This window comes from Amphibalanus amphitrite, unplaced genomic scaffold, assembly GCF_019059575.1.
Source record: "Amphibalanus amphitrite isolate SeventyFive unplaced genomic scaffold, NRLGWU_Aamphi_draft 000876F_arrow, whole genome shotgun sequence".
NCBI classification, from domain to species: Eukaryota; Metazoa; Arthropoda; class Thecostraca; order Balanomorpha; family Balanidae; genus Amphibalanus; species Amphibalanus amphitrite.
The window spans coordinates 4,181-144,562 of NW_024882370.1; the positions used below are offsets into that span (position 1 = coordinate 4,181).

General features: G+C 49.5%; 11 protein-coding genes across 29 annotated transcripts in view; 4 read left to right on the plus strand and 7 right to left on the minus strand.

The window, feature by feature from the left end:
- Positions 1-3,941: 3,941 nt before the first annotated feature.
- LOC122367536 lies at positions 3,942-8,737 on the plus strand. The gene is made up of 5 exons (XM_043340732.1): positions 3,942-4,098; positions 5,682-5,802; positions 7,306-7,454; positions 7,684-7,804; positions 8,043-8,737. Exons 1-5 carry the CDS (start codon positions 3,981-3,983, stop codon positions 8,323-8,325), a joined length of 792 nt encoding a protein of 263 aa, XP_043196667.1. The 5' UTR covers positions 3,942-3,980; the 3' UTR covers positions 8,326-8,737.
- LOC122367534 (39S ribosomal protein L2, mitochondrial-like) lies at positions 8,729-33,085 on the minus strand. Of its 5 annotated transcripts, XM_043340730.1 has the most exons (7): positions 31,418-31,435; positions 25,807-25,900; positions 11,198-11,424; positions 10,368-10,561; positions 9,930-10,078; positions 9,541-9,659; positions 8,729-9,276 (listed from the first exon to the last, which is right to left on the minus strand). In XM_043340730.1, exons 3-7 carry the CDS (start codon positions 11,409-11,411, stop codon positions 9,008-9,010), a joined length of 945 nt encoding a protein of 314 aa, XP_043196665.1. In that variant the 5' UTR covers positions 11,412-11,424; positions 25,807-25,900; positions 31,418-31,435; the 3' UTR covers positions 8,729-9,007. The 5 variants fall into 5 exon arrangements, with proteins under 5 accessions (XP_043196665.1, XP_043196662.1, XP_043196663.1 ...); XM_043340727.1 differs by lacking the exons at positions 25,807-25,900; positions 31,418-31,435 and adding an exon at positions 32,969-33,085; XM_043340728.1 differs by lacking the exon at positions 25,807-25,900 and having other exon boundaries at positions 31,418-31,504.
- Positions 12,530-13,725, minus strand: LOC122367540 (S-formylglutathione hydrolase-like). Its single transcript, XM_043340750.1, has one exon. The coding sequence runs from the start codon at positions 13,612-13,614 to the stop codon at positions 12,760-12,762; it is 855 nt and encodes a 284-aa protein (XP_043196685.1). The 5' UTR covers positions 13,615-13,725; the 3' UTR covers positions 12,530-12,759.
- Positions 32,576-44,849, plus strand: LOC122367538 (frataxin, mitochondrial-like). 11 transcript variants are annotated; one of them, XM_043340749.1, is made up of 5 exons: positions 32,576-32,662; positions 42,814-42,956; positions 43,316-43,475; positions 43,835-43,941; positions 44,230-44,849. In XM_043340749.1, the coding sequence occupies exons 2-5, from the start codon at positions 42,817-42,819 to the stop codon at positions 44,360-44,362; spliced, it is 540 nt and encodes a 179-aa protein (XP_043196684.1). In that variant the 5' UTR covers positions 32,576-32,662; positions 42,814-42,816; the 3' UTR covers positions 44,363-44,849. The 11 variants fall into 11 exon arrangements, with proteins under 11 accessions (XP_043196684.1, XP_043196677.1, XP_043196678.1 ...); XM_043340742.1 differs by lacking the exon at positions 32,576-32,662 and adding an exon at positions 40,032-40,054; XM_043340743.1 differs by lacking the exon at positions 32,576-32,662 and adding an exon at positions 41,072-41,183.
- On the minus strand, positions 37,457-41,979 carry LOC122367537 (methyl-accepting chemotaxis protein CtpL-like). Of its 5 annotated transcripts, none has more exons than XM_043340735.1 (4): positions 41,947-41,979; positions 41,233-41,415; positions 40,456-40,589; positions 37,457-39,965 (listed from the first exon to the last, which is right to left on the minus strand). In XM_043340735.1, exon 4 carries the CDS (start codon positions 38,504-38,506, stop codon positions 37,724-37,726), a length of 783 nt encoding a protein of 260 aa, XP_043196670.1. In that variant the 5' UTR covers positions 38,507-39,965; positions 40,456-40,589; positions 41,233-41,415; positions 41,947-41,979; the 3' UTR covers positions 37,457-37,723. The 5 variants fall into 5 exon arrangements, with proteins under 5 accessions (XP_043196670.1, XP_043196673.1, XP_043196669.1 ...); XM_043340738.1 differs by having other exon boundaries at positions 41,220-41,415; positions 41,931-41,963; XM_043340734.1 differs by having other exon boundaries at positions 41,931-41,958.
- Positions 44,850-50,285: 5,436 nt separating the features above from the next.
- LOC122367529 lies at positions 50,286-74,443 on the plus strand. The gene is made up of 5 exons (XM_043340713.1): positions 50,286-50,358; positions 68,802-68,988; positions 70,154-70,721; positions 72,548-72,672; positions 73,555-74,443. Exons 2-5 carry the CDS (start codon positions 68,855-68,857, stop codon positions 73,730-73,732), a joined length of 1,005 nt encoding a protein of 334 aa, XP_043196648.1. The 5' UTR covers positions 50,286-50,358; positions 68,802-68,854; the 3' UTR covers positions 73,733-74,443.
- Positions 74,444-78,868: 4,425 nt separating this feature from the next.
- Positions 78,869-85,071, minus strand: LOC122367545 (polycystin-2-like). The gene is made up of 9 exons (XM_043340756.1): positions 84,893-85,071; positions 83,779-84,043; positions 83,506-83,605; positions 83,193-83,331; positions 82,576-82,800; positions 81,159-81,230; positions 80,634-80,836; positions 80,061-80,395; positions 78,869-79,817 (listed from the first exon to the last, which is right to left on the minus strand). The coding sequence occupies exons 1-9, from the start codon at positions 85,050-85,052 to the stop codon at positions 79,397-79,399; spliced, it is 1,920 nt and encodes a 639-aa protein (XP_043196691.1). The 5' UTR covers positions 85,053-85,071; the 3' UTR covers positions 78,869-79,396.
- Positions 85,072-86,043: 972 nt separating this feature from the next.
- Positions 86,044-110,260, minus strand: LOC122367546 (mucin-17-like; the record flags this gene model as incomplete). The annotated part of the gene is made up of 25 exons (XM_043340757.1): positions 86,044-86,054; positions 86,177-86,400; positions 86,669-86,919; positions 87,100-87,277; positions 87,752-87,904; positions 89,201-89,361; positions 89,640-89,810; positions 91,659-91,892; positions 93,272-93,450; positions 93,698-93,830; positions 94,125-94,263; positions 94,438-94,601; positions 95,382-95,489; positions 95,774-96,001; positions 96,194-96,333; positions 96,607-96,758; positions 97,116-97,276; positions 97,614-97,787; positions 97,951-98,216; positions 98,503-98,673; positions 99,307-99,476; positions 101,426-101,567; positions 103,735-106,077; positions 106,523-106,688; positions 107,255-110,260. Coding segments are annotated over 25 exons (9,225 nt in total), but the record flags the coding sequence as incomplete, so codon positions are not given.
- A 40-nt stretch (positions 110,261-110,300) lies between these two features.
- Positions 110,301-111,511, plus strand: LOC122367530. Its single transcript, XM_043340714.1, has one exon. The coding sequence runs from the start codon at positions 110,364-110,366 to the stop codon at positions 111,399-111,401; it is 1,038 nt and encodes a 345-aa protein (XP_043196649.1). The 5' UTR covers positions 110,301-110,363; the 3' UTR covers positions 111,402-111,511.
- Positions 111,462-113,187, minus strand: LOC122367541 (mucin-22-like). The gene is made up of 2 exons (XM_043340751.1): positions 111,608-113,187; positions 111,462-111,476 (listed from the first exon to the last, which is right to left on the minus strand). The coding sequence occupies exons 1-2, from the start codon at positions 113,135-113,137 to the stop codon at positions 111,462-111,464; spliced, it is 1,545 nt and encodes a 514-aa protein (XP_043196686.1). The 5' UTR covers positions 113,138-113,187.
- A 2,051-nt stretch (positions 113,188-115,238) lies between these two features.
- Positions 115,239-140,382, minus strand: part of LOC122367542 (mucin-22-like) — a 27,458-nt gene continuing 2,314 nt past the window's right edge. Inside the window, exons 1-5 of the mRNA XM_043340752.1 lie at positions 136,642-140,382; positions 118,212-118,367; positions 117,429-117,671; positions 115,411-115,472; positions 115,239-115,271 (exon numbers count right to left, since the gene is read on the minus strand). The exon at positions 136,642-140,382 is cut by the window's right edge and continues 2,314 nt beyond it. Coding sequence (XP_043196687.1) covers positions 115,239-115,271; positions 115,411-115,472; positions 117,429-117,671; positions 118,212-118,367; positions 136,642-140,382 — 4,235 coding nt within the window. The remainder of the gene's footprint in view (positions 115,272-115,410; positions 115,473-117,428; positions 117,672-118,211; positions 118,368-136,641) is intronic.

The following is a 140,382-nucleotide window of genomic DNA, read 5'->3' on the forward strand; positions in this document are numbered from 1 at the left end:
TATTTTGGCGATCAGACGAAGCCTTGGGGCACTTTTGACGCGCCCCGTCCTTTAAGGGACGATTAAGGGATGAGGGATAGGAGCCACAGGTCTGGAACCTTCGACTGAGGTTAGATATTGACCCGAGGAATCGATTGCGACCATTATTTTGGCGATCAGACGAAGCCTTGGGGCACTTTTGACGCGCCCCGTCCTTTAAGGGACGATTAAGGGATGAGGGATAGGAGCCACAGGTCTGGAACCTTCGACTGAGGTTAGATATTGACCCGAGGAATCGATTGCGACCATTATTTTGGCGATCAGACGAAGCCTTGGGGCACTTTTGACGCGCCCCGTCCTTTAAGGGACGATTAAGGGATGAGGGATAGGAGCCACAGGTCTGGAACCTTCGACTGAGGTTAGATATTGACCCGAGGAATCGATTGCGACCATTATTTTGGCGATCAGACGAAGCCTTGGGGCACTTTTGACGCGCCCCGTCCTTTAAGGGACGATTAAGGGATGAGGGATAGGAGCCACAGGTCTGGAACCTTCGACTGAGGTTAGATATTGACCCGAGGAATCGATTGCGACCATTATTTTGGCGATCAGACGAAGCCTTGGGGCACTTTTGACGCGCCCCGTCCTTTAAGGGACGATTAAGGGATGAGGGATAGGAGCCACAGGTCTGGAACCTTCGACTGAGGTTAGATATTGACCCGAGGAATCGATTGCGACCATTATTTTGGCGATCAGACGAAGCCTTGGGGCACTTTTGACGCGCCCCGTCCTTTAAGGGACGATTAAGGGATGAGGGATAGGAGCCACAGGTCTGGAACCTTCGACTGAGGTTAGATATTGACCCGAGGAATCGATTGCGACCATTATTTTGGCGATCAGACGAAGCCTTGGGGCACTTTTGACGCGCCCCGTCCTTTAAGGGACGATTAAGGGATGAGGGATAGGAGCCACAGGTCTGGAACCTTCGACTGAGGTTAGATATTGACCCGAGGAATCGATTGCGACCATTATTTTGGCGATCAGACGAAGCCTTGGGGCACTTTTGACGCGCCCCGTCCTTTAAGGGACGATTAAGGGATGAGGGATAGGAGCCACAGGTCTGGAACCTTCGACTGAGGTTAGATATTGACCCGAGGAATCGATTGCGACCATTATTTTGGCGATCAGACGAAGCCTTGGGGCACTTTTGACGCGCCCCGTCCTTTAAGGGACGATTAAGGGATGAGGGATAGGAGCCACAGGTCTGGAACCTTCGACTGAGGTTAGATATTGACCCGAGGAATCGATTGCGACCATTATTTTGGCGATCAGACGAAGCCTTGGGGCACTTTTGACGCGCCCCGTCCTTTAAGGGACGATTAAGGGATGAGGGATAGGAGCCACAGGTCTGGAACCTTCGACTGAGGTTAGATATTGACCCGAGGAATCGATTGCGACCATTATTTTGGCGATCAGACGAAGCCTTGGGGCACTTTTGACGCGCCCCGTCCTTTAAGGGACGATTAAGGGATGAGGGATAGGAGCCACAGGTCTGGAACCTTCGACTGAGGTTAGATATTGACCCGAGGAATCGATTGCGACCATTATTTTGGCGATCAGACGAAGCCTTGGGGCACTTTTGACGCGCCCCGTCCTTTAAGGGACGATTAAGGGATGAGGGATAGGAGCCACAGGTCTGGAACCTTCGACTGAGGTTAGATATTGACCCGAGGAATCGATTGCGACCATTATTTTGGCGATCAGACGAAGCCTTGGGGCACTTTTGACGCGCCCCGTCCTTTAAGGGACGATTAAGGGATGAGGGATAGGAGCCACAGGTCTGGAACCTTCGACTGAGGTTAGATATTGACCCGAGGAATCGATTGCGACCATTATTTTGGCGATCAGACGAAGCCTTGGGGCACTTTTGACGCGCCCCGTCCTTTAAGGGACGATTAAGGGATGAGGGATAGGAGCCACAGGTCTGGAACCTTCGACTGAGGTTAGATATTGACCCGAGGAATCGATTGCGACCCTTATTTTGGCGATCAGACGAAGCCTTGGGGCACTTTTGACGCGCCCCGTCCTTTAAGGGACGATTAAGGGATGAGGAATAGGAGCCACAGGTCTGGAACCTTCGACTTCGAGGTTAGATATTGACCCGAGGAATCGATTGCGACCATTATTTTGGCGATCAGACGAAGCCTTGGGGCACTTTTGACGCGCCCCGTCCTTTAAGGGACGATTAAGGGATGAGGGATAGGAGCCACAGGTCTGGAACCTTCGACTGAGGTTAGATATTGACCCGAGGAATCGATTGCGACCATTATTTTGGCGATCAGACGAAGCCTTGGGGCACTTTTGACGCGCCCCGTCCTTTAAGGGACGATTAAGGGATGAGGGATAGGAGCCACAGGTCTGGAACCTTCGACTGAGGTTAGATATTGACCCGAGGAATCGATTGCGACCCTTATTTTGGCGATCAGACGAAGCCTTGGGGCACTTTTGACGCGCCCCGTCCTTTAAGGGACGATTAAGGGATGAGGAATAGGAGCCACAGGTCTGGAACCTTCGACTTCGAGGTTAGATATTGACCCGAGGAATCGATTGCGACCATTATTTTGGCGATCAGACGAAGCCTTGGGGCACTTTTGACGCGCCCCGTCCTTTAAGGGACGATTAAGGGATGAGGGATAGGAGCCACAGGTCTGGAACCTTCGACTGAGGTTAGATATTGACCCGAGGAATCGATTGCGACCATTATTTTGGCGATCAGACGAAGCCTTGGGGCAGTTTTGACGCGCCCCGTCCTTTAAGGGACGATTAAGGGATGAGGGATAGGAGCCACAGGTCTGGAACCTTCGACTGAGGTTAGATATTGACCCGAGGAATCGATTGCGACCATTATTTTGGCGATCAGACGAAGCCTTGGGGCACTTTTGACGCGCCCCGTCCTTTAAGGGACGATTAAGGGATGAAGGAAGGGAGCTAGGGCAAAATAAATGTCATATTCGTGTTCCCCGTCCCCCAATTGACCTGCTGGCACTTTTTGAAGCGATTCTGAATCCGACGCTGTATTCGTTGCTGTTGCTGACGCTAACTTCACGGACATGCTCGTCACGGGGAGTCTAATGGTGATCTTTGTTTTGCGCTACGAGGTCTAGAATTGCTACAAATTGAGTTTGAAAATTTGACGTCATCAATTTTGAACAGTTTTTTCGCTATAACTTGGCCAAAAAAGAGGTATCGATCTCAAATTTGGTATGTAGATAGAAGGCGGTAGGGACTATCACATATATTCCGTTTTTTCGAAATTCCAAAAACTTTTTGGATTTTTCGGCTATTATATTTTTTAAAAAATCTATTTTTTGATTTTTAGGGGTCAAAATCCAAAAAATTCGAAAAACCGAAATCGCAGTTTTGTAGTCCTCTTGATTCCACACATTTTATGTCTGAAACATTTTTCTGTATTTCTCAAGCTGTAGGCCTGACAGCTCTTCCCACGAAACCTTTTTTTAGGTCAAAAATGGCAGAAATGACGTCACTCTGACGTCATTAGCGGCCAACCTATCATAGCTTTTGGAAAAAAAAATTGGTCACCATGTGCGCTAGCTACTCCCGGGAGGGTTCTGAATGTGTGGTGACGATCGGCGCAGCGGTTCTCGAAATATATCGAAAAAACTAAGGGGGGGGGGCAAAAAATGCCCCCCCCCCCACCGCCTGGAAGGTTTTAATGCCTCCGTTGGTCTGTATTCGATCGCAGTTTTCCCTTTTTACTTGAACCGTCTTATTCGCGATGTTTTGGACGAAGCATGACGAACCCTTATGTGGCGAGAGGATGCCAGGCCTAACCGTTAGGCATCAAGGGAGTTTTTCCGATTATTATGGGTCCGTATGGCAGACAGCAGTATGAATACGCCAAGATCAGTCCTGCTGCCGCTGCTCCGTCTAGCTGTTACGCTCAGTGCTGATCCGTTCCCCTCAGGCCCTCGCCCGGCACCATGTCGTCGTCTGAGGCACGGAGCGGACGACCGCTACTCCTGGCCGTCCTGGCCGTGACGCTGCTGCAGCCGAGCGCGACGGCGTCGGCTCTCACCACGCCCAGCTCACCGACTCCAGGTGAGAGAGAACAGACTCTCTGGCCCAACTGAGCTCACCGACTCTAGGTCAGACTCTCTCACCACGCCCAGCTCATCGACTCCAGGTGAAACAGCTGCTTGTCTCACCAGACACACGTCAGGATCAAAGGAAGACGGCAATTTGAAAATTGGGAAAAGACGGTTTGGGTTATGACTGGGAAGTGTCCGGGAGACCCAGCGCCTGTTCGGTCGGCAGCGTCCACTCTGTTAACCTTCGCCCCAGTGGGGGGGGGGGGCATATGTTACCACCCTGTCGCGTTTCTTGCGTGTAAATAAAAAAAAACCGCGGCGCGTAGCGCCGCGCCGCTTGGGGTAGCTTTTGGTACATCAATTTTGGACAATGTGTGAAATTTTTGACCCCAGATCATGTCAGGTCAGGTCACCAGGTCAAGTTAACTGACCAAGCCTAAAAAAAAGTTTGCAATCATGTCCAGCCTGCAGTTTGTCAGAAAGGTTTTAAACTTAGTGGATTGCATGATGTTATGGGCGCCTACAATTTGTATATCTCGGATTTTGTATATCCGTGACCTAAGGTCAGGTCAGTGACGTGACCTTTCCATTACAAGTCAATGGAGAAAAATGAAAATGCCTCTAGATCCGTGTGTACGCATAGAAACAGTCCAAATATTTCAGAATCACAATTATTTGGACCACCCGTGATGACCAGGGTGTCATTTTTGCTGATAGCCTCTAGAAAGGTCATCCGAGGTCATTTGAGGCTACAAACAGATTTTTGCCAATAACTCGCGATTGGAAAGAGATAGAACGCTGGGGATGGTCTCATTGTGTTTTTCTTGCCGAGACGCATCGTTTGATATGCAACATGACCTTTTCCGGTCAGGTCATGACCTTGACCTGAGGTCAAATTTTCAAGTTGACCTTTCAAGGTCAAATTATAGTTCATTCGACACGTCTCGGCGAGAGGAACACGATTCTGGCAATAGAAATGTCGTGGCTTTTTGTTGTCGAAAGTTATTGTCAAAAAACACTTTTCGTAAAAACTGCTATTTTTGGAGTTTTTGCCCTCTGGAGGCTAAGCCAATGACCTGAGGTCAATTTTGATTATGACCTTTTCAAAAGAAGAGTTCAAGAGCTATCGATTGCTTTTCCATGCGTTTTTCTAGCTACCATAGTTCCTGAGATAACAGCATGTTTTCTGAAAAATATAGTGACCATTGGCAAATTTTGACCTTTGATGACCTCTGGTGACCCCAATATTGCTCTAAGATGAAAAATGACTGAAATACTTTCAAACGTACGCTTGAGAGCTTACGACTGCTTTTTACCGTCTTTCTAGCCCTCTTAGTTTTTGAGTTAGAGGTGGGTGGTAACATATGCCCCCCCCCCCCCCCCCACTAGGGCGAGGTTGGCGGAGACCGCCACTGGGGCGCGGGTTAACCTAATAAAGAGCAGGTTGCCAATTACGCCCGGCTTTATTCGCCGCTAGCAACAGACGGAGAAGTCCGCATTCCGCGGGAGTAGAAACAACAGTGTGACCCTCACCAACCCCTCTGTCTCTCTCGTACCCCCTCAGTGACCTGGCCCGTCCTGCTCGCCCTGCAGACGGCGGCGGCGACTGTATGCCCGCGATCGCGGCCAAGTGTTTCGACGAGGTGGCCAGGGACCTGGCCTGCCAGCGGGGCGGCGTGAACTGCGCCGGCAGGGACGCCGTCGACATGTGCTAGTAAGAGGGCGGGACAGCAGTCGGGGGTCGTCTGTAATCGACCTGGAACCGGGCATGGGCCGTTTCTAAATGGACTACTTAGGCCATTTGCAATAGGACTAGGCCGCTTGAAAACGGGAATATCTTTGGATGTCTTTAGAGCTGAAATGCAGAGGGCTAAAAAAGGTGAGCGCAGCCTGGCTTAAAAATCAGAGGCCGACGGACTCACCTGACGGCGCGCCGGGGAGTCCCGATCGCAGTTGTGCTCAAGTTCGCCGTGTAGTTAGCAATGGTACCTATCCGCAGACTGACGGCCTGGTCAGCGCCGGCACACACTCCAAGTCCAGTGGTGTGTCACGGGCTAAAAACTCCTCACAAATCGTACGAAGCCACGATTCACGACAAGACGACTGAGCTCACAGCAAGCATCTCACAATCTCATCCAGAACGGAGCCTGCGGTGCGAGTCGCAGATCGATTCCTCCTGACTGTGCAGATCGTTGCTGGAGAACTCAGTCCCAATGCCCACCACTAATCAACACTTCCTGAGTCTCTCGCACGCAGCCGTCCTGTCGCCAGATCCCGTGGCCAGTGCTGTATGTAATGTTAGTGACCCGCGTCCCGACTTTCCTCGGCGTTTTCTCGGTCGGATCGACTGTCAGCCCAGCTGACACAGTGAGCGATCAGCAGACGCAAATTGAGCTGTTTGTTCTGCACACGACTGACATGTGACCGGCCACTCAGCCCTCCCCGTCAGCCGGTCGTCATGGCAACAGTGCCGTAAACCTGACAGGTGACTGGGATGATTGGCCGAAACCGGGCCGAAAGGTGACACGGGAGACGTGTAGACGCCCATAGTTACTCGTGGACTGCGCCGGGAAGTGGCAGTGTGAAAATCGTGAACGCAATTCGATAACTTGAAGTGGTAAACGCTCATCAATATGAACAACTGTTGTTGCCCCAGATTTTTTGTAACGATTTGATGGGGCAGATAAATAAATACAGCTAACTACGCACTAAAGCAAATAGTTTATCAGCTTGCACTCAAAAAAGGAACCTAACTAGGACAATTAGCCGGATCCGAAGAGGAAACATGTGCAGCATGGTCTTAATAGCTATGAAAATGTATCGGGCCCGGCTAACACTCCACATAAATGCTCTATCGTTAAAACTGTTTAGCTCGCAAGCTGTGCCACTAAATGCTACCTACGTCCTACGTGCAATTTGCTAATACGCATCGTTTTATACCGGTCTTCAAAAATTCGTTTACCTATCTGACTTACAAAACAGACACCTACGTTTGACCTTTTTTGTTACTTTGTATGTTGCATTTGGAGTTATAAATAAGAATCAAAATTAAACGAAATGAAAATAATTTAATTTGATGAACTGTCGGCATTGGAGTGTGCCGCTTCCCAGCAGCGTCCACGACCCCCGTCCTGCATTGCCCGGTAAACGGATGTGCACCTATCTGCGCCTATTGGCAGAGTGGCAGAGCTGATAACCCTGCTCTGGGCGCCCCCAGCACCCTGGACGATGCGCTCAACTGTACCTCAGACATCATAGACGGCGACTGCCGCGCCCCGGACGGCCGGCTCACGTACGACGCCTGGCTGCGTGGTCTGCGCAGCGTGCAGAGCCATCTGTGCGCCAACGACGCAACTAACATGCAAAGTAAGCGGCGCTGGTGGGCAGACTTACGACCGGATCGGGGGCGTGTTGGGCGTAGTCATGGGCACGTGAAATCTCTAGATTGTTTTGCTCGTGAGAGAAGCAGAGCAAACAGGGAGCAGGTACAAAGAAAACACATTAACGACAAGCGATTAATGAAAATATACCCTGGAAATTCCAGTCTACCGTTCTAGTCTATAGACTGATGAAACCTGTGCGCTGATCGTTTCAGCGCTGATCCGACCGACGCCGTGCTGGGAGCCGGCTCAGTTTCTGCGCTGCCTGGAGAGCTCGGCGACCGTCTACCAGCCGGCCGACCTGCTGCGAGTGCAGCTCGACGCCGACGAGTGCCGGTGAGCCGATACTCGGGACTTGAATGGCTCAGGGACAGTACAGGAAACGCTACCTTGTAGGAAAAGATAACAAGGAGGAGGCGTTAGCTTCCGTATGATGATTAAATGCTCAATTAATCGTGGATGCACCCTTCCCAATGCTGTTGACGTTTGATGATATTATGCTAATTCTCGATTCCCATACACTGCGTGCCGCTGTTTTCGCTTCAGCCGTTGCCCTGTGGCCCCGTTCCGACAGCGCGATCCGCGACTCGAGCTGGCAGTGTGTGTCGCGCGCGGCTACCGCCGGCTGCGGGCCCGACCCGGCGCCCTCTGCCGCCCTGCAGACGGCGCTCAGCGCCTTCCTGCTGGAGACGCCGTGCCGGGCCTCCTGCTGGCAGCAGCCGCGGCCGGCGGGCCTCAGCGGCGGCGGGGTGGCCGCCATAGCACTGCTGGCCGTCCTGGCAGCGGCGCTGGCGGCCGCGCTGGCAGTCGTCACCTACAGAACCTCCTGCTTCCGGATACCCATCGCCCGGGGGTAGTACCCGGTACCCATGGTCCGGGGGTAGTACCCGATACCCTGGGGCGGGGGTGGTTGATGGAATGGCGATGTCAGGGGATTTAGAGTTCTTGGCCAGTCAAAGAAAAGACAATCCCTTTCAGAAAACACTATAATGAAAGGGTTAGGGAAAGTAGAGGACGAACGACGCAGCGGAATGTGCCCGTGTACCGGCATATGCAATAGGTATGTTATTGTTCAATCCAGAGCAGCGACAGATGTCTGAGAAAACGTGCACTCTGAGCTGCCAGTGAGTATTTTCACCATACTGTACGGTATCCGTACGGTCAAGCAGGTGCCCGTTCGAGCGGGCTCCAAGTGAGGAACTGGGGGCACCTACCCTATACTGATAAAAATTCCATAAGCTGAAAAATAAACGAGGGTAGTAATTTCAAGCATGTTTTGTTTGTATTTCAATGTTGCAGCGAATACCATAGTTCATACAAGTTACAACTACTCGGTGCAGCCTCTACTGCATCGATCGGACTCGCAAAACACTTCTCTCATGCTTCGCTCCCCTCTCAAGCCCCAGTACACCCCGGTACCAGTTCACTGATCATTCACGCACTTTTTCACTTTCATTTACTCGTTTCCCCTCTCGGCACCAGCGTCCCTTCAAACCATCCCTGTCCGTACCTCCTGTCAGGCCGAGGTCCCCGACTGCGCTAGTTGCTCCTGCCGCGGAACGTTTTCACCAGCTGGCTCTGGCTGCTCGGGTCGTGCACGTGCACGTCGTGCAGGCTGAGTGTCAGCACCTCGGGCGGCGGCGCCGGCGGCACGCTAAACTCGCGCACCGGCGGCGGCCGGCGCAGCTTGCGGCCGAAGCGGCCCGTCTTGCGCTGCCAGAGTCCGGAGCGGGGCCGGTAGCCGAGCCAGCGGAGTCGCTGCGCCGAGCCGATCGGTCGGATGCTGGGGAAGCGCATGCTGACCCGGCCTGGGGGAGGGGGTCTGGGTCAACACAGTGACGGCAGTGGGTGGTGTTAAACAGAGCAGCGATTGTACGCGAGCGGGGAGCTCATGGCCAGAGCTCATGAGCATTGGCAAGTGAAGCTTTAGGCATTTTTACGCGAGAGGCCAAACAACAGATTCTCGTAATCCGCTCAAGTAACAGGGCATCTACTGTTTAAGAACACTCCTGGCGCGGCCCACCCCCAGTGCGGGCGCCGGCGGCGGATCAGGACCACGGCCATCCACTCACCTACGACACAGGTGCACTCCTGACGCAGCGAGAACTGCCGCTTGGAGGGTGAGATGACGATGACCCGGTCCCCGACCCTCCTCAGCACGGTGCAGTAGGTGCCGCCGTTTATACAGATCCTGGCCACACAGCGCGGCGCAGGTTAGGTACAGCAGAGACGGTTTGTAGCTCCAGTGAGAGAACAAAAAGACAGCTAGCATACCAGTGATTTTCATCACAAACATATTTTACCAAAAACTTTTGAGAGAACAGTCAGAATTAAGTTTTAAAAAGTCCACAGCAAAACAAACCGTTGTTCAAAATGATCACAACTAGTCCACTTGGCTAAACCTTCCCTAACGAGTGGGGAATCAGCCCGATATCCGATATTCCCGTGCGCTGCCACTGACCTGTCCTTTTCTCCGAGGTACTTTTGGATGTTGAAGACCTCTGTGCCGGCGGGCAGGGCGCCCAGCGGGTGGGCGTCGCCGACTGTCGGCCGCACGGGGATGCGCGGGATGTCGCCGTAGGTGGTGATGATGTCCCCTACCTTCATACCCTGTCGGGCGGGTGAGCCAGCACGGCGGTTAACGACGGACAGTGGCCGCTTGGGGGAATCCAGGGTGAGATAGCATAGAAGTCATTAAACCCTTACTACATATTGATATACAAATGAAGAAAGTAAGCAAGAGGATCACATTGACACCAATTATGAGCCAAACATCAAAGCACAACATGATTGGCAGACTACTAACCACCCGGTATTCTACAAACCATTCTGCAGGTCCGAGCCGCCTATTACTCCCGCCGAAAACCTGAGAATCGCGTCCTCCGACCTCCCGCCTCACCTCGTGGGCGATCACGTAGCGCACGTGCTCGCCGTGCGCCACGAGCGCCACGGTGCACGTGCGCAGCGCGTCGTACACCAGCTGGAGGACGCGCTCGCGGCGCGGCGAGCCGTCGCTGAGCGGCGGCCGCTCCGGGTCCACCCAGCGAAACTTCTGCTTGCTGCCGCCGCCCAGCGTGCCGACCACCACCCGGCCTGGCGGCGAGGGGGGCGGTCACGGGGAGCGGGGAGGACGACCACCACCCGGCCTGGCGGAGAGGAGAGCGGTCACGGGGGAGGCGGGGAGGACGATCCAGCAGCGGTGGCGGGGGTACACAGGCTCTGATAGGTGGCGCCACCGGTGGTCAGGAGTCGCCGAGAACGGGAGCCGACGCTGTGGAGCCTTCACTGAGAGACTGGGGGTGGGCAGACAACGACACAGACATCCGACGGTTGTTATATCGCAGGCGAGGGATGCTCATGCCTCATACATAAGGTGCACTCTAAATCGAAAGGTTAGTCAGGTGAGAGCAGCCGAGTATAGATATTATATCTTTTTGACTGGAATGACATGTGCCGATGCATCAGTATACATATTTAGCGTGAAGGAGGAACACTCAGCTCGTGACTACCGATATAGGACGTATTCCCCCCCCCCCCGTCCCGCACACCGTGCCGTCCGCTCCCGCCGCCCCGGGCCGGTACCTGTCTCGGGGTCCCGGCCGGCCCGCGGCCCGCACACCGTACCGTCCGCTCCCGCCGCCCCGGGCCGGTACCTGTCTCGGGGTATCCCCCTCCCCCCCCCGCGGCCCGCACACCGTGCCGTCCGCTCCCGCCGCCCCGGGCCGGTACCTGTCTCGGGGTCCCGGCCGGCCAGTTTCTGGATGGGCAGCCGTTTGATGGTGTATTTCTCCGGCAGCTGTACCCGGTACCGGTACTGTACACCCACGCCCGGATCCGGCACGCGGATGTCCTTGCTGATGTGTCGGAGGGGCTGCGCGGCGGCGGGCAGCGCCCTCTGGCCCAGCCTCACCAGCTGCAGAGAGCGGGTCACAGAGGCCAGCATGGCCGCCACTCGGCTGAAACCGGACGGCGTACGTGAGGAGGCGGGTACACTGGGCGAGGAGGCGGGTACACTGGGCGAGGAGGCGGGGACACTGGGCGGGGAGGCGGGGACACTGGGCGAGGAGACGGGAATACTGGGCGGGGAGACGAAAACACTGGACGATGTACGGTGAGAAGGGAGCACCGACTAACTAGTACGTTATACGTCCGTCCAGGGCTGTTGACACGACAAAAGTCTGAATTCGGACGAAAGACACTAAGCAAGTCCTCTCAAGCATTGTTATGTAGTTTTTCAATGGATACGAAATGTTAAATTTCTCTTAAGAAAAAAGTGAGGGCTTAGGCCTGGCTTTGTCATACACCTAATGCCAGTAGTTTTTCGACAATGGTTTCTTTTTCAGCAAAAAAAAAAATGCACGCAAGACCGATGGAAATGTTTTGATGCGTTCCGTTCGACAAAACGGATTGACCAATACACCATAAGATCTTTTCTGGTCAAGTCAATATTTTGAAGATCAGCCTCGCTCATTTAGCATACAACGAAGAAAAGGACCAAGGAGCTGATTAATTTGAGGAAGGTGGCACAAGCTTTGTCAGACGTCAATGTTGAAACCGTCCTTCACAGCACTATCGATTCAAACGGAAGATGTTTGTCCTATGGAAGCAGGCCACTGACCTCAGGTCAATTATGGGAAACATTACCGAAACGTTTCACATGAGCTACCGATTTCTGTCTAAGAACTTCTGAAACCTAAAAATTTGCCTCGTGTAATCTCGGGTGACATCTTCTTAGATGACCTGAGCCCAAGCCCAAAACACTTCTGCATGGTTATGAATTACTTTACGAATGCTGCTATCGCTCCATGGCCCAGGAGCCCGGTAGAGGGCGCTCCTCCACCCTACCCTTCGATGTGCCACGACGGAAGTGTGTACAGATGGGTTAATGTATATTTTTCAGTGATAAGCACATAAGGACAACAAACTATCCACCCATGTTGTGGATCATGAAAGAACTTACTTTGAAGTGAACACACTAGATGTATCATACAAATGATCCATATACCATTCCAATTTCCAACTACCACCAAAACCCAACTTCCATCCCATACAAAAACAGCAAACAATTGCTTTGATGTATTAGCCCACATGTTTAACATGTATATCAAGCACTAGCCCTTACTGTGCTTGTCCTTACTGTTAGTCCTACAGTTAGCCCTTAATGCAACTGCTGACAACCTTAGACAGCAATCCATCTGAATGAATACAGGTATCCCCAAATAAAGAAAATAGTAATGCAGTTGCTCATCACAGCAATCCTGGATTCATGTTGCAGCGCCAGTGAGCCATGTTCACTTCAGAGCCTCAGCATGTTTGGCAATGTGATCACCCACAAAGGTGGCAATGAAGTAGTAGCTGTGGTCATAGCCTGGCTGCAGCCGGTAGTCGACAGCCATGCTGGCCTTGGCACAGGCAGCCACCAGGTTGTCAGGAAGGAGCTGGCCATCCTTCAGGAATCCGTCCTCAGATCCCTGGTCAATCAGAATGTCCAGGGCAGGGCCGCTGTAGCTCTTCACCAGCTCAGTGGCATCATAGCCCTGCCACGTCGCTCTGTCGGAGCCCAGGTACCCAGTGAAGGCCTTCTGTCCCCACGGGCACTGGGTTGGGTTACATATCGGTGAGAAGGCAGACACAGATGTGTACATGCCTGGGTTCTTGAGGGCACAAATCAAAGCCCCATGGCCACCCATGCTATGTCCCATGATGCTCTGTTTTCCATTGGCAGGGAAATTCTCACTGATGAGCTGGGGTAGTTCCTTGGTCACATAGGAGTACATGCGGTAGTTCTCCTTCCACTTCTCCTCAGTGGCATCAACATAAAATCCAGCACCTGTTCCGAAGTCCCACGACTCATCTTCCCCTTCAATGTTGCATTCCCTTGGACTCGTATCAGGAGCAACAAGAATGACACCCTTTTCGGCAGCATATCTTTGAGCACCAGCCTTTGTCACAAAGTTTTGCTCAGTGCAGGTCAAGCCTGACAGCCAATAGATCACAGGACACTTTTCAGTCTCACTTTGAGCCGGCAAAAAGACTCCGAAGTTCATAGCGCATTTCAGTTCAGCGCTCTTGTGTGAAAACACCTTTTGCCATCCACCAAAGATCTTGTTGGCACTTTTTTGTGTGAGCGCCATCTTCTTAATCATCCAATGACCGAAAATTAAAAATTAAAATCAAACCAAGGAATCAAACAATGCAGCGACTCAGTGATCCGGATCCGCCCACCGACTCCTTTGTAAAGTTCGCAAAAGACGCCGAATACGCCGCAGCAATGACAAGCGACAAATAATCAAAAGCGCCTACACCGCCATACGAAACTTATTACGTCACGGGTACTGACCAATAAGCCGCAGAATCTATAAGTGGAAACTACGCAGCGAATCACTGGCGGTCCCAGGGGGGGGGGCCACGGGGGCCATGGCCCCCCCTTTGGTGCTGAAAGGTGGGGCCATACTATCTTTTGGCCCCACCTTTCAGATCGAACAAAAGTCCTAGAAAAGCTTTTCGTATGATTCATTTTCTTTCTCGCGCCATCAAAGGACGTAAATTTCACTCATGAGTGGGCTCAGTTTCGCATTCTGTCAATTTGGCGGTCAGCGTCGCTGGCACCGGTTCACGAGTATGGCCGGATCTTATATGGAATATCAGCGTGGGTTTACTTGAGGCTCTCGTAGACCCAGCAATGGCTGGCATGAGACCCCCTTCGGCAGTGGTGGGTGGGCCCTGCTAAAGGAGATTGGCTCTAAGACACTAAAGAAAGACCTCATGGGTTGGTGCTGTGCACATCAGAAGCCCGGTGGTGACGCCGTATGCCGGCTTGGTTTCTTAAGGATTAGCTTGGGAACTCCAGGGCCTGCATAGAGTTTGCATGAGCTAGTATGTAATCTCAGAGGCATGTCTGTAATGTGTACACAGTGGCGGTCGCGGGGGGGGGGGGGCATCAGGGCCATGCCCCCCCAAAGGTCAATAAAGGGGGCCATCATATCATTTGCCCCCCCCCACCTCAAACAACCAATGGGCCCCCATATAGGTGTATGGGGCCCTGGCAATTATTCGATCGTCACGAGGCTAAAAAAAACACGCCCAGCTATTAATATAGCTCCCACACCGGTCTTTGAGCGTCCTACACTGACCTCTGAGGGAACTTCAGTGGCGGTCAAGCGCCCACGTTGACCGCTAAGAGCCTACATCAACCTCTGAGACCCCACATCTGGCCTATGAGGGCCCCTAACCGGCCTCAGGGGTCCCAACCGGCGTCTGAGCGTCTCACACCGGTCTCTGGTGGCCTTATTTCTGTCTGTGGTGTCCCAAGACGAACCTTTAGGTGCCAATGAGGGCCCCGCACTGGCTGCTGAAGACCCGATGCCGGCCTCTTAAGGCCCTGCATTGGCCTCTGAGGAGGGCCCATCTTAGCCTTTGAGGGCCCTCTGCTGGCCTCTGGGGTCCAACGACGGCTCATGCCGGTCTTTTAGGGCCCCACGCTGACCTCTGAGGGCTCATGTTGGCCTGTAATGACCCACATTAGCCTCTGAGAGCCCAACTCGGTCACTGATTGTCTCAAACTACTGGCCTCTGTAGTTTGCAGGCCCTGTACTGGTCTCTGCGGGCCCTAAACTGGCCTCTACGTGAAAACATACATGGGTGGGTTTCTGAAGATCAGAGGGCTCACGCAGTCTCCGGCACAGCCTTGTGTTGGTCCTGATCGAGATTACTTTACGTCCTGATGGTCCCGCGCAGATTCCCTCATATTTCGACGTCGGGACCCCATGAGCCGGTGTGGGTCCTGGGGCTGGCAGAGACTGATGAAGTCCTTAGGGCTCAGGGCCAGTCTTTTAGTAAGACTAGGCAGGTTGAGTGAGCCCCAATAGAGCCGTTGCGAAGCCCGCAGGAGTCGCGCGCGGCCCTCAGATGCCAATTTTGAAAGCTCGGAACCTGTGGGGGGTCTCCAGAGGTCGGTGTACCTACTCTCTTCCGCCACCACACAACTAGGTATGTTACCTATATGGGTAAATGTCATAGTCTGAAAATGCTCTCTGGGTTTCACATGCTTGTTCTAAGCAAGAGGTATCTGTACTTTTCCGAATTGTTTTATAGTGGTAAGGTCATGAATCCCCGTGCCTGACCTTCCAGTATACCTATGCTACACCGATCCGTCGTCATGGTGCAGTGGGCCGACAGGTGGAAGCACCGTGGGACGGGGAATGGAACTGGTGATTTTGCCTTAAATTGAGCTTAAAGATTTCACGCAAGAATCAGATGGATGAAGCATAAGTAATGCCAACTGCGCGGCACCTCGTGGACGTAAAAAATTAGCCGATCACCCCCCCCCCCTCCCGGTGACGGATAAATGTTATGTCCCGCGAGTGTGACTTTGGCCCCCCCTTTTGCTAGCGGCTGCGACCGCCAGTGCAGCGAATCATAGGAGCGAATGCATTTACTCCGCCAGACTTTTCTCAGCATTTGCTATGTGCATCCCTGATGTGCATTGCACTTTGGCAAGGAACGCAAATCGGCAAGGAAGTGGACTTCCAATGCTACAGCTGGACATCACTTCGTTCATCGCATTTTAGCTCTACAAATTTTTTGCCGAAACGAATTAACAGAGCCACGGGCTCCGGTTCTGTTAATTCGTTTATTCAAACATTTTTTGACCTAAATTTATACAAAAACTTGGCACACAGCAAAGTACGGGGTTAAAAAAGTGTGTCCTTGTGTGTGTGTGTATGTTATTTTTTATTGTTCGATTCGACCAAGGCTATATAACCGATTCGACCGACGAGCGACAGAATCATTTAGGTGAGACTTCGAACTTAGGACCTCTAGTTTGCTGAACTTACAAAGAACTTTAAAGTTCACTTAAACCGGCTGGCCCTGGGGGTAACGCCAACCACCACAGCCCGAGGGACAATACCTACCCATCCCCACGTCTAGCTCCGGCTCCGAGCTACGGAAACAAAAACTAAACCAAACGAAAGGCCACTGCGAGACAATTCTAAGGAAATCTATACTTTTTGACCTCAGGTCAATTTTCAAGATCAGAGGTAAAGGCAGCGGCGTATTTAGAAAATCGCGAAGGGGGGGGCCAAGGGTTTGGAGGGCGCCACCTCACCCAAGGAGGGCGCCATACGGTCGCGAGATAAAAAATCGCTCAGTGGGGGTTGGGGGGTTGGGAGGCGTTTTTTACCATGCCACCAGTTTTTTTTTGCGTAACCTCGTATAGGTCGTGCTGCATTGATTTTGCATCGTGTGTATTCTTTATACTCCAGGTCACAAAAGGTCAAGTGTTCTTGAAATGCTGCGCCGAAGGCGCGCGAAATTTTTGAAAACAACCTTTTCCTCCGCTTTTTAGGCACGCCTTTTATACGATCACTGTTCAAAGCTCCTCTCGCTCTTTTACCAAATTTGAAGGTGTAAAAAATACCTAAGGTTTGGTCGGGCCGCTGCCACACAAACTGTACAGAAAGCTTGGCTCATGGGTGTCGATGTATAAAAGTTTATTGGCGGTGGCATATCTACGCACCAGATCACCGTATCGGATTGATACCGGAGCGCGAGATGCGTAAACATCATCCAAATTACCTCAGACCAGCCTTCATAGCCTTCTCACAGATGCATACAGTGTACCCACATAACCAGTTTCAATCACCGAAACTTCAGATGCCTGCTGTTGCGCCCGAACCTGTTGACAATACTTAATCGTAATCCATATAGATGCCATGATGCACGTAAAGTAGGATCAATCCGTTAAGACCAAAGACGTGTTTTATGCATCGTAGAGCGTAGATAGTTTTGGTAGGTATAGATACTTCATTCATTGTGCTGAATGCACGTTCATTTGTGGCAGTTTTCACAGGCAAGACATCAACTATGTGCAATAGAACGACTAAGTTGAAAAACATGCCAAAGGAGTAAATAAATGATAGGAGGGCAGCGATCAACGGATGTTGCCAATAGGTAGAAGGGCTGCGATCCACAGGAGGGCACTAATAGGTAGAAGAGCCCCGATCAACATCCCGAGTTTCGACAATAGGGCACCGATAGGTAGGAAGTTGGCGAGCAGCAGGAGGGCGCCAATGGATAGAAGGGCAGCGATCAACAGGAGGGCACCAATAGGTAGGAGGGCGCCGATCAACAATCAACAGGAGGGCGCCACCAGGTAAGAGGGTGGCGAGGAACAGGAGAGCACCAATAGGAGGGTGGCGATCAACAAGAGGTCGCCAATAGGTGGGAGGGCGGTCATCAACTGGAAGTCGCCAATGAGCGGAAGGGTGACGATTAAAATGGGGGTGGCAATGGTGAGGAGGGCGCCTTTGCTCAAGAGGATGACACGAACAGGAGGGCGTCTGTGCGGAGGGCGCTGGTCAACAGGAAGGTGCCAGTGGATAGGAGGGCGGTGATCAACAGGAGGGTGCCAGTGGTTAGGAGGGCGGCGATCTACACGAGGGCGCCAATAGGAGAAGGGCCCCGATTAACATTCAACAGGAAGGACTAGGGAACCAATAGGTAGGAGGGCGGCACTAAACAAGAGGGTGCCAAAAGGGAGAAAGGCGGACTTCAAAATTTCACATGAGGGCGCAATAGGTAGGAGAGCGCCAATAATTATGAGGACGCCGATCAGCAGAAGGGCGGCAATGTGTAGCAGGGTGGCGACCTACAGGAGGGCGCCTTCGGGTGAGAGGGCGCTTATTTACAGGACAGCGGCTTACATAGGCGACCACCGTTACGCTTAGAGAGCTACAGCCTACAAATGTGGTTGGAGGGCGCCCGAGGGAGCCCTCCAACCGTATTTGGAGGGCGTATTTGGAATGGGCGTCCTCCGAGGGCGCCCTCCATCCGTATTTTCCCTGTAAACACATTCGCGATTGGAGGGCGCCCTCCAGTCGCGATTGTTTTTCGATTCGATTATATCACAATTGCATTTGCGATTGGAGGGCGCCTTCGGCGCCCTCCAATCGCAAAGGGAGCCTTCGGCGCCCAAGGGGGGGGGGGCCATGGCCCAGTGGCCCCCCCCCCCCTGCCTACGCCCCTGGGTAAAGGTCAAAGGCAAAAAACAGCATATGTGTAGTCAGTGGCGGATCAAGGGGAGGACAAATAGGGCATTTGCCCCTCCCAAACGGCAAAATTTTAACATTACGCCAATAGACAGCGCGTGGAAAGAAACGCCTAATTGTTATGGTTTGCTCCTCCCAACACTCTGAGCTGGATCCGCAAGTGTGTGTAGTGATCTCAAACTAGACGTTCCAGAGAACGGCAGGATGCATGAAACGGGCTCCGCTAAAGCGGATGGGAAACGACAGAAGAGAATCTGACGAATCCGATGATGTGCTTAAACTTTGAATTTAAGGTCAAGGTCATGCTCAAAATTGACCTCAAGCTTTGCACTTTTTCGTATATCTTGTACACTTATTTTCAAAATGTTCTGAGATATTAACCCTCGCCCATGTAGGGGCAGTGGCAAATCAAAGGGGGGGTCATATGGGTCATGCCCCCCCTTGAGGCCCGGGGGCCCAAAGACCTGCCAGGGGCACCACCGGCCTATCAGGGGTATCACAGTCCTGACAGGGGCACCACAGGACCGCCAGGGGCACCACAGGCCTAGCAGGGACACCACGGGCCTGGTGCCCCTGGGCCCTGACAGGACTGTAACGCCCCTGACAAGCCTGAAGTGTCCCCGGCAGGCACGTGGTGCCCCTGACAGGCCTGAGGCGCCCCTGCAAGGCCGGTGGTGCCCCTGGCAGGCCTGTGGTGTCCATGGCAGGCCTGTGGTGCCCTTGCTAGGCCTCTGGTGCCCCTGACAGGCTTGTAATGCCCCTGGAAGGACTGTAGTGCCCCTGGGCCCTGACAAGCCTGAGGTGCCCCTGACAGGCCAGTGGTGCCCTTGCTAGGCCTGTGGTGCCCCTGGCAGGCCTCTGGTGCCCCTGACAGGGTTGCGGTGCCCTTGGAAGGACTGTGGTGTCCCTGGGCCCTGACAAGCCTGAGGTGTCCCTGACAGGCCCGTGGTGCCCTTGTTAGGCCTGTGGTGCCCCTGGCAGGCCTCTGGTGCCCTTGCTAGGTGTGGCTAAGAGTTAAGATACTGACTAAAAATAAAAAAGAAAAAGAAAAAAAAACTGAAAATGGGGGCACCACCAAAATGAAGTGGACGAAATCCGTTGAGTTTTTAATTTTGGGTATAGGTAGGGGCACCACTTCGATTCATGACCCTCCCCTTTGAGTTTTCCTGGATCCGCCCCTGTGTAGGGGGGGAATTGGTGCACCCCCCCCCCCCTGAGGTTTTTCTTAGCTACACGCCGAACCGTTTCAGATAGCCTGCTCAACTTTTCAGTGCCCTCTGGGGCATCCTTTGCGCAACTTTTGGTATTTTTTGTCAAGGTCATGTCAGGTCACGGAGTTATGACGTCATAAAGGGAACAACCTCCGGCCAGATTTACGCTAAATTGGAGATTGCTTCACATTGGTATAAATGCCGACTGACCTGACACACTGATGGATTGTTTTAGAATCACAACTGGCTGATTTGACATTGGCACAATGTCCGTTGACATTTTGAAGGTTACTAAAGGTCAAGGTAAGGTCAGGGACCTCGGTTGACCTGTAATGACTTCTTGCACTTGTATGCCTTTTCGGGGTATTTTGATGCCCTGAATTCGAATTTGCTATCCATTTCAGGCATCGTCGGTTGTTTCTTGTAGTTCATTTTGGGTCAGGGTCAGGTCAGTGACGTCACACGCCTGACGTGACCCAATGCACAAATGACCTTGCAGACTTCCGATGCTCCCAACGCATCATTTTTAGAGTTATGACATCGAAATACACACCAAACGATAGAGAATTGATCAAGGATCACGATAGTGATTAGTGAAGGTTTCAAGTCGATATCTCTTACCGTTTTGCCGCAATCGGCGCGGAAATCTGAAAAAAGTTAGATTTTTCGAAAATTTGACCTTTGACCGGTCATAAGTAGGTCAAATGTTGACCTAGGACCAAAAATATACCACCAATCGCGAGATCTCGTTGAGAGCAATCCGTTGGTCTTTTCCGCTAAGCTCTACGACGCTCCGTTTTCAAACGCCAGGGGGGTCGCACCCCCCCCCCTTGCCCTGCATGGGCGAAGGTGGCAAAACACCGTTTACGGGCGAGGGTTAAGGTCGTCAGGCACCTTTATGTGGTTCATGTTAAGAGGCAAGGCTACCCAAGGGTAGGTTCGGGCAAAAGAAGGTACCTATCCTTGCTAGAGGCTATTTCACTGAAGTCAGTCATAATAATTCTACATTATAATTCTACATTATTACATTATTTACATTATTATTACATTATTATTATTACATTATTCTATATTAATTCTACATTATAATTCTACATTATAATAATTCTACATTCTACATTATAATTCTAATTGTATTTATGCTATCCTGGCGCACTAAATGGATGCTTAGCGCAAAATGAATGCCAGATTCGTCATCAGCGGCTACGAATTCATCATAAAGCACCTTTAATGTGTCAAGATCAACCAAAGGGCATTCAAGGTCACAAGAGGTCAACAAAAAACTTGACCTTTTCTTAACAATATAGGTAGGGAAGAATGGGGTAAGATGCTGTGCCACTGTTGTGTGATGTGTGTGCGACTGCCCCGCGCAGGGGCGTTCACGGGTACCGCAAAGTGCAAACTGCTGAGTGCGGTGTGTGCAGCAGGCGTGGGGATAGGGGATGGGTAGGTGGTTCTGACGTCACGGCTGCGTGCCGTGGACGGTCCCCTGTGGCCGGTCCCGACCGACCACTAGCGGTCGCTGTGTGCGGTGACGGAAGGCTGACGTAGCGCTGTTTTGGCCCTAGGGCCATTTTTGCTGAAGTTATTTGGGAAACAAAAACAAAAACTGAATTTCCAGCTCAGAGTCGTTGACCGGAGGCCAGTTTTAACAACAGAAAAATAGCCATCTGGCGTCTGCCAGAATTTTTTGCCTAAAGACCGCTTCACACATGGAGGATAAATGGTGAAGCCTTATCCGCTTAAAGGGACACTCCCACCTTAACATTAGTTTTGAGTTGAGATAGCCAAATTGGTGGCCATGGCCTACAAATACCGGTTTGGGCACTCACAACATCGACAAATGCTTTAATTCGGAGATATGGAATTTCAAACTTGCAGTTTTCGGATTCTAAGGGGCTAGTGCATTGGTATGCCCCCTTAGAATTTGTGACGTCAGCGGAGATCTAACGATTTTTAAATCTTTTGCTAAAACGTTTGGTAGCACGCGGTGGTATATGCTGCTTTGCGCGCAACAAATGCCGCACTTTCAAATAAAGTCGCTAGGAACAGCGGAGATCCCAAAAAGTAAACAAAAGTAAAAGTCCAATATCTTGAAAACCGGTGAATATTTTTCGATGAAATTTGGTAGATATTCGTTTTCGCTCTTTCTGAACCGAGCGACATCACTTTCGTGCCAATTCATTAACTTTTTTGAAGGTGGGAGGGTCCCTTTAAAGGTAGTGTGCCAGCTTTCTTGGACCGTATGGAGTTAATGGCCCAGATAAGGAGAACCGGATTTTTAGAACTTATCCATACCTTCAAAACTCATGGAAACGTCTTAAATTCTTCAAATTTTGAGTACCCCAGTGCGAAATTCGCCCCGACGGGTTGTCGGTCGTACCCCAACCACATTTCACACCACTATGAACAATAAATGCACACACTGAAATCGCTATTACCGATATGCTCATCCAATCAAGTTTCGATAAACCCGTTCATCATCATCTCCTGCGGTTTCGAACACGCCTGTTAGGTGGCTTCTGATGCTCGTCGAGGTCGGAATTTCCAAATACGCGTGGTGCGTCGGGCCGCGCGCTCTGACTTCGGCCAAGAAAAATGCGTCAGCTGATCATTGTCATTTCTGCCACTTGCGTGTGGTGAAATGGGGTCATAACTTATAAGACGGCTTTTTCATATCAATTATTTTACATAAAATCATATTTCAAACCATAAATAATGTTCGACAGCCAAATAAAAGAATCAATACCAATACGGGCTTACAGTTTAAGGCTCGACATTGTGTTGTCTACGATTAGACAGCTGATAACTCATTCCCGTACGTCGTATGGTCGTAACACTATAATGACCTTTGCTTATTGTCACAAGTGCGCCGCATTCGCGATTGTTGCCCGAGGCCTGTTTGCAGGTGAGCCCACTACAGTTGTTATACATATCTAAAAACCGAAAAACTTTTAGGCGAAAAAGGCACTATTCCAGGCCCATTTTTGTTTTTTTTGCGATATTATGTAAAAACAGAAGCTTCTTATCCTAGGAAAAATAAAATGGGAAATCTTTCAAAGGTGGCACACTACCTTTAAATCAGTAGGCGGAACTATGGTCAAGCGTACCCATTTTCGGGAACGCATTTTCGTTCCCATGTTTGGGAACGATAAACCCAAATATGGGAACGCCATGTAGGCATTATTTAAAACAAGAAAAAGAACCGTTAAATGACGTCCAAAAAATATAAAACGACCGTGAACCGCCTGATATTTGTCTCAATATTGTTGGGAAAGAGTTTGATATTGTAAGGCCCATCGTTGTTTCAAATCGTTCCCCTATTTCTAAAGCAGTCCATCATCCGGGCCGCGAACCCAAATTTGGGAACGCTCTCGTACACTGGCGCTGCAAGCGTTCCTTATTATGGGAACGGCGTACCCAAAATTGGGAACGATTTCACCGACGCCTTTCAGGGGCTCTTTTCATTAACAAGCATCACGTCCAACGCCGCAAATTATTGTTAACGCAACAATCATCAGATGACCTTTCCGGCAAGACCGTCGCATATTTCGACCGGTCTTCTGCGCTTTTATTCCCGTCGATCTCGCAGCGGGCACGCCCCCCTCTGCAGGATTACGTAATTCACAACGCTCAGCGATGTTCAACAAGGTCTTCCATACCTATATCCACCGTCCGTGCCGAGGGTGGAGACATGTCAAGCACCTGTCTGTTTATCACCGATAGTTGACGGGTACAAGGAAGTATCCAAAAATGGGAACGCTGAATATGTTACACCCTCAAAACACCTAGTCCCAATGAAAATCTAGTTTTTTCCTTTCTTAATGAGTGTAAGTGGCAAAAGGCCTGGTAGGATGAGCACGAGGAATGATCGAAATCAGCATAGAAATTATAAATAAGCCACACAGAGCGACCTATATAAGAGAAATTCCCCCAAAACGATCATGCTTAGAAACACGGAAGACAAAACCACGCTCATGACGCTCCTTATAAAACAACGCTAAACAGCTAGCATCCAAATAAAATATGTCTTTCCGGGCTGATAAAATACAGCTGAATACTTTTCGACCACTTAAACTGAGTTTACAACAGTAGTTCGGTAAAATCACGCACGTTCTACGCGGTCGTCCGCCTCGACACCAAATGTCAACAATATTACCTCGGGACTGTCCGCGTGTTCGCTTGCATATGTCAGCATCGGGTGTCGCTAGTATGAAACTTCATAACCAGGCGAAAATTATTATACTTGACCTCAAAATGTAAAAAACGCTTCATTTTCCTTAACCCTCGCCCATGTAGGGGGGGGTTGGTGCAACCCCCCCCCCTGAGGTTTTTCGGAAATAGTGCAAAAACGGCGGCGCGCAGCCCCGCCAAATTTTGGGTACCTTATGGGGCAAGCCTTGCGCATCTTTTGATAAAAAAAATTGACCGGGTCATGTCAGGTCACGGAGTTATGACGTCACAAAGGGAACAGCCTCCGGCCGGATTTTCACAAACTGAGTGCCAACGCCCGAGGTTTCCTGCCGGTGGTACGGACATCGGTTGATGGATCGTGATGAAACTTCCCATGCATGTTGGGGCAAGTATTGGCTATCATATGGTATAAGAAACTTGACCGGGTCAGGTCAGGTCACGGAGCTATGACGTCACAAGAGGAACAGCGTCCGGTACTATTTCGGAAAAGCGCCCGAACCACTATTTTGCTAATTCTTGTCACCTCAATGGGAATATGCAGCAATATTAGCTTCTATAGGGAGCAAATGGACCTTCCAAATCCAAAAATACAATCAGATTTCAAAAATTTAAATTTTGATTTTTCGAATTTCTGCCGCCGACTGTGACCTTGCCGACTTCCGGCGCTCCCAACGCGCCATTTTTAGAGCTAGGGAAACGAAATACATATCAAACGATAGAGAATTGATCAAGGAACACGATAGTGAAGGTTTCAAGTCGATATCTCCCACCGTTTTGCCGCAATCGCCGCGGAAAGTTGAAAAAAGTCTATTTTTTCCGAAAATTTGACCTTTGACCGGTCAAAAGTAGGTCAAATGTTGACCTAGGACCAAAAAATATACCACCAATCGCGAGATCTCGGCGAGAGCAATCCGTTGGTCTTTTCCGCTAAGCTCTACGACGCTCCGTTTTCAAACGCCAAGGGGGGGGGGGGTCGCACCAACCCCCCCCCCCCTGCATGGGCGAAGGTGGCAGATCGCCGTTTACGGGCGAGGGTTAAAATTGCATGTTAAATATAGTGTAACCCATGTTTTCACCATTCCGTCATTTCAAAAAATCATTAAAAATATCATTCGACGGTCAATTTTCTTGTTCAACGGTCAGATTAAAGATAATTTTATAGAGACTTAGTAGATACTTAAATTAGCGTGCACTTTTTTGAGACGTGATGCACTAATGAGTTTTAGTGGGCGAACGGCCGAAAAATTACCTTCCGTTCTCATAAATGGGAACGCCCGTTCCCATATTTGGGAACTCCGTTCCCAAAAATGGGAACGTTCCTATATTTGGGTACTCATGACCATAGTTCCACCTACTGAAATGCTCATCACGTTTACGCTCCGTATGTGAAGCGGTCTTTAAGAAAAAATCCGGCTGGCGGCTATTTTAAGTAGGTGAAACTGGCCTCTGATGTCTGAACTCAAGTCACCAAACATTTTTTCACATTTTTACCTAAGTCATAGCTTCACAACTGTGATCAATAATTCGTTTTTGTCCCTAAAACTTTATTTTTGACAGATGTTTAAATATCACGTCTGTGACGTGGAAATTTACCATGCAAGTGTCTAGTATTATCGACCTTGTGACGTCATCGATGGGGCCGGGTTCATTTTTCTCCGGGAGATGTTATCTTTATGGGCCAGCCGGGGAAAAAGGCCCTTAAAGTTTAGCACTTCTATCCATAAGCGCTCAGATTGAGATTTTTTTACTGTCATATTATCAAGGATCAACAAATAACTAAATTGAAATGCACTTACTTGCACTTGCACTTATTTGTTGGATCCACCGATAACCTCATAACACAAATATGTCCCTAAATAATCAGCAGCATGCTAAGTCTCACCTTAATCTCCTTTAAGCTGGAAACCTAAAAATAAAAATAAAGATCTCAACATTCAGAGATTTTCAATCTTTGACTTGCTCCACTGTCACTCGAACTAAGCTGTAAGCTCGAATACAATTATCAAACAGCGGTTATCAGCGCTTTGAGTATTTGAAGGATCCAGCAGATGAAATGTCTCAATATTGCTTAAAGGGACCCTCCCACCTTCAAAAAAGTTAATGAATTGGCACGAAAGTGATGTCGCTCGGTTCAGAAAGAGCGAAAACGAATATCTACCAAATTTCATCGAAAAATATTCACCGGTTTTCAAGATTTGAGACTTTTACTTTTGTTTACTTTTTGGGATCTCCGCTGTTCCTAGCGACTTTATTTGAAAGTGCGGCATTTGTTGCGCGCAAAGCAGCATATACCACCGCGTGCTACCAAACGTTTTAGTAAAAGATTTAAAAATCGTTAGATCTCCGCTGACGTCACAAATTCTAAGGGGGCATACCAATGCACTAGCCCCTTAGAATCCGAAAACTGCAAGTTTGAAATTCCATATCTCCGAATTAAAGCATTTGTCGATGTTGTGAGTGCCCAAACCGGTATTTGCAGGCCATGGCCACCAATTTGGCTATCTCAACTCAAAACTAATGTTAAGGTGGGAGTGTCCCTTTAAAATTACATATCAGCATTCAGCAGGGCCTTGATCTGAGTAAATAGAAACACCAAAACACCCATCCAGCTACGTCTGGACAACGAGTTGTGTTGGAGAGGCCGGAAATAGTGGCGATTTCAGGACCGCAAGAATGGACCGTCATTGGAATGATTCTTTTTTAAACCGTGCACTGTTTTCGGCCGGAATTTAAACGTTACTACAAAATATTTTGTAATTACGTTTCCACCAAGAATGAATGCCATCAGGGCTAAATTTTTTATACTGTTGCATTTTGTCAAGAAGCATATAGTGCTGTTATATTGCAGTTTTAGCGCGTTTGTTACAAAATATGAAGCGAATAAGCGTCAGTGTAATTGCCAGGAAAGCTTGAGGGAAAGCTATGCTGCTAATTGCTCTTGTCCATCCACTAAAATTTATTAAATATTTTGCGTTGTGTATTCCAAAAGGAGAGGAAACTATTTCATTTGTGCCTTCATGTCAGAATTGAAGGTGGATCATTAAATTTTCAACGCAGTTTACAAACAAGCATTTGGTCTTTCTCGTTTATAAGCAGTGGCTAAGAAAAGGTTGATCAATCCTGAAGTTCAGTCATCGTACCTCAACTTGGCAGCAAGATCCCCCAAGGACAGAGGATATATTGTAAACCTGTCCTGTTAATCAAAACATTTTTGTGCCTTCAAAGGCTTAAGTTATCTCAATCTGTGGTGTGTTCGGAGTTAGGCTATATGGCCGTTTTTGTTGTATGTTTATGTGGAGATTGAATATAACTGTGACTCTGTGCTTGTTTGTATACCTACTTACAGTCAAACAGGGAACAGCACATTCACATAACATACTCACCTAGCACCTAACTCATAGCTGTACCCTGCAGGATCTGTACCTACTTGTTCATGTCTCGAGCATTAACAAAGCACTAAAGTAGCTTAGTAATCATTTTCCACATTTTCTGAGCATCTAACATGACATACAGCAGTGCAGAGCAGCTTCAGAGAAGAAACACTTAAAATGCACAGGCTCACACCAGCCATCCAATGAGCCAGTTCCTCAGTTGACTGTTTCCCTGGACACAGCTTGGCAATGTCATGTGAGCTAACTTTTGGCAAGTTGAAGGTTAGCAAGTAAGATTGAGTTAGGGTGAGTACCTACCTATAACTGGGTGCTACTGCCATGCAGGTCTTGGATAGGCTGCAAATATGTGTGATGATTGAGGTTAGGTCAGCTGTCAGGTTAGTCAGGTTCAGGTATGCTCATTGCTCAGATCACATTTTTATGGACATTTTGCAAATTAAAAAACTAACAATCTGATCTAAGCTGCTAACCCGACTAAACATACACAACTACTGACTATAGGAACTGAGCACCTACCTACTTGTGCCCACATCTCATACCATGTCAAAGTAGAGTTCCTTGGTGGAAGATTACCCTCAGTACTTTTTATCCCAGCCCTGTGAAGAAAACTAATACTTCTAAGCTCTGAGTCACTGCTGGCCATCCACAGGAAGAAACGCTGAGACTGAGAGCTTTGCCATTGTATATTGGATCAATAATGACTATCACGAATGACTATGAACACATAATATGATCACATCGTTGCATGGATTGTCACATTGACAATTTTACTACAATCCCTTTTTCAAGAAATACAGTGATGATGATTAACATCAAAATCAACATGAAGTGGATTTAGTGATCCAAGCTTTCTCCTCCAGTAGCAATGGAATGATCGCATGTTTCATTTGCCAGACACTGAGTGCCTGATGCACATTACAATCTGCATAGCATCTAAACATAGTAAAACTGCCCAAGTCCATTCATTCTAGATTTTAACTTGATAGTTAGCACTAATTTATCTTGCTGTTGTAACTTATCATTCAATATTCATACCAATACATCAATATGCGCTCATCAGTCAACATTTTCTGGCATGATCCTGCTCAGCGTGCTCTTCAGTATTGCTCTAAGGTATGCAATATTATAGCTTGTTTTTGGACAATAAGCTCTTTTAATTTTAGTTTTTCTTGCTGATATATGAGCCCGATCAACTTGCGTTTATCAACCAAGATTTCATAACTTGTTCAACTTGATATTGATATCAATATTGCTCAGTAAGTCAGGACCTCTGTCAGCCTCCTGGATACTTCAGATTGTTTTCAGTCAACATGCTTCTTAAATATGATATAAGTCAATCTTAAGGGATTCAAAACATCCAACAAAACGACGTACAAGAGCAAGAAAACCACCAGATAAACTAAAAAAAAAATGGCCTTGGAACAGAGCCAAGTGGTGCTCCATTTGTTTGTTTACAATGATTGTAGTGCTGATGTATTTTTAGGACTCTGAACGTCGGCTTATAAAAAAATGAAACGTTTTTACAAAAGTTGTAGGGCAAGTAATATTTATCTGAAAGAACTAAAATATTCAAAAGCCAAACACTATGAAATACATGAATCGGAACGAAAAAGTAACCCAAAAATCCAGCCTAATCACCGGCTCCTAAAACTGCAACACAATCAGCACTTTTCCCCGCAACTCGTTGTCCAGACGTAAATATGCAGCGCAATATGCTACAGCGCGCGTATTTACAAATTGCAACCGAGCTCCGCCGTAGGGTATTTTATTTCCGCCGTAGTGTATTTCACTTGGGGGATTTTCTACCATACATCTGCCAGAGCTTAGGGTAATTACAATTTGTCGGCTACGTTCAAAAATGATGCACCTTTTTTTCGCAGTATAGGATATCGCATGTGCATATTTCTGCCTTTTTGGGTGCGCTTTATCGGTTTTTCGTGAGTAACTCGCGTAAAAAGCGTCTGATCGCGACGAAACTTTCAATACCCCCGATTTTATCAATTTTACACCTAGTCCTGAAGACATTCCTCTTCAATGAAAGCACGGAAGAGATGGAGAAGAACAAGGAGGGACTCTACAAGCTCTGGAGACTGAGGAAGAGGAAACTGGTGACCGTGACGGATGGTGAGCAGAGGACTGGAGCGGACAGAAGCTGACTTGTCTAATTCTGTCCAGGTTACATCCTAACCATATCCCAGAAACCTCCCACCACCCGACGCGCGTTTATAGGGCTACCGATGCAACCGGTGACAGCCCGACCACATCATCAGCATCAGCATCAGCATCATCAGCACCTACCCTGAAAATTTCATGACTCTGACCCAAATGACCTTTGACCTGTGACCTATTTCTCGACACCATGTTTGGCCCGAATTGCGATTCGGCGTATGTCGGCTCGCATTAGCCGCGCGGTTGCAGTCTTCACGTGGTTTTAAGCGTTGAAACATGTGATATGATGCTGGTCCCATGCATTAAAGGGTGGGTGTCAAGGTCACCTGAAGGTCAGGTCAGCTCAATGACCTCTGATGACCTCGGTTCACTTTTTCGAGTTTTACATGTTTCTAGGCTAGTTTTTGGAGCTGATTTCGAATTTAGCAACCATTTGAACATTACAGGGGGTGTAACGAAATTATCCGGACACCTTTCTTCCCGCTGTAAAAGCAAAATAATCTGGTACTTTTTTAACTAAGCTTGTAGTCACCTTTCATAAAAACACAGTGGCGAATGTTCTGGAGCATTTCAGCCACTGGATTATCCAGCACACTGGCTTTGATGCGGACCAACGCCGTCTAAACCTGTGCCTGCGGTTGAGCAGTGCTTATGGCGGGTGGCTCTTCATAGTACACCTCCTGCTGAACAAGAGCCCACAGGTTTCCGATTTAATTGGGATCGCGACTTTTTCCAAGTCATAGGCGTTAGCCCAGAATGATTGAAGGTTCTATCGGCATCACTTCCCGTTCTTTTAGGGACTTTTAAGTAGCGCGCCGCTCCGCATGAAGACAGCGTGGCTTGAATCAGGCATCAGTGCGCGTTCAGAAACCGTGCCCTCCTATGCCATCTGGTTGAGCGCCTCCAATCATGCTCCACCGCACCTTCCCTGGAAAAGCTCCACCCTTGCCTATGGGGCAAAACATAAGGGACAAAAACATAAAACAAGACAGATAAAAACAAAGCAAAATTAACTCATTACCTAATGAAATTCAGGCTGGAGCAAAAACATACATAGGTAATAGGTATATATGTCAAATTAGAATGAAAGATTAAAATCAACCTGACCAGGTTCTACGGTCTGACCGGGTCCTAACCACCTTACTTCGCCTAACTTAACCTCATTCAACCTAGCCTACCACAACACCTGCATAGGTACCTTCCTGGAAAAATGACGCCCAGGGAGATGACTGTCCAACTTATTGGAATACTACCATGATTGCTTGTCAAAATGTGTGTCATCATGCTCTTGTTTGACAAGTGATGTATAATAAATGTGATATTCAATAATTATCTCCTGACTGTTGACTGTTGAGTGATCAAAATATTCAAATAATCAGGGTACAATGCTGTGCATAGTGCACACTAATCATGTTGTTTTTTGTGTAGGCCCTCTGCACATTGTTGTTTGCACTGCTATGTGCACCTTAAGTAAAAAAGTGACTGGTGGTACATGACAAAAGGAATTGAGCAACTGTGAAGTTCATGCCCTTGGTCTTGCTGGTGCCAAATGCCTATAGCTATAGCAGGATCAGTGAGGATTGTAGACATGCTACATACATTGTGCATTGAAGATATTGGCACAAAGTTCATCCGTAATTACTATGCTTAACACCTAATGTAAGAAGCGACATAAATGCCTAGATCATAAAGATCTCTGGTCAACATCACACAAATTTATTGACATACTTTGCAGGTACATATTTACATTCATGGCAAATACTTTCGATTTGATTCAGAAACTAGTTGCTAGTAAGCTTGCATTTTTGTAGGTACAACAACGACCATATATTAAATCGGTAAATGTCAAGTTTACGTCCTAAGCACATTTCAATGATATTTCTTTCATAATCTTACATATTTTGACATGCTGAATCCAAAAATCATACTTACATGTCTCGCAAGAACAAAATCATCACCAATACACTAAGCAATTACACCTTCGGACACCGCACGATCAAAACACGGCAAGAGGAAATCGAAAGTATGCAGCGTTGCCATTGATGAAAAATATTTCCTCTCGAGAAATAAAAACAATCAATATATGATAAAAATAAAAAAGAAATATGTAAAAAAATATTTATTTTAAAAAATATAAGAAATTAAATAGCAAAACAACAAAGGGGAAATGTTGGGAACCGGGGTTATTGGGTGGGGAGGGTTAGAAAAACCAAAGAAAAACAGGGAAATGTTGGGAATCGGGGTTCATGGGTGGGGGAGAGAAAAAATGAAAATGACGTCATAGGGAAATGTCGGGAACCGGGGTTTGTGGGGAGGGGGATGGAGAAAAATACGATAAGAATTGTTACAATATTTGGGAAATTTTAGGAATCGGGGTTCTTGCCTCAAATCTAGTTGTTACCTAACCTAACCTGACCTGACCTGACCTGACCTGACCTGACCTGACCTAACCTAACCTAACTTAACCTAACCTAACCTAACCTAACCTAACCTAACCTAACCTAACCTAACCTAACCTAACCTAACCTAACCTAACCTAACCTAACCTAACCTACTGATTTTTGCCTACCGGGGATAAGGAAAAAGTTGCTTGCAGGAATAGATTGCAGGCAAGAGTAAATCAAATATTTTTAGGTTAAGTGGTCATGCATCAGGCTTCAGGCCTTCGGCCTGAAGCCAGATACATAACCACTTAACCTAAAAATATTTGATTTACTCTTGCCTGTAATCTCTCCTAAGGCATTGCCTTCGGCACTGCGCTGCTTCGCCGCGAGAAATATTATGACGTCATTATTCACAGTTGAATAGCAACTGTTAGATATCATTCTTGATTTTGGCCAACTTTGCACAAATAATCGCCCCCCAGTTCTCAGGATTTTCCTTTCCTCCCCCCCCCCCCACCCAATAACCCCGGTTCCCAACATTTCCCCTTTGGTGTTTTGCTATTCTATTTCTAATAATAATATTTCTTTTTAAATAAATATTTTTTTACATATTTCCTATTTATTTTTATAATATATTGAATGTTTTATTTCTCGACATTAAAAAAAGACAAAATATTTTTCACAAATGGCAACGCGGGACACTTTCAATTTCCTCTCGATTTGTTTTGATCGTGTGTTGTCGGAAGGTGTAATTGCTTAGTGTATTGGTGATCATTTTGTTCTTGCGAGACATGTAAGTATGATTTTTGGATTCAGCACGTCAAAATACGTAGGAATGTGAAACAATTATCATTGATATGTGCTTAGGACGTAAACTTGACATATACCATTAAATCATAAAAAACCTTCTCATGGCATTCATCACATACCGTTTTACCAAGCAAGTACCTAGCTACCATGCAATGATTCTACAATTTGTCCGTAATCCATCTATATCTCAACTGACACAATTAATTTCAAATACCCTGACAAAACCTATAACTGTACATAAGAAGAATGCAATACTACAAGAACTATGAATTTCTTAAGTTATTCTCACATGCTGGAATGTTGAAACTCTACTTTTGTCATCCATTTCCATGTTTGATTGAGCCATCATATAGAACTGTTTTCGTTCTTCAGTCACAAGCTTTCGCACAAATCTTGAATTTTTACACATCATCTTAAACCATGCTCCAGTCTTTCCAACAAGGTACTATGTAACATCAAAGCATTTTGATTTGTTACAACAGCTTCAGATCATGATAGGCTTGAGGTTTGTTACACCATTTGCCAGACAAATCTCTACAAAATGTGTATCAATTCCCAAACTAAGTAATTGATCATATCAGTATTTGCAGTTTCCACACAATGTTTCATAATACTATTCTATGCTTGTATAAAGAAACTCAAATAATCCACAAATTGTTATTGAAACACTCCCACTTCAAGAATTCACAGCAATAACTGTACATTGTACAAGTTCAGAAGCAAACAAACATTGCGCCAGATTTCGTATCAAACGCGCCATTGTCCTGAAGTTTCTACCACAGACGGTAGTTCAACCGCAGCCGTAGTGCGAAAACCCCTGCCCGCCTTACCCCACGGCGGAGCTCGGTTGCAATTTGTAAATACGCCTACAGCGCACGAATTTTATATATGAATCATCTGCGCCAGTTACGCTAGTTATAATTGCTGCCATTTCTGCTTCCAAATATGATATTTTTTCCCCGCCCTTTATGACAAACACACGAACAGAATCCTTTTCAAGTGCAAGAATCAAGAATGGCTTATATGGCCTTGGAATGGCTTGATTCAAGTGAGTCTGCGGACGTTTGTAAGTTACGAATCCGCACGATACGAAACTAACCAGACGCTGGCAAATCCTAAGGGGCAGTTGAAACACTTTAGTGGTGAGGAAAGAATTTTAGAAAGAATCTTTGCCCGCCAGTGAAGCAGTGAAACCTCAAACCATCGCAAACCAAGACTACCTATTTTACTTTGACTTTAGTCTTTAGGGTGGTATAACCATACCATGGGTGAGGTGAAGTGTATAACTCCGTAAATATGGCAAAAAAGGATATAGCCTGCAAACTTAACGGCATTAAACACCAACCGCGAATGCGATTGATTAACCCTCGCCGGCCGAGGGGGGCGGGCGGGTGCTGCCCCCCCCCCCCCAAGGGTTTTTTTTCGCGATAGCTCCGGACACGCTGGCGATAGAGAGCTGAAACTTGGCATATCTGACCTTTGATTCAAGCCGGATCTTTTGACACCAACTGCATTTTCGGGTCAGGTCAGGTCACTGAACTATGACGTCATAGGTGAACCTCTGCACTGTCTTCAGATGTCGCAACTTCGCAACGCCCTCACCAGCGGCGTATCTAGAAAATCGCGAAGGGGGGGGGGCCAAGGGTTTGGAGGGCGCCACCTCACCCAAGGAGGGCGCCATACGGTCGCGAGATAAAAAATCACTCAACGGGGAGGGGGTTGGGAGGCGTTTTTTACCATGCCACCAGTTTTTTTTTTTGCGTAACCTCATATATGTCGTGCTGCATTGATTTTGCATCGTGTGTATTCTTTATACTCCAGGTCACAAAAGGTCAAGTGGTCTTGAAATGCTGCGCCGAAGGCGCGCGAAATTTTTGAAAACAACCTTTTCCTCCGCTTTTTAGGCACGCCTTTTATACGATCACTGTTCAAATCTCCTCTCGCTCTTTTACCAAATTTGAAGGTATAAAAAATACCTAAGGTTTGGTCGGGCCGCTGCCACACAAACTGTATAGAAAGCTTGGCTCATGGGTGTCGATGTATAAAAGTTTATTGGCGGTGGCATATCTACGCACCAGATCACCGTATCGGATTGATACCGGAGCGCGAGATGCGTAAACATCATCCAAATTACCTCAGACCAGCCTTCATAGCCTTCTCACAGGTGCATACAGTGTACCCACATAACCAGTTTCAATCACCGAAACTTCAGATGCCTGCTGTTGCGGCCGAACCTGTTGACAATACTTAATCGTAATACATATAGATGCCATGATGCACGTAAAGTAGGATCAATCCGTTAAGACCAAAGACGTGTTTTATGCATCGTAGAGCGTAGATAGTTTTGGTAGGTATATGTACTTCATTCATTGTGCTGAATGCACGTTCATTTGTGGCAGTTTTCACAGGCAAGACATCAACTATGTGCAATAGAACGACTAAGTTGAAGAACATGCCAAAGGAGTAAATAAATGATAGGAGGGCAGCGATCAACGGATGTTGCCAATAGGTAGAAGGGCTGCGATCCACAGGAGGGCGCTAATAGGTAGAAGAGCCCCGATCAACATCCCGAGTTTCGACAGTAGGGCACCGATAGGTAGGAAGTTGGCGAGCAGCAGGAGGGCGCCAATGGATAGAAGGGCAGCGATCAACAGGAGGGCACCAATAGGTAGGAGGGCCCCGATCAACAATCAACAGGAGGGCGCCACCAGGTAAGAGGGTGGCGAGGAACAGGAGAGCACCAATAGGAGGGTGGCGATCAACAAGAGGTCGCCAATAGGTGGGAGGGCGGTCATCAACTGCAAGTCGTCAATGAGCGGAAGGGTGACGATTAAAATGGGGTTGGCAAAGGTGAGGAGGGCGCCTTTGCTCAAGAGGATGACACGAACAGGACGGCGTCTGTGCGGAGGGCGCTGGTCAACAGGAAGGTGCCAGTAGATAGGAGGGCGGTGATCAACAGGAGGGTGCCAGTGGTTAGGAGGGCGGCGATCAACACGAGGGCGCCAATAGGAGAAGGGCCCCGATTAGCATTCAACAGGAAGGACTAGGGAACCAATAGGTAGGAGGGCGGCACTGAACAAGAGGGTGCCAAAAGGGAGAAAGGCGGCCTTCAAAATTTCACATGAGGGCGCAATAGGTAGAAGAGCGCCAATAATTATGAGGACGCCGATCAGCAGAAGGGCGGCAATGTGTAGCAGGGTGGCGACCTACAGGAGGGCGCCTTCGGGTGAGAGGGCGCTTATTTACAGGACAGCGGCTTACATAGGCGACCACCGTTACGCTTAGAGAGCTACAGCCTACAAATGTGGTTGGAGGGCGCCCGAGGGAGCCCTCCAACCGTATTTGGAGGGCGTATTTGGAATGGGCGTCCTCCGAGGGCGCCCTCCATCCGTATTTTCCCTGTAAACACATTCGCGATTGGAGGGCGCCCTCCAGTCGCGATTGTTTTTCGATTCGATTATATCACAATTGCATTTGCGATTGGAGGGCGCCGAAGGCGCCCTCCAATCGCAAAGGGCGCCTTCGGCGCCCAAGGGGGGGGGGCCATGGCCCAGTGGCCCCCCCCCTGCCTACGCCCCTGGCCCTCACTGCCAGAGTAGCTTTCACAGGGAAATGAAACTTGCAGAAGCTAATATCCATTACTAGTTTCACAATTTGTATATCACGGATTTTTCCTAAAGGTCATATGAGGTTAGGTCATTTTCGTGACCTCACCATTAGCGTATACCTAAGTCAATGGGCAAAAATGAAAACTGCTATTCTGGCGCCGGAAACGATCTCCAACTATCTCAAGCACACAGAATCGCGATTTGGTGCACTCCTTGCAAGGTAAGATGCGTCACTTTTGCAATGTTGACCTTGCGTTACGTCATTTATGACGTCATTAGGGTCATACCTATTAGTTTTTCGTCAATAACTCCCGATCAAATTGAGCTAGCGAGTCGGGAAGGCCACCACTAGACTCAGGAAAACCTGCCGAATCGAATGATATGCCACATGACCTACTTCGACCGATTTCGTGACCTGGGGGTGCTGACCAAGGATGCTGACTGCTGACCTGACCGTGACCTGAGGTCAACACCCAAAGTTGACCTCACCAAAACAAAAAGTATATCATTCGACGCGCCTGAGCGAGGCGAACACGATACTGCCAAAATCGCGGCTCTGCGACCGTTTTTTTTTTTTTGCGAAGTTATTCACCAAAAACCGAACCGTACCTTGGGGCACTTGACCTGACCTCAGAGGTCACCGGTTGACCTAGGAACTTAAAATCGGGTATCAATCTCTGCGTCTCGTAACGGCGCACACGCTCGTTTTTTCGACACGCGCTAGCTCCACCAGGGGCGAAACGGCGAGGGGGGTCGTACCCGTCCCCCCCCCCCCGCCGGAGCGTATGTCGAAAACCAATAGGGCCGGCGAGGGTTAACACACACGCCACGGGAACTCAATTCCGCCGGAGTCTGGCCGCAGGCAGTGTTTATGTCCTGCGAAGGGATGCTGTTTACGTTGGAGCCGGTGCCTGGAGCGGCAGACTCGCCGACCGCGGCTTCGACACACGGCAGGTCGCATCTCGCCTCAACCCGTGTCGCAGCTGCTTGTCTTGTGCCCGACGATTACCGACCACCCCTGGCGGTCGGTGGCCGTAATCGGTTCGACGGCCTAATGAAGCGAAACGAAATGAAATCGAGGTGTTCAACTATCCCTCTCAAGTCCTGTCGTTGATTGTTGAAGCTAGTTTTCGTCAACGTCTCAGGTAACTTTATTGTAACAAACGGTGTCGCAAAGACAAAGCGTTTATTGTCAAAGAAAATATAGGTGAGCCATTTCCACATGTCTCGTATGCATGGAGCACATTAAACGCCTTTAACGATAACGGCATTATTCTATCACCAGTAGCTATGATGACCCGCCAAAATAGCGCCTTTATATAAACTCAGGATCCAGCATCCGATGGCTTCTAGTGTCCATCACTGCGCGCGTTACTGTGACAGGTAATTGCGCAGTGCCGTACCGTCACCGGACCCTGCCGCCCGCGCCGACCCTCTCATGGGGACGGCGTCGGCGCAGGGTACCGGTCGGCTTTGGTCCGTTTGCTGAGACTGCGGTAGAGGCTATTGAGGAAGGCCTGGTGCGGGTCGACGGTGGGCGGCGGGGTGGTGGAGCTCAGCCGCGCCTGGCGCTCCTCGCGCAGCTCGCCGCCCAGCTGGGCCAGCTGCTCGCCGGTCTCCGCCAGCCGGCCGTCCACGCGCTGCAGGCCGTCGGCCAGCGCCGCCTCCGTGCGCTGCGCCAGCTCGGTGACCCGTCCGACGGCGGCGCGCAGCTCGGCCAGAGGCGCCGTCAGCGCCGCGCCGCCGGCCGCGCTGCAGGCGCCGCGCGTCTGGTTGTGCTCGACCGCCTGGGAGCCCGCCAGTCCGGACACGGACTCGGACACGGCGGCCACACTCTGCGTCAGGCCGTCTCGCAGCGCGGCCAGCGCGCCGGCCGTGCCCTCCTGGGCGGCCGCCAGGCCGGCCAGCTCGGAGCGCGCCGCGGCGGCGCTGTCCGAGAGAGTCTCTAGCCGCTGCAGGGCGTCTGCCAGCTGGCCGGCGGCGCGCTGCTGACCGGCCTCGAGCGCCGCCAGCCGCGACTGGACGCCGCCGACGGTGCCGTCCCACTCGTCCAGGCGGCTGACGTGGCTCTCGATGGAGGTCAGCAGCCGCGAGACGGCGAACAGCTTCTCGGTCAGCACGTCGTTCACCTGCTGGGACGTCTGGCGGCTGACGAAGGCGGCCGCCGGGCCGCACGCGGCGCCGACCGCCAGCAGCAGCAGCACGGGACCGGGAGACATTGCGACGGACGGCGGCGGCTGTCCTCTCTCGGCGGGCGCCCTCACTGCAATGCGCAGCGGCCGGCGCCGGCCCAGCCGCTCGGTTTGTTTATGACCGGACTGGGATCGCCGCCGCAGGAATGTCCCACCACTGGCCAGACGGCACTGGACGCTTATACAATGGGAATCCCCGCGTTTACATCTCCGTCGCTTCGTATCCGGAAATTTGGGCGCCGTACAGCACAGCCGTCAGTCCGGATGGGGGCCGGGCCGGGTACTTACAACGCGTCAATACACAATAGTCCGACCCGGGTTTTCCAGGTCAACGCAGTTGCGACCGGATACCCCGCCATCGTTGGACGAAGAATGCCAACCCTGCCTACCCACCGAGGCGAGCCAGTCGGCACGTAGCCAGGATTTTGCTCAGGGAGGGGCCACGGGTCGCGGCCTAATGTCGTACCCCCTCCAAAAATGGAAAACGCCTTGGATTTGGTTTGCCCACATTTTTTTGCTCTTCCCCCCCCCCCACCACCCTTAGCTACGTCCCTGGGGCCAGTCACGTAAACCAAGCATGTTGTTTGGATGATTGCCGGTGATATGACGGTTACGTCTTGGTCTTGTGGTTCCGAAGTCCAAACGACAGAGCTACGAGCCGTATGAAGAGCCGCCTTTATTTTGCTGGTAAAAAATTTCGTGTTGCCCGAAAAAAAGTCTGACTGGTTAACGGATCTACTTAATCAACTTAGAAGGGTCACTTTCGAAAGATTAGGCACTCTTGGGATGAACGCCTTTGGATTGGGGCCTCAGCTACCTTGTCTACACGGTATACTGTGTAACTCTATGCTCCGAAAGTTTCAAAACATAAGAATGAAAAATAAACGGTACCTGATGCGGACCCTGGATACAGCAATATCGATAGCAGCGCAGAGTATTATTTCATTTTGGGAAGACACCAAAAACGGTATATTCATTAGGTTCCTACTATTTTCAATGGCCAATCAATATCAATACAACCCCTCACCACCCACTCACACTTCACAGGCAGCCAAGATGGCATTGCACAAGTAAAATACAATATAAGTTAAAACACCCCATACGATATGATCTAATAATACCCCTGATGCGAGTTACCGTAATATTGTCGCCTATGTCGCGTATTCTCTGAGCGTGTCACCTGAACTTATAGCAGCACTCCCACCTGTCCGCCCCTGCCGATCACCGCTGGGCGAGGTCGAGCGCCACCTCGACCTGGCCGCGGTAGCCGTTGTCCTCGATGGCGGCCAGCCGGGCGCGGTACTCGGCCGGCAGCTGGTTCTCGGCGGCGCCCCGCTCGATGACGCCCTTGTAGACGGCCGAGGGGCGCCGGTCGCGCTCGGGCGGCGTCACCAGCTGGTAGCTGCGGCAGCGCAGCCGCTGGCCGGCCGGCGTCTCGGCCGTCACCGTCACCGGCCGGTAGATGCCCTGCTGGACGCCCTCCTGTCTGCGGCCCCCGGCGGTCACTCAGAGCGGAGCACCGCACAACATACCTACTGATAGTGAACGGGCCGGCCGTGGTATCAAACTAGTGAGGTATATGTGACATTTTCAGCATGATCGTATAGCTAGCATTAGATCGGAGCCTCATTCAACATTGTTATCTTAGACTCATTGTTAGGGTTTTCCTAAAGCAGTGAAGCATTTGTGGACACCAGCAAGAAGTAAAAGCAGGGATCATATATTGATCGGCTTGTAACAACTCATGCCACACAAAACACTACCATTGACAGTTGACACATATAAACAAATTCTTATGGAATAAATGACTTCATGCAAAGGTTCTACACATATTGATCCACATGACCCAGCTAAATATAGCATGTGTACTGTGTAGTGGGTACTCCATGCAATTGTCAGGATGTCATTGTGAAGGCCTCAACATATTGATGATCGGCTTTACCCTCCAGCCAAGAGTATCAATTGTTCTTACTTACTCATCAAGTGTCTTCAGGTGTTCTTCATCAAGTTCCCAAATGACTCCCCAAACATGCTTATCACAATCTTCTTCAATGGTGGCTGCTGCCCCTTTCCAGCGCTTGCTGTAATAGTTGAAGTCAAGACGATAGCCCTGAAAAATAAGTAAATGTTGAATTACAACACACATTCACCTAATTATATCACACTGCAAAGCCTAGTGGGAGAGACCCTGCACCCTGCATCCAAACTAAGCAGCAGTATCAAGACACACCAACACTGCAAAGTCAACCTGAACTTAAGTCATGAATATTTTGAAGCCTACTGCAAAGCAAACCATGTTTACCCACTTGCCAGTTGAAAACAGCACATGCAATGCCCCCAATTATCACCCAGTTACGTGGTGTGAAGGCCTGAAATCATAAGGCAGTGCAATGTGCCCAGCCAGTCAGAGCCAGAGGAAACTAATCAAAATTATCACTCAGGTAATTCAACTGACTGCACAAGTGTCTAATTGTCTATTCCAAATGTAAACCATCCTTTCAGGAACCTCCTTATCACACTAAGTGCTTTTTTCTTAATAATATGATGCATGCAATTTTTACATTATCTCACCAACATACACATACCAATGCACCCATACTACACACGGAGGCCACCGGGGGGGGGGGGAGGGGTGATTCTACCAACAGTGCCGCTAAGTGGCTTGGCTTCAAGGCAAATATTTATCACCAACAAACTACAAAGGGTAGGTAGGTAGTCTCCTGAAGCCTTCCGTACCTACCTAATGTACTTACATCCACCTTTCCAATGGCAACTTTCTTAGCTGATGGATTGTTTATGTGAATCCTCTCCTTCAGAAGATTACTTCCATAAGCAAAATACTTGAATGTGTTGTTTTTACTCATGATTTATTGAGATATTCTTCTTGTAATGACTGCAATACTCAGAGCCAAAGTTTCTTGGGCAAACAGATTTGGCTGCAGGCAAGGTGGGCGAGAAAATAAATGAGAATACAAATTACAAAGCCTGCATGGTATATACTGCCTAGGGATGTATATTAATTCGATTAAAGCTTAATAATATAAATGAAACGCAAGAATTCACGGCGCCAATCAATAGCAATCAATAGTCTCAAAAATAAAAACACAGCGGGCGCATCGGAAGACTTGTTCGATAGCATCACAAGCAAGAGCGGTTCGCTTTCAAATAGCGAATGACGCGAAAATGCTTCTTTGGATGACGTCAGATGAGACAACCTTAGGGTTTGATTGGACGTAAATCAGCCGTTTGGAGGTTGCTATGGAAACAAGAATGAGGCTTCTTTCACAACGGCCACGATCGAACAGGATGTTTGTCTGTTTTGTAACAATTCGTAAAAAAGTGGTTTCTGTACCAACTTAATTATTTTTAAAAGAAAATTGGCCTCAGTAATGAAAAGAAACATTTAAATGTAATGCTCAGGGCATGGCTGGCACTGGCACTTTTTACGGACTACCATGGTGCTGCACTTGTTAAGTTTTATGGGGATAACTGGGGTGTGTTTTGGGTTATGTGCTGACTTGTCGAGCTAGAAGAGGGCTGCAGTCATTAGTGACATTTTTCAGAGTCAAAACACTGACAAATCCAGCCCAAGGTATATAAAAACACTATCCAGCCGTTATCAAAGGGAGGGGTCAAAGCTGGCCAAAAGGTCAGGTCTCTGATGGTTTTCAATGACAAAATTTACAGCTTTTGATTTACTTGGACTAATTGGTATTGAAAATGAGGATTTATGGACTTATCTTGCATGCATGTCATCATTTTTGTGAATTGCATTCCAGAAGAGATTTTACAGGGGTGAATTTGGTTTGGAAAGGGGGGACAAATTATGTTTTGGCCGCCCCTAGCCCTCACCTTTGCCCAGTTCAAGTTGGCCCCTTTGCATCTGCCAGTGAGTCAAGAGGGGTTTTCATATTGATATCCCCTAAGGGGGAGTTAAGGGGGTATGAAAAGATGACTTCTGTAGTAGGTCAAGTATCCCTTTATGGCCAATTCCTGAAATATGGCAGGCTGATTGGCTGTATAGTCTTGCCTTGCTTTTTTTTCTCTTCCATGGATTTGAACCTTACCTTGAGCATTGCCTAGGCATTGCTTAAGGTACTTACAAGTTACAAAGCAATCCTGCTTGCGCACCAACATAAAAACTAAACATTCGTTTTTATGTTTATTATGCTGCAACTTGGTGATACCTGTTGTTCAGCATTTACCGATATTTCAGTGCTTCTAGCCTCATCAAAATGTGTTGAGCTGACTATTCACTAAAACAATATTCCTTAAATTGCCATAACTTTTCTAGTTATTTTTATCTGATCTCCAGAAATTTTCCTTTCATGCAGGTCATGCTAAGACGTGCCTTTCTTCAAGCATGGAGAATCAGAAGGCAAGGCCCAGGTGTAAATCTATTGAGGAAAAGTCAAGCTTCAGTTACGTCAATGAAAAATGTGAGAACTATGTCATCAAATTGGAACCATGAAAACAGGTAGGTGCCTACTTATCTTGATATGTCTTAATACGTTGGGTATTCAGAACCTGTTATATTACAGATATGGTGCTCTTTGTTGGTTTGTTACATGTATCCATATATGAAGACATTTGACAATATGAATGATCAACCTGTCCACAATATCGTATAGGTAGGTACCTACATCAGTATCATGGATAAGTTATGCATCTATACCTCTCTACAGATTGCTGTCCTTACTTTCTGATAATGCTTTCAGGATGCTCTGGTTTATTTGGGATCCTGCAGCCTGGGCTCCTCCCCATCTACTCAGTAGGTACCTCGGTGGTGCCTTGTCCCCCTCCGGCCGCTGTGTGACGGGGCGGCCGTGTCGGCAGGTACCACGACCCGGTGGTGGTGGACGTCACGCCACGCGAGCCGCTCTCGCCGGCCACCTACGAGGCCGTCTGCGAGGAGACCCTGGAGAGCCTCTGCTCGGCGCTCGAGGAGCTGCTCGAGACGGCCGCCAGCCAGCCCGGAGTCGACGTCGAACTCAGCGTAAGACCTCGCGCCGGCAGGCGGTCGGAATAGACTGGTCAGAGACCGTGTGAACGATGCTTGTTACGGAAGCCGTAACTTTCAGCCGTCCTATAGGAAAGTCCCGGGCTGTCAGAAGCCACCAGATAGTAACTGGAAGTCGAAGTTGCGAGTTCCCACGTGGGCATGGTCCGTCCTGCTCACGTCTTTCAAATGGCCGAGTCTGTCACCACTCACCACCAACCGCAGACCATCCGCATCAGTGTCTCACATGCCTATCGAGCGCCGGAACTTGTTCACCAACATACTGTGTCAGTTAGCACGTCCTAGTAGCGGGCTGATTCCGGGCTGACGTCTGCCTCCTGTTGGCCGTGCTCTAGAACGGCGTGCTGACGGTAAAACTGGGCGAGGCGGGCACCTACGTCATCAACAAGCAGTCGCCCAATCAGCAGATCTGGCTCTCGTCCCCCGTCAGCGGGCCCAAGAGGTAAACCACCCACTCCAAACGAATCGTCCACATGGGCCGTTTGCCTTTTTTAGCGAAACGGCACATGTACTTCGTGGATAGCCTTGAGGTGAATATTACGGAAAACGCATGAACACACATGCTAATTATGTGTCTACGTCTTATTCAATTTTCAAGCATTTCTTGAATAAGCCGATAAGATGCGGCCCAATATGCGTTAATTCTGGCTCACCCACCAGTGGCAGCCCCGCAGTCCGGTCGGCCCGCCCCGGCCGGTGTGTCCTGACGGCCGACCTGCCGCCCCGGCAGGTACGATTTCGTGGACGACGGCTGGGTGTACCGGCGCGACGGGCTGCAGCTGCACGAGCTGCTCTCCCGCGAGCTCAGCCAGCTGCTGGGCACCTCGGTCGACCTGAGCTCGTGCTCACACACCGGCAGCTAGCGCCATCTCTTGCGGAGGTTGGTAACTGCAGGCTGTTACTGCGGCCGTCAGGCGGCGGTAGCGGCAGCGGAGGATGCTAGGACGGACAAGGGAGGCTGTGGTAAACCCGTAACTGGACTCGGGAGAGGGGTGGCTGATGTGGTACGATTGCTGTTGGTTGTAAAACGAGGTTCGCTGGTGGTATTGTATGCCGTGTATGTCAGTCGCCGTTTGTCCCCAACTAATCGTCACAAAAGATCCAGTCCTGGGCGAATCTCTGATTACCGTTAAAGAAAAGACGGGCTCATGTTACACCTTACGGACAACTTAGACGATTATTTCGTTTTGTGTGCCATTTGATGGGTAAGTGTAAAGGGTGTGGATTATGGATGCTGTATGAGAAAGATGTTTTGATAGTTTTGTTGCTGACGGAAAGATATATAGGCGTATGTTGAATTATGCCTTCAAGTGGCCTGTGAGAAAATAAATAGCTAGCGAAGTAGTGCAACTTGTGTGTATGCGTTTTACCCTGCGCTCCCCACCAAATCCTCGAAAGGCGAATGTTAGGGGACAGTTGTAAACTTTTACGTCGCAAGGTTGCGTCGTAATTATATCACATCATTTTCTTCTATTCATTATCGAGGCTCTTACACTAAAAAGGTCCTGTTTATGTCATCAATGGGCATTTGGATGTCGATGCCAAAAATTACGGTGTGTAGTCAAAATATGTCATATCTTCCAGAGACATTCCGGGCTGCTGCTGGTTTACAACGTATTGAAATCGCCGGTGGATGGTGCGGAATTGGCTGTCCGAAATAGTACTTTTTGCTGGCCGTTCGGGGTCACCCTGAACTGCTCTGGGCTCGGTGCGCTGCTCTCTCACAAACATGTTACCGGGTACAGCTGACGGGAAGGGGTAGCGGCATGCCCCATTCGCCCATCCGTCTGCCGCCACTCGGATTAAGATCGATAGATTAGTTTGATGCAGAGAAGCATACGTCACCCGCCGGACGCCGACAAAGATTTCTGATAAGTCCTTGTTTGTGCCGAATGCACTTCTTGCGCAAGGTTTCCTAAAATACGCGTTGCGCATCCTTGCACATATCAGTGCCAACTCTAGAGTGCGTCTTACCCTTTGACGCTGCGGATTTTAGCAGTGTCGACTCTCGCGATCAACGGACTTTCTTCCACGGTAAAACCCCGTCTCCCTCTCCGGGCTCTTGCCGTTTGTCCAGGCTTAGGTTTGTTGTCGCAAGATTATTCACTCACAACCATTCTATACACTTCAAACATCGTATGCTATGATCTATTGGTGTGCGAAAGAAACATATTGTACTGAAAGGAGTACAAAGTGTTTTTAAAACATTCAGTTATGAAAGAAAATATCTAAAAGTGTTCGCCTGTTTTAACGGTGTGTGTCCTCTGGTAGCCAAACCATTGATGTACACTTACAGTCAGTCTTGAAAGGGCCGTGCATCGGTGCGGTGGATCCATGAAGCCCGGCCGAGGAAGAGTTGCTAAATTTGAGAGTCACCGAACCAATTGACCGGGGAGATGAATGAGGTCAGTTGGTTCGGTGACTCTCAAATTTAACTGCCCTTCCCCGGTCGGATTTGATGGATCCACCGCAGCGAACTCATAGGAAAAGACCTAGATCCACCTTGACCTATGATGTATTTTCTCGCTACGCTACGCTTTCGCTATTTCACAAGTTTTTTATTTGAAAATGCCATAGCGCAAACGATTCTATGTTCAATGCACTTCGGCGACCTGACAGTCAGTTGCAGTTCAGTCTTTTTCATATTAGCGGTCATTTTTTGCTTTGCGGGGGAAACTTATCATCACACTTTCACCTGAAAATAACAGCAGTTGGCGACTTTCTTGTAGCAAAACTGGGTCTGATCCAAAATGGCGCGATAAGTATTTACTCGGTAGTTTTTGACGAAGTTATGCACGACACCAGAGGTGGGCATCGCTACCGAAATTTGGAAACCGCTACCGCTACCTTCCGCAACCAGAGGTACCCAAAGCGCAATCGCAACTCCGAAACTATTTTTCAGATCTTGAAACCGCAACTCGCAACTCCGCTATTCCGCAACTCCGCTACCCATCTCTATTAGGTTTAGGTATTAGGCCTATGTTTTATCAGTTTTCGTCCTGAAGTGCAGTGCTATGTCTGATAGGACATAGCACTGCATCCTTTTGGAGGTCACCAGAGGTCATCAAAGTGAAAATGTTCCCAATTTTCCCGGATTTTGATGAATTTCAGCTTCAGACGCTCTAACTCGTGAAAACGGCTTTTATCGGGCATAACTTCTAACATAATTTAGCTAGGTCAATAATCTAATCGCCATAGCATTTCTCCACCAAGGCGCGTCGTTTCGAGGCCATCAATGATATATAAGATGACCTCGAAAGGTCAAATTTAAACTTTGACTTCAGTTCAAGGTCACGACCTGACCCAAATAGGTCATGTTGCATATCAATTGATTAGTCTTGACGAGATAAACACAATGAACTTGTCCTGGAACCTGTATCTCGCTTCAATCCCGTATCTCGGTAGCGGCCCCGGTAGCAGTTGCGCTTTAGAATTTTTCGCTTCCGCAACTCGCAACTCCGCAACTTTTTGGGGCTCGGTAGCCGATCCGTAACTCCGCTCTCATGAGGGTAGTCCGCTAGTTGCGGAGTTGCGGAGTTGCGGACCTAAGTTGCGCAATGCCCAGCTCTGCACGACACCAACCGCTGTAGCCAGGCGACCGAAATGCGTCCACGGTTGAAAGTGGCGTCCGGCTGCCTCACCCAGCGGGGGGGGGGGGGCGGGCGAAAATCCATGGAGCCTCTGCGGGGCGCTCCCCTCGGTAAACTCCGAGTGCTGTTTCCAGTCCGGGGACAGGTGGAAAACTCGTGTTGAGCTAAACTATTTACTTTATAAGCTCTTTATAGCTTGGGCGCAGTACGCATCAGGTAGCGATGTTGATGGTACTTTTTTAGCAGCTACAGTACTAAAATGTGTTGTGCGGTGCCCATTTATTGCGCAACATGTGATCCCCGCTTCATCGTCTTTATGCTCTTATGCAAATATTAATCCCATCTTTGCATAATGTGCGTTTTCTTATATGCCCATTCTTTGCATATAGCAAGTTTGTTTCGTCAATCCTACCTGCTTTTCACGTTTTTTTCTTGTTTGTATTGCAACATCTTACCTTGCATCCCAGGAGCTGGACATTTATAGCCCTGCGTATTATCATTTGACCTCGCCCACGTCGAAATCGCGGCGGCTGTCAGTTGTATGTCCTTGCATTGCTTCGTGTCCATTGAACTCAAAGCATCAGGGCCAGTAGCGATAGTCTCTTCCAGGGCTCAGGAAGGACATAGTCGGTTTCACACATACCTTTCCATGCTCTATCGTGTGTGGGGTCACGGATGAACGTTTCAGTTGAAAATTTAAATTGGTCACCTAATGCACGATATTGGAGTGACTAGTGAGTAAAGACTCTTTGGTCCGTAGGGGGCATCCTTTCATTTCCTCCCATTGACTCGTAATGTAAATTAGCGCTGTTGATTTCAGAGTTATTTTAGAAAACCCTTATGGGAATAGTTAGGACGCCTCCCCAGCAAAGTGCGGACGGACTTTGCAATCGAATTTGTGCACACAGCACTCGCACACGTGCTGAACAGCATCAGCATTCAAAATGAGATGGTTGCGTTGAAATGCGATTTGTCTGAAACTGAAAGTGGCTGGGCCTAGGCGGAGGTGGCCGCCGGGGCCGCGCCCCGGTCGGTAAAACTTGACCTGCCTGGTGTTGACGCGAGAACAAGACGGAATCGGGGCTGAGCCGCCGAGTCCGCCGTCCTAGGAAATAAGCCGCTCTGCCTCGGCCAGTGACTATGCACGGAGGTCTGGGCCGGACTGTCGAGCCGACGGAGAGGGAAATTTGATCCACCCCGCCGGACCGGCCAGCTCGAATTTCTCCAGTCAAACTTGGGCGAAAAGTCCGCCGTTGCCAAACATCATCCGTAATGTCTGGTTGTGAATAACTTGCACTTTCTGTTCTTGCCTCGATTTAATTTGTTCTTCATTCAAAGGACATTTTCAAGACACTCGCTCTGATAACTGTTCTCAGGACGAGGGGCTTGGTGCCACAGTCTTGCCTTTTTCGCCAAACTTTAGAATTTTAATAACTGCTGCGTTATAAAGTTTTCCAAATAGGATGCTGTCTGGTGCCTCTCCTTTTTTGCCATCTATGAATTTCTTATTCCTTTGCCTCTAAGTTGTTCCAATTTTACCCTATGTATCCGTTTTTGTGACGTGGTGAACTGACTTGAAATGGCCTGGACTTCGTTTTTTTTTTTTAGGAAATGTGCCTTTTTTAGGAAATGTGCCAAATGAAAACCGTATATTCCTAACTTGGCTGCGCCTCGCCGCCGTTTTTACGCTATTTCCAAGAAGTCTGGGTAGATGGGCGGGTAGCGCCATCCCCTTCCCCGGCCGGACGAGAGTTAAACTTCTGACATATTTGAGATAATCAGCTTTTTTCCCTTTAAAACACAGACAAATGCCTTTGATAACTTGGATCGTTAATCGAACTTGTGCTGCAAACGATAAGATCCCTGCTACGAGTGTGACGGAGACTTGTCACCGACGTAACGGGATTACCCTGGCTGGCTCGAGGCGCTGCTTAAACGGTGAAATCGTTGCATAATCTAACCTATATACCTATCTACAAACGCATCATTAACGTAAACATGACACATTAAGGGTTGCGAAACGCCAGCCGTGCTCTTCAAATTAACGCCAACTTAAACTGCACTCTTTGATACATGGAATGTCCGCATGGTACGGATGATTTCGAAAGAGGTCAATGCCAGCAAATGAGCCCTACACGAGAGTGATAACGAAATTTGCTCGAGTTTTCTGCATATGTGATGCATGTTCATCTCAGTTCGTCATCCAAGTTTTGCCATGGAATTTTAGGACAGTGTTAGTGATAAAATCTTGGGTATTCCACATCACGAAAACGCAAAAGCCTTTTTACCTACCATTTCGTTGTCAACTAAACCTATAAACATAATCATAATTCTTCCCTTGGGAGCGAACGAGTAGGTATACATTAAGCTACAGCGGGGAAGTGTACAGAGACTCGGCAATGATAGCATGTACCTACTCCGGGGGGGGGGGGAGAAAGGCTGTACTCGTATGTTTGGATGCAGGCTAAACTAAAGGCAGAACAACTCGAAACATGATTGAGCGTAATAAAGCGATGCTCTTTGACACATATGCAAGCTCTGCAATGCTCCCATGACGTCGACGGTTATGTGTGTATAGTTTTGAATCTCCCGTCTACGATCCCTTATGTCAACACGTCTGGCGGTAGTGCCGTTAAACCCTAATGTGGCCTGCTAGTGGAGAAGTTGCTTTACTTGGACACAGCGTTTCGAGTAACGCGAGCCCTGGTGCTACTGTTTCAACGCGTGTGTGGGCTGTGGCGTTATTCGCCATTTTGCCATTCCGTTATGCATGCAAATGCATTGAGGACGGAAGGACGCTTGGTGAATCTTAAAACACCCGTGATATGTGCTGACGGCATTGATATTGATAGATCAATGGAAAAGCTACTACCTCATTTTATAGAACAGTGAGGCACAACTTGTTATACATTTTTCATTGGACTAAAACGTTTTACACCGTCCCACTTGATCCCTATTCTGATACTTTGTAATCTCACTGTCGCTCGTTGCCCCCTAGGTCACCCCTTTGGTAATGCTGGGGAAGCGCATCAGTACGTGTTATCGTCAGTATCCCCCCCCCCCCGTCAGCCCCTGCCGGCGGCGCCGCCTCCGACGGCGTGTGTGCAGCCCCCCCCCCCCCCCCTCCCCCCCCGGTCGGGTCGGTCGGGTCCGACGAGCCGGCGCGGGCCACACTCGGTCGCCAGTATCACGCGGAACGTGCTACGAACCGGTGTGTCTGCCAGTCGTCCCAGAGAGAGAGCGGTCCTCCACGCCGACCCGCATATACGGTGAGCTGCCGCACAGAGGCGATACCCGGGAGCGGCCCCGGTTACTTAGTTTGTTGACGAACTGCTCGTTTGGGATGAACGAGTGTTCTGTATAAAATTGACATAGTACGGCCCTCCAGAAAAAGAGTGGTTGGTTAGCCTATGTGCTTTTGGTGTAATAATCACTTTAAATGACGGAGACTCCTGTAAAATGACTCAATACAAATAAGAAGAGGGCTCGTGCACACATTTCGGCAGTGGTTTTCAACAGCCATTAGACGTATTTATCAGTGTAGATCGATTATTGTGATGTTGGCAACCAACCATTTAATACCTGGAGGGCCGCACATCAAGCAAAGGAATACCAACAACTGGGAGACTGCAACGGAGAGCATTGTGGTAACACCAGGGACCGGAGACTGCAGTAGCAAACAGCACAGTAACACCAACAACTGGGAGACTGCAACGGAGAGCATTGTGGTAACACCAGGGACCGGAGACTGCATTAGCACACAGCACAGTAACACCAACAACTGGGAGACTGCAACGGAGAGCATTGTGGTAACACCAGGGACCGGAGACTGCATTAGCACACAGCACAATAACACCAGTAACGGGGAGACTGCAACGGAGAACATTGTGGTAACACCAGGGACCGGAGACTGCATTAGCACACAGCACAGTAACACCAACAACTGGGAGACTGCAACGGAGAGCATTGTGGTAACACCAGGGACCGGAGACTGCATTAGCACACAGCACAGTAACACCAACAACTGGGAGACTGCAACGGAGAGCATTGTGGTAGCACCAGGGACCGGAGACTGCATTAGCACACAGCACAGTAACACCAACAACTGGGAGACTGCAACGGAGAGCATTGTGGTAACACCAGGGACCGGAGACTGCATTAGCGCACAGCACAGTAACACCAACAACTGGGAGACTGCAACGGAGAGCATTGTGGTAACACCAGGGACCGGAGACTGCATTAGCACACAGCACAGTAACACCAACAACTGGGAGACTGCAACGGAGAGGATTGTGGTAACACCAGGGACCGGAGACTGCATTAGCACACAGCACAATAACACCAGTAATGGGGAGACTGCAACGGAGAGCATTGTGGTAACACCAGGGACCGGAGACTGCATTAGCACACAGCACAATAACACCAACAACTGGGAGACTGCAACGGAGAGCATTGTGGTAACACCAGGGACCGGAGACTGTATTAGCACACAGCACAATAACACCAGTAACGGGGAGACTGCAACGGAGAGCATTGTGGTAACACCAGGGACCGGAGACTGCATTAGCACACAGCACAATAACACCAACAACTGGGAGACTGCAACGGAGAGCACTGTGGTAACACCAGGGACCGGAGACTGCATTAGCACACAGCACAATAACACCAGTAACGGGGAGACTGCAACGGAGAACATTGTGGTAACACCAGGGACCGGAGACTGCATTAGCACACAGTACAATAACACCAGTAATGGGGAGATTGCAACGGAGAGCATTGTGGTAACACCAGGGACCGGAGACTGCATTAGCGCACAGCACAGTAACACCAACAACTGGGAGACTGCAACGGAGAGCATTGTGGTAACACCAGGGACCGGAGACTGCATTAGCGCACAGCACAATAACACCAGTAACGGGGAGACTGCAACGGAGAGCATTGTGGTAACACCAGGGACCGGAGACTGCATTAGCGCACAGCACAGTAACACCAACAACTGGGAGACTGCAACGGAGAGCATTGTGGTAACACCAGGGACCGGAGACTGCATTAGCACACAGCACAGTAACACCAACAACTGGGAGACTGCAACGGAGAGCATTGTGGTAACACCAGGGACCGGAGACTGTAGTAGCACACAGCACAGTAACACCAACAGCTGGGAGACTGCAACGGAGAGCACTGTGGTAACACCAGGGACAAGAGACTGTATTAGCACACAGCACAGTAACACCAACAACTGGGAAACTACAATGGCACACAGTGTAACAGCTCCAACAGGTCAAGTTTGATCTGAAAGTGTTACAGATTACAGTGTCAACGCCCGAGAGACTAAGTGAGGCATCAAACAATTAGTTAATTAAAAAAAGCTACGAGCGAGTGCTACCTGTATTGATACTAACGGTGAACGACACGACGAACGATACTGAGGCCGTCCTCTTCGCTGGTCCTCCCAGTTACGTCACTGGTAACCGAGCCGCTGATGGCAGGAAAGTGCAGCCGCTTTGCGCCCTATTAGCTGTAGTAAGCTTCTGTGGTAACCCAGTAAGCAGTTTATTACTTCACAGAGCTGTCTTCTTTTGTAGCGAGCAGAGGTCTCGAGAGCGCAAGAGGCATTAAAGCCGTGTCGTATAGAAAGTGGTCACGCATGTATTTCTTGCTAGTGTCTAAGTGTTGACCTGCTTCCTATTATCTAACTGCATTTGTAATGCCATTCCGATGACGCTTCCGGCTTGTGGTCCAGTTGCTCATTTAAGTAAAAATATTTGACATCAGATAGGTAATCATTCATGCTTCCTGACAGTACTGATTACATACCTAATGCAAGATTTAACCCTATTCCTGGCGGGGGGCCTTTAAGCCCCCCCCCCTTCAGGTTTTTCTTGTGCCATTGCCAAACGCCGCAAGACTGAAAGCTCATACTCGGTGACTTTTCTAAACATTCATTGCGCACATTTGGACAAAAAAAAGGTGCCGGGTCAGGTCAGGTCAGGTCAGGTCACCAGAGGCGGTTTGGTGACCCCACCTCAGAAAAGTTTGCAATCACGCCAGAGCTAGAGGTTTTGACCGATCAATTTCTTTTCTTCAGGTTTTAGTTCGGGTACCAGTATGTGCAATTTGTATATCTCAGAATTTTTATATCTGTGACCTGAGGTCAGGCCAGACTCGTAACCTTTACATTGCAAGCCTATGGGAAAATATTGAAACGCCTCCTGCTTCGTGTAAACGAGTCAAAACCACCCAATTCTTTCAGTATTATGGAAGATTATCTCATCGGTGATGATCCTGGTACCGCTAATTGACAGGGGCACCGGCAAAGGTCATCTGAGGTCATGTGACGTCATAAATCGTTTTTCTGTCAATAAATCACGACATGATGTTGCTAAAGACTTGTAAGTGGTACCAAACTGCTCGCCTGGTCAAGGCGCGTCGTTTGGTATGCAGCATGACCATACCCCACAACCTCATTGATGAATGACCTGACCTTGACCTCAGGTCAAATTTCAAATTGACCTGTGAAGGTCATCACATACTTATTTCGCATCGCCTCGGCAAGAGCAACAAAAAATGTATTGGTTTTATGTCTCTATGTTTCTTAGTTTAAAAGTTATATAGGTAACTAATTCCAAAACATTTTATCGTTGATGACCTCTGGTGACCTCAATATTGACCTGACCTGAAATGTTTTATGTTAAAGTTGTAGATCTTTAAACGACCTATCAAACGCCGTTTGCCGTTTGTCGCTGCGATGTGTAGTTTTTGAGATCTGAAGGGGGGCCGAATCGCCCCCCCCCCCCCCCCGCCAGTTTCTTATCCCGGCGGAGCCCGCCAGGAATAGGGTTAAGCGCGTAGGTACTAAAATCTAACCAATTACGCTTCATGAAGAAAAGTTACATTTTATCGAAGTATTTTCTTTAACCCTCGCCCGCACATGCCATTTTCCCATCCTAGAACGCCCTTGGGGGGTGCCACCCCCCCCCCCGCGCCATTTCGTTCCTGTTGGAGATAGAGCTTCGCGGTAAACACCAAAAAGATTTTTTGGGAAGAGACAAATCCAATGATACCCAGTTTTACCTTCTCAGGTCAGTCATTGACCTTCCAGGTCAGGTCAAAGTAAAAAATGTTGCTGTTTTGGGTCACCGTTGGATATCAAGTGCGCTGCTTATAATATACCGATGACAATGCCGTTTTCTGGTGCCAAGCCAGCTAGAAGCTCTCTGTCACACTACCCGACCAGGTTTTGGCTGCTGAGGTCATTTCAGGTCAAGTTAGGTCAAGGTCAATGATATGTGTTTGTATGTCTGTGTGTGTCTGTGTGTATACTGATGTGTGCACCGATTGTTTATGTGTCCATATTACATGAAATCATGATCTGAGAAGCTCTTACCAAAAATGCGGTCAAAAAACTTCACGAAAAGTGAATTTAGTTTGCCTAAAACACAATTACCTATTGTAGATGACCTAGGTTGAACTTGACCCTGACCTTGACATCTGTACATCGTCGAACAACATGTTCCATGATAGGTTGGAGGTAAGATTGGCAAAAAAGGCCGAAATCAAGGTGTCAAAAGCTCACAAGGCCCATAGCCAACGCAAGATGTTGAGCATTGGTCATTTGGGTCATGACATGACCTGAAAAAACAAGGTCATATCTCCGAAACCAAAAACCACAGAAACTTGAAATTTTCAGTGAACATCAAGAAAGGATAGAGGAGCAGCTATCGAAAAATAAGGCTTCTAGCTCTAAAAATGTTGAGTGCAGAGCAGAAAGACTGCTTGGGGGGGGGGGTGGCAACCAACCCCACCCCCCATGTGCGGGCGAGGGTTAACCCTATACCTGGCGGGGGGGCCTCAGGAGCCCCCCCCCCCCCTGAGGTTTTTTGGTTATTTCTCCCAAACGCGTTGAGCTAGGAAGCTCAAATTTTCTGACTTTTCCTAAAAGGCTTCTACGCAACATGTCTGAAAATTTTGAGTTGATCTGACCTCAGGTCAGGTCACCAGAGGCGGTTTGGTGACCCTACCTCAGAAAAGTTTGCAATCACGCCAGAGCTAGAGTTTTTGACCGATCAATTTCTTCTCTTCAGGCTTTAGTTAGGGTACCAGTATGTGCAATTTGTATATCTCGGAATTTTGATATCGGTGACCTAAGGTCAGGTCAGTTTCGCGACCTCCCCATTATAAGTCAATGGGGGAAAAATCAACTCCCTGTTTTTACCACTAAAACGGGTCGGAATGGCCCCATATACCATACATGACTTCATATACGATCAACCTTCACTACCTTGTGGTCTGTTTTGCTGTTGGGCAGCCAGGGGCGGATCCAGGAAAACTCGAAGGGGAGGGTCATGAATCGAAGTGGTGCCCCTACCTATACCCAAAATTAAAAACTCAACGGATTTCGTCCACTTCATTTTGGTGGTGCCCCCATTTTCAGTTTTTTTTTCTTTTTATTTTTTATTTTTAGTCAGTGTCTTAACTCTTAGCCACAGCCACATTTACCAATTGTAAGCAAGTATATATGAATGTGCTATGTGTATATAAGTTGTGGACGCTGAGTAGTGAGTACTTACCAGGAACGTTATCAGGTAAGCAAATCGTTGTCAGTCCGACGAACTTGACCCTGGCGTCTAAAGGGTCTGTCCTTGACAGTTCAGGCTTGTCAGGGGCACCAAAGTCCTTCCAGGGACACCACAAACCTGTCAGGGGCACCTACGGCCTTGTAGGGGTGCCACAGGCCCGCCAGGGGCACCACAGGCCTGCCAGGAAGCAAGGGCACCACAGGTCTAGCAAGTATACACGACAGGCCTGTCAGGGGCACAACGGGCCTGTTGGGCCCATGAGCACCCCTAGGAGCAGGGGCACCACAGTCCTTCCAGGGGCACCGCAGGTCTGTGAGGGTCACCAGCGGCCTAGCAGGGGCACCAGTCAACACAGGCCTGCCAGGGGCACCACAAACCTGCCAGGGGCACCAGAGGCCTGCCAGGAGCACCACCGACCTCGCAGGGGTAACTTGGGCCTGTCAGGGCCCAGGGGCACCACGGGCCTGTCGAGAGGCACTTCAGGCTTTTCAGGGGCACCATAGTCCTCTCCGGGCGCAGGGGTAGCAGGGGCACCAGAAGCCTGCCAGGGGCACTACAGGCCTAGCAAGGGCACCACTGGTCGATCAGGGGCACCACGAGCCTGTCATAGCCAGGCATCTCAGGCTTGTCAAGGCCCAGGGGCACCACAGGTCTGTGAGGGGCACCAGCGACCTAGCAGGGGCACCAGTCAACACAGGTCTGCCAGGGGCGCCACAGACCTGCCAGGGGCACCACAGACCTGCCAGGGGCACCAGAGGTCTGCCAGGGGCACCACCGGCCTCGCAGGGGCACCTTGGGCCTGTCAGGGGCACCACGGGCCTGCCGAGGGGCACTTCAGACTTTTCAGGGGAACCAGTCCTCTCCGGGCGCAGGGGTACCAGCGGCCTAGCAAGGGCACCAGAGGCCTGCCAGGGGCACCAGCGGCCTAGCAAGGGCACCAGAGGCCTGCCAGGGGCATCACAGGCCTAACAAGGGCACCACGGGCCTGTCAGGGGCACCTCAGGCTTGTCAGGGCCCAGGGACACCACAGTCCTTCCAAGGGCACCGCAAGCCTGTCAGGGGCACCAGAGGCCTGCCAGGGGCACCACAGGCCTAGCAAGGGCACCACTGGCCTGTCAGGGGCACCTCAGGCTTGTCAGGGCCCAGGGGCACCACAGTCCTTCCAGGGGCATTACAAGCCTGTCAGGGGCACCAGAGGCCTAGCAAGGGCACCACAGGCCTGCCATGGACACCACAGGCCTGCCAGGGGCACCACCGGCCTTGCAGGGGCGCCTCAGGCCTGTCAGGGGCACCACCCCAGTAAACATGACGACGTCGGCCCGACATCGGCTGGACGTCGGATATGCCCGCATGTTCCGACGTCCAGCCGAAGTCTAGCCGACGTCGAGCCGACGTCGGGCCGAGATCGTTTGCCGAGGTTGACGAGATCGTTAGTCGTTGGACCGACGGGGCCGACGTCGGCATGTTTATTGGGACAACGCGCCAAAAATATCAACCGGCGGCGGGATTCGAGCCCCCCAGTCGCCGACGTCGGCATGTTTACTGGGACAACACGCCAAAATCATCAGCCGGCCGAAGGGATTCGAACCCGGTGTCATTCGAACGCGAGGTTAGTGCGCTAACCACTACACCACGCAGTCAGATAACAAATTAGGTTTGTTTTGTTGAGTTATGCCCTTTCGGTCTGGCAAGACCATTTCAGAGCCGGAAAGATCATAGGATGGAGACATTGATCTTCTTGGCGAGCACCCTGGGTCCACTTCATATAGAGTCCCTGGTCCCATTGCTGTTACGTGACACTTATTGGAAAGGGCGACCCCACAATGGGTTCATATAGCCACTCTTACACACCTGCACCAACGTTTCCCAAAGTGTCCCTTTGATAAGTGGCACTTTGACAAAGTGACACTTGCCGACTGGCCTTTCTATATGAACTGGGCCCGGCCCTGGTGAGTTGCCGGGGCTGAGCCTGACCAAAGGATAGGCCGAACAGCCCCCAAGCACTCACCGCACCCGGTTACGGGCGAGCTCGGCTTACGGGCAATCCCAAATGGGATAAAGTTTCCCGTCCAGTCCGGATCAGGGGGTTGCGGCGTGGAGGAAGATTTGAGTTTCCTGAGGATATTTTGAATACAGAAGCTCTTTATGAAACATGAAACATATATTTTATATTATTTTAACGGTCAAAACAGCGGCCGATGTCGGTCCGATGTCGCCCCGACGTCGGCCCGACGTCGGCTGGACCTCAGTAATTGATCTCGGTCCGACGTCGGCCCGACGTCGGCTGGACCTCGGCTGGACGTCGGAACATGCGGGCATATACGACATCCAGCCGACGTCGTGCCGAGGTTGGACCGACGTCGGGCCGACGTCGGCATGCTGATGCCGAGTTGCCGACGTCACCCCGACGTCGGCCGACGTCGGGCCGACGTCGGCATGTTTACTGGGACGTGCCTGCCGGGGACACTTCAGGCTTGTCAGGGGCGTTACAGTCCTGTCAGGGCCCAGGGGCACCAGGCCCGTGGTGTCCCTGCTAGGCCTGTGGTGCCCCTGGCAGTCCTGTGGTGCCCCTGTCAGGACTGTGATACCCCTGATAGGCCGGTGGTGCCCCTGGCAGGTCTTTGGGCCCCCGGGCCTCAAGGGGGGCCATGACCCATGTGACCCCCCCCCCCTTGGATCCGCCACTGTGGGCAGCTGTGAGGTCATGTGACGTCATCAAAGGTCACCAAAGGGTTTTGGCCAATAACTCCGTACAGGAACAAGATACAGACGCGTGGATGGTCTCATTGTGTTCAGCTCGTCAAGACGCATCGATTGATATACATGATGACCTCGAGGTCACGTGACCTGAGGTCAACCTTTGACCTTGACCTTTCGAGGTCAACATATATATCATTCGATGCGGATTGACGAGAGAATCACGATGATGCCCTTAGTTTGTTCCTATCTTGACTAATTCGAAAGTTATTCGAGAAAAACTCTCCATATCTAGCGCCGCCATTTTGACTTTTTCGACCCCTGTGACGTCATCTTTGACCTGACCTGAAAATGACCTTTGTAAAAATTGTAGATCTTGACCGTGCGTATCCGATGCCGTTTACCGTTTGTCGCTGCGATGTGTAGTTTTTGAGATCTGAAGGGGGGGCCGAATCGGCCCCCCCCCGCCAGTTTCTTGTCCCGGCGGAGCCCGCCAGGAATAGGGTTAAAAAGAAGTTGTGCGATTTCGGAACCTATCGTCGCTGATCATTTTATATGCTCACTGTTGGCTCCAGGTGACTAATTAGGGGGACTGCCACCGAAAGGAGGTGACGGGAGGGAAAACATATTATCTAGAAATACGCGCAGAGCTTTGCGACTCTCATACCGAGTCATTTTATCTGATAGCAAGACGTAAAGGTATAGTGTTCAAGAGTACCTACTTTGCTTTGTTTTTAGCTTTGAATACTAGTTTTCCGGGATAGCACTGACTTTTCATCAGTCAATTCATTCTCATTTTCGCCAACACTTATTGAAATGAGCGAGAATATATAAAAACACGATTCTTGTGACCATGCCATTCGTTCTTTAGTAATTTAGACCATCGGCATAAAAAATCGCATAGGGGAAGCCGGGGGAAGCCCGGCATAGTAAGCTCTTTTTCATTTTTATTGCATACCATACGTGCTGTATAAAATGTTGATATCCTGCTAGCTAGCTAAGTTCATTGGCCGTGTTTTCCCAAAAATTCGGTTTCGTGGAATAAGTATAAGGTTGAGAAAATCGAGTTTTAAAAAAGTGTTGAATTTTCTGGGGTAAGCCCGGCATAGGGGTAACGCCGGCCACCTCCCCAGCGCTTTACAACGAGTTGATGAAACCATTATGTGTTTTCCAAATATTAACGGAAAGTGAAATATTAAGGTACTGATTAGCTCTGGACATCTTAGAGTTTATGTCACTACTGGTATTTTAGCTAGCGTCTACTACATATACAGTACAGGTCGATGAAAATCGTGATGCAAAATTGACAAAAAATGTGTATTTCAAAATTACTTAAAACTAGATGGCATGTTTTGCGCTATAACTGTGCGTTTTGATAGCCTGCATTTGATGGGGCATTAGTTTGGGTATGGGAACTTATGATTTTTATTTGTCTTCTTTTGTCGGAGTTGGATATTTGTTTGAACGGCATGGTATGCTGGTGCTGGTTGCGGGTTGTTTGAGCCTTTCTCATGGTTTGCCTTTATCGAACTCAAACCCACCCTACCCTTACCTACCCATACCCTACCTTACTAATAACTTACACATAGTTACCCTTCTCATACTCGATTAAAGTAACGTACCAAATTTGAGCGCGATCGGCCCAGCCGTTCTTGAGATATCAAACTGGCCCACTGCACGTGCGCACGCGCTGAGACTCTAGATGACTTGTGCCAGCCACCCTTCTAAATTGTTCCTAACGGTGTACAAAATTTGAGCGAAATCGGCCCAGCCGTTCTTGAGATGTGGAAGCGGACCCCTCACGTGCGCACGTGCAATCGATCCACCCTACCTGTCACAAACGACCATGCACCGCCAGATTAATGCCCCCTCCACCCACAGTCCAAGTTTCAGCGCAATCGGCCCAGTAGTAGCTGAGTTATTCCTAGTACAATAATGTGCTGTTTACTGGTAGGCGCTTATTTTCAGTGTGTGGAATTCCCCTTGGCCGGCGGTGCATTGCAGCCCATGCTTTGATAGCTGGGGCATTCCACGATAGATCGTACCAGGCCCGTCACCCTCATCTCTCAGATTTGAATGAAAATTGGTACAAGGGGTAATCATAGGCTCCAAAAACACCTGCCAAAATATCAGACTTCTCAGATTAAAACTTTTTGAGTTACATTGCATAATATTTTCTAAACTTCAGATTGTAAGGGTGAGTTTGATGAGCTATAACTCAAAAACGAGCTAAGCAAGCAACAAACGGTAAACAGCTTTGAACTAACGATGAATCAAAGATTAATACAGTATTTTTAAAATTGGAAAGAAAAGCTTTACATATTGAAAAAAGTCGTAGTATTTTTTTTTAATTGTCTATAATGGCCCTTGGGACAAAATTTTTGCCATTTTTATTTCTTCAAAATAAACCTCAGTTCCTTTAAAATCGACATGCAAAAAATTAGAAAGGTGTTCTTTCTATAAGTTCCTCATTTAAATGTATACAAAATGCGTTTCCGGGGGTTCGGTACGACCCCAGCTCGCCGTTTCGCCTCTAATGGAGCTAGAACCTTGCGGAAAAAACGAGCATGTGCGCCGTTACAAGATGCATCGAATGATACCCACATTTTAAGGTCTCGGGTTCATTGATGACCCCTGAGGTCATTTCAAGTGACCCAAATTACGGGTCCGGTTTTTGATAGATAACTTCGCAACAAATGGTCGCAGAGCCGCGATTTTAGCATCTTTGTGTTTGCCTAGCTCCGGCGCCTCGAATGGTATACTGTTTGTTCTGGTGAGGTCAGCTTAAGTCGCTGACATCGGGTCAGCACACTGCCGTGCATTTGGCTCCGCTCCCCGACCGGGCGGCCCAGCCGGCAGCCAGCCGCCGGGCATCACGTGACCGCCCCTAGTCCGCGGCAAAGCCAGCCAGCGCGGCGCTGGACAAACAGCGCCGCCACAGAGATGGTTAACAGTCCGGTCAGGCCACGAAGGTGGGTGAATGAGATCATATTGCACATCATTCGATTCACAACGTCTTCCCGAGTCCATTGGTAGCTTTCCCGTCTCTCTAGCTCAATTTGATCGAGAGTTATTGACGAAAAACTCTTATGACCCTAGTGACGTACGAATGACGTCACGCAAGGTCAACAATGCAAAAGTGAGGCAAAAATGACTTCAATTGAACTTTCAGTAACCAGTGATGTCACTAGGCAGCTTTACCACACCATTTGTAGGCTATCTTCCGAAATCACAATTCGAGACCATTACGGTGACGCAAAATAAGTACATTTATAGAAAGAACACCTTCCTAATTTTTTGCATACTACTTAAAAATGATCCAAAAATGTTTTTAAGTAAATAAAAATTCTAAAAAATTTGGTCCCAAAGGCATAAAAATGCAAATGAAAGGAAACTCGAGGTGTTATATATCAAAAATAATATAAATTTCAAAATTTTAAAAATGCATATTATTCTTTGTTTCAATGCAAGTTCAATGCCGTATAGCATTTGGCATTTGGATTATCCGTCTTAGAGTTACAGCCCGCCAAACTTGGGGCTGCAACGCAAGATCCAAAACATGTTATACACTATAACTCAAAAACCACTCATCTGATAAGCCTGAAATTGTTACAGGAGGATTCAGAGCCCCTGATTACCCCTTAGACCAATTATCGTTAAAATCCGAGAGATGAAGGTGTCAAATTGGAAAAAAGTGGTACGATCTATCGTGGAATGCCCCAGCTATGGTCAAAAGTTGAATGGCCTGCCTGCCGAAGCCATCGATCGGATTTTGTCGGAAAATACCCGTAACGTTAACAAAACACGGTCGTATGTTTGAGTCATTTTCACAAAAGTTTATTGACTTTTCGATAATATTTTGGTTGGATATTGGTCAAAAAAGAATGCTCTTTCCGAATATGTAGGTTTCGTAGCGATTGATCAACGTTTTCAATACGTTTTGATCTTGTAAAGGACGTCGCGCTCCGCGCGAATCAAATTTTCAAATTAATTTTTCATTATTAAGGAAATGGTACGGATCATCAGTTTTTGTTTGCTATTCTCTGATTACACATACATTTGTCTGCAAAGTGATACAACACCGATTTCATTCCATCAAGCCGTTTTCCAGCGGCATCGATTTTCCCGTCACAATGCACGAAATCGGTCATTTTTTCACAACCGTGGGTGCTGTCTTGCACGTGGCGCGTGCTATACTATGAAACCATGTCAATACGCTAGGCCCATCTCTCCTCTATCCAGTGGTGGCCACCTCATCTCGCTGCGGCCCCATGTTGCAGAGTTATTAGCGCGGGGAGCAAGCAGTGTCGGCCCGATTTCGTCCGATGTCGGTTTTGACCGTTTCCCGTGTTAACCCTATGGCGCACGCGAGCGCGTGCTGACGGCGCACCCCTGGCCCGATCACCCCCAAATTTAATACAGCGGTCACATCAACCCACAGATTGTGCCCACAAAATTTCACGTCGATACGCGGCGCCTTTCAGGCGCATTAAGACACATAAGGCATGACAGTCGCAGGCACGCACGGACAACTTATAAATCATAATATAGATTTATTTTTCTTTTTACCTTAATGCATCATATTGCATATCATTCGACTCGGCTGATGAAGATGAACACAACGACACCATTTTTGAAGCTCTAGCTTCATTGTCTGTCGCGTTATCTGCAAAAACGTAGTTTGACCCTAGTTGACCTTAAGTGACATGACTGGCTTTGTCTATGATAACATGTTTATTTTCGAAATTTATCTTTGATCTAGGTGTAAACCAAACCTGCTCAGTACCTATTATCTCATGGAAAACAGTGGTTTAGTGGCATTGCTCTCGGTTGGGGGTAAGCTTGGCCACTCGCCCGGGTTACCCCAATGTGCTAATTTTTATTTTAGAACAGCGATATTCGAAAAAGTGTCATACTTAACCCGGCAGTTGCTGGGGTATTTCGCCACCCACCGTTTGCTGGGGGGGGGCGTTAAACGCCCCCAGCCGATAACTCGAGAACCAATAGGCGCAGCGAAACGCACGAGGCGGCAAACGAAAGAGCGCGACGAGACGCTTCAGATGAGTAGTTTAAAGTTGAATTTTGAGGTCACAGGTCGGGTCAAGGTCAGGTCAAACACCTGAAATCGGGCTTTCAGTAGCATGGACTTCAGGACTTCGCAATGGGCGCCTCTCGCCATAAACTCTGTCAAAACGGTGCACAATCCATCTTATAAGGCCTACAAGAGTGTCAGCTCCATATAGGGGTCAGTCAAGCATAGGTCAGGGTCAAGGTCAGGTCAACCGGGTAGGCACATATCCCCGAAAATCAAAACTGATATTCGCAGCCTGTGACGCATGTTTTATAGGTAATTTGGGGCGTAGAACACGATGGTGACATTCATTTTATCATATGTGTACGTGTTTGACTCAAAAAGTTCAATTTAAGAAATTCATGTATCATGGTCGTGAAGTAGTCACGAAAAATTGCCAAGATTCAGTTCAAGATTTTGGAAAATGCGGAACGATAATCAAAAATCGAAGATAGCCATTTGATTGATCATGGTATTGGCAGTCTAATGGCGTTTACGGCATGTCTGTATGTCTATTCTGTGATTTTATATAATTTTTTGAACATATGCCGTTTTTGGTCGAAAACTCAGAAATCATGACGTCACTAAAACCTCGATATCTCAAAAATTTTCCGACCGATTTTTTTGAAACTTTGTCACAATAAACTTCAATCAATTCCCTACAGGTACCCAAAATTTGGCGCGCCTGCGGCGCGCCGTTTTTATGCTATGGCCCGGCGAAAAAAGTGGGGGCGTTTAACGCCCCCCCCCCCAGCAACTCGCGGGTTTTAAGCCAGCCTGCCTCGTCACCCCTCACTACAAACACTTAAACGGTCCTTACATAACATTCGTATAAATATTAGTACTGTATGGTATAACATTAACAGTGCAACATATCTCACTTTTTAGCTAAAAACCCTTAAAATATCATTTTTGCGCTATAACTTTAACAATATGCAATTTTTGTCAGCCTTAACTTCTTTGCTGGCGTTACCTTAGCTGCCACGCTGAAAGGACAAACAGTTGAGCATTTTATTGTGAATAATTTAGCCGGAAACGGGGTGGCCGGGCTTCCCCCGCGCCCGGGCTTCCCCCGGCTTCCCCTACTGTTCATGTCTTCCCATATTGTACATGTTTAGGCTCCTCGACCAAGGCTAGGTAAAATGAATAACAGACACGTGATATTGACGTAACCGTTCACTTATCTGACCTTCTTTTCACCTCTGTTTTCCGGAATTTCCTGTTCCTTGTGCGGCTCCTCACTGAGGTGCAGTGTGCGTGCAGGGCCAGCTGCAGCCTCCATCCGCCGCTGTTTGGGGCCATTGTCCCTTGCCTGCTGACATCACCGGTCGGCCTGACTGGGCCGCTCGCCGGTCCGGGTTGCAGCGGTCCCCGTAGACACGCGGGCCTCGCGCTCAGTCATGTCTCTCAGCCTTTATTTTCCTTCGTCAGCGTTCCCACATACTCTGTTCCCCATTTCCCTCTCTAGGTTTCCCGCTTTACATATGAGTCTCGAGATACTACATCCCGTATATGTATCTATTTTTACATTTTCGGTCCCCCACATTTCTTCTTCCACTCCGTATCTTGCTGTTCCGTCCCATCTATTATCTTTTGCCCTTTCTCTCCTATCCTACATCCTCATTCCCGCTGCTTCTGGAGCCGATCTTAATCCTCTTCCAGCCCTTTCACTCACACATACCACTGAGCGTGATCAGTCAACTCCGATACGGATAGCTCGACACGAATCGGAGCAGCGAGTGTTGTTACCGATAACACCGAGCCAAACGTACGGCGCCAGCGGAGAGCCGATAACAAACGGCATCTCAGTAAACCACCCGGACGTCCCGGCGGTGACACATGTGTCGCCCTCCCCCCCCCCTGCCGCTGGACTGGCCGCTGAGTGTGCCGCGGACCGGCCGGCCTCCGAAGTGGGTCGCCGGCGGCGGCGTCCCTGTCCCCGCACCTCCGCCGTCCGTCACTCGGTCAGCGGCGGTCAGCCAGTTTCACTCACGGTGGTAACCTGTTTTGCCGGCTCCTCGCTGATCCGCCGACCCGACCCGACCCGACCCGATCCACCGGTGGTGGCTCATCCGCGCCCGGCACTGGCGCCCCGGAAATGGACGGGTTTGCGGATTCCAGCTACCGAGTGCGTGGCCGGAGACCAGGAGCGGTACATTTCATCACATTCACAGTATAGCAGCGCTGGAGTTCCATGGTCCTCTAGAATGTCTGGAGTTCCGGAGCTGTGTCTTACCATTTGCGGACACTAATGCCTGGTTTGATACAGCGCTTATAGCTAAGACAGCATCGGCAACTGAATATTGCACTATCATCTCAGATAGTGCTTCATCACAAGGAAAATCACACGAGTGGTAATAATGCAAAACATTGTAGGTACATTCATTGCAACGTAAGAGCAGCTGGACTATAGTAGTTACTGCGGGATTCTGTGCGCGCCGCCGCGCTGGTGAGACAGTTCAGGTGTGTGGCGTCGTGCCGGCTGCTCCCGACTGACCCGGCGACGGGTCCCCGGCCGCGATCAGTATACGCTGCCGGACCGGTCGGCCGGCCCCCTCTGACCGGTGACCGCCGCGTTCCGGTGTCGCGGCTCAGAGAACTGCACGCTCCGCTGGTCGCGACGCGCCGGATTCAGCAAACCTGGACGACTTCATCTGACCCTCCGTGGCGTCGTAATTACGGCGGATTTTATCAATAACGCAGGATAATGAATATAGTAATGGGGTAGAATATGTCCTACACCCTTCTCGTTCGTTACCCTATAAGGTCCCATAACTGAGCAGTGTATTGTGACAGCAAATCTCACCGCTTATGTGTCATGGCGATTGTTAGCATAAGCCTCGGGGAAAGTCATGTCGAAGGAAACGGAATGACAATTATGTAGGCATGTTGCGTGATCTGCTAGTTGCTATAGGTCAAAACATAATGAACTGGAACTTGCAGCCGCTCTTTTGCTTTCACGGTGACATTGACATCACCTCTGCAGTGTGTTTAAGTGTGACACTGACGATTATGGAACAATGGATGGCCATGACTTTATCGAATAGGCTGGCATTTTCGTGAACACCTTGGCCATTTGGACATTGAAAGCTCTTTGGAAGCCAGATCAGTGATTTGAGATGCAATATGAAATCTTACTTCTGAACCATACATGAGCAATTGTTAAGCTCCATCAGTGTTTCTTGACCTAGGTATGTTAGTCTTAGCTGTCTTACCAAATCAAGAAAATGAAGATTCGGCAGTTGGAAGGGACAACGTTTTTGGTATTATATTTGAAATATGAATATTGTCTTGATCATTGAAGAATGGTGCTCGGAAGGAAGGGAACGGTATTATATAATCACTGACACGGTGCTAATGTTTTTGCGACATCGTCCATTTGTAGTTGCCCTTCTGTTGGCGTCAACGTGTGCAGAATGACACTCTCTACAGCCAACCTCAGTCTACTCGTATTTTTCGTACTGTTACATCCGTAATGCCAACCCCGATTCCAGGAGACCCTTCTATCTAAGACAAGTTCTAGGCTATTCGGCTTATGTCTTTGTTTTTGGTCGCGTTGTTTGTGTTATGCGGTGGGAAAATCAAGGCCAAATCATGTCAACTATTTCTTTCAATGTCAGTAGCAAACAGATTATCAGAGCTAAATGGCTGGAGTGTCCCATCGTCCGCCAATTTTCCAAGGACAGATGCTCTCACTTCCTATTTTTATCACTTAACCCGCGCCCGGCTGGGGGTCCTGGATTTCCACGCCCTGCTGGGGGGGGGGGGTGTTTGAACACCCCCCCCCTTCTAACTCGGCTCCTGGGCCACGTAGGGATACGCGGAAGGCGGCGTTCAAAAGAGCGTCAAAAATAATGACGAAATCACTTCGGTCAATTTTTTGGTCAGGTCAAAGGTCAGGTCACCAGAGGTCATTGAAGGCAAAATTTCGCCGATTTCCAGGTCGAATGTCGAAAATTTCCAAGAAGCCAACGCATAACTCGGGAACCAATAGAGCTACAGCGCCGCGGAAAAGCGCATTCGATAGCCCTATTAACGCCTTTCTGAGTATTTCTCTCAGATTTGACCTAACGTCAACGGTTTTGCCTGCAGGGGGCAAAAACTGCAAAAATAGCTGATTTTTTCGGAAACAGTTTTTCTGCAATAACTTTTGACCCAAGCCTTGTACGAGCTTACTTTTACCGGCATCGTGTTCCGCTCGTCAAGACGCATCGAATGAACTATAACTTGACCTTGAAAGGTCAACTTGAAAATTTGACCTCAGGTCAAGGTCATGACCTGACCGGAAAGGGTCATGTTGCATATCAGTCGATCCGTATCGTCGAGCTGAACACATCTATGGTGTTTTCATCGCTCTAGCATGCCTCTATCAAAAGTTATTTGCGAAAAACTGTTAGATACCATTCGTGACCTAAGATGACCTCAGGGCATAAACAGGGGTCACGGACACCATTTTCATGTTCAGTGTGTCTAAACCACTTGTAATTCAGTGTTTGGGAGTGTTTTAATGTCTTTCGTCCAAAAGAGACGCATTTCAATTTTCTCCCATTGACTTATAATGGGGAGGTCGCAAAATTGACCTGACCTTAGGTCATCGATATCAAAATTCTGAGATATACATTTTGTACATGCTATTGCTCTTAGCAATCGCTGAAAGTTTCAAAGCGATCGGTCACTCGGTGTAGCTATGACAGACATTGAAACTTTTTATGAGGTGAGGTCACTTCAAGTGACCTGGTGACCTGACCTTGAATGACCTTGGTCTGAAATTTTCACAACATGTGTAGAATTGATGCATGATAAGGTGTACCAAAAACGGCGGCGCTCCGCTCCGCCGTTTTTGAGATATTCGCGAAAAACCACAAGGGGGGGTGTTCAAACACCCCCCCCCCCCCCAGCAGGGCGCGGGTTAAATTTTTTGTGTTACACGCTCGAAAACACCTGCATATGTGGTACAGGTAGATGTTTCTTTGCGACTAATAATCAAGTTAAATGGTAGCACACGGAACACCTCGGTCAGTTGGAGAGAACCACCGCGAAAGTTACATGATAAAGCCGTCCATTATATACCACACTACCAAACAGTCAGGGCCGGTGAAAACAGCGCAATGTGGTGCGAAAACCTGATCGGAAACAACAGCTATTTACTGATTTGACACGGCTTGGAAAGAAATAGACTAATAGACTTTTTTCACTCGTCAGTCAGAAGGCTGAGCCGTTCTTGATGTTAGGTTTTATTACTAACCCATTTAAATAGAGATCTGTGAAATAGCTCTCCCAAAAAAAAAATCACATCAGGCTGCAGCATAGATGTCTTATCGACGTCTGTATTTGCATAATAACAAATTATTTCATTTCATTCCAGATTCAAGCTTCAAGGATCCCCGTGACAGAACAGCGACAAAACTTCCGACGGCCATGCAGTGGACGTCACTCCTAGTGATGACGGCGTTCCTGGCGCCGGCGTCCGACGGCTTCTTCTTCGGATCGGCGCCCTCCCGGCGCCGTGACCGGCCACCAATTGGGAGACGGAGAGCCACCTGGCAACCCAGGTCAGTGGGGGGGGACGGCCTGGCAACCCAGGTCAGTGGGGGGCGACCTGGCAACCCAGGTCAGTGGGAGGGGACGACCTGGCAACCCAGGTCAGTGGGAGGTCACCACCCGGCAGCCCAGTCAGTGGGAGGGGACCACCTGGCAGCCCAGGTCAGTGGGAGGGGACGGCCTGGCGTCCAGGTTAGTGGGAGAGGGGGACTCGCCGCTCAGGACAAGACATCTACTACGTTTAGTCAATCAAACCAGTCACAAATATTTCCTCATAGATAAGCACGCCTACGTACGTCGCACACAATATCAACTGGCGGTCAGGGAACACTTGACTGGCGTATATTCACACAGCTAACTGAGTTCAAATGTGAAATTTCAGATTATCTGTGAAAATTGCTCATTTATTGTCGCTTTTCCAAGCTGTTAGTCTATGTGGCGGTCGCAGGAACCGTGCCTCTGCATCGCCGCTGCCTTTAATGTGACCGTTGGCCTTAGGTTTGCAATGTGCGCTCCGCTAGACTGCCTATTAGTTTTTACTGCTGCTGCTGCTGCTGCTGCTGTCCTAGGTACGCACCAATTTATTTCCGGCGACTGAGTAATGAATGTTTGTGTTGCGCTGCATTATTCAAAGTCTTAGAGAGTCCTGAGGGGGATGTGCGCCACACACGAGCCTCGCACATTCGGCTGTTCTCCCTTTGTCATTATTGGCCGCGCACTCGGCTTCGAGGGCCGATTTGAGACATTGCTGTCCTAGAGCGGCACAACTTATATGTGACCGAGTCACCCACCCGCTCTGCAGATACTGCTCTGCTTCTGTAACGAAGCGTCACATTCGTCACAAACCTCACAATGTGACTTTTGCACGCACTGCTAGATGATTGTGTCAGCGATATGACGCCTATCTCCCGCCCTGTCTGTGTGTCATATCCACGATATGACTATCGCTCTGTCTGTGTGTTATGTCTGTAACCCTCCCCCATCCCGCTCTGTCCCTGTGTTATGCTATCTGCGATCTGACGCCTATCTCCCGCCCTTTTCGTGTGTTATGTCTGTGATATGACGACTAACTATCGCTCTGTCCCTGTGTATGTCTGTGATCCCCCCGCTCTGCCCGTGTGTTAGGATTCTGTGGGTGTGACGACTCTCACTGTAGGTATATCGGTGTGTCGGCAGGCCGTACTACTGGGACTGGACGTGGAACCGGCCCTACTCCGAACCTTCCTCCGACCTGCGGCGCTTCCACCACAGCCGGCTGGACCAGCACCACACCCGCCAGAGGAGCGACACGGACCAGTACCCCACCCGCCAGAGGAGCGACACGTACCGCGGAGGTAGCTCCTTCCGACCCGCCCCCGCCTATCCGCCCTACACCGCCGGCGGCCCCCGCCGCGGCGGCAGCGCGTACTACGGAAACCCCCACGGACCGCCGAGTCCCTACCGCAGAAACCCCCACGGCCCGCCGAGTTCCTACTACGCGCCGAGCTCCTACTACCGCGGCCGGCCCGGCGCCGGGCCGTACCGCGGCCAGCCGGCGGGCCGCCGTACCGACCCGAGCCCGGCGCTCAGCCCGCCGGGGCCGGCCGACGCGGTCTCTGCCGAGGGCAGCAGCCCGCTCCCGGAACGGGTGGCCCCGCCGCCGGCGCTGGTCAACGCCACCGCCCAGCAGATCGACGTCGACGAAAACATCACTGAGGAAGAGAAGGCGCACAACTACATGAAAAACACCGAGCTGCTCGTCAAGGTAAGTCACTTTTGTGTGACTGCATGGGCGTATACTGTCATGGGAAAGAAAATTCGTGGTATCACTGCGCTAAAATCTATTCATCTGCCTGAGCTCAACGGAAGCGATCGACAGAGATTTAGATAGGGACAAGACGGCAAAAAAAATATGAACATAATTAACGGGTGTTTTAATCATAAGTGGTCGAAGTAGTACTTTTTTTCGATTTTGAATCGCAGAGAAAAAGATCACGCATCGCTTTTCAAAATGGCCATTTGAGTCGCCTTTTAGGTACTGAATTTTGTGACCGATTATTTAGACTCATATGGTCACCCACTACCTTATAGCATATCGCTCATTCCTTTAGTCGTGAGGGCGATATGACGCACGGAGCTGATATATCTTATATGCTGGAACAATCCGCTAGCGATTTCATCGGTAGCACGACTACATGCAGCATGTCATGCTTACCGATAGGCATGTCCTGCATATGAAAAAATGATAACAATTTAGCTAAAACAGGTAATGATGAACGATAGATAATAAGGCCTTACATGTCTCCCGAATTAAAGGACAGTCTTTGCGTGATTTCATACGGGCCACGGATATTCCAAGCGTCGAACGTCTTTCTTGTATGTAAGTGCCGTTATTTCAGGAAGGGCGCTCGTCTATGTGCGTGACTTACCATCAAACGTGCGCATGATTCCGCGCATACAATGGGAAATTGAATGTTGTATGACGTCACAAACTGGTCAGCTCAGCAAACCGGGGCCCTGTTTCACCGGTGATAGCAGCAAGCTGCTATCACGTTTCGCGAGCTGACGTCATGTCGTGACGCCATACTGTTGACGTGATGGGCAGTTCCGGCGCACGATTGCCGCGACCTTGGCCGCGGCATTAAGTGACGTATGAGCCTTTAAAAGTAAGAGTTTATGCAGTCATGATAGTATATTTATTTTTATTATATATTTTTTTAATATGATGTATTTCAAACAAGTTGGTTTTAAGGAAAATTTGGACGTAAACTTCGAACATTTAGTTGATGACGTAAAACAATATTGCGGCAATCGTGCGCCAGAATTATCCCTTACGTCAGCAGTATGACGTCATCACATTACGTCAGCTCGCGCAATTTGATAGTGGCGTGCTGCTATCACCGGTGAAACAGGGCCCAGAAGGCCCGTAGCTTCCGCATGCTATATTGTTGCATGCATGTAAGCTGTAGTGTAACTGTTAACCGCTTGACAGCCTCGTTTCCAAGAATGTGCACCGTTTAGAATGTAAAACCTCACACAATAGTAGTGTTATTGAATGTAAGGAGCGATTTGAAGACATATTGTCCGAATGACCATTGACCAGTGCAGTAATGCGTGCCTGTCGCTGGTTTTATATAATACTGAACGAGGCCGGTGTAAATAAATTTTCAAGACCGAGGTCCTTACTGGATTTTTGAACGAGGCCGAAGGCCGAGTTCAAAAATCAGTAAGGACTGAGGTCTTGAAAATTTATCACCGGCCGAGTTTGGTATGTATTTTACTGTATGCCAACGATGAATTTATTTTCTGGACCGAAGCTCTTAGCCGACTTAGGAACGAGACCATCCCAAAATGTTGGCTTAAGTGCATTCTGGTAATGCATTTTTGACCGTGGTCAATTTGCTTACACCAGCTATTACCACACCCCTCTGGCTAATGTATTTGAATAGGCCAGGCATACAGTAAATCCCTTCTCCCTGACCTATCTCTCATAAAGTTAACGCTGAGCGGCGGCCCCCAACAACCCCCGCTGGGTGTCCGCTGGGCCGTCACTGCGCGCCCCGTCTGACCCCCCCCGCCGTGCGTCCCCAGATAGCCACTCATTTCGACACGTACGGCTGCTTCCGGCGGCTTGTGTGCGAGTGCGAGTACTACAGCAGCCGGCTCAGTCCCGAGGAGCGCACCCTGGAGGAGAAACTCATCCTGCACGTCTTCGGGTGAGTTCCGACCGCCGCGCCGGGGATCAGTCCGCCGGGACCGCCGCGCCCTAATCAGACGACTAGCCGACCGACCGGGCCGGGGCTGGGTGGCGCGGCCCCCGCCCAGTACCGGTACCAGGCGGTCCCCCGGGCCGGGAGGTGCACCCTCCTTCCCCCCCAGTACCGGTACCAGGCGGTCCCCCGCGCCGGGTGGCCAGGTGGCCGGGTACAGCCCCGCCCAGTACCGGTACCAGGTCTGACCGTGCCCTCTGCAGGCCACTGCTCAACTATGCAGGCGCCCGCAGACCAGACAGGCATGCAGATCGCGCTGCGTCGGCCGCAGATCCACTTTCTCCCAGTGCTGATCGTCAAGCCTCTTAGCGAAATCCCCGGCCGGAAACATAGCAACAGTCGTCTGGCTCGTCGGAATTTCATGGAGTTTCGGCCTCACTTTCACCTGATTCGTGCCACCATATGTCTGTTGTCCTGCAGTCAGTGACTGCGCTGGCCCGTCGACGAATACTGAACAGTGTCCTCCGAACAGGATCGCTTTGATTGCCTATATGATATGCCATTTCATTTCTAAATATCGCATGAATGAAGGTTCCCGCCAGCGGAAAAGCGTCGCTCAAAAGCACTGCTCTTATGATATGCGAATCGCCAATGTTGGCAATGTTGAATGCCGTTCAGTGACTGTTATGCACATGGCTCAAGTATCAGCAGCTATGCATGTTGAATGTTTTGAACATGTGAACGCTTGCTCCAGTCGGGTAGCGTCTTCCCTTCATCAATACCGGATCACAGTCCTGATGGAGTGTATCAGTAAGTCACCACCAGTGCCGCCGCCCCCTCCAGCTGACCCTGGGTCCACTGACACCCCCCCCCCCCCTGTCCACACAGGATGGAGCGGCGCCGCCGAGAGGGCGACATGGACCGAGCGCGCTTCTACGAGGCGGCCGCCGTGGGCGAGGCGGCCCGCACACAGGGCCTGCCCGACCCCTGCTCCCAGATGGCGCCCAAGTGTCAGCAGAACATGGTGAAGAAACTGTGGACCCGGCACACGCACGGCTCCAGATGAGGAGGTGTCCACGGACTGGGGCTGGTAACAGGGGAAGGTGTCTGGTGTGCCGGTCGATGCGGTATATTCGAGTGGGTCTGGCTGATTGTGATGCTAACACACGTACACGACGAGCTGGGATAGAAGGAGATGTCGACACTAACTACGACAGGTGAAGATAAGTTGTGGGTGATTGGCTTATTATTGTGCATAGGAAGCTCCTGCACATAATGCCGGAGGTTTGTGGATCTAAGTGTGCGCTTAGAGTAGAGTGATCATCCTGATTTGTACCTGCAGCTAATCCATTATCAACTAGCTGTTAATAAATCAAAGTCGTCTAATCAGTGGCCAAATAATTTGCCCTATATTTATTCGCTTGACATCCTTGTGATGAGTTTAGTGTCGGTGGTTGATTTAGGTTATCACACTTATTTTGTACATATCTGTGATGATCTCTCGCACATCGTGTATCAACTATAGACATGATTGTCATGACCATGGCTAGTTCGTCACAGCTTTTTCTCGAGGAGACGAGGGCATGCCATTCGGCGCATATAACTACGTTAGATTGGTTGTTACGAGTGCGGGGCTGAACCGTGCCCCATATGTGTGTATATGTATATTTATATTCTCCTGCTTCGTCTGTCGCCTCTCGTCGTCAGACATGTGGTGGTGTCTGAAGTGATCCGACATGACCAAACCCGACTGTGAAATATATATCAGTCGATATAAGCCCTTGTTTCGCATCTGAGAGTTCCTAAACCACTGTGCTTACACCTGGGTTACAATGTTTGAATTGACGAGGCAGTCATCAGGACAAGGTACCAAATAATAGTGCTGTTTTTGTCGCGTTATTGACGCATCAGTCATCACTTTGTCAAAGGAAACGTCAGGGGAAGCAGGAAACGTTCACTTAGTGTAATAAAGTAATAAGTGTAACTACAAGCATGAAACATCCTTTGTGATAGGGATTATCGCTCTCCAAAACGTGTGAAATGATAAACAATAACTATTTGTGCGAATTCATGTTCCTTGTTCGAGAACAAATGTGCTTCGAATTCGCATCACGCCCCTATGTATAGGTAAGTGCTTTTGCGCCACTATTACGTGATTCTAGATAGCACACTTTGGTTGTCGAAACCATGCTTTTAGGAGATCAGGTTAAGCGCGCTGAACATGAATTACCACGAAAATCAAAGGGACTTTTGCTTTGGGCAGAATGGTCTAATACTGTCAAAGCGTTGCCCTAAGTCTAATTATGATGTCATTCACATTGCATAACATACCTTTTCTTTTGGCGCCATTTTTTGTTTAATATTGAAACTCGATTCGTGTAACTACGAATCCAAAGCAGCCCGAACCAGGGTGTGGAGCGCTATAACAGTTCTATCGGGCCGCGTATGATTTACCGAAATTCCTACGTCCGCCAAGTGCGTACGACGCATGGGCCTTGGGGAGTTCACCAACCGACGCCGTTTCCAAACTGACAAACGCTTTCGCTTCTCAGAATTGTAGGTATGTTATATAATGGGCTACGAAATAACTGGCTACGCCTACCACACGTTTCCGGTTATCCTGGCGCAGTTATTATATGGCGTTCTCGGCGGTTGGCGACCCGCCGTCATCCGTTCGCAGATGATAGCACAATGCATACCTCAGCGAACCAGGCATCCGGCAACACCCACGGCCTCGGAGCCGATCAACCGCAGATGACCAGCCACTCGGAGGGGAGGGATGGGTGGGGTGGGGTCACAGACCCCCCTCGAAATGTCAGATCCCCCAGAAATGTCAGATGGGAGCAGAGACAACTGTCAGAAAGATGTTCGTACTAAAGTTCCTCGGCTTCTGCGGTACAATTCTGCAGCAGCAAGCCCTGACATTCCTTCGAATGTGGAATCTCAGTGATCAAAATACCGATACGAATCTTTGAGGTAGACTGGCACAGCAAAGAACCTGTGGAGGCAATACGATAACGGATAAGCTGAGTTTGTGGCTTTGGAGCCGGGAGCTGCCGCTGAGTTATACCTGTATGACGGAAAGTGAGGGCATTTAATTGTTTTGTACCTACACCGTGTAAGCTATGTAGCACTGTCCACATTTACTATGTACACGCAGTCGCTTCATTGCAAGCATTACCAGTTGCACATTTATCCCGCGCGCAGACGGGGAGGGGCGGTTATCCGGCCCTTCCTGGGGTTTATCGTGAATATCGGAAATCTAGCGGACGTTTAGGAAGAAGCAGAAATTTGTCATAAATATTTCCACATCAGTTTCACAAGGTTTGCAGCTTTGAACCTCCTAACTTTCAAGTTCAGGTCACCAGGTCACTTTGAATCACCCGGCCTCAAATCACTTTTTTGCGCAACTTTGTCACTGCGTCAGACGTCAGAACTTCAGTAGATGACTGACTCCTTTGAAAGTCACAAAATGTAATATGGTCACTATTATAATAGCTACATTTGTAGGTACATCTTCGAATCTTGATACCTATTGATGACGTTAGGTGAGGTCAATTTCTTGACCTCCCCCTTATAGAGTCAAAGATGAAAAATAGATTGCCCCATTTTTCACTAAAATGCATCGTGATGGCCAATTATAGGTACCACAAATGACATCATTGATGACCCACCTTGACAACCTTGATGTCTTATTTGCTATTGGACAAGTGTAAGGTCACATGTGACGTCATCAAAGGTCACCAAACGTTTTTTTTTGCTAATAACTCTTTACAAAAACGAGATACCTACCTGACCTGACCTGACCTGAGGTCAACCTTGACCTTGACCTTTTGAGGTCAAAACATATCTGCTGCGATGCAGATTGACGAGAGGATTACGATCGTACTTTTACTTTTTATTTTTGTCTTAGCTTGGTTTACGTCAAAAGTTAAGCGCGAAAAAACTCGCTTGACCTCTGGCACCGCTATGTTGACTATTTTGACACAGTGACGTCATTTTACCTGACCTGAAAATTAGCTCACTAAAAGGTAAAAATTGTAGACCTTGCCGCCAGTATCCCAGGCCCTTTACCATTTGTCGATAGGTGTTATCACAAGTGTATTCGCGGCCATTGGGGCGACGTAAGAAAAGAAGAAAACAACTGGCCCCAAGAACTTTACATTACCAGTTAGCATGCACCTTTTCCTTGATGTGTAGAGAATTTACCATTAATTGTTAGAGAAATTGCGTTTAAAATCTTCCATTTATGCTTTTATCATCGTTTGCACAATATGTTCTTTTACTAAGCTAGAAACACTAATTAGAAATAGTTCCTGCATCATCAAGAACAATAGGGAAGGCTTGAAGTTAATACAATAATCTAAACGGTTTTGTAATCAATGTGAAGACACTTCTAAAATTGCCTGTAGAAATATTGAAGGCAAAAGTTCAACTTTTTCACAAGACTGATGTCTATAAACCTATTCAACGTGTGACAACTCAGCCGGTATTTCGTCGCCTACAGCCCAGCTTTCCCTAGTGACCGATAGAGGCGCTGCTATCGATGTCCGCCCGTGCCGCCTAACGTCGTCTGCTTGCTTCGTTCTCGAGATATCACAGGGGGATGCAGGTATCCGCTTCCCCCCCCCCCCCCGTCGGTGTGAAGTTGGCGTGGACCCCCGTCGGTGCGTGGGTTATCCTTCGCCCCAGTGGGGGGGGGGGGGTATATGTTACCACCCTGTCGCGTTTTTCGCGTGTGAATAAAAAACCGCGGCGCGTAGCGCCGCGCCACTAGGGGTAGCTTTTGGTACATCAATTTTGGACAATGTGTGAAATTTTTGACCCCAGGTCATGTCAGGTCAGGTCACCAGGTCAAGTTAACTGACCAAGCCTTAAAAAAGTTTGCAATCATGTCCAGCCTGCAGTGTTTGTCAGAAAGGTTTTAAACTTGGTGGATTGCATGCTGTTATAGGAGCCTACAATTTGTATATCTCGGATTTTTTTATATCCGTGACCTAAGGTCAGGTCAGTGGCATGACCTTTCCATTACAAGTCAATGGAGAAAAATGAAAATGCCTCTAGATCCGTGTGAACGCATAGGAACAGTCCAAATATTTCAGAATCACAATGATTTAGTCCACTCGTGATGACCAAGGTGTCATTTTTGCTGATAGCCTCTAGAAAGGTCATCCGAGGTCATTTGAGGCTACAAACAGTTTTTTGCCAATAACTCGCGATTGGAAAGAGATAGAACGCTGGGGATGGTCTCATTGTGTTTGTCTTGTTGAGACGCATCGACTGATATGCAACATAACCTTTTCCGGTCAGGTCATGACCTTGACCTGAGGTCAAATTTTTAAGTTGACCTTTCAAGGTCAAATTATAGTTCATTCGACGCGTCTCGGTGAGGGGAACACGATTCTGGCAAAGAAATTTCGTGGTTTTTTGTAGTCGAAAGTTATTGTCGAAAAACACTTTTCGTAAAAATAGCTATTTTTGGAGTTTTTGCCCTCTGGAGGCTAAACCGTTGACCTGAGGACAATATTGATAATGACCTTTTCAAAAGAAGAGTTCAAAAGCTATCGATTGCTATTCCATGCGTTTTTCTAGCTACCATACTTCCTGAGATAGCGGCATGTTTTCTGAAAAATATAATGACAATTTGCAAATTTTGACATTTGATGACCTCTGGTGACCCCAATATTGCTCTAAGGTGAAAAATGACCGAAATACTTTCAAACGTACGTATTAAGAGCTATCGACTGCTTTTTACTGCGTCTTTCTAGCCCTCTTAGTTTTTGAGTTAGAGGTGGGTGCAGGGTGGTAACATATGCCCCCCTCACTAGGGCGAAGTTGGCCGAGACCGCCACTGGGGCGCGGGTTATCTCACTTTTTTAAGCACATTATCTCGCTGTCAACACATAACACGACCCATATCAATGCGTTTCACTCGTGTATTGCTCACAATGGTCATAGGTTATAACAATCCGATGTAAGTACATGGTTTCGGCCGAGGTTTGTGTGATAATTGACTAGTAAGGCACTTGTAATGTGACAGAAAACAAAACAACTACAACAATGAGTTCGGCGCTAACATAGTCCAGTTCCCAGCACTCAATATATCTGCAATATACATATATCCCTCTCGGGGTTTCTGAGGAACAATACTCGTTTTGTTATCACAATGCTCTCCAGCTGGAGCCTGTTTTGTAGATTTTTATTGTCTTTTTACCTACCCACTAAAGCATCAACTCTGCACGCGTGTCGCGCCGCTGCTGCTACTGACATGTCACGGGTCACTGTGCCGGTAATTAGGTCACTGTGACCCGGTCAATAGCAGCCAGCGGCGCAACTTGTCCCGTCAAAACCGGCGCAGCACCACGGGTCGGTATGGATGGACAGTCACCAACGTGCGTCCAGCGTTCGTTCGAACAGGTTTGCACAGTCGCCCACGCAGCGGCGAACTCAGTGTGAGCGGATCATCACTGTCAGCCTGGAATCTGTGTGTCGGTGAGCTAACAGATGACATCTCTCACAATCCGGTCTCTGACGGGACAATCAGGAGGCAGGGCCAAGTCCGGCCAGGTCATCAGGGATCGGGGTGCTTCAGGCCGTCCGTCGGGGCGGGTCGGTGACCAGTTTCGGCTGGGTCATCAGGAAGGGGCAGCTCAGAGGGCGGGGAGGGGCCCCGGCCGGCGCCACCGCCACAGCGAGGGGGCAGGACGGCGGCGGCACGGGCGGCTCGGTCCTACTCGGACTGAGCTGTGGGTGTGGGTATGTGCCAGATCTGGCGGAGCAGCTGCTGGGAGCGCGCACTGAGACGACCCAGCCTCGCGTGGCCGTCCTCGGCGTCTGCGGCGGCAGTGGCAGCCTCAGCAGAACCGTCTGTGGTACCGTCCACCGCCGCCTCTGTGTCCACGTCTTCTGCACCTTCTGCGACAACTGCTGTGGCTGCGCCTCCCTCGGCGCCTCCTGCGGTATCGGGCCGGGTCTCTGCGCCAGCAGCGGCCTCCGGCGGGGCCTCCTCGCCCTCCGGAGCGTCAGCGGGGTGCTCCGGAGGCGGCGAGTGCACCCGCACCTCGACCGGAGCCCGGACTGCCGGCCCGTCCCGGTCCTCCGCCGGCGCCGGGGACCCGCGGACAGTCGCCGACACCTCTCTGGCTGGGACACTGCGTGGTGGGGAGATGGGAGGTCGAATGGTGATCAACATACAGTGTGCATGTGTCCGTGATGTTAGTCACTGAAAATGACTTAGCTGAAATAAACAACTGCGAGGTATCGTTATCGAGACCACATGTTTTAACAAAAAAAAAAATGTCAAATAATTACGAGTAAAACTATTTAGCATTTACAGCATGTTTCTGATGTACCTGTTTCACATGAGGGTGGATTAAAACATAGGTATAACTCACTGATCTGCTGGCTGGCTGTCATCCGGCGCCCCGCCGAGCCGGTGGACCGGAGTGAGGTCCGCAGCGCCCGGCGGACGGGCCTCTGCGCCGCCAGCGGCGCCCTCTGGGAGGTAGGCGGCCGCCGCCGGCACGCCCAGGGCGAGGAACGAGGGCGCTGTGCTCGGCACGTATGCCTCGCCGGTGACCGGGGAGGGCGCCACCTTGGCGCTCCTGGCCTCCCGGGGTGCGGCGGGCCGCTCCTCCCGCGGTCCATCGGCCCCGGCATCGTCCTCCGGGACGGCGGGGAGCGTGGGGTCGAGACCCGCAGCCGGCTTACGGCGCATCCCCAGCATATCCTGCCGAACGCGGTATACGGTCAGATACTTTGACTGAACAGACACGGACCACAGCGATCTCCAGTGGGCGCTGTCCGGCAGTTCTGTCTCCCAGTGAACATCACTGAAACATCCACTCAAAACAATGGCAGGCACATAGAGGAAGCGGTTTAGACGAGCCTCGTCCACACAAGGGAGGCTCCCCTGCCCGTGCCCCTCCCCTGCCCGCTCCCGGGCAGTCCTCCCACTTGCCGCTCACCATGACGATGCCCTTGCAGAAGTCGAGCAGCTCGTACTGGTTCCGGGCCTCCTTGAGCTCCTGTTTGACGTCGGTGAAGGAGTCGCCCAGGATGGCCAGGAACATATTCAGCACGATGAACGTCATGATGAGCACAAAGGCCAGGTAGAAGCAGACGCCGAGGCCGCCGTGCGTCTCGTACATCGTCTCAAAGTCAATGTCGCCTGCCAAAATCAGCAGACACCGGTAATATGTACACAGAACGGCGAACGCCTATCATAGATTTCAACACTGCCTCTCAGTCGTGATCTTGCATGATAGAGGGTGGTTCTCGTACATAAATCCTCGTACCTTGCAAAATAGGGCGTGCAATGAGTAAAAAGTACGTGTTAATAAGTAGCAATACGTTACAACCATGCATGCTAATTACATCAAATGCATCACTTGTGCATAAGCACAGCAATATTACAAGTGCGCTGAATTTTTTAACATTTCTTTTTCAATCAATTCCTGATAGACATTAGACTGCAACGTAACAAAACTTACCGAGCAGATGGGTGCAGAGATTTTCCACCGTAAACATGAAGTTGTTGTACAAATTCATGCTGGTGCCAAATGCTGGAAACAGAAAACCCAGATTTATAGGTAAGACATAGACAAAGCAATCAATGCATCAACATTTGGGACATTACACCTCAAATAATTCCAAAGTTCGTCCCAATGCTGACCGCTCATAGAGGTTTTATGCCTGCCTAGGTGCGTCACTTAGGCATGATGACGGTGTTTTTGTCCGTTTTATATTAGTGATAAAACTACTTGTTTGGTGATTGTGGGATTGTGGGATGTGTATGCATTGTCGTATGTCGAAACTGCTGGTTGCGTGTCACGTCACATAACAGAATGAAATATAATGCCGCTTATATTTCTGGTTGAATGAGCGTCATTTTGATGTAATAATTGGTTGCGGAGGTATCGCAAGCCTGAAGCCCACGAGCTCAGCGGGAGAACTGCTATTTCAGCGCTATTTCGCATTGGGAACAAGCCGTTGGTAGCAGAGACAATGGAGACAATAACGAAGAGGGCCTAGACAACGAATTCAATATTAGAGTTCATAGACTTCAAACCTGTTTTTTTTTTTCGGAAAACAGATTACTTTGTGCGGCATAAGGGAAATGCTTTTGCAGCAGGCACAGGAAGTTGTTAAAGACGAATGGGACTAGGAGCCGTACTTCAAGCTGGTTACTTTCTCGTGACAACCATTCTAGCTATTGTCTGTGTTCTGTACATTATTCTCATATACAGAACGTACAACAGAAAGGAAGTCAAGAGAATACTACGCGAGGATGAATTCTGCTCGAAGAAAAGACGTAGAAGCGGGCCCGTTCATAACAAAAACAGTTGAACCACGCCAATATCTTACAGTTGGAATCATAGTGTTCTCAATTCTTTTCACGCTGTCTCTTTGCATGATAATGATAGTCTATCTTCCTCCAAAGCGCGAGGCCAGGGGAGGATTACAGCACGACAGCATCGGCTGTGCCGAAGGGCCATCGGGCCCTCTCTCCAGTCACCAGGTCAGAGACATGAGGAACTTTGTGCGCTACCAGTTCCCATCCAACTACCGCGTGGAATATCGCTGCCGCTGGCTGGTCAAGGAGACCAGAGATAGCGCTGACCGACGCAAGAAGAGGACTCTGGAAGAGTCGTGATCAACCGTGTCTTTGATTACACATGTGGTGTGACTTGTGTTCGTGTGTCCATACGTTCTAGTTGACGTTGTCCCTGTGTGTGCGTGATTGGCATTAGACAGTTGGCAAAGCTGCCGCAATGAGCGAGTATTTGGCGTTCTCCATCTTTCGCCCCGCCCTGCTTCACCGCCTGAGCATCATCGCCACCGTCGCCTTCACCGTCTACACCATCGTCTACACTGTCCCTCCGGCCGCGTCTGCCTCCGCGCTCTTACCAAGGAAGGCGAACTGGGCGAACGCCAGGAACGTGATGCAGAAGGTGACGGAGAAGTAGACGAGCTCCTTGGTGGAGCGCTTCAGCGTCAGCGCCAGCATGGACATGTTGGCGTTGAAGCGGAGCAGGTGCATCACCTCCAGGATGGAGACGAAGCAGACGAAGGCGATGAGGAACACGAACGTCTCGTTCCAGGCAGCCATCCGCTGCATGTTGATGAACTCGCCTGTCGGGTGAGGTGGGCAGGAGGGGCTACTGACAGCCGGTCTTTGTGAGGAGACTTGGTGGTGCTGGGCGATGTTATAGAAAGAGAACTTCTACACTTGTGCCGCAATGTTCACATTTGTATTCTAGAATGTAAATACAAATACTGTACGCTCTTTTACTTTTGTATGGCAATGACAAACCAACCGAATAGGGGCAGAGCAGTTCAATTAGATTCTAAAATTGGTAGCCATGCATTTGTTTACTCAAGTGCTCAGCTTTCTTTGTCATAAAATCCATCTCCAATGGTACAGTATCCGAAGCAGTTACACATCTTAGGTTGAGTCGATTCTCTAATTATCCTACATAGTGCCTCGTCCATTTTACTTTTATTAAAACGCGCTGTATACCTACCTTGCTTTTCGAAAAGATTTCCTAGGGCGACGTGAACATATATATTTTTCATCGCATACATGGCAATGCTTGTTATTGCCAGTATGAGCTTGATGAATTCTAAGGTGTTCCAGAACTCCGAGAAATACGCCATCTTTTGCTGAAACGGTCGGGACAGGAATGTGTCATAAACGTTCATGGATAGATCGAGAAACAGCAAAGACAGGCATGCTCCGGGAGCATCCTCAGATTCTCTCTAGAACACACGCAGGTTCCTAGAAAAACATCAGAGGACAGAATCGGCATGTATCATCAAATAATCCCGCAGACTGACCTTTTGGAGTTTCTTGATCTCGGTGACGAGAAAATACAGGACAAATAGGACGACGATGGCTTCACATACCATGATCCAAATGGCGTCTGGACCGACGTAGCTGCGGACACGAAAAGCCGGTTTAGCTTATGTAAGTCACATCAAACCTGATGATGACATCTTTATCGCAATGATGCAAGCCTGTCGCTGAAACAGAATCTCGCATTCGGTAAAACCGCCCCAAACGATCACCTATAACACCCGAGCGTGATGTCTGACGCCGTCGGCACTCACTTGAACAGCTGGAAGGTGGTGATGGTGTACGAGTTGAACGTGTTGCCCGAGTTGCTGAACTCGACCACCAGCGAGACGCGGCTGAACAGGTTCACGTACGTGTTCACCACGGTGAACTCGATGAACACGGCCCGGGTGAACTTGTCGATCCAGCCGTGCCGCTCGAGCTCGGCGAACAGCCGCTCGGTCTGCGCGCCGGAGCCGAGCAGATCGGCGTGGTAGCCGCCGCCGTTGTACGTGTTCAGCAGACCCCAGTGTGGCGCCCCTGGAGTGGGGGGAGAGGGAGGGGTGTTCAGCAGACCCCAGTGTGGCGCCCCTGGAGTGGCAGGAAAGGGAGGGGTGCTCAGCAGACCCCAGTGTGGCGCCCCTGGAGTGGGGGAGAGGGAGGGGTGTTCAGCAGACCCCAGTGTGGCGCCCCTGGAGTGGGGGAGAGGGAGGGGTGTTCAGCAGACCCCAGTGTGGCGCCCCTGGAGTGGGGGAGAGGGAGGGGTGTTCAGCAGACCCCAGTGTGGCGCCCCTGGAGTGGGGGAGAGGGAGGGGTGTTCAGCAGACCCCAGTGTGGCGCCCCTGGAGTGGCAGGAAAGGGAGGGGTGTTCAGCAGACCCCAGTGTGGCGCCCCTGGAGTGGCAGGAAAGGGAGGGGTGTTCAGCAGACCCCAGTGTGGCGCCCCTGGAGTGGCAGGAAAGGGAGGGGTGTTCAGCAGACCCCAGTGTGGCGCCCCTGGAGTGGCAGGAAAGGGAGGGGTGTTCAGCAGACCCCAGTGTGGCGCCCCTGGAGTGGGGGAGAAGGAGGGGTGTTCAGCAGACCCCAGTGTGGCGCCCCTAGAGCGGGGGAGAGGGAGGGGTGTTCAGCAGACCCCAGTGTGGCGCCCCTGGAGTGGCAGGAAAGGGAGGGGTGTTCAGCAGACCCCAGTGTGGCGCCCCTGGAGTGGGAGGAGAGTGAGGCGTCAGGGCGGGTAGCAGACCCAGGATAGCGCCCCTGGAGTAGGAGGGAGAAGTCGGGCGAAGTGCCAGACTCTGTACCCAGCGAAGCGACGGTATGCGAGCGTGGAACATTCAACCTCGACCAAGCGATCATCTCCGTCATGTCATCTTTCGCTGCGACCGTTGCTCACCGTCTAGATCCATCATCGACTTGTAGACCCAGGGAGACTGCATCTTGTCCAGCTGCTCCTTGGAGGTGACGTTGACGGGCACCCAGGACACGTTGTACGGCTGTTTGTCCTCCTTCGTCCACGAGTACTCCACGTTACACTCGTCGTGGAGGCTCCTCATGATGCCTGGGACGCTACACTGGTCTGAAACGGAGACCGAGACATGTTACCGCACTTGGAAACAGGAGCCACCATTCACATTTCACTCACTTCGGTACACGAGCAATGGCCGGCGAATAATATTTGCGTCATATCATTTCCTAGGTAAAGACTTTGAACAAACCATAGCCCACCTACAGCATCGCCAGCGGACAGATCAGCAGCAGTTTTATCTTTAGTTCAAAACATAAACACACCCGCCTCAGCTGAGAGCGCCGTCGGCACTGACCGGGTTGGATGCGGACCTGGCGGATTCTGGCCGGCCCCAGGCGCAGTGTCACCATGTCGGCCATGAAGGGCCGGTCGGCCGGTGCCAGACGATCGCCGTTGTAGTGCTCCTCCCAGAACACGGAGCTCACGTAGGTGCTCCTCAGCCAGGCGTAAAAGTGCCGCGGCAGCGAGATCTGCGCCGGACGGGGACCGTGAGGGGCTCAGGGGCTCGGCAGGGGACCACAGCGGGCGTTTGTAAGGTCCCAAAATAAAAACACTCGTGGGTTTATAAAGTACCTATAAATTAAAAGGGTTCGATGAAGCACTGGTTTATCGTAAAAACAATGTTTAATTAAATGAAATAAATGTTATATAACGTATGTTAAAATAGCAATAGAAAAAATCACAACATTTATTGAAACTACTCACCGACGTAAATCGTGAATCCACAAGCATATTCTTCAAGTTGTTATTGATAAGAAATGCATTTGGATTTCGATTTTGCTGCGCTAGAAAAAGAAGAAACAACAAAAACAGAATGTAAGTACACATCTGTTTCATGAGGAGAAGCATCTCCTTTTCTTCCAAGCGTTTTTGGCGAGCTCGTGCCAAAGCTTCGTGATCGATGGGGATAGCCGCCACCTTCTTTCGTCTCCCTGAAAAAAGATGCGCCAGGCTAGACATTATTTTGTCTAACTCAGTTCGAATGTGTGTGTGAGAAAGTTGTATCACTTCACAAAGTTCTAGTGAAGCTCTAAGCAGTGGCCAAATTACCCATCGCAGCGTCCCTTTAGCCGTTCCATCCCCCCTGCACCGCTCACAGCGCCCCTTAGCCGTTCTGCCCCCCCCCCCCTGCAGCGCTCGTGCAGCACGCACCTGACCGCGGCCGGCCGCCAACCAACTGCTCGTCGTCGGCCGGCAGCGCCTTCTCCAGGGCGGTCTCGTCGTCCACGGCCTCCGTGTCGGGCTTCTTGCAGAGGATGCTGAACACGAGCGCCACGCAGAACACCTTGGCCGGCTGGATGAAGCAGACGTTCTGCACCACGGAGAGCAGCATCGCCTTCAGCCAGCTGAGCGACTTGTCCCGGCCCCACTGCAGACTGCCGACACGGGGTAAGGGGGGCAGGGAGAGCGGATGGTCAGAGATGTATAAGTACGCATTAAAAAAAGCATGACTGCCGTTGTGGTCCAAACCGATGATTGAGCTTGGGTTAGCCGTATACGAGAAAATCGAGACAAAAAAGAATTAAAATAGCAGTCCGGTGTCTACTATCTATCAACATTAGCTGATCGTCTTCCAACGGAGGGACATGTCGAGCCATCATGTCAGCTCAGTATGACAGCCACACCCCCTCCAGCGCCACTCACCTGTACGAGAACACCATGAAGGCGGACGTGCCGGCGGCGCCGAGCACCAGCAGCCAGCCCACGTAGACGCACCAGTGCGGCAGCGAGCGCTTCTTCTTGGCCTTCCTGGCGCCGCCGAACGTCTGCCGCACGCGCTCCAGCTGCTGCTCGGCACGGCGCTCGGCGGCGCTGCGGCGAGGACGCGACATCCGGAATATTTTGTCGATCAGCAGTGACGGCGGCAGCACGATCACCGAGCCGATCAGCGACACCTGAGACAGGGAGATGCCCCGACATTAATTTAAAAAAAAAAATTATTGGTGAAAATTTAATGATAAGTGATATGAGCATCAAGCACCTAACGCAATATGTGAATAGCAAACGTATGACCCCAATAAAAGCGTTGATAGTTTGATAGACGTAACCTCCCAAATGAGTTATAATAGCCTCACCCAGATCTGGAAGGTGGTGATTGAGAAGAAGCCGAGGTTGAGCGTCTTGGATGTGGCCGGCTCGGTCTTGTAGAACATGGCGTTGACGCACATGGTGAGGAACATGAGCGCCATCACGACCGAGAGCCGCTGCACGCGCGTGTAGTTGGACCGCTGCGGCCGCACGAAGATGGAGACCCTGCGACACGCGCGGCGCCGTCGGCGGACAGGTGACGGGATCGAACGACCATCGAAATTTAGGCTCGCCTGCTACCTTGTCGCTAGCCAGGGTCTATTTCTGATTCAGTAGTAGGTTTTGCACGCAAAAAAAGGCATTTAAAACGTTGTAACAGAGGAGGATTTGCCATGTCTTTACACCACTGAGGTAGGTAGACTGTGCCGCAATGCGTCCGTGCGATGCGGCACAGAGGGTAAGACAGTAAGGCGATCTTCTTATCGCCCCTTTTCTCAGGAGTCATGCATCTATCGTGGCAAGGAATCTGCAATGTGGATCACCGAAATAAAAACTAATATATGTCCAGTGCGACCTAAGGAAAAACATCGTGGCAAGAGATAATAAACGCTGTAGACAAACTAAAAAATACAAACCAACTTTCAGCATACATCCCCAGACTGTGATAGCCGCGCCACAGTGCGGGGGTCCGGCGCTCACCACAGGTGTCCGTCGGTGAGGTTTTTCTTGGTGGTGCTGGAGAAAAGCTGAGAGAAGGAGGTGATCTCCTCGCGGCCCGAGCGCGGCACCATCCGCTCGATCATCCCGTCGTCCTCATCCACCGCCAGCCAGCGCTCACAGACGAAAAACGAACTGCAACGGGCCAGTTCAGGTCAGGTCACACCGCATAATGCCTAACGTTGATCCAGGATACTCGATAGCCGATGTCTAATGTAGGTATAAGAGACCATATATGTATAAGAGACCATATAATGTACCAGTAAAACGCCTTTTGGGCGAAGAACGAGCGAGCGAGATAGTGAGCCCTGCACGTGCAGAATGGCGAGAGGGTGCTTCCAACGGGCTTGTGCAAAGCACCCTTCTAACCGGTCGCTAGCGGTGTACCAAATTTGAACGCAATCGGCCCAGCCGTTCCTGAGATCTGGAAGCGGCATTCTGCACGTGCGCACGTGCAAACGGGGTCCAAAGTGACTTTTGCACGGCACCCTACTAACCGGTCCCCAACCGTGTACCAAATTTGAGCGCAATCGGCCCAGCCGTTCTCGAGATCTGGAAACGCCCCCTGCACGTGCGCACGTGCAGTAGCACCCTAACCGCAACACATGGGAATGCATTGCCTGGTGGGTGCCTACCTGTATGCCAAGTTTCAGTGAAATCGCCCCAGTAATTACCGAGTTACTGAAATGGGAACAAATTTGACCCCTCTTATTGTTGTATTTTGCACGTGCAGTGGGGGTCACTCACATAGATGAAGAGTATCCGACCTTTGGTAGAAGGGATGCAGCTACCCTATAAAAATGACCGCAAGACAATCGCTCAAGCCGCTGCTGAGATATGGGCCTCTCAAAATCACTACTTTTGCAAAACTGCTTGAACACCCTTGACTTTTCACGTGGCACGTGCCACGACGGTCACTGAAATGCATCAAAAGTAGTCAAATACGGGGTAGAAGGGATGGGGCTACCCAGCAAAAAAGACCGCAGGCCAATCGGTCCAGCGGTTGCTGAGATATAAGCCTCTCAAAAGCGTTACAGGCCGGGCCGGGCCGGGCCGGGGCGGGCCGGGCCGCTCATACTGAGATTTTTCCGTTATATTGAAAAGACTTCGCTTCGCTCGCTGCGCTCGCTCGCTCGTAATAAGAGACCATATATGTCACTTTTATCAATCGTATGATCAAAACCTCCCAGTCAAGCAAAAATTGCCCATTGTTCAACTGCGGTAGTTTTCGCGACCCCACAAAAAGCGTCCTTTATTTTTTAATTCAAAATGTTTGAACAGCGGCTAACCCCGTCCACGGGTCTCTCCTTTTCCAGTGTTACCCCCTGCCGCTGTGGTTGCCGCAGTTACCCCTGTCGCTGTTACCCCGCCGCTGCGACTGTCGCAGTTACCCCCGCCGCCCCGGCAGCCCCAGTCGGCCGGCCCACTCACACGGCGTCCGTCTGCAGGTCCTTGATGACCACCTTGTCCAGGTACCAGCCGGCGTGGCGGCCCGGACCCGAGTTGTCGTGCCACACGCGGATGTAGTCTAGGTGACCCAGCGGGCCGGACGTGCTCATCAGGAAGTGCACCACCGAGCCGCGGCTCAGCTCCTGGCGAACGGCCAGGAAGACGCGGTTCAGGTGGGTGGCGAGGGGCGGATAGGTTAGGTCGGAGTTCACAGGGCACGCCTAAAATGCATGAGGCTGATGGACAAGTCAGTGCGGAAAAATAGAATGAGTTGTCTAACCAAAACAGCTGATGGGACACTTATTCGTATCTAGCGACAAAGCACAGCATATCACAGCAACGGTAATTGAAAGTCCGACAATTTGGCCATTTACAGTTTGATACAGGCACTGTTGCAGCCCGGCCGGCGGCGGCCGCTCACCCGGGAGGTTCCGTCGGTGAGCCGGCGGACGCCGGTGTCGTCCCTGTCTCCGCTGACCACCAGACTGACCCGCGACCGGGTGCCGGCTGAGCCGCGCATCCCCGTGAACACCGTGGTCTGGTACAGGTAGCGCTCGTCGGCGGCGTTATCGCTCAGCGGCGTCACTCCCCACTGGAACAGACAGGGCCGTCATTCCCCCCACTGCACAGTGGGGATTTTTCCGATCTAGCGATTATTAATTCAAAATTTTTTTTTTGATTTTTGTTTATTTTTTGTGTCAGTAGGGCTAAGAAATGTCTGAATTTTTCATATATGGCATTGTTTTATCTGTATGTCCACAGCAAAACTAGGAAAAATGCGCCCAAAGTTCACACTCATGTGTGATTACTCAATGGGCTCAGCAAGGCCCGAAAGTATAGCTCAATTTCATTGTCCTGTCCTGTTGGTTTTAATCTTGCGAGGTCTCAAAGTTGCATATCGTCTGAAAGGCACCTTTATTAGGAATGGAATGGCAAACAGAAAGTATGCCACAACCTTACTAAGGTCACAAAAATGCCCTTTACAAAAAAACCTTACAGACACCATATTGAAGGAATGGTGTTCTAAATAAATGTAGGAAATCAACAATGTTCTCCACACTTTTCCACTCCGAAATATATCCTATCGAATTCGCCACTTTCTTTTGCACAAGACAACGCCTAGTTTGGCTGCCGAAACTTGCCTGAACACGGAATATTCACATTAGAGTATCTTAACACCCCACTCGAGGGCAAACAACACGATATAGGTATGTTCCGGACATAGGCGAATAATTTTACATCGTGATTTATATGATGCATATTTTCTGAGACACATTCATTAGGAATAGGATGACAAGCGTAAATTATACATACCGTAACCTTATTAACCATCGCACTTGTGGGGAGGGGGAGGGGGAAGGGGTCGGATAAAACCCCTTGGTTTTCCGCAAATTACTCGCGCCAAAAGCGGCCGATCGCGCCGAAACTTTCGGTACCCTCGAGATCATCAATTTTACATCTAACCTAAAAATTTCATGACTCTGACCCAACTGACCTTTGACCTGTGGCATATTTCTCGAGACCATGTTTGGCCGGAATCGCGATTCGGCGTATGCCAGCTCATATTATCCGCGGTTTCCAGTCTTTTTGTGGTTTTAAACGTTCAAATATGTGAAATGATGTTGGTGCCATGCATAATGGTGGGTGTCAAGGTCACGTGAAGGTCAAGTCAAGGTCATTGACCTTTTGATGACCTTGGTTCACTTTTTCGAGTTTTACTTGTTTCTAGGGTAGTTTTTGGTGCTGATTTCGATTTTAGCAGCCATTTGAATATTTACGAAGTAGTTCTAGTGCCTTCGTTCCATGTTACGAAGCTATCAGTAGTAGGTGACACTTCTATGGATGGCCGGCAGGACGCCTACTAATTGATCTAACCTGACCTGACCCGACCTGGCCTAAATGCATAAAGACATCGTCTGTGATCAAAACTAACATGAAATTCGTGATCAGCACCCCAAAATACCCCGTAACACCCTAACTTTGCGAAGTTTCAAGAGGTCTCGATTTCCCAACTTTAGTTGGGTACTGACTTGGAAAGGCAGCTTATGACCTTGGACTTTGAAATTAGATATATTCAGCCTAATTTCGTCATAGGAGGCACGCTTGACTTTTCCGCGAAGCTCTAGCTTGATCAGGGGCCAAACGGCTGAGCGGGGGGTCCAATTGAACCCCCTATACTATGTTGATTATGCACATTTACAGGTAAAATTCTCATTTTGGTAAAATTCTCACCAGGACACACCAGCCAACATCTGTGCACAATCTGGCTACAATTCTACCTATGGTTTGCCCTCTACGAATAAATACGTGCTAGATCGGAAAATCCCCACTGTGCACTGCAACAAACAGGCCAGTCTGTCTGCCTACTGGACGTAGCCACGGTCCATGCGCCGCGCCGGCTAATGCTGTCCCCCACTGACCCCTGGTACCCCTCCCTGACCTTCTGGACGTCGCGCCGGTCCATGCGTCTCGCCCAGACGACCAGCACCAGGTAGATGGCCACGCAGCAGCACACGAACACCAGCACGGCGAAGTTGTCGCGCAGCTTGGCGCCCAGGTTCGAGTAGGCCGCCGCGAAGTCGATGGTGTTGGGCGGCACGGCGAAGTCGCTGCCGAACGCCGTCAGATGGTTGCAGAGGCAGTGCGCGAAGTGGGTGTTGGTGAGCGGGCTCACCTGAGAAATGCCAGGGAGAGGGAGGCAGCGCAGAGTGTCAGCGAGTTTCTGCACCGAGTGTTGCTGACTGGCGACCGGTAATTTCGCTGCAATGCTCGTCTTGATTCTCACCGTAAATTATGGTTCCATTTTTGCAAGGCTTGCTCAAGTTATGCCATTCAAATAGAACATTTTTTCCCAATAAGTTTCGATCAGGAACAAAATTAAGAGGTCAGTCAATGTGCGGAGAACGTCAACGACATAGGTCATAGATGCATAAAGTGACCTCCTACTAAGAGTCAACTAGCATCTCCAGTACGACTATAATTTACATTTTAACCCTATTCCTGGCGGGCTCCGCCGGGACAAGAAACTGGCGGGGGGGGGCCGATTCGGCCCCCCCCCCTGAGATCTCGAGAACGAATCAAGATAGCGACAAGCGGTAAACGGCATCGGATACGCACGGCCAAGATCTACAATTTTTACTAAGGTCATTTTCAGGTCAGGTCAAAGATGACGTCACAGGGGTCGAAAAAGTCAAAATGGCGGCGCTAGATATGGAGAGAGTTTTTCTCGAATAACTTTCGAATTAGTCAAGATAGGAACAAACTAAGGGCATCATCGTGATCCTCTCGTCAATCCGCATCGAATAATATATATGTTGACCTCGAAAGGTCAAGGTCAAAGGTTGACCTCAGGTCACGTGACCTCGAGGTCATCATGTATATCATTCCATGCGTCTTGACGAGCTGAACACAATGAGACCATCCACGCGTCTGTATCTTGTTCCTGTACGGAGTTATTGGCCAAAAACCTTTGGTGACCTTTGATGACGTCACATGACCTCACAGCTGCCCAACAGCAAAACAGACCTCAAGGTAGTGAAGGTTGATCGTATATGAAGTCATGTATGGTATATGGGGCCATTCCGACCCGTTTTAGTGGTAAAAACAGGGAGTTGATTTTTCCCCCATTGACTTATAATGGGGAGGTCGCGAAATTGACCTGACCTTAGGTCACCGATATCAAAATTCCGAGATATACAAATTGCACATACTGGTACCCTAACTAAACCCTGAAGAGAAGAAATTGATCGGTCAAAAACTCTAGCTCTGGCGTGATTGCAAACTTTTCTGAGGTAGGGTCACCAAACCGCCTCTGGTGACCTGACCTGAGGTCAGATCAACTCAAAATTTTCAGACATGTTGCGTAGAAGCCTTTTAGGAAAAGTCAGAAAATTTGAGCTTCCTAGCTCAACGCGTTTGGGAGAAATAACCAAAAAACCTCAGGGGGGGCTCCTGAGGCCCCCCCCCCCCCCCGCCAGGAATAGGGTTAATGCTATTATACCCAGAATTGGAATGCAATGGCACACAATGTCTCGCTGAGCTTGTCCTGCCGACCTTGCAGCCGTTGGTGGCCCACTGCTGGGTGGTGTCGTTCCAGAACTTGCAGGCCGGCGTCGCCATGCGCACCGAGTAGCTGCTCAGGTTGGCGAACTGCCACGGGCTGGGCGTCGAGTGCTTGCGGTAGTCGTACGCCTTGGTGGTCTGCTCGGGAACGTCTATCTCGGACTCGTTCACTGCCGGGAGCGGTTAGGAGAGATGAGCTCACCATAAATATATCGTCACAACCCGAATTGTAAGGCTATATATTCTAAAATGAGGACGAAGTTAAAATGAAAAATGCGCTTCTCGGAACTAACAATTTCGTCCATAAGCGATATGTCACAGATCAGCGTTAAGTCATCTGAAAGTACGCCTTAGGTGACTTGTGCAGAGGCTCTGTGACTGGCAGAGGTCCGTAGCTCCGCGGCTCGCGCGCGTCACCTTGCTGTTTGACGACGATGCTCCACTGTCCGGTACCGCCCAGCACGCGCACCGCCTCGTTGTTGATGAACACGGTGTGCCGCAGCTCGTCCGTGAGCTGCTCACTCATCTTCAGCCGCTCCGTGGCCACTTTCTGAAACATCCCGCACCCGGCAGTCAGCCGCCCGTGCTGCTCGGAACACGACCTCTGTCATACTGGCTCTATCGTCCAAGCGATTATTATACTACATACTTGTATCACATGTATGCCATGATGCAAAAAAAAAAACTGGCTGATGAACTGAGCAGCTCTCTACTGTCGTCACAGTGAGCGCCCCGGGTGTGCGCGGGCCGTAGCTCACCCTCTGCTCTGCCTGGCTGAAGTATGTACCAGTGGTGGCTCACCCTCTGCTCTGCCTGGCTGAAGTATGTACCAGTGGTGGCTCACCCTCTGCTCTGCCTGGCTGAGGTACCAGTGGTTCTCGTCCAGCTCGTGGGGGATCACGAACGCGTCATCGTAGTCGTCGGCGGCCGCCCGCCGACCTCGCGCCACCCAGACGATGAACGTGGCCTCCGCGTCCGAGGCACTGTGGAAGTGCACGGGGTATCAGATGACGATCTCACAGCATAGTTCACTCCGAGCACATCACTTCATGCAAAGCGGGAGTCTATCGCAATCGCTCTAACACTAAATAGAAATAGTCGAACGATCGACTCATCAAATGACTTATTGCTGTGCCACTGAAGGTGTGTCATCTCACTTGAGGTGGAAGAGGATGCTGCTGTCGTTGCTGCGTATGTCGATGAAGTGGACGGTCTCGTAGTTGCTGTCGCCGTTGGTGTACGGCTGAACGCGGGTGAGCCGAGGCCGGTTCGACTCGTCCATTATCATCCGAATGGCAATCGGGTCGCTGAGGCCCGAGACCTGAACAAAGGCCCCAACTCATTAGACATCGTAGCCGTCACGTATGTAGATGTACCAGATCAGTCCATCACACATGTCAAGGTATTCGGCGAGAACAGCTTCTTCACAGAGCAGGTGTGGTCACTACGATAGCATAAAATGCGTGTTCTGGATACTTTGTCTATCACCTCTCCTCACAGTCTACAGTCTATAGTATAGACTGCGTAGACCATATAGACGCAAGTGGGGCGAGAAGATAGGCTATCTCCTCGCCCCATTCGCGTCCATCTCTCCTCCCCTCTCCCGTCAATCCCCTCTCACCTCCCCGCCCGTCTATTCTCCCTCCCCACTCCCGTCTATCTCCATCACTCTCACGTCTACACCTTCTCCCCTCCCGACTCACGTCAATCTCCATCAGTCTCACGTCTACACCTTCTCCCCTCCCAACTCACGTCAATCTCCATCAGTCTCACGTCTATGCACCTTCTCCCCTCCCGACTCACGTCGATCTCCATCAGTCTCACGTCTATACCTTCTCCCCTCCCCACTCACGTCGATCTCCATCAGTCTCACGTCTACACCTTCTCCCCTCCCAACTCACGTCAATCTCCATCAGTCTCACGTCTATGCACCTTCTCCCCTCCCGACTCACGTCGATCTCCATCAGTCTCACGTCTATACCTTCTCCCCTCCCCACTCACGTCAATCTCCATCACTCTCACACGTCTATACCTTCTCCCCTCCCGACTCACGTCAATCTCCATCAGTCTCACGTCTATACCTTCTCCCGTCCCGACTCACGTCAATCTCCTCCCCCGACTCCTCACTGATGGCGAGGGACAGGACCGGCGTCTTTATGTAGGCCGCCGACTCGTCCCACGAGAACGGGTTCGCCGCCTGCGACATGGACTGAAACGCGGCCAGACGCTCCGTGAGCCGTGAGCCGCAGCGGGGGAGACAGGATGTTATCGGCATCAGCTCAGCAGGCACACAGTGGACTACTATTGTTCAAATGGATGTTTTGCTCATAATATCACAGATATTAATTGGAAAGTCTAATGATTGGCTGGATGGAGTGACTGGATGGAGAAAGTGAGTGAGTGAGTGAGTGAGTGAGTGAGTGAGTGAGTGAGTGAGTGAGTGACTGGGTGAGCGGTTGAGTGGCTCGGTGAGCGGGTGAGCTCAGTCCGCACCTTGATGTCCACCACGCCGGTCAGGGAGATGTTTCCGCCGAGCATCTGTTCGGCCGAGGAGAGCGCGAAGCCGCCCTCGTCCGACTCCACCGTCTTGTTGTCCATGCTCTCGGGCAGGTCGCGCTGGCAGGTCAGACTCATCCCCAGCACCTGGATGGTGACCGGCTCGGAGCCGGGCGACATGGCCTTCAGCACGCCCGACGTCAGCTCGCTGGTGATGTTGTTGACCTGCGGACGGAGGGCACCGCTCCTGAGATGTGATCTGACACACTGTCACAGCGTGGTCGTGTGAATGTGCTGTCGACCATCCGACACTTCGATACATCCACACGATGTCACACTTGAGACACAAGCCCTCAGTGACGGCGGCGAGTGGGCCCTACCCCCGCTCGGCAGCGGTAGGTAACCGCAGCCACTCACCAGCAGTGTGATGGAACGCAGGGTGTCACGCTGCTCGCGGGCCGTCCCGCTCTCGGCGCCGCCGGACGCATCAGACGTGACGTTGGTCCCCGCCGAGCGCTGGGCGGCCGTCAGGACGTTACCGACGGCACTCAAAATACCTGCCGGACACGGCCGGGGGACACGATGCGTCAGAGGTTCTGGGTGAATGAATGAATGAATGAATGAATGAATGAATGAATGAATGAATGAATGAATGAATGAATGAATGAATGAATGAATGAATGAATGAATGAATGAATGAATGAATGAATGAATGAATGAATGAATGAATGAATGAATGAATGAATGAATGACGAGTGAGACGAAGCAAACCACCCCCGGTGGCTGGCGCTGGCGGTTTTCTGCAATAGGGTGTTCATGAGAGTACGCACCGGCGGCGGCGTCCACCACCTGTTCGCGCGGCGCCGCCGGTCCGGCCGTGAAGCTGACCAGCTGGTTGGACATGAGCGCGGCGAACTCCAGGGTACGGTTGGTGGTGGCCGGCGATACCTCACTCGGCTCTCCGGTGGCCGCTCCCAGCGCCCTGGGGAGGGGGAGGGACGGGGGGACCTGTTAACGGCAGCACTTGAGGGGCTATAACTGCTATTGAGCATATGTGACCGCGCCGGGTTCAATGTTTGAGTGCATCCAATAAACCGAATGGGACAAAAAAGCGAACGACGAAGATGGAGCAAACCCATGGAACCTGGGGGCCGCATAGCAACAGCGCTGATACTAGAAAGGGAGCCGACTCCTTAAAACAAAACAATTGACCAGAGCCAGAACGATGCCGGGGATCTAAGGAAATTCAGCTTGCCCTACCAAAGTCCGTCTGAAGCCCCCCCTGCCCCCGCTGGGAGCCCACCCAGCCCCCCGTAACAGGTGAGGCGGGGTCACGCACGAGGAGGCCGTCTCCAATTGCTCCAGGCTGTTGACTGGTGACGAGGTGATGGCCTCGACGAACTTGTCGCGGAGCTCGGTGCGCTGCTGCCGCGGGCTCACGGTCGTCTGGTTCGAGGCCGGCGCCGGCGTCGTGCTGTTTGTGCCATTCATAATCGGACCCTGAAAACAGGCGCCACTCTAGATCAAGAGCCGATCATAAACGTTGATTTCTTGAACGTGTTTGATATTCATATACCGTCATCAATTTAGACTTCATCAAGGTCCTATCACGGCACATTAACTCTTTTGTCCTTCCGTGGGTCATAACTAAAGCTTGACACGACAATGTCGCTATTGAGCAGAGCCTCACTAGCTTATTAAGCCTAATCATAACCGTAAAGTCTTTGGCTGTTCAGGCTCCCACTAACTCTCGTCCCCCTCCCACTGAAGCGGGATCACCCATCCCGCTGAAAATTGAGAGGCAGCTCTCCCCCTCGCCGGGGGTCAGGTCACTGACCTCAGTGACGGCGGCCGGCTGCTGGGCGGCCTGCTGGTTCAGCTGGTGCGCCATGTTGGTGATGATCTGGCTGGCCTGCTGGGTCTGTCCAGCCGACATCAGGCCCTGCACGCTGTCGCTGGCGTCTGTGATCAGCTCCGTCATCTGGTCCTCGGTCAGCTCCGGCTCCGTCACCTGGGAACAGCCGGCCGGCGGCGGTGACCGCGCTGTAAATAACACATCCCGGCTGTCCGCGGCTCTGTCAGTGAGAATATTGCACTTCTGCTATTGTATTATGCTGAGACACGCGCCTGGTGTGGCGGCGGGCGCGGACAGGGCGGTTCCCGCGGCCACCCACCTGCACACTGACGGTCATTTCCTGAAAGTCGCCGAGCGGCTGCACCACGCGCACCAGCACCTGGTGACTGAACTGGGCGCTGGCGTTGCCGGCGGGCAGCGTGAGCCGCGTGCCCTGGGGCTCTGCGCCGTGTGAGAAGATGCGCCGGCCGCTGGGCGCCTCGGCGCTCAGCAGCCACGACAGGTAGGTGAGCCCGTCGGCCGTGTCTGTGGTCGGGTTCAGCCAGCCGGCGCAGAGCAGCGCGAACTCCGTACTGAAGGCCACACCTGCGGATCGCCAGCGAGAGGGGTTCGGTCGGCGGCCGTGGACGGGGGGGGGGCAAATGGGGCACTCGGATGGCAGCAGTGAATAGTGCGGTGAACTTGGTCAGGAATGGGTGTTGAATTCATAGCAACGCCAGCTTATCATTTTCCGTCACCAGCCGTATTCATTCAGTTCCCGTAAATTACCATTTGAAGCCACGGCTACAAATCGCAGCCATTCATGTGATTCCCTGCGTCTGTACCCGTCCCCCGTCCCGTCCCCGTACCAGCCCCCGTACCGGGCCCGTACCTGAGGGCGGGTCGATGCTGCAGGTGCCCCCGTACGGCGGGCTGCTGGTCACCACCTCCTGTTCGGTGAACGCCGTGGCCAGGCCGGGCGTTTTTCCGTACAGCTGCATCACGTACCGCGTGCTGGGTTGCAGTGAGTACGGGCGAAGAACCAGACCGCGCGAGACCAGGCCTGGAAGAGACGAGGTGACACTGAACGGCTCGATGAGCGCTGTTATTTTGACCGAGCTGTCGAGTTTGGCTAGAGCATCCGGTACTGGATATCGTACCAAATAATTGGCCATTAGCTGATGAAATCGCAGGTCCTGCATTACACAAGGCTTCGTCCTCCGTAAAACCAGCGAACGGTCATGCAGCGCGTTAGATTCTTCCCTAATCGATGATTTATATTGCTTCAAACTTCTAATGCTTGTAATTGCTGGCGAGCCATACGCAGAAACAAGCAACTATAAAAGCGTGCAATTACGAAATTATCCAACAGTCTTGAACTACGACTCTCAATGCATAATAATATAAATTTACAAAGAGCTTTAGTCTCGGATCCGCAAGAGCTATTATGTTACTTAACGAATAGTCTTTGCTGTCGGCCTTATCGATCAGACACCTGCCGCGGACCCTGGCTCGGCGGCCGTTTCTGACAATGCTGCGCCGCCGGGCAGCGGTGCTATGCGGCACAGTATACCCACAGTGACGAAGCCCGATAAATCGGCGGCGGTGCGGCTGTTCGGGCCGACACTGCCGGATACCCTGCCTGCCCCGCTCCGGCTGCTCCGGACTGCTCCGCTAACCCGGAGGTCGGACTGACCTGCTCCCTTGGTGAGGCTCTCAGCGTCCGGAACCGGCTCCCGGTGGCCGGAGCCGTTCACCCTGTAGATTTTCCACTGGAAGAGAACACTCCGCTGGCACGACGGACACTGGCCCAGCAGCGAGAGCTCCCGATGCGGGCTGGCCAGCTCCCGACAGTTGGTCATACACCTGAATAACGGTCACATGGGAATCGGTCACAGCTTTACAGGGAAAAATAGGATTTGTGGCCTTGTTGTGCTTCTATCTTTTATCTTCTAATGTGTTGCGATGTCATAACACAGTCGCATGCCTATATAAAGACACGTAAAATACGGTAAGATTTACATTTTAGTATCTACATACACACTGATCGCTGATCTATGGGCGAAAGAAGGGTCGGAGACTCGGTATCATAGGCGTCGCCAGAGATTGTCGGTTGGGGGGGCAAAATCAACTTTTGTGTCAAAACTTGCCTTTCCCCAGTCTTTACTCACTCGTTTTACATATCATTCGACGCGCAATGGTGCGAGGAATCCGATGGTGACAAAGGTTTCCTTCTAGGTATGACATGTAATTTTTTACAGAAAAAAATCGAAATTTTGAAATTTCATAACAAAACGACTGGTAGAATTATAGTGGCTGCGATTGCCGACGCACTGCAGAGGGCCCCTGTGAAGACGCTCGACGCTCATGATCATTACCCATTAAGAGGTGAAAAACGCTCCATTTAATCGGATCACCCTGCTAGAACCTCCATTCACGCATGCATGCAGAGGTTTTACGTGAAATGCATAGGACTTATCCCAGCCGCCGATCGTAGCTAAGTTGGGCATTCGGCGGAGAGTGAATGTCGGAAGTGTGAATCGGAATTCGGAAGTAATTCATCTTTGCTTCAGTGAGATGAAGTGTTTTGTTCACTCGAGTGTGAACAAAAGTTTCTCGTTTTTCGTGTGAAGGGAAGCGCTGCAAACGCGAGCAAAAACTGTTAAACGGAACCAAAAGTAACGCACGGCATAGCGGCAAGGGATCCCGTAGAGATAGGTTTGTGACTTCCAGGCCATTTCAGGCCACTCAGGGTCAGTACTGACTCTCAGAAGCCTGCTTAGGATCCCGGAGATCGACGTGGGTCACCTCAAATATTTACGTGTACGTGGTGCTTTAGGGCTTTCCGAGCCCAAGATGGGGCCCTCAGAAGCAGTGTGGGCGGCGGGCGCTAAGAGACTAGGCCCAGGGTGAGCCTGGAGCCCTCGGATAGCAGTGTGAACCCTCGGGGTCTGTGTCGAATCCCTAAGGACCCTACGTAGGGACATAATAAACATGTGTTGCGGACCTCAGAGGGACACGTGGGCTGTGACCCCTCAGATGCCGGCTTGGGGTTGGCAAAGTCTGTCGCCTCAAAAATTTGGCTGAACTATCAAAGGCCAGTTAAGGTTCTCAGAAATGTTCGAAGGCTCAAAGATCCCTGTATGGGCCCTCAGAGAACATGAACACCAGTGGGACTTTCAGAGGCCGGTTTGGGCCCTCTGAAAGCTTCTTAAGGGCTCACTGGAGCTCCTTCGGAGCCTTTGTTTAAAGCAAGCTCATGAGCCCTGCGACACTTGTACGGTAGGTACTTGAGCCTGTCGCAGACATTTGACGAGTTGAGAAAGGCCCCGAAGATTTCGTTTCACGCTTTGAACAAAAATTGTGTCAGCACTCCAAAACTTATGAAAATCAGCTGTAAAATGTAATAAAGAACGAACTAGGAACATGCAATGAATCACAGCATTAACATTTCCGAGTATGGACTCGGAGTCTTGAAGATTTTGGCGACTGCGAGTCAGACTCTGGTTTGAACTGCACGCTCAAACCGAGTCTGACCTCACAGGCATTCTCAGAAAGGTACCCCCATTTTTTCCCGACTCCAAAATCTCATCGGATCTGTATCGATGTCAGGGGGTGCCCGGTCAGAGGTTGGGGGGGCAAGTTGCCCCGCTTGCCCCCCGTGGCGACGCTAATGCTCGGTATCCTGATCACGAGTAGCGAAAATCCACACCGAGGGCATGCAACTGACGATAGCTCAGTCGCCCGTCGCGCGCTAAAGCACCTCAGTGGCTTAGGTGACACACACGCAGACACGCAGACAGGCACTGACTCACTTGATGTTGGTGGAGGGTGGGTCGCCATCCTCGATGCGGATGGACTGCACGGCGCGCGCTGTCTTGGTGCCGGCCGTCACAAGCACCAGTAGGTGGATGGTGACGTTGTGTGGGGAAAAGTCCGAGCGGAGGTCCAGTCTCCCTGTGGAGGGGCGCAGCAGGGGTCAGAGACTGAGCGGAGGCTGAGACACGAGCATTACAGCGGACCAGCGCAGTGAATTGAGGGCGGATGGCACGCATGATAGCTTGTGTTCACTTGTTCCGAGCACGATATTAAAACTGCTCCAAGATGAGCTCACATTGCGCCTTGCCCTAAGGGCAATGCAGCAGTCAAATCAGTTCCATGTCACTCTGCTTTTGATTACGTTACATCGTAAGGGGTCCCAGGACAATTATAGTGGGTGATGCACAACAATCGCTTCCTTGCTTATGAGGAGTAATCCTCCAACCTTGACCTTATTTGCAATTTTAAAACATTTTAAGCTTAGCTACAAAGGAATCAAAATGCTGTAATAAAGCTGTCGATAAAATCGATATCAACTCGAAGAAATCATTGAAACAAGTTTTAAAACGTGCTAAAAAATGTCAGTTATTGCGCTTTAATTGGTTTGCTGGTGCGGCAGAGGGTTCCTGAATCTCCATGCTTTCAAAACCATCCATTTCTCGTCACCTGGATGCTCGTTCTTGTTACAAAATGTATTGGGCTTTCTATTGACAGCAGTGGTTGGACAATATACTTAGAAGTGCTATCAAAAATATTTAATGTAAGTAGTTAAGTCATTTTTACGCTGTTAGGGATGGCAGTACCCCTTGCGAGGATCAGGGAAGACGTGCCAGGATCCACCTCTGATTGGTTGGCGGGGAAGTGACTGCACCTTATATTTGGCCTTAACCCGCGCCCTGCTGGGGGTCCTGGATTTCCACGCCCTGCTGGGGGGGGGTGTGTTTGAACACCCCCCCTTGTAACTCGGCTCCTGGGCCACGTAGCGATACGCGGAAGGCGGCGTTCGAAAGAGCGTCAAAAATAATGAGGAAATCACTTCGGTCAATTTTTTGGTCAGGTCAAAGGTCAGGTCACCAGAGGTCATTGAAGGCAAAATTTCGCCGATTTCCAGGTCGAATGTCGAAAATTTCCAAGAAGCCAACGCATAACTCGGGAACCAATAGAGCTGCAGCGCCGCGGAAAAGCGCATTCGATAGCCCTATTAATGCCCTTTCTGAGTAATTCCCTCAGATTTGACCTAACGTCAACGGTTTTGCCTGCAGGGGGCAAAAACTGCAAAAATAGCCGATTTTTTCGAAAACAGTTTTTCTGCAATAACTTTTGACCCAAGCCTTGTACGAGCTTACTTTTACCGGCATCGTGTTCCTCTCGTCAAGACGCATCGAATGAACTATGACTTGACCTTGAAAGGTCAACTTGAAAATTTGACCTCAGGTCAAGGTCATGACCTGACCGGAAAGGGTCATGTTGCATATCAGTCGATCCGTATCGTCGAGCTGAACACATCTAAGGCGTTTTCATCGCTCTAGCATGCCTCTATCAAAAGTTATTTGCGAAAAACTGTTAGATACCATTCGTGACCTAAGATGACCTCAGGGCATAAACAAGGGTCACGGACACCATGTTCAAGTTCAGTGTGTCTAAACCACTTGTAATTCGGTGTTTGGGAGTGTTTATAATGTCTTTCATCCAAAAGAGGCGCATTTCAATTTTCTCCCATTGACTTATAATGGGGAGGTCGCAAAATTGACCTGACCTTAGGTCATCGATATCAAAATTCTGAGATATACATTTTGTACATGCTATTGCTCTTAGCAATCGCTGAAAGTTTCAAAGTGATCGGTCACTCGGTGTAGCTATGACAGACATTGAAAGTTTTTATGAGGTGAGGTCACTTCAAGTGACCTGGTGACCTGACCTTGAATGACCTTGGTCTGAAATTTTCACAACATGTGTAGAATTGATGTATGATAAGGTGTACCAAAAACGGCGGCGCCGCCGTTTTTGAGATATTCGCGAAAAACCACAAGGGGGGGTGTTCAAACACCCCCCCCCCCCAGCAGGGCGCGGGTTAAGTCAAATCACAAATACATTTAGCTGTCTTACGTAAGGAAATATCAATGTGTTTATACAAACATTACACATCAAAGTATACTTAATCGCTTCAGCTAACCAAGGAGGAAAAATAAATTTCACAATTTAGGTCATTTGCTAGACGTTGATACCATGAAAGAGTATGCATCACTTTGAACAGAAATTGGCCAACAATCATGACCGGACGTCTGGGCCTGATCGGATGCCCCACCTGTGTTGTTGCTGACGGCCAGCCGGCCGGGCCCCGTGCCGAAACAGCCGCCGCCGTCGTTGGTCTCGTCGATGAAGATGGCTGTCTGCGGCAGAGCGATGGTCTGCGCGTGCAGCGGGTCCGGCTCGGCCTCACCCTCTCGGTAGCAGAGCCAGGTGAACACCCAGCTCCCCGTGTCCTCCGGGATGTCGGCGTCCGGGTCGCTGGACAGCGAGACAGCGTCCACGCTGAACTCGCTGCCGAAGCCGATGGCGCGGCCGCGGCCGCCGACCAGTCGCAGTCTGAGCGGCGCGCGGCGCACGAACAGGTACACGCTGGCCGACTGCCACACCTCGGGCACTGCCGTCATCGTCACCGTCAGCGTCAGGTTGTAGAACGCGCCGGCCTGCAGGGAGCCGGCCGCCAGCATCACCGAGGTGAGCGCGCCGCTGCCGGCAGCCGACAGCGCCGGCAGCGCCACCGGCGTGTTCGCGTACTCGAGCTCGCTCACACGCGACAGCAGCGACGACGTCCAGACGAACTCTGCCGAGCTGGAGGCTGGGCAGTTGAGCGTCACCTCTCGGTTGATGAGGACGTTGTCGGAGCGGGTGTGCACGCGCGGCTGGTCCACCGTGCCGCCGGAACCCTCGATGTGCACCGATGGATAATTGCAGGGCCACGATGTGATTGAGACGGTGCTCGCCGTGAATGACTGCGCGATCGAGTTGAACGCCGTTGCCTTGGCGTAGAACGAGCCGGAGTGCGGGTAGTCGTGGAGGATCACCATCGGGGTGGAGACAGCGCCGCCCTGCACCGAGTACACCTCTCCCGGGCTGATGTCCTCCAATATGTTCTGGCACGTGCTCTCGTCGGCGCCGTAGAGCGCCTTCTCGCCGTCCCCGAAGTCGAGAAGCAGACAAGTGGCCGTGCCGAGCCGCTCAAAGGTCAGCGTCAGCGGGACTGACTCGTTGAGACGGTGTGGCCTGTCGCTGGTCAGACTTTTGACAGCCGTGCGCTCCAGCAGGTTGACGCTGATGCTGGCACTGACCGACGACAGGGCGTTGGAGGCGGTCACCAGGAAGGTGTGCGCGCCGGCCGAGGGAGGCCGCAGCGTCAGCTCCGGCTGGCGGCTCGTCCTGGTGACGTCAGTGCCGACACGCTGGAAGGAGTAGGTGACGCTCGAGCCCGCCGACAGGCTGGCCGACACCCTCACGTCGTGTGTGGCCGGGTAGGTGCCGTTCGGCACGCGCTCGCTGAAGAACGTCTCGCCGGTGAGACGGTTCACGCCGGCGGTGCGCAGCGTCAGCTCGCCGATCCTCTCGAGCACGACGAGCTGCGCGGTACGGGTCCGGGAACCGAGCGGGTTCGAGGCCGTGAAGCGGACGGTGAACTGGCCGATCAGGGAGTGCGCTCGCTCCACCACCTCCCGACTCGTCGCGTTGCGGATCGTGCTGACGTTGCCGTCGCCGAAGCTGAGTGTGAAGGTCAGGTCGGATCCCGCGGTCGCATCGAGGGTGTATGTGTTGGACTGCGAGGCCAGCGAGGCGTCTGAGGAGAGCTCCAGCGAAATGTCGCCGATTGGCGCCACCAGCTGCATGACGGCAGACAGGACTGCGGAGCTGGCCGCGTTGGAGCAGTTAGCGGAGAAGGTTCGGGTGCCCGGCGACACACCGGCAGTGTCCAGCGAAATGGATAGTGCTGTCAGCGGTGACAGATTTGATTGCGCGGTTCCCGAGCGGTCTCCAAACGTCCACAAGCAGGTGACGCCAGAGAACGAGCCATCCAAACTGATAACTTCAACTGCAGTCCCCGTCTCGATGTTGACAAACTCATCTGCAGAGAGGCTTAACTTCCCCGCCAAAGCTCTTCGAACCAAAACCGTCTCTGGAATCGTGAAGTTCACATCACTGATGGCATTGGCAGCTGAAAGCTCAACCGTGAAGTCGCCTTCATTCTCGTAGACATGGCTCGCGTACATCTCTGTTGTGTCGTTGACGGTTTGCGTTACGTATGAGGCGTTCCCGTCACCCCAGTCGACTGTGAGATGCACCACAGAAAAGCCGTCCAGCTCAGCCGCTAGGGAAACATCCTCGCCCAAGGTGACGACCTGAGGATCGACGGCGGCCACAAGGCTTTGGATCGGCTCCTCGAAGATCAGCTCTCCGGAGAGGGTGAGGTTGCTGACGCCGTTGGCGAGGGAGGCGGTGACGGTGTACGTGCTGTTCTCCAGCCGGCTGAAGGGGAACGTGTGTGTGAACACGGCCGGGGCGGGCCTCGGGTCGGTGTTGACCACCAAACGGTCCTCGGACGTGCCGTCTCCAAAGGCGACCACCACTGATATCAGCTGGTTCACGTACGCATAATCTGCAAAAATACATAACAAGGATCAAAATGTTTATGAAGCTCAACGGGAAAACAATGTAAACCTGTTGGTCGTTGGTTTTCACGAGAGGGAACATCATCCAATTTCATATGAAATAAACCGATCATTTTTACCCCATCACTCCTCAGAGATCCCGTTGAAGGTATGCACTTATTGTCACGATTTTCGTTGTGAGCTCAATAGTAATGGCGAAAGCGACGGTGAAAGTGCTCCTTCAGATCCGATTTTAGCATTACATTGATGACAGCGTAAAGAACGAAATGAGCGACCAACCATTAGATCTGGTGGTTTCCCCCTTTTCACTCGTTCTGATCTGCTAGTGATGAAAACACGTAGAAATGGTTTTCGTCTTAGCAGACGCTGCCAAATACCTATCTTCGAATGTGTACTGCAATTTGCCAGTCACTTCAAAACCACTCCACCTACCTCCGAATGACAGGCTGATCTCGGACGTAGCCTCGGGAAGAATGGCTGGAGAGCCAGTGGACAACGATATGCCGGACAGGATCTGCTGCACTTCGACGCTGGGCTGCTTTATGAAGCTCGTTTCGCCATTGTTACACTCCACTGTTGCAACGTTAAGTCCTTCCGACTGTAAACAAAAGGCGTAGGATGCTGAGTCACAAGGAATGAATGTGGTTTGTGACTCAGAGTGACAGGTCTCGGTTTTACCGAGCAAGTGATAGTGGTGCTAACTTCTACTTTGTTGAAAACGCATCTAGAAAGATGCCTTAAAAAGATAGAAATCCACTAGACGAGAGACAAAGGTATCTTTGATATTTTAAGCTCAATGGTACAAATCGTCTGATAAGCAGCATGACTTTTTCCGGTCAGGTCCCTGACCTTAACCAAAGAACAAATTGTCCGGCATAACTATAACCGGGAAATCATATCTTTTGCGACGCGTCTCGATAATGCAAACACAATGACGGCAAAACAAATGTCGTTCCATTTGCAGGTCTAACGTTATTTCAGCAAATCGGTTTCCACAAAATCGTTAATTTTGACGGATTTCTCACTGCTTAGAGGCCAAATGACCTTATGCTAAAATCCAAGTCATCCTAAACGAAAAAAATAAAGCTATCGACTTATTCTTCCGCGACAATCACGAGTGTGATACTTGACTTCTCGTAAAATGGAAGCAGCCCTATTTCCTACCTCCTCCCCGTAGGTGTGATGCCTTGTAACTGTGGCGCCGCCAACCACTGTCAGAGATTCTTCAGCGCGTCCAGCGCCCCAGAGGATGACGCAGGTCAGGAGCGACGAGCCGTTGTTAGTCAGCGCCAGGCCCGCAGGGACGCCGACAGCCGCGTACGGCTGCACGAACTCCGCCGAGAAGTCCCGGCCCAGCAGTCCGGTGACTGCTTCGGTGGACGCTACCGCCGTCACCACCTCGGGCGACACAGCAGTAGACGAGGGTAAAGACGCAGAGACAGAAGCAGCAGTTGTTCCGACGCTCAAGCCTATAGATATACCAGGCGAAGCACTACTTGAAGGAAAGGCAGAACTGAGATCGGTTACAGACGAGGTAGTGCCCAGAAGACCCGATTCTGTCGTGGACGTAGATCCAGTAGTGGCTAAGAAAGCGATATCGGTAGTAGCTGCTTCGGAGGTATGAGCTATGCTGAAGTCAGAAGAAACTTGCTCAGTAGAAAACACCGAGGTAAAATCAACTGAAGTCGGTGAAGAATTAGCTGAAGTAGTTTCGGTGGTGGAAATAAGCTCATTGGAGGACATGGAAGAAGTAATGGCTACTGAGCTGGTGTCAGTTGTGATTGGTTCACTGGAGGCTACGGTAGTTACGTCAGATGTAAGTGGAGCATTGGTAACTATATGAGTAGCGTCAGTTGTAACCGATCCAGTGGTAGTTGCAGTAGTAGCTTCACCTAATACTAGTTCAGTTGTAGCTGCAGAAGCCATGTCAGTTGTAACTGGTCCAGTGGTAGCTGTAATAGTGGCTTCAGTTATAACTGGTCCAGTGGCTTCTAGAGTGGTAACTTCAGTTGTAACTGGTCCAGTGGCTTCTAGAGTGGTACCTTCAGTTGTAACTGGTCCAGTGGCTTCTAGAGTGGTACCTTCAGTTGTAACTGGTCCAGTGGCTTCTAGAGTGGTAACTTCAGTTGTAACTGGTCCAGTGGCTTCTAGAGTGGTAACTTCAGTTGTAACTGGTCCAGTGGCTTCTAGAGTGGTAACTTCAGTTGTAACTGGTCCAGTGGCTTCTAGAGTGGTAACTTCAGTTGTAACCGGTCCAGTAGCTTCTAGAGTGGTAATTTCAGTTGCAACTGGTCCAGTGGCTTCTAGAGTGGTAACTTCACTTGTAACTGATCCAGTGGCTTCTAGAGTGGTAACTTCAGTTGTAACTGGTCCAGTGGCTTCTAGAGTAGTAACTTCAGTTGTAACTGGTCCAGTGGCTTCTAGAGTGGTAACTTCAGTTGTAACTGGTCCAGTGGCTTCTAGAGTGGTAACTTCAGTTGTACCTGGTCCAGTGGCTTCTAGAGTGGCAACTTCAGTTGTAACTGGTCCAGTGGCTTCTAGAGTGGTAACTTCAGTTGTAACTGGTCCAGTGGCTCCTAGAGTAGTAACTTCAGTTGTAACTGGTCTAGTGGCTTCTAGAGTGGTAACTTCAGTTGTAACTGGTCCAGTGGCTTCTAGAGTAGTAACTTCAGTTGTAACTGGTCCAGTGGCTTCTAGAGTGGTAACTTCAGTTGTAACTGGTCCAGTGGCTCCTAGAGTAGTAACTTCAGTTGTAACTGGTCTAGTGGCTTCTAGAGTGGTAACTTCAGTTGTAACTGGTCCAGTGGCTTCTAGAGTAGTAACTTCAGTTGTAACTGGTCCAGTGGCTTCTAGAGTGGTAACTTCAGTTGTAACTGGTCCAGTGGCTTCTAGAGTGGTAACTTCAGTTGTAACCGGTCCAGTGGCTTCTAGAGTGGTAATTTCAGTTGCAACTGGTCCAGTGGCTTCTAGAGTGGTAACTTCAGTTGTAACTGGTCCATTGGTTTCTAGAGTGGTAGCTTCAGTTGTAACTGGTCCAGTGGTGGCTGCAGAAATAGCGCCAGCTGTAACTGGTCCAGTGGTGGCTGCAGAAATAGCGCCAGCTGTAACTGGTCCAGTGGTTGCTATAGTAATGGCGTCAGTTGTAAGATATTCTAGGGTAGTGACAGGAGTGGAGTCAGTTGTTACTGTTCCAGTGGGAGCAACACTAGCAGCGTCAGTTGATACTGGTCTAGTGGAGCTAGTTGTAACTGGCCCAGACGTTAATACAGTAGAAGAGTCTGTTGTAACTGATCCAGTGGTAGTGACGATAGTAGCATCACTTGTGATTGGTCCATTGGTAGTTATAGTGGTGGGAAAAGTTGCAGCTGGTCCATTGGTAGCCAATGTAGTGGCATCAGATATTACCGGCTCAGTGGTAGTTACAGAAGTGACGCTGGGCACTGAAGATGCAGTACTAGATGCCACAGCATCAGCTGATGTAAATGACACTGATGTAGCTGCTAATGTTGTGTCGGTCGCTGCCGGAGACGAAGTGCTACTCGAACTAACAGCAGTAGAAGTCTCATGAGACGATTCTGATGTAACTTGATTCAAAATTTCAAATCCAGAAGCTACTGTGGTTGAAAACGGATTCGAGGAATCTCCCGAGGTAGATGGCAAAGACGAAACTGATGAGGACGTTGATGCAGTAGAAGCTTCATTTGTAAATGATGCTGTTGAAGAACTTCCATCAGCGCTTACCTCTCCGGTGCTACTTACGATTGGCGTGCTTAACTCGTTGGAAACTGTGGTTAAAAATGCTCCTTCAGTTCCAGAATTTGTAACTGTTGAAGTAGGAAATGAAGTGGCATCATTAGCTGATGACAATGGCAAAGTTGCCGTTATGTTTCTAGGTGAGTATGATGTAGTAGCAGCATCGTTACTGACATTTTCTGACACTTGTTCAGAGGACACTGCAGCAGAGAGGTCAGTTGTAACTGGTCCAGTGGTAGTTACAATAGTAGCGTCAGATGTAACTGATCGAGTGGTAGCTCCAGTAGTGGCTTCAGAAGAAACCGATCCACTTGTTGCGACTGTGGTAGCGTCAGTTGTAACTGCTTCAGTGGCAGTCGCAGTACTACCTTCGGAAGAAACTGAGCCAGTGGTAGTTACAATAATAGCGTCAGTTGCAATAGGTCCAGGGGTAGTTAGAGTAGTGGTGTCAGTTATAACTGGTCCGGTGGTAGCTACAGAAGCAGCATCTGTTGTAACTGGTCCAGTGGTAGCTAGGGTAATGTCGTCAGTTGCAACTGCTCCAGTGGTAGTCGCAGTACTAGCTACAGATGAAACCGACCCAGTGGTAGCTACAATAGTAGCATCAGTTGCAAGTGGTTCAGGGGTAGTTACAGTAGTAGCCTCAGTCGTAACTGGTCCAGTGGTGGCTGCAATAGTAACATCTGTTGTAACTAGTCCCGTTGTAGCTAGGGTAATGACCTCAGTTGTAGCTGGTCCAGTGGTTGCTTCAGCAGTGGCATCAGTTGTGACTGGTCTAGTGGTTGTTGTAATAATGGTGTCAGTTGTGATGGGTCCGGTAGTAACTACAGAAGCAGCATCAGTAGATGCCAATCCAGTGGTACTGACGGCAGTATCGCCGGTTGTAACTGGTCCAATGGTAGTGACAGTAGTGACGTCAGCTGTAACTGATCCGGTGGTAGCTCCAGAGGTAGCCTCAGTTTCAACAGGTCCAGTGGTTGCAATGCTAGAAGCGTCAGTTGTAACTGGTCCAGTGGCAGTTGCAGTTGAAGCTTCACTCGTAATTGGTCCAGCTGTAGGTGCAGTAGCAGCGGCAGTAGTGACAGCTTCAGAGGAAGCTAGAGTAGTAGCGTCAAACGTAGCTGGTGCAGTTGTAGCTGTAGTAGCAGCGTCAGCAGTGATAGATTCAGTGGTAGGGACAGAAGTGGCATCAGATACAACTGGTTTAGAAGTAGCGACAGCGGTAACATCAGTAGTAGCTGGTCTAGTTGTAGCTGAAGTCGTAGGGTCAGTAGTCATAGTTTCAGTAGAAGCGACAGTAGTGGCGTCAGATGCAGCTGGTGCAGAGGTAGCGACAGTAGTAACATCAGCTGTAACTGGTCTAGTATTACCTGCAGTAGTAGTGTCCGTAGAAACTGGTCCACCAGCACCTGCAGTAGTAGCGCCAGCTGTAAGTGGTCCTGTGGTAGCAGCCGTTGTAGCATCTGTTGCAACTGTTCCAGTTGTTGCTGCACTGGTAGCTTCAGAAGAAACTGATCCACTTGTTACGACAGCAGTATCGTCAGTTGTAATTTCTTGAGTGCTAGCTGCAGAAGCAGTGTTAGTTGTAGCTAGTCCATTGGTAGCTACAGTAGTAACGTCAGTTGTAGCTGGCCTTGTTGATGTTAGAGTAGTGGTATCAGTTATGAGTGGTCCATTGGCTGCTGTAATCGTGGCGTCAGTTATGATTGGTCCAGTAGTAGCTACAGTGGCAGCGTCAGTAGATGCCGATCCAGTGTTACCAACTGCATTATTGTCAGTTGTAATAGCGTCAGTTGTAACTGCTCCAGTGGTAGTTACAGTGGTAGCGTCAGTTATAGCTGGTCCCGTTGATGCTGCAGTAGTAGCATCAGTTGTGACTGGTCCACTGGTTGATATAATAGTGGCGTCAGTTATGATTGGTCCAGTAGTAGCTACAGTGGCAGCGTCAGTAGATGCCGATCCAGTGTTACCAACTGCATCATTGTCAGTTGTAATAGCGTCAGTTGTAACTGCTCCAGTGGTAGTTACAGTGGTAGCGTCAGTTATAGCTGGTCCCGTTGATGCTACAGTAGAAGCATCAGTTGTGACTGGTCCACTGGTTGATGTAATAGTGGCGTCAGTTATGATTGGTCCAGAAGTAGCTACAGTGGTAGCATCAGTAGATGCCGATCCAGTGGTACTGACGGCAGTATCGCCGGTTGTAACTAGTCCAATGGTAGTGGCAATAGTGACGTCAGTTGTAACTGCTCCAGTGGTAGCTCCAGAGGTAGCGTCAGTTGTAACTTGGCTAGACGTAGGTATGGAAGCAGAGGCAGTCGTAACTAGTCCAGCGGTTAGTATATTAGTGTCATCAGTAGTAACCGATCCAATGGTAGCTGCAGCATTATCGTCAGAGGTGACAGATGCGGTGGAAGCTAGAAGAGTAGCGTCAGTTGTAACTGGTTCAGTGGCCGATACAGAAGTAGCATCAGCTGTACCCGATCCAGTGATAGCGATAGTAGTAGTGTCAGCTATATCTGATCCGGCGGTAGCTAGAATAGTAAGATCACTTGTAACTGATCCAGTGGTAGCTACAGTAGTAGCGTCTGTTGTAACGGATCCAGTGGTAGTTGCAATAGTAGCGTCGGTTGTAACTGGTCCAGTGGGAGCTGCAGTAGTGGCGCCAGCTGTAACTGGTCCTGTGGTAGCAGCCGTAGTAGCATCTGTTGCAACTGTTCCAGTCGTTGCTGCAGTAGTAGCTTCAGAAGAAACCGATCCACTGGTTGCGACAGCAGTGGCGTCGGTTGTAAATGCTGCAGTGGTAGTTACGGTAGAAATGTCAGGTGTATCTGAACCGGTGTTAGCTGCTGTAGAGGCTACAGAAGAAACCGATTCAGTGATAGCTGCAGTTACGGCGTCAGTTGTGACTGGATCAGTGGTAGCTACAGTATTAGCGTCAGTTGTAACCGATTCGGCGTTACCTTCAGTACTAGCGTCTGTTGTAACTTGTGCGACAGTAGCTGCAGGGGCAACGTCAGTTGTAACCGGTCCAGAGTAAGCCACAAGAGTAAGGTCAGTTGTAACTGGTCCGTTGGTAGCTACAGTGGTAGCGTCAGTTGTAACTGCTCCAGTGGTGGCCGCAGCAGTAACGTCAGTTGTAACTAACTCAGAAGGGGTTGCAGCAGTAACGCCAGTTGTAACTAGCTCAGAAGGGGTTGCAGCGTTGACCTCAGTTGTAGGTGATACAGCTGCATCGGTAACGGTTTTATTAGCAGCTGTTGCTTCAGTTGTTTCTTGGGATGCCTCTGTCAACATTGCGGTTGTCGTTGCCTCAGTGTCTAGTGAAGTCGATATTGACACCAGTGTGGAAGCTTTCGTGCTGGAGCTTGCTGACTCTCCTGAAAGAAGATTACCTCGTTCTCACCTTAAAGCTACCATCCCAACTGAACTCGCGCACCGACGGGGGGGCGGATATCCGCCCCCCCCCCCTGAGGTTTTTCGTAGATAGCGGGAAAACCGCGGCGCGTAGCGCCGCGAAATTTTGTAGAACTATTTTCTCATCAATTTTACACATAGTGTGCACGTTTGAACCTCCTAACTTTTAAGGTCAGGTCACCAAGTCACTTTGAATGACCCAACCTCAAGTCATTTTTTGCAACTTTGTCACCGTGCCAGAGCTACAGTGGTTGTCGGAGGCCTTTGAAAGTCGCAGGATGTAATAAGGTAGCTACAATTTGTTTATCTCGGAATTTTGATATCGATGACCTAAGGTCAGGTCAATTTCTCGACCTTCCCATTATAAGTCAATGGGGGAAAAATCAATTCCCTGTTTTTACCACTAAAACGGGTCGGGATGGCCCCATAAACCATACATACATGACTTCATATACGATCAACCTTCACTACCTTGAAATCTGTTTTGCTCTTGGGCAGCTGTAAGGTCATGTGACGTCATCAAAAGTCACCAAAGGTTTTTTGCCAATAACTCCGTACAGAACCAAGATACAGCTGCGCGGATGGTCTCATTGTGTTCAGCTCGTCAAGGCGCATCGAATGATATACATGATGACCTCAAGGTCACGTGACCTGAGGTCAACCTTTGACCTTGAACTTTCGAGGTCAACATATATATCATTCGATGCGGATTGACGAGAGGATTACGATGATGCCCTTAGTTTGTTCCTATATTGATCAGTTCGAAAGTTATTCTAGAAAAACTCCATATCTAGCGCCGCCATTTTGACTTTTTTGACCGCTGTGACGTCATCTTTGACCTAACCTGAAAATGACCTTGGTAAAAATTGTAGACCTTGTCTGTGCGTATCCCATACCGTTTACTGCTTGTCGCTATCTTGCTTCGTTCTCGAGATCTCAGGGGGCGGTCATCCACCCCCCCCCCCCACCCCGTCGGTTCTAAGTTGGCGCAGACCCCCGTCGGTGCGCAGGTTAACATTAGAGATACATTAACATTAGAGATACATTTAGTTTTGAGTTGACATAGCCAAATCGGAGCCCCTGACTTGCAATTCAATTGGTTTGGAAGAATACATCTGACGTGTTCTCATCGCTCTAGCACGTCTTTATCAGACGTTATAGCCAAAAAGCTGCTGGTGACCGTTCATGAACTGAGATGACCTCAGGGGCACACAGAGGGGTCACAGGTGCATTTTTCCGATTCAGTGTGTCATGTTTACCTATGAACCGATGTTTGAGAGGGTTTTGAACACCATTCGTCCAAAATAGGCGCATTTCAATTTTCTCCCATCGACGCGTAATGGAGAGGTCGCAAAATTGACCTGACCTTAGGTCACCGATATCAAAATTCCGATAGATACATTTTGTACATATCGTTACTCTTATCAATCGCTGAAAGTTTCAAGGTGGTCGTTCAGTCGGTGTAGCTATGACGAGGATTGCAAATCTTTCTGAGGTGAGGTCACTTGACGTGACCTGGTGACCTGACATTGAAAGCCCTCGGGTGAAATTTTCACAACATGTGTAAAAAAGATGCATGAACAGATGTGCAAAAAACGGCGGCGCTCCACGCCGCCGTTTTTGAGATATCTGAGAAAAACCGCAGGGGGGTGTTCAAACAACCCCCACCTGGCCCTGCGCGGGTTAATTCCCTCCAATGTCCCTGGATCTTAGTTGCAACTCATGCAACTGCATCGTATTGCCAACTGCATTACACAGAAGATCACATTATGATATACAATAATATCTATTCAGTGGCTTACGAAGAGGCGAAACGTACCTGGCTCCGCGTCGGTAGTCGATCCAGTGGTACTGACAGTGGTAGCGTCGTTGGGAGCTGGTCCGGTGGTAGCCTGCTCCGTAGCTGCAGCACCTGTGCCTGTGGTCGTGACAGAGCCGGCGACCGCAGCAGTGGTGACCGTAGCACCACTGTCCGTGGTGGCTAGTTCAGCAGAGCCCTCCGAAGTGGATTCGCCTGTAAAAAGAACCGGTGTAGCCGCTAAAGAAACGCCAGTTGCAACTGCTCCAGAAGGGTCAACGAGAGTGACGTAAGTTGTAGTGGGTCCAGTTGTGCCTACATAACTGGGGTCAGTTGTAATAGCTCTAGTGGTTACTATGGAAGTGACATCAGTTGTAACTCGTCCAGTGGTCTTCACAGTAGCACCGTCAGTTGTAACTGGATCAGTGGTAGCTACAGTTATGACGTCAGTCGCAACTGGCCCAATGTTAGTTACGGTAGTCGTATCCGTTGTAACTGGTTTGGCGGATGCAACAGTAATGACTTCAGTTGCGCCTGATCTAGTTGTTGAAGTAGCTACAGTTCTTACTTGTCCAGTGGTAGCGGCGACACTGGCGCCAGTCGTGACTAGTCCAGTTGTAGCTACAGATGTAGCGTCAGTTTTAATTGGCCCAGTGGTTCCAAGAGTAGTGACGTCAGTTGTAACTAGTCCAGTGGCATCTACAATATTGGCGTCAGTTGCAACCGGTCCAGTGGTAGCTACGTTAACAAGGTCAGTTGACCCTGGTCCTGTGTTTGTCACAGTAGTAACTTCAGTAGTACCTCGTTCAGAGGTTGTTATAATAGTGACGTCATTTGTAACTGGCCCAGAAGTGGTAGTTTCGTCGATCGTTATTGCTGTAATAGCACTAGCATAAGTTGTAAAGGGTTCAAATGTAGCCACGATAGTAGCGTCTGATGTGAATAGTTCGCTGATATCCGTCATAGAAACGTCAGTTGTACCTGATCCAGTTGTTGTTGCATGAGTAGATTCAGTTGTAGCTACTCTTGTAGAAGCTACTGAAGTGGCGTCATTTTTAACTGTTCCAGCAGTAGCTACAGAAGTGGTTTCAGTTGTAACTGACCGTGTGGTAACTTCATTAACAGGGTCAGTTGTAACTGGTCCAGTTCTAGCTACCTCAGTTGAAGCCCATCCAGTGGAAGCGATGGGAGTAGCGTCAGTTGTAACTGTCAGAGTGTTAGCTACAAAAGTGGTGTCAGTTGTAACTGTTCCAGTGGTTGTCATAGTCGTGGTGTCAGTTGTAACTAGTCCAGAATTGGTTACGGAAAAGGAGTCATTTATAGCTGGTCCAGTTGTTGTTTCAAAAGCAGTTCCAGCTGTAACTTGTCCTGGGGTATCTGCCACCCTGGCATCAGTTGTAACTGGACCAATTGCGATTAAAGTAGTAGCCTCAGTTGTAACTTGTTCAGTGGTTGATAAAGAACTGATGTCAGTGGTTACTGGTCCAACGGAGGATATATTAGAGGCGTCAGTTGTACCTGGTCCAGTTGTTGTACCAGACGTAGCTTCAGTAATAGCTACTGTTGTGGAAGCTACGAAGGTGGTGTCATTTGTAACTGATCCAGAAGTAACTATAGTAATGGCTTCAGCTGTTACTGGCCTAGTGGTAGCCACAGTAGTGGCGTCAGTTGTAACTGACCCACTGGTAGCCACAATAGTGGCGTCAGTTGTACTCTGTCCAGTGGCATCCGAAGTAGTGGCATCAGTTGTTGTAACTGGTCCAGTTATTTCTGCAAAAGTAGTTACAGTTGTATTTGGTCCCGTGGTAGGTGCGACACTGGTGCCATTTGGGACTGGACCAGTAGCAGTTACAGCATTGGCGTTGCTTGTTACTGATTCAGTGGTAGTCTCAGAAGAAGCATTAGTAGTAACTGATCCAGTGGTAGCGACAGTGGTAGCTTCAGTTGCAACTGCTCCAGTGGAAACTTCATTAGTGACAAACGTTTTAACTGATTCAGTGGTAGCTAAAATGGTTGCGTCAGTGGTGACTGGTTTAGTACTCCCATTGCTAGTTACGTCAGTTGAGACTGATCCAGTCGTTGCTGCATAAGTAACTTCACTTGTAACTTGTCCGGTGGTACCTTCAACACTTGCGTCAGCTGTGACCGGTCCAGTGGCTGCTACAGTAGTAGTGTCAGCTGTAATCGGCCAACTGTTAGCTGCATTACCAGGTTCACTTGTAATTGGTTCTGTGATTGATACAGCAGTGTCATCAGTTGAAACTGGTCCAATAGTAGCTAGAGTAGCGACCTCAGTTGAAACTGGTTTAGTCATAGCTAAAGTAGTTTCGTCAGGTGTCACTGGTCCAATGGCAGTTACTGTAGTAGCGTCACTTGTAGCCGATCCTGTAGCAGCTGTAACAATAGCGTCTGTTGTAAGTGGTTCAGTTGTTACTATAGTGGTGACGTCAGTTGTAACATATCCTGTAGTAGTGACAATAGTAGCCTCAGTTGCAACTGCTCCAGGGGACTCTACAGTTGTCGCATTACCTGTAAATAGTCGACTGGTAGTTACGGTAGTAGTGTTAAGTGTATCTGGCAAATTGGTAGCTGTAGGAGTAGTGTCAGTTGTAATTGCTCGAGTGATAACGACAGTAGAAGCGTCAGTTGTGACCGATTCAGCGGTAGCGACTGTAGTACCGTCGGTTGTAACTCCAGTTGCATCGACAGAAGTAACGTCATTTGTAACTGGTACAATAGCAGCTAGAGTGGTAGCGTCTGTAATAACTGGGTCCGTTGCCATTGCAGTTTTATCGTCAGTTCTAACTGGTCCCGTAGTAGCTGCAGAAGAGGCATCGGTAATAACTGTTCCAGTGGTAACTAAATCACTGCCCCCAGTTGTAACTGTTTTAGTGGATGCGACAGAAGTAGTGTCAGTTGTAACCGGTTCAGCGGTAACAACTCTAGTAGCGTCGGTTGTAACTGATCCAGTTGCAGTTACAGTAGTAGCGTCTGTTGAAAATGGTCTAGTAGCTACTATGGTAGAAGTGTCAGTTGTAACCGGTCCAAGGGCAGCTATGGTAGTGACGTGAGCTGTGAACGGTCCACTAGTGGTTACGCTAATTAAGTCAGGTGTATCTGACCCATTAGTAACTACATTAGTTGCGACAGTTGTACCTGGTCTGGTGGCAGCTGTAGTAGGAGCGTCTGTCGTAACTGGCCCAGTGGCCATTGCAGTTGTAGAGTCAGTTGTAACTGGTCCAGTGGTAGTAACAGAAGTGGCATCCGTCGAAACTGTCCAGGTGGTAGCTACAGCACCGTCTTCAGTTGTAACTGTGTCAGTTGAGGCGAAAGAAGTAGCGTCAGTCGTAACCGATTCAGTGGTAACCACTGTAGAAACAGAGGTTCTAACTGTTCCAGTGGCAGTTGCTGTAGCAGCGTCTGTTGAAACTGGCTCAGTGACTGCTCTAGTAGTGGCGGACGCCGTAACTGGTTCAATCGTAGCTACAGTAGTTGCATCAGTTGTAACTGGTCCAGTGGCAGCTTCAGTGGTGGCGTCTGTTGTGACTGGTTCAGTGGCCATTACAGTTGTAACGTCATTTGTAACTGGTCCAGTGGTAGCAACAGATGTGGCATCCGTTGAAACTGCTCCGGTAGTATCTTCAACACTGGCGTCAGTTAGAGTTGAAGCGACAGAAGTAGTGTCAGTTGTAATCGATTCAGTTACAGCAACTGTGGTAGCGTCGTTTGCAACTGCTCCAGAGGCAGTTGCAGTAGTAAAGTCTGTTGAAATGGGTCCAGTGGTTGCTATAGTATTGACTTCAGTGGTAGTTCGTTCAATTGTAGGTACAGTAGTTGCGTCAGTTGTAACTGGTTCTTCTGATGCTAGAGTGATGGCATCAGTTGTGACTGGTCCAGTGGCCATTACAGTTGTAGCGTCAGTTGTAACTGGTCCAGTGGTAGCAACAGAAGTGGCATCCGTTGAAACTGTTCCGGTGGTAGCTACAGCACTGTCTTCAGTTGTAACTGTTTCAGTTGAGGCGAAAGAAGTAGCGTCAGTCGTAACCGATTCAGTGGTAACCACTGTAGAAACAGAGGTTCTAACTGTTCCAGTGGCAGTTGCTGCAGCAGCGTCTGTTGAAACTGGCTCAGTGACTGCTCTAGTAGTGGCGGACGCCGTAACTGGTTCAATCGTAGCTACAGTAGTTGCATCAGTTGTAACTGGTCCAGTGGCAGCTTCAGTGGTGGCGTCTGTTGTGACTGGTTCAGTGGCCATTACAGTTGTAACGTCATTTGTAACTGGTCCAGTGGTAGCAACAGATGTGGCATCCGTTGAAACTGTTCCGGTAGTATCTTCAACACTGGCGTCAGTTAGAGCTGAAGCGACAGAAATAGTGTCAGTTGTAATCGATTCAGTTACAGCAACTGTGGTAGCGCCGTTTGCAACTGCTCCAGAGGCAGTTGCAGTAGTAACGTCTGTTGAAATGGGTCCAGTGGTTGCTATAGTATTGACGTCAGTGGTAGTTCGTTCAATTGTAGGTACAGTAGTTGCGTCAGTTGTAACTGGTTCTTCTGATGCTAGAGTGATGGCATCAGTTGTGACTGGTCCAGTGGCCATTACAGTTGTAACGTCAGTTGTAACTGGTCCAGTGGTAGCAACAGAAGTGGCATCCGTTGAAACTGTTCCGGTGGTAGCTACAGCACTGTCTTCAGTTGTAGCTGTGTCAGTTGAGGCGATAGAAGTAGCGTCAGTTGTGACCGAATCAGTGGTAACAACTGTAGAAACAGAGGTTCTAACTGTTCCAGTGGCAGTTGCTGTAGCAGTGTCTGTTAAAACTGGCTCAGTGGCTGCTCTAATAGTGGCGGACGCCGTAACTGGTTCAATCGTAGCTACAGTAGTTGCATCAGTTGTAACTCGTCCAGTGGCAGCTTCAGTGGTGGCGTCTGTTGTGACTGGTCCAGTGGCCATTACAGTTGTAACGTCAGTTGTAACTGGTCCAGTGGTAGCTACAGACGTGGCATCAGTTGAAACTGTTCCGGTGGTAGCTACAACACTAGCGTCAGTTGTAGCTGTTAGAGTTGGAGCGACAGAAGTAGTATCAGTTGTAATCGATTCAGTTACAGCAACTGTGGTAGCGTCGTTTGCAGCTACTCCAGAGGCAGTTGCAGTAGTAACATCTGTTGACATGGGTCCAGTGGCTGCTATAGTAGTGACGTCAGTGGTAGTTCGTTCAATTGTAGGTACAGTAGTTGCGTCAGTTGTAACTGGTGCCGTGGTAGCTACAAAAGTGGCATCAGTTGAAACTGTTCCGGTGGTAGCTACAACACTAGCGTCAGTTGTAGCTGTTAGAGTTGAAGCGACAGAAGTAGTATCAGTTGTAATCGATTCAGTTACAGCAACTGTGGTAGCGTCGTTTGCAACTGCCCCAGAGGCAGTTGCAGTAGTAACGTCTGTTGAAATGGGTCCAGTGGTTGCTATAGTAGTGACGTCAGTGGTAGTTCGTTCAATCGTAGGTACAGTAGTTACGTGAGTTGTAACTGGTCCATTGGAGGCTAGAGTAATTGCATCTGTTGTGACTGGTCCAGTGGTTAGTACAGTTGTAACGTCAGTTGTACCTGGTCCAGTGGTAGCCACAGAAGTGGCATCGGTTGAAACTGTTCCGATAGTATCTACAACACTTGCGTCAGTTAGAGTTGAAGCGACAGAAGTAGTGTCAGTTACAATCGATTCAGTTACAGCAACTGTAGTAGCGTCGTTTGCAACTGCTCCAGAGGCAGTTACAGAAGCAGCGTCTGTGGAAACGGGTCCAGTGGTTGCTATAATAGTGGTGTCAGTGGCAATTGGTTCAATCGTAGGTACAGTAGTTCTCTCAGTTGTAACTGATTCATTGGCTGCTATAGTAATGGTATCATTTGTAATTGGTACAGTGGTGAGTGAAACACTGGCGTCAGTTGTAATTGTCCCTGTGGTTGCGACAGTAGTGGAGTCAGTTGGAATCGGTCCAGTGGTAGCTTGAGAAGTAGTGTCAGTTGAAACTGGTCGACTGGTAGCTACGGTAGTAGTGGTAGATGTTTCTGGTCCATTGGTAGCTACAGTAGTTGCGTCATCCGTACCTGGTCCAGTGGCAGCTGAAGTACTAGCTTCTGCTGTAATTGGCCCGGTGGTCGTTACAGTAGTACTGGAAGTTGTAATTCGTCCAACAGTAGCTGCAAAAGTGGTATCAGTTGTGACTGTTCCAGTGGTAGCTACAACACTGGGTTCAGATGTAATGGTTGTAATGGTAGCAGCAGTAGTAGCATCTGCTCCAACTTCTCTAGTGATAGCGACAGTAGTAGCGTCCGTTATAACTGATTCAATAGTAGTGACTGTAGTAGCTTCAGTTGTAACTGGTGCATTTGTAGCTGCAGTAGTGGCGTCAGTTTCGACTGAAACAGTAGCAGCTACAGTAGTAGCGTCAGATGTATCTGATCCGCCAGCAGCGACAGCAGTAGAGCCATATGTTACATACGTTACTGATCCAGTGGCAGCTGCGGTAGTCACGTCCGTTGTGGCTGGTCCAGTTGTAGCTAAAGTAGTAACGTCAGGGTTAGCTGGTCCAACGCTTGCTACAGTGCTGGTGTCAGTTGTAAATGGTCCAGTAGCAGCTACAATAGTAGCGTCAGTTGTAAATGATCCAGTAGCAGTTGGAGTTGTGTCTGTAGTAACTGGTTCGGTGGTAGCTACAGTCAGTGCGTCAGTTGTATCTGGCCCAGTGGTAGCTACAGTATTGACGCTACTTGCAAATGGTCCAATGGTAGCTACAGTAGTTGTGTCAGTTGAAACTGATTCAGTAGTAGCGACTGTAGAAGCGTCTGGTCCGTTGGCAGCTAGAGAATTTGCGTCAGTTGTGATCTCCTCGGTAGTGACGTCGGTAGTCGATCTAGTGGTACTGACAGTGGTAGCGTCATTAGGAGCTGGTCCGGTGGCAGCCTGCGTAAGGTCATTTGTTGAAGTGGTTTCTGTAGAAGCCGTAGAGGTGATGTTATAGCTAGTTGATCCGGTAGAGGCAACATTTGTATTTTCATTTGTAGCAGCCTCTGAGGTAATCAAGGAGATTTCACTGGTGATTAATGTGTTATCGGTCGTTATGGCGCCGTCCGTTGTCGACGCGGTGGTTTGCACTGTTGTCAGAGAGTTGCTGGTTTGCAGACTTCCTGACGTTTCACTGGTTGTGCTTGACGTAAATGCTTCTGTTACAGGTGGCTGCATTGAAGAAGAAGCGGTGCTAGTTGGAGCTTGAGTGGATGCTGTTGTAGCTGTCTGCGGTGTTGCAGTTTCTGAAAAGGAAAAAATCGTTTTGGAATGCTGCAAACATGCAAAACTTGACTTTTGTGTTGTTTATTTTTTATAATTGTGGAGGTAGGTGTGATGGTATGGGAAATTATTTAAGCAGTTCTTCTTCAGCAGCTCAAATACAGAACTACTTATTATCGGTAGATAATTATGCCTATTGCCTACGTTTCGTTTCCCCGTTTATCAAAAGTCCCGTTTACATAGGCCTCGTTGCCAGATAGTGAAATTCCGATACCGAGACATTTTTTCCACTAATAAGACATTTCAGGCACATTCCGCTAGTTCTGACGACTTATCCGGCCGGGCCGGATAAAAGTTTCTGCCGTCTGGAGAATGCAAAGTTCATGCTAGGGAAGATCTAGGAAAAGCGTTAACAGGGCTATCGAATGCGCTTTACCGCGACGTTGTAGCTTTATTGGTTCCCAAGTTATCCGTCGATGACCTCTGATGACCCCTGGTAACCTGACCTGGAACCTGAACTAAAAGATGACAGCATTTTCGCCATGCTTTTTGACGCTCTTTCGAACACCGCTTATTGTGTGTCGCTACGTCGCCGAAGAGCTGAGTCAGAAGGGGGTTTATTTTTATTTAAAAAGAAAAAACGGCCCGGCGCAGATGGCGCCGAGCACTGGCCCGGCGCGACCGGACCCCTTAACCCGCGCCCCAACGGTCCCCCTGTCCTTTTCGGTCGATATCTCCTAAACAGCTGGAGATATTGCCACCAAACTTTTAGGACCCCTCCGGACACCAATTTTACACATTGTGACTAAAACATTTTCCAGAGGCTATGATAGATTGGCCACAAATGCCGTCAGAATGACGTAATGTTCTGTCATTTTCGACCGAAAAAAGACCTTCGCGAGAAGACCTGTCAGGCCTACAGCTTTGAAGATACAGAAAAATAATCCAGGCATAAAACGTGTAGAATTGACAGGGCTACAAAACTGCTATCCCGGATTTTATAAATTTTAGAGTTTTGACCCCCAAAAATAAAAAACTTTTTTATATATTAGCCTGTGAAACATGATCTTAGAAGCTTTTACCAAAAATGCAGTAAAAAAACTTCACGACAAGTAAATTCCGCTTGCCTAAAACGCAGTTATTTTAGATGACCTAGGATGACCTTGACCCTGACCTTGACGTCTGTATATCGTCGAATAACATGTTCCATGATAGGTGGGAGGTAAGACTGGCAAAAAAGGCCGAAATCAAGGTGTCAAAAGCTCACAAGGCCCATAGCTAACGCAAGATGTTGAGAATTGGTCATTTGGGTCATGACATGACCTGAAAAACAAGGTCATATCTCCGAAACCGAAAACTACAGAAACTTGAAATTTTCAGTGGACATCAAGAACGGATAGAGGAGCAGCTATACGAAAAATCAGGCATCTAGCTTTAAACTTCACCAGCACAGGTCATTTTGAGTCCTTCGACGGCACTTCGACGGTGGTACGACCCCCCTCGTGTTTGGTCCCTGATAGAGCTAGAGCTTCGCGGAAAAAAATGAGCGTGTTGCCCGTCACGAGAGGAAGCCAGTGATACCCAATTTTAGGGTCCTAGGCCATCGGTTGACATTCCAGGTCAGGTCAATGACCCAAAAATCGGGGATATCGGGACCTGTTAAAAAGTCCGTAAAGTGTGGTTTCTAAGGGGTTTTCCGGGGTGCTGATCACGAATATCGTGTTAGTTTTGATCACAGATGATGTCGTTAAGCGTTTAGACCACGTCGGGTCAGGTCAGGTCAGGTCAACCGGTAGGGGTCGTGACGGGTATTCGTAGTACCTATCATCCGCCTCTGACAGCTTCGTAACAAGTTACGAAGGCACCAAAACTACTTCGTAAATGTTCAAATGGTTGTTAAATTCGAATTCAGCTCCAAAAACTAGCCTAGAAACATGTAAAACTCGGAAAAGTGAACCGAGGTCACCAAAGGTCAATGACCTGACCTGACCTTCAGGTGACCTTGACACCCACCCTAATGCAGCGGAGCAACATCAAATCACATGTTTGAACGTTTGAAACCACGGAGAGCTTGCAAACGCGCGGCTAATGCGAGCCGACATTCACCGAATCGCGATTCCGGCCAAACATGGTCTCGGAAAAGAGGTCATAGGTCAAAGGTATTTGGGTCAGGGTCATGAAATTTTTAGGGTGCGTGTAAAATTGATCAATGCGAGGGTACTAAAAGTTTCGTCGCGATCGGCCTCTTTTTACGCGAGTTATTCGCCAAAACCCGAAAAACCTTAGGGGGGTTGCATCAACCCCCCTGTGCCGGCGAGGGTTAGATATGTAGAGTGCAGTGCAGAAAACTACCTAGGGGGTGTAGGGGTGGCAAACACCCCCCTCCCCATGTGCGGGCGAGGGTTTTAACCCGCGATCCGTTGGAGGCCCGAAGGCCCCCAAGGTCACTGTGGTTTTTCTCAAACCCCACTGTGGTTTTTTGCAGATAACTCAGAAACGGCTGCGAATTTCGACTTAAAACTTTTAGTACTTCTCCGGGCATCCATTTTACACAACTCCTGAAAAAAATCAAGTCCTAGGTCACGAGCTATAGAGGTCAAACTGAGGTCATGCTCTGCGATTTTTCGTCGAAAAAACTGCTCACTGAGAAAAATCGCAGAAAATCAGTTTCAACTTAGCGATTTAAAAAATGGACCGTAGATATAAAAATGCATGACAATTAAAATGGCTTCTTCAAAATTTCCAAAAGAAAAAGAACCCTAGATCTAGGGATTTTCTAACTCAAAATTTAAATTTTTGAGATATTTTTTTTGAAATTTGGGAAAATTTTCGAAAATCCGGAATATATATCAGAGAACCCCTTACAGGACTTACACATGCTAAAAATCAACAAAATATCTCTAAAACTGCCAGAGATATAACCATTTGAATGACTGAAAAAATAGCGACTGTTGTTACGACGTCACAATATTTAGGCGGTATTTGTACTAAATTAGTCAAAAGTATATTTATCATACTTATCGACCTCTACCGGACTTAATAGCCGTTTTCACGACGGCCATCTGGTACACATTTGGTGCACATCTGGTACAGATTAGGTGCAGATTTGGTCAAATCAGGTTCAGTGTGTCTCTTAGCAGCTTTTAGCTATCAGCTAGGGTTGCACTAACTGCTTATATGCCTGCTTTGTCATAATATCAGAGAGCATCATCGATTAAAAACACTGAAATAAATTCATAAAATGAAGATATTTGCTGTAAAAGAAATTAGGTGCAGATTTGGTCAGATTAGGTACAGATTCGCCGGATAGCCCGTCGTGAAAACGACTAATATGATCCTTTACGTAAGTAAAGTCACTTTAACGTAAAAAAATTGTCCTTGTAAACCGGTACAATTTGACCTTATTTGACCCTACTGTGACGTCATAGGTCCAAGAAAAATGTTTAAGGAGGTTTCTGTGGTTGCATATATATGACATGTCTTCATAAAGACTCGAATATTCACAATTTAACATGCCTTTCCTTACGATTCAAGAGTGTTTTCTGATTGGTCGAGGCTGACCTCTGTTGTGACGTCATAGGTCATAATCCACTCAGGTGACTATCCACATGCCATATCTATCATATACATCACATCCAGACTCATTTTGGAAACTTATATTTCATTTTTTATGACCGACTTCTCGTCATTGTAAATTGGACTGATTTAACCTTTTTTGACCTCCCTGTGACGTCACAGGTCACATATCAAGGTCATCGATATCCTACCATGTGCATCTCGACGAGCTCTTTCGACTGCTGTTTGAATTCTTTCGATCCGGCTATTGGTACCGGAGATACGACGGGGGCCCTTTGCCCCCCCCCCCCCCCAACAGGACGTGGAACCTGCCAGACCTCAACGGGGCGCGGGTTAACGAAAAACTTTGTGCGATTCTGTTGACGCTAAGTCAGCTTAACCCTCGCCGGACCTATTGGTTTTCTACATACGCGCCGGCCGAGGGGGGGGGGCGGGTACGACCCCCCTCACGTTTCATCCCTGGTGGAGCTAGCGCCTCGCGGAAAAACGAGCGTGTGCGCCGTTACGAGACGCAGAGATTGATACCCAATTTTAAAGTCCTAGGTCAACCGGTGACCTCTGAGGTCTGGTCAAATGCCCAAGGAACGGTTCCGTTTTTGGTGAATAACTTCGCAAAAAACGGCCGCAGTGCTGCGATGTTGGCAGCATCGTGTTCGTCTCGCTCAGGGGCGTCAAATGATATAAGTACTTTTTTGTTTTGGTGAGGTCAACTTAAGGTGTTGACCTCAGGTCACGGTCAGGTCAGCTCCCCGAGGTCACGAAATTGGTCATAGTAAGTCATGTCGTATATCGTTCGATTCGGCAGGTCTTCCTGAGTCCATTGGTGGCTTTCCCGAATCGCTAGCTCAATTTGATCGGGAGTTATTGTTTATAGTTTTTGTGATCTGGTGCACTGGCCTCAAGAGACAAGAACCGTGAACCCATGATTTACAGGAAATGTGTCAAAAGGATACCCTTGAAAGTATGCAAAATTTGACGGTGCTACGCACGGACGTTCTCAGCCATCTGCTAAAAACCTTTGGGGGTGCATCAACCCCCTCTGGCCGGGCGACAGGTACTAAACATTAGGTACCATGACAAAGGCAATACTGCTAAGAAAATTTACTAAACGAAAGCAAATCAGTGTTTGTTTCCTTGGGAGCTTGGAATAAGTGTTAATTAAAATTATCTCTTGTCCAGCAGTCAGGTACTGCCGGCAATCGTACCTGTGCTTGCAGCTCGCAAACTGGACGCTGAGGTGGCGGGTTCAGTCGCGGCCGGTTCAGTTCCTCCAGAAAAACTTTCCTGGCTTGAAGTAGTTGTGAATGTTTGAGATGTGCCCGCTACTGAGCCAGCAGTAACCGTTCCATTTCTCGTCTCCAGTGCAGTGATAACAGCGGTTGGAGCATCGCTACCTGGCCGGGTGACAGCAGTAGAGCCAGGTGTCGTTGAAACTGTGTGCCAGTTTGTTGCAGCAAGAGCATCGGTTGTGACCGATACACGGGTAGGTGAGGAAAGTGGTGCAATTGTTACTGTTTCTGTCAAAGGATCAATGGTGAACTCAGTTGCTGTTGGTTGAGAAGTACTCGTAAAAGTATATTCGAATGAACCTTGCTCAGTTATGCTAGCACCAGTCGCAAATGTTCTATCTGATGGAGTGGTAGCAACGTTAGTGGCGTCAGTTGTGAGTTGTCCAATGGTATCTGAAGTGGTGGAGTCGGCTGTATCTGGTTCAGTGGCCGCTATAATAGTGGCGTCATTTGTAACTGGTCCAATCGTAGCTACAGTAATTGTGTCAGTTATGACTGGTCCAGTGGCAGCTACAGTAGTGACGTCACTTATAGCTTGTCGAGTGGCTGCTACAGTAGTTATGTTAGTTGTAACTGGACCAGTAGTGGCTACAGCAGAAGCATGGGTGGAAACTGATCCAGTGGTGGTTACAGGAGCAGTGTCAGTTGTAACTGTTCTATTTAAGGCCACGATCGTGGTGCCAGTTGTAACTGGTCCAGTGGTAGCAAGAGTGGAAGCGTCACTTGTGACTGATAAAGAAGTAGCGGCAAAAGTAGCATCACTTGTAACTGTTCTAGTGGTAGCTGCAGTTGTATCGTCAGTTGTAACTGGTTTAGCGGTAGTTAGAGTAGTGGCGTCACTTGTAACTGGTCCAGTTGTTGCGACAGTAGCGACATCAGTTGTAACTATTCCAGTGGTAACTACTGTAAAAGCGTCAGCTTTAGCTGGTCTAGTAGTAGCGACAGTATCAGCATCAGTTCCAACTGATTCAATGGTATTTTCAGTAGTAACGTCACTTGTAATTGGTCCAGTAGTAGCTACAGTATGAGCGTAAGTTGCAACTGGTTCAGTGGCTACTACATTAGTTACGTCAGTTGTAACTGATCCAGTAATGGCCTCAGGTGTGGCATCAGATGTAAGTGGTCCTGTGGCAGCGACAGTAGTAGCGTTAGCTGTAGCTGATCCAGTGCTAGCTACAGTAGTAGCGTCAGTTGTCACAAGTCCAGTGGTCACAATAGAACTAACATCAGTTGTGATTATAAACGTGTTAGTTAGTGTAGAACCGTCAGTTTTAGCTCCTTCAGTCACTGATACAAAAGTGGTGTCAGTTGTAGATGGTCCAGTGGTAGTTACAGTGGTCGCGTTAGTTCTAACTCTTCCAGTGGCTGCTGCAGTAGTGACATCAGTTGGAATTGGTTCAGTAGTGACTACATCAGAAGCGTCGGTTATAACTGGCCCAGTTGTAGCTACAGTTGTGGCGTCAGTTGCTAATGCTTCAGTTGTAGCTACAGTAATCGCGTCAGTTGTAACGGACCCAGTGGTAGATACAGTAGTGGCGTCAGTTGTAGCTGGTCTAGTTGTAGTTACAGTAATTGCGTCAGCTGTAACTGGCCCAGTGGTAGGCACAGGAGTGGCGTTAGTTCTGACTGGTCCAGTGACTGCTACAGTAGTTATGTCCGTTGTAGCTGATCCGGTAGTGACTACAGAAGTTACGTCAGTCGTAACTCGTCCAGTTGTGGCTAGAGCAATTGCGTCAGTTGAAACCTGTCCAAGGGTAGCTGCAGTAGTAGCTTCTGGTGTAGCGGGTCCAGTAGTAGCTGCCACAGAAGCGTCAGTTGTAACTGCTTTAGTGGTTACTGTCGCAGTAATGTCAGTTGTAACTGCTTTAGTGGTTACTATCGCAGTAATGTCAGTTGTAAGTGGTCCAGTAGTGGCGATAGGAGTAGTACCAATTGTAACTGTTCCAGCAGAAGCTACAGCATTGGCGTCAGTTGTACCTGGTTCCGCTGTAGTAACAGTGGTAGTGTCAAGTGTAACTGGTCCAGTGGTAATGACAGTTGTGGCGGGAGTATTGGCTGATCCAATGGTTGCAGCAGTAGCTTCATTTGTAACTGGTCCAGTGGAAGCTAGAGTAGAAGCGTCAGTGCTGACTGGACTTACGGTAGCTACAGTGCTGGTGTCAGTTCTAAATGGTCCAGTGGTAGACATCATAGTATTGTCAGTTGTAACTGTTCCAGTGGTTACCACAGTAGTTGCGTCAGTTGTAACTGGTCCAGTAGTGGCTACAGTAAAAGCGTCAGTTGTAACTGTTTTCAGTAGATAAGTAGTGTCGGTTGTAAATGGTTCAGATGTAGATAGAGCAGTAACGTCAGTTGTGACAGGTCTAGTGGTAGCCACCGTAAAGGCGTCAGTAGTGGTACTGGGGCCAGGAACAGTGGTAGGGACGGCAGTGACTTCTGTTATCAGTTCAGTGGTGTCTGTAGTAGTAATGTCAGTAGTACTGAGTCCAGGGACGATAGTAGGGGCAGCGGTGACGTCTGTTATCAGTTCAGTGGTGTATGTAGTAGTAATGTCAGCAGTACTGAGACCAGGGACGATAGTAGGGGCGACGGTGACGTCTGTTATCAGTTCAGTGGTGTCTGTAGTAGTAATGTCAGTAGTACTGAGACCAGGGACGATAGCAGGGGCGGCGGTGACGTCTGTTATCAGTTCAGTTGCGTAGGTAGTAGTAATGTCAGTAGTACTGAGGCCAGGGACGATAGCAGGGGCGACGGTGACGTCTGTTATCAGTTCAGTGGTGTCTGTAGTAGTAATGTCAGTAGTACTGAGGCCAGTGACGATAGCAGGGGCGGCGGTGACGTCTGTTATCAGTTCAGTGGTGTCTGTAGCAGTAATGTCAGTAGTACTGAGGCCAGGGACGATAGTAGGGGCGGCGGTGACGTCTGTTATCAGTTCAGTGGTGTCTGTAGTAGTAATGTCAGTAGTACTGAGACCAGGGACAGTGGTAGGGGCGGCAGTGACGTCTGTTATCAGTTCAGTGGTGTCTGTAGTAGTAATGTCAGTAGTACTGAGGCCAGGGACGATTGTAGGGGCGGCGGTGAGGTCTGTTATCAGTTCAGTGGTGTCTGTAGTAGTAATGTCAGTAGTACTGAGGCCAGGGACGATAGTAGGGGCGACGGTGACGTCTGTTATCAGTTCAGTGGTGTCTGTAGTAGTAATGTCAGTAGTACTGAGACCAGGGACAGTGGTAGGGGCGGCAGTGACGTCTGTTATCAGTTCAGTGGTGTCTGTAGCAGTAATGTCAGTAGTACTGAGGCCAGGGACGATAGCAGGGGCGACGGTGACGTCTGTTATCAGTTCAGTGGTGTCTGTAGTAGTAATGTCAGTAGTACTGAGACCAGGAACAGTGGTAGGGGCGGCAGTGACGTCTGCTATCAGTTCAGTGGTGTCTGTAGCAGTAATGTCAGTAGTACTGAGGCCAGTGACGATAGCAGGGGCGGCGGTGGCGTCTGTTATCAGTTCAGTGGTGTCTGTATCAGTAATGTCAGTAGTACTGAGACCAGGGACGATTGTAGGGGCGGCGGTGACGTCTGTTATCAGTTCAGTGGTGTATGTAGTAGTAATGTCAGTAGTACTGAGACCAGGGACGATAGGAGGGGCGGCGGTGACGTCTGTTATCAGTTCAGTTGCGTAGGTAGTAGTAATGTCAGTAGTACTGAGGCCAGGGACTGTGATAGGGGCGGCGGTGACGTCTGTTATCAGTTCAGTGGCGTCTGTAGTAGTAATGTCAGTAGTACTGAAACCAGAGACGATAGAAGGGGCGGCGGTGACGTCTGTTATCAATTCAGTTGCGTCTGTAGCAGTAATGTAAGTATTACTGAGGCCAGGGACTGTGATAGGGGCGGCGGTGACGTCTGTTATCAGTTCAGTGGTTTCTGTAGCAGCAATGTCAGTAGTACTGAGGCCAGGGACGATAGCAGGGGCGGCGGTGGCGGCTGTTATCAGTTCATTGGTGTCTGTAGTAGTAATGTCAGTAGTACTGAGACCAGGGACGATTGTAGGGGCGGCGGTGACGTCTGTTATCAGTTCAGTGGTGTATGTAGTAGTAATGTCAGTAGTACTGAGACCAGGGACGATAGTAGGGGCGGCGGTGACGTCTGTTATCAGTTCAGTTGCGTAGGTAGTAGTAATGTCAGTAGTACTGAGGCCAGGGACTGTGATAGAGGTGGCGGTGACGTCTGTTATCAGTTCAGTGGCGTCTGTAGTAGTAATGTCAGTAGTACTGAGACCAGGGACGATAGCAGGGGCGGCGGTGACGTCTGTTATCAGTTCAGTTGCGTAGGTAGTAGTAATGTCAGTAGTACTGAGGCCAGGGACTGTGATAGAGGTGGCGGTGACGTCTGTTATCAGTTCAGTGGCGTCTGTAGTAGTAATGTCAGTAGTACTGAGACCAGGGACGATAGCAGGGGCGGCGGTGACGTCTGTTATCAGTTCAGTTGCGTAGGTAGTAGTAATGTCAGTAGTACTGAGACCAGAGACGATAGAAGGGGCGGCGGTGACGTCTGTTATCAGTTCAGTGGTGTCTGTAGCAGTAATGTCAGTAGTACTGAGGCCAGGGACGACAGCAGGGGCGGCGGTGACGTCTGTTATCAGTTCAGTGGCGTCTGTAGTAGTAATATCAGTATTGCTGAGACCAGGGACGATAGTAGGGGCGGCGGTGACGTCTGTTATCAGCTCAGTGGCGTCTGTAGTAGTAATCTCATTAGTACTAAGACCAGGGACAGTGATAGGGGCGGCGCTGATGTCTGTTATCAGTTCAGTGGTGTCTGTGCCGGTACTGGGCTCAGTAGTAGAAAATGCAGTTATTGAAGTGCCCTTGTCAGACGTGGTAGCTGCTACGTTAGAGACGGAAGTCGATGCATCCAGTTTGGTCGTGACTGTATTGTCGGCATCATTTTCGCCTGATGTAGCATTTAAACTGGAATCTGTAACGTCAGTGGACACTGATGAGCTTGACAAAGGACTTGTTTGATATATGGTTGATTCAGTTATTGTTGATAAGGTAATGTTTGTAAGGCTGCTTGAAGGATTAGTTGTTTCCTGCTTTCCAGAAGATGTTTCAATGCCTGCAAACCACCAAAAAGTTAATCAGCTCCATGATGGCTACTTCTTGAGTTGTCGCTTTCAGTTTGAGAGCCGATTCTTCAATAAAACTGCCAAATATGAACTGTTCCAATGGCACAGCTTTCACAACATAGTGACGTAAATATAAATCAACTATCACATGTGGTCCCAGTGGTAGGTACTTTGCTTAGCACTAGCACTGCTCTCTGTCGGAAATCGCATCCAGATACAAATGAGTAACTTTGTGTTAGTAAAAAACAATCACTTACCTACTTTTTATCACCATTTCAAAGACTATTAACCCGCGCCCCGCTAATGCTCATGAAATTCCAACCCTGCTGGGTGGGGTGGGGGTGAATTATTCCCATTCGAACTCGAATCCTGGGCCATGTAGCGATACGGGAAGGCGGCGTTCGAAAGAATGTAAAAAAAATGATGAAATAAATTCGGTCACTTTTTGGTCAAGTCAAAGGTCAGTTCACCAGAGGTCATAACGCCTGCTTTTATCGATTTTCAGGCCGAATGTCGACATTTTGCAACAGGCCAACGCATAACTCGGGAAATAATTGAGCTAGATCGCCCCGAAAAAGCTAATATGCTTACCCTATTAACGACGTTTCTGAATATATGTCTCAGATTTGACCTAACGTGAACGGTTTTGCCTACAGGGGGCAAGAACTGCGCATATAGACAATTTCTGCGAAAACAGTTTTTCTGTTATAACTTTTAACTCAAACCTTGCAAGAGCTTACGTTTACCGGCATCGTATTCCTGTCGTCAGGACGTATCGAATGAAGTATAAATTGCCCTTAACCCTCGCCGGCACAGGGAAAGGGTTGAGGCCGCCTCCCCCCTGCTTCTAAGTTTTTTTTTCGGAAATAACTCGCGTAAAATGCGACCGATCGCAACAAAACTTTCAGTATCCTCGCGTTGATCAATTTTACACATAGGTACCCTACGAATTTCATGATCCTGACCAAATGACTTTTGACCTGTGACCTACTTTCCGAGACAATATTTGGCCGGAATCGCGATTCGGCGTATGTCGGCTCGCATTAGCCGCGCGTATGCAGTCTTTTCGTGGTTTCAAGCGTTCAAACATGTGATATGATGCTGCTCCCATGCATTAGCCCGGCAGGCGGTGGGCCTCCCAGCCACCTTCCGCGCGGTGAGGAAGTGGGGTATTTTTTTACCCCCCCCCCCTGTATCTCCGAAACTAATACATAAACGGATTCGTAAAACTCAAAGGGCGTTCGATAGCCCTGTCAAATTTGTCGAAGAAAACCAAATTTCATTGACTTTGGGGTCGCCGATGACGTCACAGGTCAGGTCAAATTTAAAATGTTTTACCGTTCACGGGTCTTCTAGGGAATGCGCTATAACATCGAGTGAAACGCATTTTGTCGAAAATCAGCGATAGGGCGTCAGTTGCATAGTACATATATATGTTGCTATCAGAAGTCACTGATAATGCCAGGTCAGGTCAAAGGTCAGGTCACCAAGGGTCAGCACATGAACCCACCTTTACTAAGGTTGTGCGATGCATGTTTTATGACCACTTTTTTCATTTCCAACTCAGTGGTGTTGGTTATAAGACGACCAGCAACGGTTTAGGTCACTTTCTGGTGGAGGTCAGGTCAAGGTCAGGTAAAAAAGGTTAAATTTCAAAGTTGATAGTTTTGCATAAAATGGTATTGATTCGATGCAGCTCATCACGGGAAGTCTAATGGTGGTCTTTGTTACGTGGTCTGCTAAAAATTGAGTTAGAAAATTTCACGTCATCAATTTTAAACGGTGTTTTTTTTTGCTATAACTTGGCCAAAAGGAAAGGTATCAATCTCAAATTTGGTATGTGGATAAACGGCAGTCAGGACTCTCCCATACATATATTACAGTTTTTTCTAAATTAAAAGAAAATGGATTTTTCGGCTATAATATGTATGCAAAAAAAATATTTTTATTTTTAGGGGTTGAAATCTAAAAATTTCAAAAATCCAAGATAGCAATTTTGTTGCCCTGTTAGTTCTGAGCCCCTTACATATGAAATATTTTTCTGCATCTCTAAAGCTGTAGGCCTGACAGCTCTTTCCGCGAAACCTTTTTTGGGTCGAAAATGACAGAAATGACGTCACTCCGACGTCATTAGCGGCCAACCCATCATAGCCTTTGGAAAAAAAATTGGTCACAATGTGTAAAAGCTATTCACGGGAGGGTACTGAAAGTTCGGTGATGATCGGCGCAGCGGTTCTGGAGATATATCGAAAAAAAAAACTAAAGGGGGGGGGGCAAAAAATGCCCTACCCCCACCGCCTGGAAGGTTAGCGTGGATGTCAAGCTCACATAAATGTCAAGCTCACCTAAAAGACTAAAGTATTTTGTTCCAAATATCCGTATTGTGGAGAGCTTTTGATTGTCTTCTTTTCCGTATTCCTACAACCATCGGTTTGGAAGTTAGACAGGGGGATAATCTGCCCCTCCCCAGTGGGGCGCATATTGCTGAATAGCCCAGCTGGGCGCGGGTTAACGAATGCTACAGGAACACTAGAAACATCTAACAAACAAATGCTGGATAAAATTATCATCAAGGAAACAGAGTACCAGCAAGCACTGCAGGACAAGGCTGACCAAGTTTATTCAAAGACGGGTACCTGTTATACCGGTGTCCGGGTGAGTGGCAGCCGATGCAGCAGTCGTCAAAATGGCATCTCCGCCATTGGGAGAAGCTGAGCTGCGGTCCCCAGTTGTCACAACAGTGCTGCTGGCAGCATGAGATGTGCCTTCCGTCGACTCGCTGGTTGAAGTTGCATCAGCTGCAATTGATTGTCCTGTTACTGTAGGGTCAATAGTAACGAATTTCAATTCTATGTAGTGACGCAATTGCTGTTGAAAAATAGACTTGTCGCTGTTTCCGCTGTTTTTGCTGAGGTTGTTGTTATCACTTTGTTGTTGTCGTTGTTATTGCTGTTCTTGGTGTTATTTTGGATGTTGCTGTTATTTCTGTTGTTGCTTATGATGCTGATAATGTACTGTATCCACAACTTATTAGAAAATCACATGCTGTAGAAATACAACCGGTATGAATTGCTTCTGTTATCGACCTACAGGCAAGTACGTCTCTCTGGGCAGCAACAACGACCAAAACAAGAAAGCGGCTATCCGTTGTGGCTGTATTGGTGCCGTCAGTAGGGCCTACTGATGCAGTCAGTAGGCCAGTCAGTATCGGTCTGATGTGACCATGACCACTCTTTGTTGCGCAGATCAAGTTTTTGAAGTGGACTCAGTTCCAGTCACGGTTACTTCGGCGCTACCCTCTCAAGCCGCTTCCTCTGGTGCTGATACACTGCTGATGCTTGCTGGACCAAAGGCAGAAAAAGACCGGCTGCTTTGTATCTGCAGTAGCTGTCACATCTTCCGCACCGATCCCCTTCGATGAGTGGGAACGTTCTTGCAGTATCACTTCCAAAGACATCGACGACATGGAGCGGAGTCCTGTGCTGATACAAGTGCCGACGATAATAGTGGCCGTAAGTAATGGCAGGAGTGTTTGCCATGAAAAACAAGGAATCGCATGCCATTAACGCTATCGAGGTAGACTTTGAAGTGTTGTTGGTGGCAAATTTACGAGATGTGAGTGTAGGATGAGCAGTACCACTTGCAGCGGCTATGGAATGTCCTGCGGCGCTTCCTGAAGCAGTGGATTAGGGATTTTCAGCAGCGGTCACATCAATCCGTGCAATCCGGGACAGCTGCCGAGGTTGACGACATCATTATGGCGAGATTCGTAGATTCTGGCATGCTATAGCATTAGTTGTGTGAGCGATGTGTTGTTTAACATGCTTGATATTTGTATCAGTGCTTGTTTTTTTTTGTTGTCTCTTTGTGCTGTCCAGCTCAGGCTACGCCTCTACTGAAACGCATGCAGTTTTCCACCTTTCCGTTCTCTGCGTGTAGGCATCAATTACTTCTGGCTTTGATTTTTTTAACTGAAAATGTGTAGGTACTTTAATTTTAAAGTTTCAGTAACACTGTGAATGCCACCTCGTCCCTGCTGTGGTGTAGATTAATGTAATTGTTGTTTGATTAAGAAAGCTGAAATTTTTCCGAACTGATGTTTCAGCTTACGTATCTATCAACTTATTTTGTCTCTTTACTCTGTCCTTGTACATTAATTACAGCAATCACACAATCAAATCAGATCTAATTAATTTCGATACTAACGTTGAAAACAACACCCAACTGCTCAATGATCCCAATGATTTAATGCCAATAATTGACGTAGTACTTTCACACACGAAGTCCGTGTTTGACAATGTACGGCGCAGTCCGTGCGCGGTGTCGCCTTACCGGTGGACTCTGTGGCGCCAGAGGCCCGCTCCGCCGTCGCCCCCTCCGGAGGCGGTACCGTCGAGGTGGCCGTCGCCACCGGCTCTGACGCCGAACTGACGCTCTGGGTGGGCCAGGAAGTCAGAGACGGCTCCGTCGTGGCGTAGCTGGAGACGCTGGATCCCCAGAACACGGTCGTACCGGCCGACGACGAAACTGTCGTCTGCGACGAGTCAATGCCCGTCCCAGGAGAAGACGACGAAGGCAGCTGCGTGGAGGTTTCATTTGACCCCGTCGTTTGTACAGCGCTCAGAGTAGCAGTCGTTCCTGATGTGGAGACGATCGTACCAGAAAACTGGTTGGATGATGAGGACTCGGCAGCTGTGGACTGTTCTGACTGCGACGTCGGCGCACTGGACGCAGTAACATTCTCTATGCTTGAACTGCTTGAAGCTTGATCTGCTGTGGCCGTGAATATTGCACTAGTGGCCGTGGCAACATCATCAGCGGCTGTGGGCGCCTCACTACTGGTCATGGTAACATCTACAGCGGTTGAATACGCCTCATTAGTGGTCGGGGTAACTTCACCAGCGGATGTGGACGCATCACTAGTGGCCGTGGTACCATCACCAGCGTTTGTCGACGCCTCACTAGTTATCGTGGTAATATCACTAGTGACTGTGGACGCCTCACTGGTGGTCGTGATAAACTCAGCAGCAGCTGTGGAACTCTCACTAGTGGTCGTGGAAACATCATTTGTGGCGGTGAACGCCTCACTAGTGACTGTGGTAACCTCAGCAGCGGCTGTGGACGCCTCACTAGTGGTCGTGGGAGCAGAACTTGTGACTGTGGACGCCTCACTAGTAGTGGTGCTTTCTTCAACAGCGGCTGTGATCGTCTCACTACTGGTCGTGGTACCATCACCGTTCGGTGTGGACATCTCATTAGTGGTCGTGGAAACCTCAGCAGCGGCTGTGGACGCCTCATTAGTGGTCATGGTAACATCACCAGCGGCTGTGGACGCCTCACTAGTGGTCATGGTAACCTCAGCAGAGGCTGTGGGCGCCTGACTAGTGGTCGTGATAACCACAGCAGCGGCTGTGGACGCCTCATTAGTGGTCGGGGAAGCATCATTTGTGACTGTGGACGCCTCACTAGTGGCGGTGCCTTCTTCAACAGCGGCTGTGGACGTCTCAATAATGGTCGTGGTACCATCACCGGTGGCTGTGGACGCCTCACTAGTGGCCGTGGAAACCTCAGCAGCGGCTGTGGACGCCTCACTAGTGGTCGCGGTAACATCACCAGCGGTTGTGGAATCCTCAGTAAGAGTAATGGAAACATCTTTTGTGGCGGTGGAAGCCTCACTAGTGGTCGTGGTAATATCACCAGCGGCTGTGGACGCCTCACTAGTGGTCGTGGAAGGATCATTTGTCGCGATGGACGTCTCACTAGTGGTCGTGGTACCACCACCAACGGACGCCTCACTAGTTATCGTAGTAATATCATTACCGGCTGTGGTCGCCTCACTAGTGGTCATGGTAACATCCCCAGCGGTTGAAGACGCCTCATTGGTGGTAGCTTCACCAGCGGATGTGGGCGCCTCACTAGTGGTTGTGGTATCACCACCAGCGGTTGTCGACGCCTCACTAGTTGTCGTGGTAATATCAGTAGCGGCTGTGGACGCCTCATTGGTGGTCGTAATAAACTTAGCGGTGGCTGTGGAACTCTCACTAGTGGTCATGGAAATATCATTTGTGGCTGTAGACGCCTCACTAGTGGTCGTGGTAAAGTCAGTAGTGGCTGTGGACGCCTCACTGGTTGTCGTGGTAAGAGAATCAGCGGATGTGGACACCTCACTAGTGGTCGTGGGAGCATCATTTGTGGCTGTGGACACCTCACTAGTTGTGGTGCTTTCTTCAACAGCGGCTGTGGACGTCTCACTAGTGGTCGTGGTACCATCACCGGTGGCTGTGGACGCCTCACTAGTGGCCGTGGAAACCTCAGCAGCGGCTGTGGACGCCCCACTAGTGGTCGTGGAAACCTCAGCAGCGGCTGTGGACGACTCACTAGTGGTCGTGGGAGCAGAACTTGTGACTGTGGACGCCTCACTAGTGGTGGTGCTTTCTTCAACAGCGGCTGTGATCGTCTCACTAGTGGTCGTGGTACCATCACCGTTCACTGTGGACGCCTCACTAGTGGTCATGGTAACCACAGCAGCGGCTGTGGACGCCTCACTAGTGGTCAGGGTAACATCACCAGCGGCTGTGGACGCCTTACTAGTGGTCGTGGAAGCATCATTTGTGACTGTGGACGCCTCACTAGTGGCGGTGCCTTCTTCAACAGCAGCTGTGGACGTCTCAATAATGGTCGTGGTACCATCACCGGTGGCTGTGGACGCATCACTAGTGGCCGTGGAAACCTCAGCAGCGGCTGTGGACGCCTCACTAGTGGTCATGGTAACATCACCAGCGGTTGTTGCCGCCTCATTAGTGGTCGGGGTAACTTCACCAGCGGATGTGGACGCCTCACTAGTGGTCGTGGTATCACCACCAGCGGTTGTCGACGCCTCACTAGTTGTGGTAATATCAGTAGCGGCTGTGGACGCCTCATTGGTGGTCGTGATAAACTCAGCGGCGGCTGTGGAACTCTCACTAGTGGTCGTGGAAATATCATTTGCGGTGGTGAACGCCTCACTAGTGACTGTGGTAACCTGAACAACTGCTGTGGACGCCTCACTAGTGGTGGTGGAAGCATCATTTGTGGCTGTAGACGTCTCACTAGTGGTCGTATCATCACTGGTGGCTGTGGACGCCCCACTAGTGGTCGAGGAAACCTCAGCAGCGGCTGTGGACGCCTCACTAGTGGTCATGGTATCATCATCAGCGGCTGTGGAAGCCTCAGTAGTGGTCGTGGAAACATCTTTTGTGCTGGTGGACGCCTCACTAGTGGTCGTGGTTCCACCACCAGCGGTTGTCGACAACTCACTAGTTATCGTGGTAATATCATTACCGGCTGTGGTCGCCTCACTAGTGGTCATGGTAACATCGCCAGCGGCTGTGGAATCCCCAGTAGTAGTAATGGAAACATCTTTTGTGGCGGTGGAAGCCTCACTAGTGGTCGTGGTAATATCACCAGCGGCTGTGGACCCCTCACCTGTGGTCGTGGAAAGATCATTTGTCGCAATGGACGTCTCACTAGTGGTCGTGATACCACCACCAGCGGTTGTCGACGCCTCACTAGTTGTCGTGGTAATGTCATTACCGGCTGTGGTCGCCTCACTAGTGGTCATGGCAACATCTCCAGCGGTTGAAGACGCCTCATTAGTGGTAGGGTTAGCTTCACCAGTGGATGTGAACGCCTCACTAGTGGTCGTGGTATCACCACCAGCGGTTGTCAACGCCTCACTAGTTGTGGTAATATCAGTAGCGGCTGTGGACGCCTCATTGGTGGTCGTGATAAACTCAGCGGCGGCTGTGGAACTCTCACTAGTGGTCGTGGAAATATCATTTGCGGCGGTGAACGCCTCACTAGTGACTGTGGTAACCTGAGCAACTGCTGTGGACGCCTCACTAGTGGTCGTGGAAGCATCATTTGTGGCTGTAGACGCCTCACTGGTGGTGGTGCTTTCTTCAACAGCGGCTGTGGACGTCTCACTAGTGGTCGTGGTATCATCACTTGTGGCTGTGGACGCCCCACTAGTGGTCGTGGAAACCTCAGCAGCGGCTGTGGACGCCTCACTAGTGGTCATGGTAACATCATCAG

Excerpts from the sequence above, each read along its gene's own strand:
- LOC122367530 (XM_043340714.1), top strand. The coding sequence starts at position 110,364 with ATGTCGTCAGTTGCAACTGCTCCAGTGGTAGTCGCAGTACTAGCTACA.
- LOC122367529 (XM_043340713.1), top strand. The coding sequence starts at position 68,855 with ATGCAGTGGACGTCACTCCTAGTGATGACGGCGTTCCTGGCGCCGGCG. Across the intron at positions 70,722-72,547 it reads ACACCGAGCTGCTCGTCAAG|ATAGCCACTCATTTCGACAC; the intron begins GTAAGTCACTTT and ends GTGCGTCCCCAG. Across the intron at positions 72,673-73,554 it reads CTCATCCTGCACGTCTTCGG|GATGGAGCGGCGCCGCCGAG; the intron begins GTGAGTTCCGAC and ends CTGTCCACACAG.
- LOC122367534 (XM_043340727.1), bottom strand. The coding sequence starts at position 33,000 with ATGACAAAAGTAGAGTTTCAACATTCCAGCAT. Across the intron at positions 10,079-10,367 it reads GCTACGTGATCGCCCACGAG|GGTATGAAGGTAGGGGACAT; the intron begins GTGAGGCGGGAG and ends CCCGCCCGACAG. Across the intron at positions 9,277-9,540 it reads GGAGTGCACCTGTGTCGTAG|GCCGGGTCAGCATGCGCTTC; the intron begins GTGAGTGGATGG and ends CCCCTCCCCCAG.
- LOC122367540 (XM_043340750.1), bottom strand. The coding sequence starts at position 13,614 with ATGATTAAGAAGATGGCGCTCACACAAAAAAGTGCCAACAAGATCTTT.
- LOC122367545 (XM_043340756.1), bottom strand. The coding sequence starts at position 85,052 with ATGAGGAGCCTCCACGACGAGTGTAACGTGGAGTACTCGTGGACGAAG. Across the intron at positions 83,606-83,778 it reads ACCACCTTCCAGCTGTTCAA|CTACGTCGGTCCAGACGCCA; the intron begins GTGAGTGCCGAC and ends TCGTGTCCGCAG. Across the intron at positions 83,332-83,505 it reads AGATCAAGAAACTCCAAAAG|CAAAAGATGGCGTATTTCTC; the intron begins GTCAGTCTGCGG and ends CGACCGTTTCAG.
- LOC122367538 (XM_043340748.1), top strand. Across the intron at positions 43,476-43,834 it reads GAGTCGACGTCGAACTCAGC|AACGGCGTGCTGACGGTAAA; the intron begins GTAAGACCTCGC and ends GCCGTGCTCTAG. Across the intron at positions 43,942-44,229 it reads CCCGTCAGCGGGCCCAAGAG|GTACGATTTCGTGGACGACG; the intron begins GTAAACCACCCA and ends CCGCCCCGGCAG.
- LOC122367541 (XM_043340751.1), bottom strand. The coding sequence starts at position 113,137 with ATGTTGACAGAGGCATCCCAAGAAACAACTGAAGCAACAGCTGCTAAT.
- LOC122367536 (XM_043340732.1), top strand. The coding sequence starts at position 3,981 with ATGTCGTCGTCTGAGGCACGGAGCGGACGACCGCTACTCCTGGCCGTC. Across the intron at positions 4,099-5,681 it reads GCCCAGCTCACCGACTCCAG|ACGGCGGCGGCGACTGTATG; the intron begins GTGAGAGAGAAC and ends CTCGCCCTGCAG. Across the intron at positions 7,805-8,042 it reads CTCGACGCCGACGAGTGCCG|CGCGATCCGCGACTCGAGCT; the intron begins GTGAGCCGATAC and ends CCGTTCCGACAG.
- LOC122367537 (XM_043340735.1), bottom strand. The coding sequence starts at position 38,506 with ATGTCTCCCGGTCCCGTGCTGCTGCTGCTGGCGGTCGGCGCCGCGTGC.